Raw genomic sequence first — 144,179 nt, forward strand, 5'->3', positions numbered from 1 at the left:
GGACTGGCTTGCCCTTAACCAAGGGGACTAGTCTGGGGGCTGCTGTGAACCAGGCCACGTCCAAAGAGCGTGTGGACAGCGCATGGGAGAGGGGCTTTGGAGTCAGCGAGCCCGTTCAAAGCCTGCCTCCATCAGCACCAAGCTGTACGCTATTCATCTTCTAAGCCTTAATCCTCACGACTGCAAAATGGGTCTGCACCTGCCCCACCCCATGGCGCGGCTATGCGGATCAGAAAGCCTGCGGCGGGAGGTAAGCTTTTCTGTAAAGGGCCCCGCGGTAAATGCCTGGGCGTAGTGGCCTTTCTGGGCCGTCTGGTCTCTGCAGCTGCTCCCCTTCAGTCCAAGTGCTAACGCAGCCCTGGATGAGACGTAAATGAACACGTGTGCCCAGCTCCCCATACAGCTTCATTTCGGCACATGGAAATTTTAGTTTCATTCAATTCTCATGTGTCACGTAATATTCTTCTACTTTTAATTTTTTTCGACCATTTAAAAACATAAACCCCATCCTTAGCTTGCAGGCCGAACCAGCTCAGGTGGGACACAGCAGATGGACTTAAAGCTCAGGCCTTGGGTCGGGGTGAGCTGTTGTTATGACAGCAGGGGAGGGAGTCCGATGACTCCTCCTGGCTGTGCACAAATGCACAACTTCCCCCTCTTGGATGACATGCATTTCCCAGACTGGTCTCTGGTGAAAATCCAAAACAGAAAAAAAGAAGAGACAGTTAAGGGAATTCCCTGGCGGTCCAGTGGTTAGGACTCCTTGATTCCATTGCAGGGGGCATGGGTTCAATCCCTGGTCAGGGAACTAAGATCCCGCGTGCCATGGGGCCAAAAAAAAAAAAATTAAATTAAATTTAAAAAAGAAAAGACAGTTAAAGGAAGAGACTCAGGACCATGGGACTCAGAAACACTCTATTTTGCTCACAACTGCCAAGCTCCACTGTGCCCAGCAGATAGAAAGCATTCAAGAAACAGTTCTTACATTTATGACTGGATCTAATTTGACGGGTGTGCCAGCACTGTGTGTGTATGTGTGCATGTGTGTACACATGTAGGGGTGCCCCTAAAGGGTGTTCAGAGGTTCCCAGAAGCCTGGCCTGAAAAGCGTCTGTGTTCCCCACCTCCTGAGTGGACTGTAGCTTCTGTTCCCAGTTAGGGGCTGAACTGTGCTCTCCTTCACTCCAAACTCACATGCTGAAGCCCTAACCCCAGTACTTCAGAATTTGGAAACAGGGTCTTTAAAGAGGTAATCAAGTTAAAATGAGGTCAGTAGGTTACGCCCTAAACTTATACATAGAGTTTCTTATTTATATACAGGAGATTAGGACACAGACACACACAGAGGGCAGGGCGACCATGTGAATACCCGGAGGGAGGCGGCCGTCTGCAAGCCAAGGAGAGAGGCCTCAGGAGGAGCCAGCCCTGCCAACACCTTGACCTCAGACTTCCAGCCTCCAGGACTGTGAGAAAATTAATTTCTGTTGCTTAAGCCCCAGTCTGTGGGCCCTTCTCGCCCACCAAGAATGATGCTGATGCACTGAGGGCGGACCAAGCACCAGCTGTTACTTCTCAGTCTCCATGCTAACCCGGTAAAGCAGGAAGCACTCTCTCCTCACCTGAGAATCCAAGCTAAGTAACTAACTAACTTGCAGGAGCTACTTGGATGCAAAGCCAACGCCAAGCCTGACTCCTCCCTTCACAACCTACCCACCGGCCTCCTCCAGCCTCATTCCCACCCGTGAACTGGCCTCTGAGGGGCTAGTATACACAGGCAGTTAAGGGCGCAAATCCTGAGCCAGAAGAACTTGGTTCAAATGCCATCTCCGTCGTTCACCAGCTGTGACCTTAGACTGACTGCCTAACCCTCAGGGCCTCAGTTTTCCATCTGCAAAATGGGATACCAGGAGTATCCACTCCACAGGGTTGCCATGAGGACTAGATGAGTTGGTATCTGTCAACTGCCTGGCACACAGTTAAAGGTGTATCCGTGCCAGCTACCACCCCAGGGCCCTGCACCTGTGGGCACGACTGTAACCTGCATCGTGACTCAGGAGGTGTGCTAGCATCTCTCATGGTACCTGGCCTGAGAGACTTTCAGGACTGTTTGCATGGATCTTCTGCATAGTGTTTTCAGGAAATCCCAGGAAAGGCAACTGGCGTGGGCCATGACAGGCATGAAAAGTAGTGAAAGGTCACGTAGGGCAGCCTGGCCTGGGGGCCAGCGCCCGGCACAGCCATGGGGTCGCCCTCCACGAGTCTCTTCACTGCCCGGCCGCTCTGGGAGGCTGTGAGCTCCTGGAGGCCAGAGGCTGGGCCTCTGATCTCTGGATTAGTTCCTGTAGCAAAGCACCATGGGCTGGGTGGCTTAAGCAACGGAAATACATGGCCTCACAGATCTGGGTGCCAGAAGTCCAGAATTCAGGTGTCAGCAGGGTTGGCTGCTACTGAGGGCCGAGCGAAGGCTGTCCCAGGCCTCCGTCCTTGCCCCGTGGCTGGCGGGCTCCTCCCTGTCTCCTCACACCTCTTCCCCCGGTGCCGTCTGTCCCTGTGTCCAAATTTCCCCTTTTTATAAGAACACAGCCCTAGTGGGTTAGGACTGACCCCACGGACCTCACTTGATCACCCCAGTAAAGACCCTGTCTCCATGTCACATTCAGAGGTACTGGGGTTAGTACTTCAACATGTGGGTTTGGGGGAGACGAGATTCAACCCGTAACAACGTCTATACCCCAGTATTCAAATGAGGGGAAATAGATGAAGGATGGGGTCAGAGCACCATTTCAGTGGTTCCAGTACAGTGGTCCATTGGTATCCAAAGGAGGCTGGTGCCAGGGACCCCCACGTGTCCTGAAATCCGGGGGTGCTCAAGCCCAGAGTCACCCTCCTCCACACTCACAGCTCCGCACCCACGGATTTGGCCAACCACAGAGCGTGTGGTACTGTGGTATCTACTGAAAAAAGCTCGCGTCTAAGTGGACCCGTGCAGTTCAAACCCGTGTTGCTCAAGGGTCAACTGTACTTCAAGATCAGGGCTCAGGGTCAACTTCTTGGGGAACTTGACCCCAAGGAGAGAGAAGTACTGGGGGGACACAAATGGCGGGGGCAAGGGTGGGGGAGGCAGCGGAGGCTTCCTCTGGGGAGGGCAGGTCTGAGGTAGTGGGTGCCCACTTGGCCTTGTGGCCGTTAATCAGCAGCGGTGTGTTCTTGAACAGACAACCCACGACCCTGCTCCTTGGGACTGTCCAGAGAACGACAAAGCCATGCCCATGGTGACAGCACCCTCAGTGGCTGTCCACACCCCACCAGGTCCCCCAAGGGGACACGGGCCAGCATCCAGGGACTGCCGCGTGCCGTTCCCCTGCTCGGAGACTCACCGGCCACGCTTCCTACTGTAATTTCGCCCAGCAGTGTCTCCTTCTAGACTCTCTGGGAAGCCTCATAGCAAGAAAAGGCGTTTACCTTTCATGCAGCATTTTCCAAACTTCCTTGCACATAAGTCGTTTCCAATTTTTGCAGAACATCTTGTCACAATCACACAGAACAAGTGTTCCGTAGGGTGCCCTTCGGGAAATGCCACTAATACGACAATCCGTCTGCATGCCAACGCGATCTTCTAGTTCAGGTGTGGTTTCATTCATCCCGAGCCCCTCGCCTCTTGCCCTGTGCTTCTAGAACGAGTCCCAAAGCCATGAGGTGGGCAGAGCAGGACAGGCCTCGTCCCAGCGGCAGGGTGGGCGAGGGCGTCCCTGAGGGGAGAGTGACCATCAGGCGTGTCAGAGCGCCGTCAGGATGAGGAGGGCGACCTCACGTGTCAAGGTCACCAAAGTCAAAGGCTGAGGAACTTTCCAGACTGAGGGAAACTCAAGAGAGACAGGGCAACTGAATTGGACAGGATTCTGAATGGGGTCCTCTTAGTGAAAACGGTGTTGCCATGACAACTGGCAGGACCATGTGGGTGTTCTGGGTCCAGAGGGTGCATTGTGCTCGTGGGGGGTGACATCCTGAGGGGCCTGGGATGACAAGGCACCAGGGAGGCAGCTCACTCTCGCAGTTGCGGGAAAAAAGTTCTTTGTCCTTATGTTCGAATTCTCTGTGTTTTGTCAACCTTTTTTTAAAATTTGAAGCCAAGGGTCACAGGGTCTGCCTGGGACCTGACCTTCTACACACCCACCCCATGGGATCTAGCGCCCACGTCACTTCCCTGCTCTGGTGGAATGAGCCTTGCTCCCCGGGCCGCTTTCTCCAGGATGGCGCCGAGAGCAGCTGCTGAGTGACCTGCACTGTCACCCTGCCCAGGGGCGACGGCCAACAAGACCCCATTCAGCTGTGCTCTCTTCTGACTCCGCGAGTATCAGAGTAACAGTATGAATTTCACTGAATTTGATTCACAAACTGGGCAAAACAAAATAGAGGGCTTCCGTGGTGGCGCAGTGGCTGGGAGTCCGCCTGCCGATGCAGGGGACACGGGTTCGTGCCCCGGTCCGGGAAGATCCCACGTGCCGCGGAGCGGCTGGGCCCGTGAGCCATGGCCGCTGAGCCTGCGCGTCCGGAGCCTGTGCTCCGCAACGGGAGAGGCCACGAGAGTGAGAGGTCTGCGTACCGCAAAAAAAATAAAAATAAAAAACAAAATAGAATAAGAGGGAAAGAAACATGAGTAGCTAATAATTCACCGCCTACCTTTGGCCTTTCCCTCTACCTTTAGGGGAAACACTGCATTTCCCGCAGGGTGGTACTGACAGCGACTTCCATGGGACTCTCCAAGTTCCAGGACTGTTCCAGCCTTACCTTTGCAGCGCCTCCAGCCCCTCTGTCCCTGAGCACACGGCTGCCTGTCTCCGGGCCCACCCCAGCCCAGAGAGGAGCTGCAGGACCACCCGGCCAGGCCACCCCGCCCGGGCTTTGTGCAGCGAGCCACCCCGGGTGCCCGTCCTTCCAGGGGGCACAGCACGTCAGCTTCCCTTGAGAGACGCCGGCCCCACATCAGCCACGTTCATTTGGGGAAATAAGAAGTCGTGTCATGACGTCAGTCGCAGGGATTCTCCAAAGCTGGTGAGGGGGGTTTTATCAATCTAAGCTGGCCAGTACCTTCCGCTCCGGAGGCACACCATCCCCCTGTGACCTGATCCCCTGGAAGGGAGCTAAGACCTCCATGCCCACTTCTTGAACTGGTACAAAGGGACCAGAGAATTCCTTCTGAATGCCCGGGTGGCAGTCAGCCCCCCTAAAGGAATCGTCGGATGATCAGCCTATGTCAGAGGTTGGTGGAGAAATGGATTGAGCTGCGTTTAGAATGTTCTTGGCGGGAGCCGCGTTTCCACTCTCCCGTGGATTTCCTGGGCCCACGGTTTGCCTACACCGTCCTGACCCTCCACTTATCCCATTCCTCCGCCATTCAATGGACAGTCTCAAAAAAGCGGCGGGGCTTAAAGAATTTGGTTAAAAGGAAACTAACTAGAATCTTAGAAGATTCTAATTCCTATTTGCTGTCAGGGAGCGTTTTCCTAAACTACCTGTGACCACAGCGGGCACGGGCTGTTAGTCTGTTTGCAGGAGCTCAAGAAAAGAGCCTGAGCGAAAGCTTCACGCACATGGCCACTTCCCCATCCCTCTGCGGCCGGCACAAGCTGGGCACCAGGGCAGGTGGCCCGAGGTGCAGACGGAGAACTTCCCCACCATCAAGTTCACCAACAGGGCCAGTGAGCACCTGCAAGTGCCCCGTCCCCGGAAGAGAGGGGCGTGGCTTAGAGAACAGCCCCCTGGGCAGTGTCCAAGGACCAGCAACTCTGGGGTCACAATGTAAACCCTGATAAGACCCCAGAGTGCCTGTCTCAGGAGCGACATTGTAAAATCCTTAAACATAAAAAAAAAGTCACCCCAATTGGAAATAATCAGAAAATGAGGAGGGAAGGATGCTAACGTGGAGAAGTCTGACACTGTAGTAACTCCCTGTCGGGTCTGCTTTCACATTAATATCTAAGAAGCTCTCATTACTAGTAATTTCAGATGGAAACCCAATTTGTGCAAGAGAAGCCCTCCTGCCCCCATGTTAGCTCGGGCTGCGCACCAGGATGCTTTCTGGTAGTATGGGATCTGCACACACGGTGGCTGTTTTGGTAACAATACCCTTTCTCGGAAGGAGGAAGAATCAGGCGTGGATGAAGCTGACAGAAGCCCTGGGGGCCTCGGGTGAGCACCTACACGCAGGGAGACTCCAGAGAGAAAGCGGACGTGCTGCACGTGAAGGGTCGGCTGCCATCCGGACGTGTAACAGGAGGCACAGAGAGGGCACTGGGCTTGGCAACTAACCAGGCGGCTTTTCACTCTCGTGGGGAAAAAGCAGGAACACCCGGTTAATAATTTATCTTTTATTCAAATTGTTGAATACTTCATATTACAGTAAATTTGATTGAAAAAAAATGAGGAAAGAAATCAACTTTTAAAAATACACTCATGTTGAAATCAAATAAGCCATCAGCCAAACGGAGTACAAAGCAAGGAGCCCTTAGGCTGGTTTGCTTTCCAGGATATGAATACCACTGAGTCTATATACAGTTCTATAATGCAAGGAAAGTCATTCATTAAACACTTCAAGAAAGGAGCCGACAGCCGGGAAGGACAGTGGTCTCGCCCTCCCGTCCTGCAGACTGAGAGGCCGGCCTTGGCCGCCCCCCTCCCCATCCCCCACCGAGCAGGAATCCAGGTGCAACGCTAGGAGCGAGAATCTGGCCCACTGGCTTTCATGCAATTTCCGTGAGTCACACACTGTGCAAATTAAGGCTTCTTATAGGTCGAATGGTTGATAAACACTTTCTTCTTAAAAAAAAAAAAAAATAAGCACAGTAAAGGTGGTATCATGTGAACCTGAAGAGGTGAGACCTACACCCCCAAGTCCGGAAAAAAGTCTGACATCTCAACTCCATTCTCTCTCTCTCACACACACATACACACACACACACGCACGCACAAATCAATCTTTGGGTGGGTTGTCTGACTTCACCAGCTGGCGAAAGAAATACTGATAACTGTGCTCTGTGCACCTAGGATTGAAGACGTCATGCAAAAAGCTGCAGCCGTTACTGACCAGAGGCAAACAGCAGGCAGACCCTCCAGAGCCCAGGCACTAGGGACCCACACGTGTGTGTGCGCGCGCGCACACACGCGCCCTTACGAGACAGAAGCAAAAGGGAAAAGAGACAGAACGGCGGAGTCTAACTTAGAGGACGTGTCGTGGAGCAGTTCAAAACCTCGTATGAAACCACCCGAGCGCCCCAGCAGCCTCCCCGCTAAGGGACAGACAGATAGATTACCCCCTGCCGGCAGGAAAAAACTGTTGTTGTTATTGTGTTTTTCCTTTTTCGCAAACCTGAGTAATTGTCAAAGTCAATAAATAGGAGGAGAGAATTAAATGCTAAAATATAATGATCAAATACCCTACAGGGCCTAAAGCAGCACGGGTTTTCCGCAAACGCAGCCCTCTGTTCCCAGACGCGTCTGGCCCGGGCGCGGTAGGAAGCGCCCGGCGGCCACGTTCTATGCGAGGACTTGGGACTGAACACGGGCCCCGGCGCCGCCCTCTGGCAGCTGGAGCGATGCCCCATCCCGGTGACCACAGAGAGCGGCACCCACCTCCTCACCCTCTCCCCCATCAGCAAAACTCTTCCCTTTTGAAACAGTTTTTGTTAAAGGCAAAAATGACAGAAGCATCACGGAGTCAAAAGTCTCATTTGGTTGGAGGTGCCGGCGGAGGCGCCGAGCGCGCCCCGCAGTCTAGATGTGCAGGAGGTCCTCGTCGCTGTCGTCGTGGAAGGAGCTCACGGCCTTCTGCGCGGCCCGGGGCCTCCCCCTCCTGGCCTGCTCCCCACTCATCAGCCCCACCCGGTCGTCCGCTCGCTCCCGAAGTGCCTTCCTGGGCGGGGGCCTCAGTGGCTGCACGCCTTCCGCCCCGGTCCCTCTGCCCAGGTGCACTTTCACCTCCGGGATGGTCAGCACCTCATCCTCGCTGTCTTGGTCGTCCCCGTGCAGGGAGGTGAGGGCTTCGGCTTTCACGGACTTGGTAGTGATGTGACCGTTTTCCTGCCCCTCCTTCCCGGGCCTCGGTGACGGCAGCTGGATCTCTTCCATCAGCCACTCAGTTTCGTTCTCGTCCGCCTCTTCCTCCTTGTTCACCTGCCGGGACACAGCAGAGACCGTGGGTCCGCCTGAGACCTCGTCAGCCTCCTCTGGCCCCCTCCCTCCATGACCCACCCGGAGTCGGGGACCTCTTCCCAGCCCACCACAGCCATCACGGTCCCATGTTCCTCCTCAGGGAGAAGGGGAGGGCTGGCGACTGCCAGCTCCTGCTGAGACCCAACCAAGGCAGATGGTGTCAGGAGGCAAGAAGGCGGCCAGCGACAAGGCGGCAGTGCTGGGGGACGGAGCCCCTCTGCTCCAGGTGCCCTCGGGCAGCAGGGAGAGGGGCCGCGCGCGGGACACGTGGATGACTGTAGTTGAGGGAAGCCTTTCAGAAAGCAGTTGGCAGTACAGTCAAGAGCCGTGAGTGCATTTAGGCACTCTGGCCTAAATTTCTAGACACTTCTCCTAAGGAAGCCATCTTAATGCCAGAGGCACAGAAATTTTCATTACCATCTTTTTTTGTAGAATAGCCAAAAAAGTAGAAGTAAGCTAATACTGAACACTGTAAGAAATTAGCGGCAACCACGACGACAAAAACTTGAAGGAAAAAGAACAAAAAGTGTGTTCGGGTTAAGAGCAGAGGGACATTTTCCCTCTGTCCATTTCAAGCTTCCCGCGATATCAGTTTCCTTGTAGTCACTGACCAACAGCGTGAAAACGGTTCGAGCGCGCGCGTGCGCGCGTGCGTGCTGAGTCACCCAGACCTCAGCAGGGAACTACCTTTGAGTATTTGTAGGACACGTTTGCGCTTCTTCGACAGCAGCTGGTGAGCTTGCTCATCACCGTCTCCCTGAAAGGAGACCCTAGTTACTCCAGGCTGGAGCCGCGCCCCCCTCCAGCTCCCGAGTGCCTGCTACCGGGAGGCTGCACCCCCAAGAGCACGCGCTCCCTCAACCCACGACAGCAGGGCTGTAAACCAGCTCAGCAGGAAGGACGCTTTACAATCAGACGGACGCGGGTCCAAATCCTGCTCCCCGTTTTCATGGTGTAAGAAGGGCCAGAGTGAGTGAGCCAGCATTTGTCCTTCTGCTTTTTCACGTCAATACGATGACCCACACCTTCCCGCCACCCCAGGGCTGCGCTGAGATTACTGGGCCGACGGACGAACGCAGGGCCGGCTCCCACCCAGACCTCCTGCCCCAATCCTGAGTCCCGCTGACAGCCTCTCAGGGTCGGGATGGCTGCGGTCAGCACTCCCCGACCCTCTCTCGCTTGCCTCTGGCTCCTCGGGCAGGTGAGAGAGGCAACAGGGAGCCCCAGAGCTGGACCATCCCTGCGCTCTGGACAGGGCTGACTACACACAGAGCCCTGGGCCTCATTCGTGTGTGACATGAAACCTGCTGGACGGTCGTGCTGCCTGTGAGTGACAAGACCTTTCACCAGCAAAGAGGAGCCCATAGAGAAGGTGTCACAGCCGGTCCCTAACAAATGCTCCCCTTTTAAAGGGCAGACAAGCCAGCTGATCAGAAGGAAGTCAGCTTGTGACAGGTGTTTAACTCTGTCCATCTGTGGACACGTGCAGAGAGCCACATCCTGGGAACAGGTGGGCCAGGCCAAGGCCCGCAGAGCATCTGCCACGTGACCTGACAGGATCCACAGCCCTGGTCAGACAGGACACATCGTCACAAGGATGCAGACGTTTACAAAACACAGCTTTGGGGACCGCTTCCACACTCTGGCTGCTGACGGGCTCAAAATAAGGAGCCCAGATATCGACTCTGAACCACTGGCCCGTCCCCCGGCCCACTCCCCTCTCCTTACCGTCGCTCCTTCTTATGGAGCAGCAGGGCGAGCAGGCAGCCAGTGAGCGCCACCAGCAGCAGGCTGAGGACGGCCCCGACGGCCTGGCTCCGCTCCGAGAGCCCCTTGCGCTCCTGCGCGTCGTCCCCGGCGCTCTCACTGTCGAAGCCCACCCTGCGGGGAGGCCACAACACTCAGCCACCGCCACCGCCAGTGCCTAGCGAGGCCCAGCTCAGGCGGAGGCCCTGCCTTCGCAGCCCCGCACAGTGAGGCGGGATCCACCAGAGGTGGAGGTCAACAGCGGACAAACCCCTCTGACGATGAGACTAAGGCAAGAGGACTAGGAAAGGCGACCCCCAGCCACACGACCCTCGTCACTAAGGGAACAAGAAACGCCGAGCTTTGGGCAACACGCCTCCCCACGGCCTCTCTGATCCTCTGCAAGGCCCCGAGAGCACAGAGGCGCTTCTGGAGCAAAGACTCAGGGACGCGCTGGCCGCCCTCGTCTCCCGGGAACACGGCTCTCTTCTCTGGGAGGAAACAGTGATCACAGCCCAGGTAACAGCTTCTCCCTCTCAACAGCTCACCTTGGGACACAGCCTCAATGCTCCTGGAGTTAAGGGAACACCACGGGGCAGGACCCCACTTACCCCAGAGGACACACGGCAGAGGTGTACCAGGAGAAGAGGTACTGGCAGTCGGCGGTCTCGTGGCTGAACTCGGGGATCCCGTCCTTCACCAAGGGGTCACAGTGGAAGAAGATGGTGGAGGAGACAGATTTCGTCTTGTCTTTTCCACACTTGGAGGAAGAGGCAAACACCACATCCAGATCGCCATCTGTCAACAAGGCAGGCGCACACACAAGCACAGCACCATTACCACTGGTGTTTCAGTAGTGGGCCAAGTTTACCTTTTCATAGCCTGTAAAAAGTTTGCAGAGACTTAAAATCAGACGTAAGGGTCCTTCATCAAATGTCCCAGATGAGCTCTCACAGACTGCTCAACACACGTTATGGGGCCCCTGCCCTAAGTCAGAATGTGGGAAAGACTTGAACCTTATCCAAAAAGAGGTCTGGCCTTTGTCCTCCGCTAACAGTATGACCTGGAGGGGGGGCTGCCTACACGGTATCAGTGCACCTGGAGACCGAGGTTGACCAACCAACCAACCAACCAACCAGCCAGCCAGTCAGCCAACCAACCCACCAGTCAACCAACGAATCAGTTAACCAACCAACCAGCCAGTCAGCCAACCCACCAGTCAACCAACGAATCAGTTAACTAACCAACCAGCCAGTCAACCAACTAATCAGTTGACCAACCAACCAGCCAGTCAGCCAACCCACCACTCAACCAACGAATCAGTTAACCAACCAACCAGCCAGTCAACCAACGAATCAGTTAACCAACCAACCAGCCAGTCAACCAACCCACCAGTCAACCAACAAATCAGTTAACCAACCAACCAGCCAGTCAAGCAACAAATCAGTTAACCAACCAACCAGCCAACCAACCAGCCAGTCAACCAACCAACCAACCAAGTGATCAATCAGTCAAGCCTACGTAATGAAGCCCCAATAAAACCTCTGGACACTGAGGGATGGGTGGGCTTCCCTGGTCAGCTCCTGAGCTCTTGTGTGTGCGTTGTCACGTTTATGCTGAGAACATAACACGTCCTGATTCCACAGGGAGAAGACACCAGAAGCGTCTGGCTCCCTCCCAGACCGTACCCTACACACTTCTCCCACTGGCCGACTTGACTCTACGTCCTTTCATTGTAATAAACTGTACGCACGACTGAAACAGCTCTCGGTTCTGAGCATCCGTCTAGTGAATTATCCAATCTGAGGCGGGGATGGAGCCCCCTGAACTTGCAGCTGGCGTCAGAAGTGAGAGGAGCTTGTGTGGACTCTGCCTTGTGTGGACAACTTTGTGGTTGGAGACTCAAAATCCTCACGACCGGCCACCACTGGAGCACCAGGGAGTGCAGCGTGTGCAGCAACACGCTCGGAGGGCGGCCGAGACCCGGCCCCGCGGGCTGGGCTCGGGAACGCCCCGCGTGTCCTCACTCATAACTGTCTGAGCCATGACCCGAGTGGGCTGTCCCCCAGGCTGGAACGAGGGCACAAACTGGTGAGCCAGTGAGGGGCCGAGGTGGCAGCTCTGAATCTCAGCCAGAGACGGGCTTTGCGGCTTCCCACTCTTGCCCACTCGGATGCATGCAGACTCGTGAAGGGCGTTAAACTGCATTCTTCCTGAAATGTGGACGAAGGCTTAAAACTAAACCTACTTCCTAGCGCTGGTGAATGAAGGCAGTGAAAACATCTGAAATGATTTCGTTAACCAAGAATAAACAAACGTGTGCACCCAAGTGTGTGTGTACATATAGACGCACGCACACCCTGAAGCTGGGGGGCCGCAGGAGGCCAACTAGACTAGATGCAGGCCGTACGGACGCGAAGGTTCTCACTCTAGTGGCTGGGCCCCTGACCTGGGCTGTGGCGTGGAGCCTGACCACTGCTGCAGGCACACCCGCAGCTGCGCCCCTGGGTGTGAGAAGGGAGCACGTCGCTGGGACAGGCAGCAGGAGGAGGATAGGGCAGGCAGAGGCAGTCCAGCGGGAAGGCCCGTGCAGTGGCGGCGTGGGACCTACAGGGGCGCGTGAGTAACCTGATGGCTGGGTCTGGGTGCATTTGCAGGACCAGCTGCTAAGAAAACGGGAGTCTGTCAAAATCTTCCAGGCTGTGTTCAAAAGAGCTTGGACTTTCCTTCTCTGCAGAGCAGTGGCCTTGGAGGCGTTCAAAGCAGCCCTTCAGTCAGTCAACAAACATTTACCAAGCGCTTACTACAGGGCCAGGCCCTGAGGACAGCACCTCAAGAGAGGGCCCAACGCCACTGCACGACTCCAGCATCTGACCCAGAATCACCGGAAGAGAACAGGGGACCAGCGGGCTGACCCTATGACAGGGAATCACGGAAGCGAGCCAGACTGACCTGGCAGGTCTCTGCCCGGCCCCTGGTGGGCGCTGTCAAGTGCAGCGACCAGCTCGGTGCCTGAGCACGGACACGCCCTCTTCTAGCTACACCTACTCAGGGAGCAGCTGCTCCCCCCTCCTCGCCGGGAATCTCTCTCTCAGCAGCCCTTTGAGGTCGAAGTCAGCTGGTTTTGTAAACACATTTAATTGTTTAAAAAGCGAGTTCATTCACCTCGTTCAAAAATCACATCATGGGGCTCCCCTGGTGGTGCAGTGGTTGAGAGTCCGCCTGCCAATGCAGGGGACACGGGTTCGAGCCCTGGTCTGGGAGGATCCCACATGCCACGGAGCAACTGGGCCCGTGAGCCACGGCCACTGAGCCTGCGCATCTGGAGCCTGTGCTCCGCAACAAGAGAGGCTGCGAGAGTGAGAGGCCCGCGCACCGCGATGAAGAGCGGGCCCCGCTCGCCACAACTAGAGAAAGCCCTCGCACAGAAACGAAGACCCAACACAGCCATAAATAAATTAATTAATTTAAAAGAAAATCAAATCATGAAATGGTATATAGTGAAAGACTAGCTGTTTAATACAAAAGCACATGAGCTGCCTCCTGGAAATATTCTTTCAAGGTCAAGAAGGAATTAGGAAAGAAGTAAGCGAGGGCAATTAAGAGGTACAAACTTCCAGGCGCAAAATAAATGAGTCACGGGTATGAAGTGTAGAGTGTGGGGAATATGGTCAATAATTACGTAATATCTTCGTGTGGTGACACATGGTAACCAGACTTAGCGGGGTGATCATTTTGAAATAGCATTGTAGGTCAACTGTACTTCAAAAAAACACAAACTCACAGAAAAAGAGATTAGATTTGCGGTTACCGGGGGAAGAGGCTGTGGGGAGAGGAAACTGGATGAAGGTGGTCAAAAGGTACAAACTTCTAATTCTAAATTAATAACAGGGATATCATACGCTACATGCTAAACATAATTAACCCTGCTGTGTGTTATATCTGAAAGTCACTAGGGGTGTGAATCCTAAGAGTTCTCATCACAAGAAAAAAAAAATTTGTTTTTCTCTTTAATTTTGTGTCCACATGAGATGACAGATGTTCATTAAACTTGCGGTCATCATTTCATGATGTATGTAAGTCAAATCATGATGCTGCGCCCCTTAAACTTATACAGTGCTGTATGTCAATTGTATTTCAATAAAGCTGGAAGGGAACAAAAGGAACAAAGGAGAAGCTCCCTCAGCGCAGCGGCGCGCCCTCCCCTCCGCACCCACCCAAACACCTGGGTCAGGCCTCTCTTTTCTTCTCATCCTTCTGACAAACACGAAACCTCTTACCCTTCTACAGTAACATCTGAAGTTTCAAAATAAAGATGTATTGTGACAAAAACTAAACCGAAGGGAATTCCGGATGTGGCCATGCACACCCACCTCACCACCTCTGGTTTAGACCAGGTTTTGCTTGTTTGTTTAGGAGGTGAATCTTCCCTACAGTGAACCGCTCGGGTCTGACACACGCTGCTCAGTCCGCTATGACAGCGCGTGTCAAGACACAGGATCGGACCCAGGGCTTTTGTGCTAAAACTGATCTGACGTTTCAACCGCAGGGCGTTTGTTCATGAAAATGTGTTACAGATCCTCCAAGGAAGTTAAACGTGGCACATGGATGGAGAGTTACCTTGAACGTAGTATTTGGTTTTGTCCGAAGTCCCAACTTTCCTACTGAAGTGCTGGTCGTTGGGCTTCACCTGACAGATGTTGGCCCCGGAGCATGCGGGGTTCGTGGAGCTCGTGATGGAGGACAGCTGGATCTCGTACAGGTACTTGTCCCCATTCGTTCTCATGTCCCCAGAGGCGCTGAATCGCCTAAAGAGACAGTAAAGGTCGGGTGACTCCAACGGTCCTTCAAGAGAGCCCTTTGTCACCTGGACCCAAAGCCCAGGTACGGGGCAGGGCTGCAGGATACTGCCGAGGGCACCTGCCGTCTCTCCGTCCTACTGCCCACCCCTCGGTGCCCTGGGCTTCGCTGTGCTGTTCTCAGGTGCTGTGCCCTGCACCATGCCCGCTTCCCCCTGCCCAGGCACAGCCCCGGACCCCGAGACCCACCCAGTGACACCGCTGAGCAACTGACTTTTTAATTCACAAACTAGTAAGCCCAGAAGTTCCTCATCAAAAATTGTTTCAGAAGGTTCCAGCTCCAACCCCTGGGCGAGGGAGGAGGGGCGACTTTATTTTTATGCTCAAGAGAACTCAGCACCTTTGGTGTCACACTCAGTAGCTGGGCAGTGCTTGCCCTCTGCTTGAGCGAAATATGACGACTACCTGGAAACAGTAACTAAAACACACAAACACTTGGGCCTCTTTATCTCGCGGCCCTCGGCCGGGGAGAGATCTGAATACATGGCCGCGCCCGGAAGGAAAATGCTCCACTGACTTGAAATAAATGTCCCCGAGGCTGAAGCTCCTGCCGTTGGCCGGGTTGGTGATGGTCCCGTTCACCATCTGCACCTCCTGCGGCTTCACGGCGCAGGCTGCGCGCGAGTCCCAGCTGAAGTGGTAGGTGCAGCTGTCCACGTCGAACCTGCAGGCGGCACACAGACCACGGTCACGGCCACCCTCCCAAACCGGAGGACGCCGCCGAGCTAGGAGGGCGACTTACGGTCAGGAAGATGCCCACCCAGCGTATCTGCCACGTGGAAAAGCAGGCAAGCGCTTGTGTGTGTTCTTAAAATTTAGAAACTGTGCAACGTCTAAAAGCTGGAACGATTTGCTCCTAGACTTTTGAGTATTTGCTTTACAAGCGCCTCACGCTCTCCAACTGACTGAATCCTTTGACAACGCCTGGGTCTCCCCTTTCCCAAGCCCAGTTTCTGGAAGGAATCGGTCGGTTCACAAACACAGCAGCTCACACGCTCCCTCTGCTGGCCAAACGGTGCCGCCCCCAGCCCCAGACACGGAGCTGCCCAGACATTTCCAGGATAGTCCAAGAGCAAGCATCCCAGGTGCCACCGTGCCGGCCGCGGGGCCCAGACAGGCTGCTTGAACAGCTGGCCTTGGGTGGCACCCATCAATGCCCTTTTGGTTACACTGTGACATTCAAAGCCGGAAGCCGGTGAAATCCTGTTTTTATGCCTGTCGCAGCCCCCATCCAGGGAACTTTCCCTGTGCGGGGCAGCCCCGGCTCCACCAGGCCGCGGGTCTCAGCGGCCGGTGCCCCTCGCCGCCCCCAAGGGGAAACCACGGGGAGAAATTCCGACGGGATCCCGGCACACCCTGCGCACAGCTTCCCTGGGGGACCCCCTCCCCTCACCTTGTGAACGAAGGCCGGCCCACTGTCTTCGCACAGGTCAGCTCGATGACGGCGGATGCCGTCTTATTGTCACCACACTGATGGCCTTTTGAGTAAGTCACGATGACTCTGTCATCTGAAACACAAACGACAGAACTGACGCTATTTCCAGGGCATCGCCGGAGCCCCAGCGTCAGAAGCAAATCCTGCATCACGAACAAACGTCTGTGCCTCTGGGGACTTGTTACGCGGGTCACCAGCACCGCCAGGCCTGGCGACCACGCCCGGCCTGCGTCGCTGCCCGTACAGCAAGAGGCGACCGGGCTTCAGACCCCAGCCGACCCCCGCTCGCCGTCTCCTCACCTGTGCGGCCGGGAGACCCCCGCAGCGTGCGGTCCGGGGCCAAGCGGGGAGCACCCGGTGCAGCGTGCACACAGGGCCCCCGCCGTGCGCAACTTCTGTGCCGTTTTAGGCGCTTCCCCACCCCGAGCCTCCCGGGCAGGACAGGGCAGGCGCCAGACGTCCACCCTCCAGCGTGACACTCCACACACAACAGCTCTGGTTTCCTCAGGCCCCCTGGCTCCACGTGGAGCTCTTTCTGCTTCTGAAGATGACGTGGTCAAAGAACCAGGGGAAGCCCAGCCTGCAGGGGCCGCGAAAAGCAAGGCCGTGCTTCCAGGGGCACGTCTCACAGGGGCCAGCAACTCCGACCGGCAGCCGAGAGCTGTCCTGGGGGTGCCCGAGGCCAGCCCGGCTCAGCGCACAGACGGTGGCTCTCGGGGCCAGCACGGGGCAGTCCTCCGGCCTGACCCTCACATACCCGACCCATGTCCTTCAAGGCAGGGGATGCGGAGGGGACGGCACCCGCTGCCCAGGTGTTCTCCGGGGCGTGGCCAAGGCACGGGGACCCCTCGACAGGAGGTGATGCCCACACTCCCGGACCCACCCAGGCTCAAGGCTGCTCTGGGTGAGTTTGTTTTAAATATTGGGCTTTGGTGAAAGTTTTGTTAAGAAAGGGTTTCACAGCTTTGAAGAGAAATTCTTAAACTTCTGGAACGTGGAACCAACAGGTTTAGGTCTTGATGAAGTGCCGCTAGCCCCATACTAGATGAACAACACACTCAACCTTCCACACATCCAGTTACCCAACCTGTGAAATGGAGTCTAACACCTACCCGGGCCACTGAGGACGACACGTGTACACACGCGTAAATCGCACACGTATAAAGCCTGGTTGCCAGGAATGTTAATTCCTGGGACAAGAGTCCAACTCTTCGCCCCACAAGGTCACACCCCCTAAATGCTCATGGGGGTCACGGCGACTGGCCTTAGATGGTCGTCCTCTTGGGGCCTAAGGGTAAGACCCCGCCTGGCGCGTCAGGGAACAGGTTTTACTAGCTCATCTTTTCCCGAGGCTTCAACGTTCTAGGTTTTCTCACCTGGCTGCGGGAAACCGAGGGAGAGACGGGTCAAATATCTACATGTGAGGATGAGACAGCAGGGACAGACCCACCTGCAGCCCCATGCCCTTCGTGGCAGCTACGGCCAAGATCTCCAACGGAGGGCGAGCCGTGGGCCAGGAGGTCTGGCCACTCCTGCCGGGGGGTGGGGGGTGACTCGCCCCACTTCCAACCTGCAGAGTCGGGGTTTTTCTCAAGGGTGACAGTGGTTCCCCAGAATTCCTTTTCTCCCTGTCAACAGCTGGAGTGGACATAGGCTCCCCGTGTTCTAATGAGGACAGCTCAGGGACCCCCTCCAGCCAGCCAGGCACAGTGAGCGTTGTTTCTTCCTCGTCCTCCCAACGCACCTGACTGCTCCTAAACTAAGAAAACCCTGCCTTTTCCTTTTACGTGATGAAAGAATCTTTCAACAACCAACTGCAAGATGAATCTTCTATTAAAACTACTAAGACAAGCTTCATTTTGTGTTTCCGAATTAAAACATTACGAAAATGTACCCTGAATCGTCTTTACCAGGTTCTCTCATGCCATCGTTCGGCTTCCCCGGACAAACACCTGCATATATACACGGAGGCTGGTGCAGGGACTCAGGAACCCTGAACGTTCTGCCCTCCTCCTGAGGACAAATACCTTCCCAAGATCGCCCAGTGCTCTAGACACACAGACTAGGTACCTGCCGTCCCGGAGGATACAGAGCAGTACCTATTCTGATGCTCCGGGAGGCGCCAAGTGCCTGAGAAACAGTTGCTGAAAATGACACTTGGAGGCTTCAACCAAAGCCAGTGCTGACCCTCTGGTCACAGGAGGACACCTCCACATTCCCGAATCTGACACAACACCTGTGACCATGCGACAAGGGTCCAGGCCTTACCTATGACGTCCAGCTTCTGCGTGTGAACGAGCCCCAAGACCTGGACGTCGCCAGAGGGGCTCTTTCTGCAAACGCTGGCTCTTTCAGAGCAGTCCAGGGGCCCTTTGTATATTTTTTGACACAAATTGATGTAGTACCTGTAAAATGACACAGAGAGAGAGGCAAGGTCAGTGTCTGTCCTGTGCACTCAGAGGCAGCTCCTTCCATTCCTTTCAGAAAAGGTAATCGCTCTGATAGCCAAGGATTTCACAGCACCTCTGGACGCAGCACTGAAACAGGTCTCTGGGTAAAGAAAGGCCAAAGAGCGGCTGGATGCCAAAGAAGCGAGTGTGCCAACCAGGCACGCGGGGTGACCCGAGACCCGGGTGGTTTAGAGTCAGGACAGGCAGCAGCTCAAACCCCGGCAAGTCGTGCCCTCGCTTACGGCTTAGGCCCTCCAGTTCCACGCTCCCCCCTGCCGTGTGGACGGAAGGATCCCGGAGCGCCTGGGGGACGGCTCTATGCAGGGAGCAGTCAGTGCAGCTAACCCACCGCGGGCCAGCATGGCCTAGGGACTTGGGGTAGCAGAGCTGGGACAGTTCACGCGCCCCAACACACACAGCCACAGACGGCTGCCCCTCACAAACATGAACCAAACCGAGACTAATTCCACCAGGCCCACAGCTGACCAGCAGCTTCTCTGGGTTCTGAAGGTTTCTGTCGCCTCTGCTTCCAAACCACCCGCCGCGCACCAGGCCGCCCTGAGCGTCAGAGGAACGAGGCCATCCCGCCTTCAGAGTCTGCGCTCAAGCACCAAGCACCCAGCCCGTCGGCACGCGGCCAAGGTGGGGGGGCACTCACGAGGTCCCGTCATGGACGAAGAACCAGGAGCCGGTGAGGGAGGACAGCAGCCGCAGGTCGTAGGTCCTGTGTTTCTGGATGAACTTGCACTCCATCTTCTTCGGGGGGCAGATGACTTTGGTTTTCCACTCAAACGTCACCTCGCACCCACGGATTTCACTGAAGACCTGTGGCCGTCCCACATCGGCATCCTCGTCGCACTTGAAGATAATCGCGGACGTCCGGTGGCTGTTCGCTGGGGCAGCACACGGGGACCAGTCAGACCCGGCCTGTCCCTTGCTCGTCCTTAGGCTCCTCCCCGCCTCCGCTGCGCTGGCCCTTAGGAACCCTGTGCATCCCTGGCCGCTCCCCACGCAGCCCCGGCCAGGTCTCTTGTGTTCCATTCATGTATCTCAACCCTAGACAGACTAAGTTCTCTCGGGGCACAGTATCTCCTGCACTCATCAAGCTCACAGCGATAGCGCGGTGCCTTGCAGCCAGGTATTCAGTGTTCGATTATGTATGAATGACAATAAAAAATGAAAACAGGGGCTTCCCTGGTGGCACAGCAGTTGGGAGTCCACCTGCCAATGCAGGGGACGCGGGTTCGTGCCCCGGTCCGGGAAGATCCCACATGCCGTGGAGCGGCTGGGCCGGTGAGCCATGGCCACTGAGCCTGCGCGTCCGGAGCCTGTGCTCCGCAACGGGAGAGGCCACAACAGTGAGAGGCCCCGCGTACCGCAAAAAAAAAAAAAAAAGGAAACAGTAACAATAAGATTCCTGTAATTCATTACCTAAAAACGCGCCATCCGACAGACCAGGAAAAAGGTCCTGGCCTAATAAGCCTCCACAGAGAGCTACAGTTGTCCCCTGTAAACCTACCGTTCCTGACTCCTTAATTTGTATCATTTTGCTCCCTGATGACTTACAAACACTAAACAACTTCTTGTGCATTTATCCCATCGCCATCCTTGGGAACTCGCATCAGTCTGTGCCACACGTGTTACTAGGACTCCCTCGTGTGCCGGTTCTCCACGCGGCAGCAGCAAGTTTGCTGGACCTGGCTGGCCGTGACCCCCGCCCCAGCCCAGCCCAGCCCAGCCCCCCACAGAGCAGACGGTCAACCTACGAGCCCCTGCAGGCCTGATCACCCCACCACCACCCTGCAGACCCGGGACAGTAGCAATTCTGCTGAGAGTGAACGTGAATCACTGGTGCTGAAAACTGGTGTGTGGACACAAGTCCCTCGAGCCGGGGAGTGGGCAAGCTGACCACCTCGAACCTGCCCCTCACCTGGCCCCGCCGCGGTGCACGTTCACGGTTACGCAATACGCCCCACAAAACAATTAAAGATGACTTTTCTTTATGGAAAAGAGGCCTGGCTAGAAGATTATATGCAACAGAATCACTGCCGTTTACTTGGACGTCCAGAAAGATCTGAGCACAAAGCAGGCCTCCAACGGGTACAAGGCTACCTGACTGGCCTGGCTGGGACCCGGCGCGCTCCCACTTACAGTGTCTGCAGAAGCCCCACTCGTGGTCTCTGTCGTAGTTTGCGGTGGTCGCACACCAGAGCCTGGCCCTGCCCTCCAGAACACACTCCTCGTAGCTCTTCCCATTGAACATGAAGGGGAACACACACGGGTCGCCTTCTTCAGTTTCTGGAAAGAGAAGAAGTCTGCGTAACCCTGATTATCAGCACCACGCTGGCTGTGCCTTACCAGGCGCCGTCACCTCAAACAAGGATTCCCCGTAGAAACGGTCACCCTCAGCCAACGTGGGGACGCCAGGCCTCCCGGCCACAACATGACAAGCAGTTCGAGGGCCTGAGAGCTCACACCTAGGGCTGTTAGGATGGGTCGTCCCATGGTCTGAGCCAAGGTCCCAGTGCTCGCAGCACCTACAGCATCATTCCTCAGTTCTCTCCTCCTGCCAGGTCTACTTTCATGTTTCCTGGGAACGTAAAATTCACCCCCCTGCAAAGATTTACCTGGAGGACAATTATCTCCGTTAGCGTAACTTAAAATGACAGCTTCGTCCTGGTGCCTGTAATCCAGTCTCATCGACGCCAGCCTCCCGAAAGACACCCCCTTGCTCCCGGAGAGCAGACAGACGCTTCCGTCCTTGCAGCCTCCTTGGTCCAGGCCCGCAGCCGCAGTGCACACCCCGACGCTGTAGGTGCGCGAGTCTCGGGTCACCTGGAGAGACATAACCCCGCGGCTGTGAGGGGTCTCCAGGTGCAGGGGGCCAGCGCTGCGGGAGGCGGGCGCGTGCCGGTAAGTGGCGGCTGGGTCCGTAGGCTGTGCCCGGGCACCTTGGCGCTCACCTCTTCCTCTGGGGCCCTGACCCCCTCCAGAGGGCGACGCCCTGTCCACTCTCTGGGCGCCTTCCACACCGAGGCCCTGCCCTCCGGTGGCAGCCCTGCTGGCCATGCTCCCGCGGGCCCGTGGGGGGCGGCAGCTGCGAGACCCCAGCCAGTTCGCCCCCCCTTCCCGAAGCCCGCGTGTCCCGCTTGTAACCTGGGAGCGTCGAGGACTCAGAGCTGAGCGCAGAGTGGCCGCAGCCTGACCAAAGGTGCCTCCCTTGCCGCCCAGCCTCTGCAGGCTGCACCTGCTGCGCACCTGTCAGGAGGGCCTGCACCCAGGTACGGTCTCTGTTACAGCAGCCAGGCCGCTGGCACGTAGGCAAGCAACTCGGAGCTCACCGCTCACCAGCTGCCGTCCCCTGGGAGGCAGGGGATCTCGCGGGCTCGGTCCACGGCCATATGACTTAGCAATGCCTACATCACAGGGACGTAGGCCACGGCCCCAGACACGGAACGAACAGTCCACAGCGCTCAGGCCGGGACCGGACCAGCCCCCTACACACCCAAACGTGTTCGAGTCGGGGGGCCCACGGCTCCCTCCCCCCGGCACCTCTGTGGTCACGCTGGAGACAGAGGGGGTCCACGTGGCCTCTGCCGGCCTCGCCCCTTACAGGCATGTGGTCACACACGTGTCCACACGCGGTCACACACAAGCGGCCACCTGCTCTCCATCTGTGACATGAAGAGCCCCCCTGCCCCCTCACCAGGCCGCGGAACCCTCCAAAACAAAGAATCGCTCTGACCGCGACGCTCGTCTCAGGTGTGAGCCGCGACTGGTTTGCACACCGTCCGAGCCCCACCCGGGACAGAGTAAGGCCACCCCCGGCCACGCACTGCCTCGTGGCCACATGTCCTCCAATGATCACACGTGCCACGCTGCAAAATGCAAGCGAGCGTCAGAACCCAGGCGGCGGCCCCGAGATAGCGGCGCCGGGGGAGCAGCGCTACCTTGAAGGTGCTCTTGGAGAGGGTGGACAGGTTGAAGCTGTAGTGCAGCTGCTCGTCCGTCAGGGAGCAGCCCTCTGCCTTCACCTCGTCAGGACACACCAGCGGGGTCTCCCACTCGAACACAAAGTCGCAGTCGCTGGTCCTCAGCAGCTTCGGAGTCCCCTGTTTTAAGGAAGGGCTCGGGCTTGAACCCACGCGGGTTAATAAGCACAGCGTCCTCCCTGTTCCCCCGCCAAGTGCCAGAGACACCTGCCCGGGGGCTGCGGGCTCCTGCACTGCCTCCAGAACGCCAGGGGCTCGGGGTGACCCACGGTGGCCTCTCTCCAAGAGGAGGGAGCCATCGCCCTTGCCAGCGGCAAGGAAGCAGCACTGCCCTCCAACACTGCGAGGCAGCCCTGCCCACGCCCCAGCTCCTCGCTGCCCCTAGGCTGTGGCCCTGCACCTAGAGAGGGACAGCGTCTCAATGCTCCACGCTGCCAGCTCAAAGGCAGAAAGGGAGGGATCTTTAAACGTCGTGACAGAGAAGTGTGTGAAACCAAGACCCTCCCGCTGCAAAGGACGGAGGCAGGCGATTCTGTATGCATCTCTGCTCCACCGTCTCTGGAAGCTGAGGTAGAGTAAGGTAGAGAAGTGACCTGGCAAGACATTTTTTACAGTCAGGTAGAGAAGTTTACAGTAAGGTAGAGAAGTGACCTGGCAAGACATTCCACAGGCCAAGTATCATAAATAAATATAAATCAAGGTGCTTTCTCCCTCCCTCATTCAGCAACAGCCACAAAAACAGACGAGGAATTTCATTTTTAGCTGTAGCTGAAAATCTGTTTTTCTATAAATGTAAGTGAATAAAATACCTCCACTAAAGATAAGAGACAAGGAAATAAAATCTCCTTGAAAATCTTTCCAAACTTGACTGCACATGCAGCGTGAGATACCGTTTCTAAAACCCCAAATTACTGATCACTCTTAGCGCACCGCTGCTCCGAGACCAGCGCAAGTCCAGGGTTACCTGCGGACGTGTGTCCAGACGCCCCCACTTGCAGAGACAAGGGAGCCGACGGTCACGGCTTCCCTCGCCTTGATCACTCAGGATTATCCTCACACCCAACAGTCTCTGAACAGGGAAAGGTCTGTCTGGGAGCTGTGGGGCTCTATATGCAGAGGCCCCAGAAAGCAATGGTTTGTTTCTCCCCCTTCTCTCAGTGGCGGTACTGTCTGTCCCTCCTCAGCAGGCTGCTGCCAGGCCACTTCCTGCCACTGTCCAGTCACCCATCTGCGGCAGCCACAGCCCCCCTCCCTCACAAACCTGCTACAGGCCAGGGAATCAGAATGTCATGTTACTGAGATTCTATGTTACAGAACCACGATCTTTACTTGCACTCCTTCAGCCGCAAGAGCCTTAGAATTCATCACCTTCAGGGTTTTCAGAGGCAGTTCAAGATATGCATTTCTTACACATACACACACGGTCCTGTAATCAAGTACATTAACACTTCTACATATTCACGTTAGCTGAGACAAATACAGACCATAAGTAGCCCCAGTCCACTCACATCAAAGGACTGTAAGTTTTTGGAGTTTTAGAGATTTCAGAAGCACAGGTAAGGGGCCGAAAGCTAGGCTGCCTGGAGCAAAGAGTTCTCCACTGGAGCAGTGGGTGGGCGCCCAGCTGCCCCTGCAGAGCCATGTGACATCAGGCGGCCCTTCTGAGTCAGTGCAAAACAGGGGCCACAATCTACCAATTTATCTCCCATTCGCAGAGCGAGGTCGAGAGAAAACTAATGCAAAACTCTTTATAAAACAGCACTTTTTTTTAAATGGAAACCAGTTCTGTTTTTTAAATGCATGTAAAACAAAAATCAGTGGCCTCCTTAAAAGCAGATTGTACGAATTTGTTGTAGCTATTTTGATTCCAGAGGTCTTCTTTCGTTTGCTAACTTCCAAAATTTGGATTATGTCCTGAGTGACTACAGCTGCCAAAACATCTGACTTCCGAATAAGATCAGTAATGTTATAATTTTTTTTAAAAAAACTAAAGTCGACACTTCTGTATATTGGTAGGCAAAGGTGAAGGCCGCTTCTATGCTCAAGTGTTTCACATTTTTAAATTACAACAGGCCTCTGTGAGCAAAATCTGCCCTGGTAACTCAGGGTGGGCTTACTTATTGTTAAATTAATGGCTTTAAGTTACTCCATGCACCACTGGCATACCACATGATGCGAGACAGGCGTTGTGAATACAGGCATTCTTGGTCCGAAACAGATTTTATGGGTTTCCAGCTCTGGTTCATCGACCCACACTTTGGCTCCTACCTTGTAGACAGGCGCTCACTTACCATGCTCACACCCCTCTTACAATGAAAGGCGATCAGCGAGGTGTAGTTGAAACGCTTGTTCACCAGACAAGGAGTAGTACTTTCAAAGTTCAAGTAAACTTCGTTAGCTATGGGATTGAGTATCGGAGGTCCTGTGACTCGACCAATATCCTAAACAAAGGAAAAAGCAATGTTTCAGAAAAGTAATTTTTCCCCAAGTTAGTGGAGAAACGGCTAGCAGAGAATTGCAAAAATTACATGCCATCTGTTTCAAAGATGAGTAGCACCTAAAGACACTGGGTCAACAGCAGCTCACTTGAAACGTCCTGACAGAAGGCACCACAAAGAAACCTCAGTTTGCCAGAGTGGTTATCAGTTTCGGTCCTACATTAATAACAATGGTTCTACTTCTACTCAGGGTCAATTTTTGACGATTCCAGGCAACAGGAATTTCTCTCCCCAGTTACACCGGGGCGGCTGCACAGTCTCTGGCTCCGGCTGGTGGGAAGCAGGAGCCCACGTGGCTGCCCCAACGATGCCCGTCTCCTCCTGCCCAGCACTGCGCCGGGACAGCTGCTTCCTCGGTGGTGCCCACAGTGGGGCCTCAGGGGGCACTGAGCACAAGCTTACTCACCCCCCGCTGTCTTCTGCGGCTTCGCACAGCCCCTGGCACACACTGGCTGCTCAGCAAGTGTTTTCGAGCAAGTGAACACGCAAGTGAAAGGAAAGTGCCCGGCCAGGAACAGTGTGTATGTACGTGTGTGTGATGACTGTGCGTGTGTGAGTGTGTTATGAGTGCATGTGATGAGTGTGTGTGTGTGTGTGATGAGTGTGCGTGTGATGAGCGAGATGAGTTTGCGATGTGATGTGTGTGAGATGAATGTGAGATGAGGGTGTGTGATGAATGCGTGTGACAGTGTGAGGTGTGTGATGAGTGTGCGTGATGTGTGCGTGTGATAAGCGCGTGATGAGTGATTGTGTGAGATGAGTGTGTGTGATGAGTGTGATGACAGTGTGTGTGATGACTGTGTGATGAATGCATGTGACGAGATGTGTGTGATGTGTGCGTGTGTGAGATGGCTGAGATGAGTGTGGTGACTGTGTGTGTGATGAGTGCGTGTGATGAGTGTGCGTGGTGTGAGATGCATGTGTGATGAGTGTGATGAGTGTGTGTGATGACTGTGTGCATGTGATGATCGTGTGAGTGTGTGGGTGACGAGTGTGTGACGAGTGCATGTGATGAGTGTGTGTGTGTGAGATGAGTATGTGTGTATTGAGTATGTGTGTGTGAATGAAGCCACAACGTGCTTTGTTCACCACTGTGGGGCATGTTAGGTCCACAATGACACAACACTCTCTCTAATTAGTTCTCTAATTAGAGAACTTCCTGCGTTTTTTTAAATCTGAGAAAAGGTAGCCAGATGGGAAAAGCAGACTGGATCTGTAAGCAAGTGGTTCACACCAAGGCTCCCCCCTGCACCACTAGAAAGGCTGACACCACAGCACTTCCTGCCAACATCTGGTTGCTCCAGGCCCTGCACTTGTCACGTAGCTACGCCTCTGTCAAGTTCGTAACACGGCCAACTTCCTCACCCCTCCCAACATCTCTCCCCACCAACACCACAGCCAACATCCATTTTTTAAAAGGACATCTAGATACCTTATGACAGGACTCACTGTTTAAAGAATGCAGAGAAACACCACTTTTGAGATGCATTTCAAATAAAACATACCAAGAATCTGACAAACCATGAATACAACTCATGGAGACAAGGTTTAGAGTTCCAAATCTGTAACGGAAGGCAGAATACCTGGCTATTAGCAAAGCAGCTTATACCCTTAATTACAACTCATCTACCAAAGAACCTGCTTGCACTTCACAAGCGTTTCAATGACACAAGACCCGCGTATAAGCCAAGAAAGCAAGTTCCATCGACACCCCTGAGCCTCCTGACCTGATACAAAACGGTGTGTCTACACGTGTGTGCCCATGTTGTCTCCCGTAACTGCTGACTACCCTCCTCCGCCGACAGCTCGATGCACAATTCCTTACAGCCCGCCTCCCCTAGTGGACTCAGACTCACGTGGTCCTGGCTCATTTCCCCGTTCTTTCTGCCTGAAAACTCTCCAGTGAAAGCCAGAAACACGGCATGAAGGAGGTTGTTAAAAATCTTGCAGGATGGTCTCCGCCCTTGGTTCCCTACTCACCACGGGGGCGCCGTCGATGGGAACCTTGCACACAGCGGTGCCGGCGGGACAAGGCACCCCGTGCATGGGGTTCAGCGGCTGGCAGATGTTGATGTAGAAGTCAGGGCTGGTGTCAGAGGCGTCGTCCTCGCTCTCATCGTACGCTTCGTACCCCCCGGTGCGGTGGATGAGGGGGGACAAGTCGATGATGGAGCTGCCGTTCCTCACAGAACATTCCGTCTGTCAAGCAGGAAACACGCCTCGTTGGTGTGTGCAATACGTGTTCCTGACCAAGGCACCCACGACAATATAAGCTGAACCGAAAAAGCACGAGGGGTGGAAGCAGTGCCCCAAACGCTTGGTTACCTAACGTCGGGCACTTGGAACCAAGTGTGACGGGGGCCCCAGGAGTGGGTGAGACAGGCTGGGGGCCCGAGGGAGTCGCAGGAGAGGTGGAGCAGGGCCCCTGGGGGGCCGTGCCACACGTGCCCAGCCCGACTCACCACCTGCTCGCAGGCCAGGGGCGTGTGCCAGTAGAGGAAGAGCGTGCACGTCTGCTTGTCCAGGGAGATGAGCACCGGCCTGTTCGCGGGCCCCGCCTCGGGCCTGCACACGAAGCTGAGCACGCTCTTGTAGCTCAGGCCGGTCTTGGAGGGACAGGGGGAGCCGTCCTCGTACACCAGCTGTAAGACCTGGTCCACGTACTTCAGCCTCTTGCTCGCCTTGCCCACGCTGATCCTGGTCTGTCCGAAGCAGGCCCCTGTCCCAAACACAGAAGGGAGAGCGGAAAACACACAATTACGGATTCAAACCACTCGCTTTCCCATGAAAACTTTCTGCAGAACCAGACTTTGAAATTCACAGCCAACACTCTGGAGGGTCCCGTGTGGTTTTAGCAAACGTTACACATCTAGTATTCCATCACGTGGCCACGAAGCCCCCACACCCCTACCAGCCCACTGCTGCCGATGAAGGAAGGCATCTGACCTCTTCGCCGGGGGGACGCGGAGGCTGAGGCCGACCTCGGGGCCGGGAGGGCGGGCCACACACACTCACCTACACCAGGGGCACAGTTCTCGTTGTCCCCGCACACGCTGAGGTAGACCAGCCCCTTCTCACTGTAGGCGGCAGTGTACCCGGCCCTGCCGCTTAGAGAGCTCAGGTCAAACAGGTGTCCTGCTCGGGGGAAAGGATGGGGACACCGTGACCCATCACCGGCGCTCACACACAGATCCCGCCAGCCATCGGGCCTCCTGATTCCTTGTCACGTGTCACTGCCCCCCTTCACTGACGCGGCCCCCAAAACCTTCCTGACAGCTAGAAAGTACCCAGGAGACAGCAGCTCAGGGCGTCCTCCTGCGCCTGGGCCACGGCGATTCCAGTGGGGTTGGGAGGGCCCGTCGGCATCCCTCCCGCTGCCAGTGACCCAGCCCCAAACCTTTCCGGGCCCCAGAGCTGAGATCCTGTGGTTTCCTCGTTGCCCCACGTCAACTCTGAAAGGAATGGAAGACTGACTCCAGCTCCGCCAGCCTAAAGCTTGGGACCAGCACCCCAGAAACAGGAGTTACGGGGAGCACGGCTTTCAGGGAGGTGCTTAGGCTCTTCTCCACTGAAGAACCACAAGTCAACAGGACCGGGCAGATCCAGCAGAAAAGGCCAAACGTGCACACACAGGACATGCTGCTGCTGCCCGGGGCGCCTGCCCCCCAGCCTCACACTGGGTCTCTCTCACCGCTTGCATGCACGTGCGCCCACGTGTGTGTGCGCGTGTATGCGTGTGTACCTGTGTGTGTGTGCACTGTGTGTGTGTTGAGGGTGTGGGGACGGGTGGCCGGCAGCGGCCCTCACCTGTGGAGGGGTTGGTGACCTGGCAGTCGTCGTGCACGTTGCTCTTCACAGGGCAGGCAGCGGCCGTAGGCCAGGAAAACGTGTACTCGCAGTCCTCTACGGCACTGAGGAACATGGGCCTGGAGTTCTAGAAACAAGCGAAGGGCAGACAGCTGCTGACAGGGTGCGCGCCTGACGCAGGTAACAGCGCCCACTGGCGCCAAGCAGGAGCTCCCCTGTGACGCACCACAGGCCCGTGACACACCCGTCTCGGTGTCTTCACGGGACGAGGGCAGACTGGGGAGAAGCAAAGGGTCAGGGTTTGCTCCTGAGATACCCCTGGGGGCTTGACACACACAGGGTGAGACAGAGCCGGAAATCCACTCGGGGGGCAGGGACGTTCTCCTACAGCTAAGGCTTTTAAGGTGGGGTCGGGGACAGGGTGGCGAAGGATGCTCAAAGGGCTACTGTGAGGCACGAATGAGGAAATAAATGATAAAGTCCTGAAAAACGGAACCGACATCTGTTATGATGCACATAACAGGAAGACCCTCAGGGAGAACTAGTCATGAACTAACTAACCCCTCCACCACCCGGGCTAAGGCTCCCTGCCTCTCAGACGTGTCTCGTCCACACGGCAAGGGTAAAAGGGTAAGATTCGTGCAGCAGCGCCCTCCTTCCCAGATAAACCAGCCCCCGGCATCCGCGTGCAGAGCCCTCCACGGACCAAGCAGCTGTCTTGCTCTGCCGTGAGCCTCTCTCCTCAGATACACAGCAGAGCTAGTCTATGGGGGCCCAAGAGTCCGGACCCCAGCAGCACAGCGGTCCAGGCTCAGCCTCTGCACAGCCTCCTGAGGCGGAACCTCAGCTGCCACCCCGTCAAGGGGGCAGACCTCAGGCTCCTCCCGCCACAGCTGGCCGCACGCAGCTGGACAGTGGTGCTCTGTCCTGACACTGAGTATGGAGTGCACTGGGCCAGCCTGACCTCACTCCCGAACCTTACAAGACAGCACACAGGCTGCACCTTAATCTCCGTGGCAGAGATGCTCCCGCGGTGAAAACACAGTCCAGAGAAACCATTAATTCCGCCCCCACCTGCTGTACTGCATGTACCAACCCGTCAGGGAAGGAACCATCCAGAGATGAGACGAGAACCCAGTTACCACGCACCAACCACACGCCAGAAACAGTGCCCGGCGCTTCACGCCTCCTCTCTCTAACCTCATGGCGATTTGGCAGGACAGGCCGAGCTCGTGCTGGTAACAGGTGCCCCGTTTAGGGAGGTTACCAAACACCAGTTCTCTCTGCGGCCTTCAGGGATCTGAGTCAGACTCTCAAGAGAACCACCGAATTCTGGAACAAGAACTGCCAGGGTGGACACCCCGGGACCACGGGCCCGAGCCGCGCCACCCACGCCCTTTGTTAGGCTGGGTCACCCCGAGCTCTTCAACTCACATCCCAGGAAGTGAGACATCGGTCTCGCTGACCCTGGACTCGCACTGGGGCCGAGACAGCTGCGTCACTTACGACTTGGCTCTCGCTGCACGAGAAGCGGATGGTGGTTGACTTCTTCCGGATCTGGTCCGGACACGGGTCACCATCGACGTACCTCAGGAGAGTCATGCCCTCGCTCCCCTGAGGGCCATCCCTCACTCTGCCCAGGTTCACGGGCTTGGAGCCACCCAGCAGACACACGGCCGCCTCCGGAGGGCACGGCTCTGCAGCACAAGCAGAGACAATTAAGAGTGACCGTCAGCCCCTGTCCAGTCTAGGACTTAACAAGGGACGTAACGTCCGGCACGTGACACAGTTGATTCTAACAATTACCTCAAAATATCAGTGATTTCTCTCATTAAGTCAGATGCCAGTGACACCATGAGTTCTCACTCCATGAAACGCCGTTTTACCACAGATGGGTTGGGGGTGAGCATGAGGTGTGGGGAGAATTCAAGGCAGAACAGCCTCAATTATTTCTGATCCCCAAACGAGATGAAGCTGAAACACCTAGATTACGCCTGTGGAACATTTTAAATGGCCTCTATTCACGTGCTACCTTACTTTAAGAAGTCACCAAGAACCGTGCCAATCTCCCAGTCCCCGAAATGTCTGAGTCATCTGCGCTGGGTAAAGAACGAGTCCCACTTCGTGGATTAATAAGAGCCTCGGCGTCACAATCTAGCCAGCATACAAAGCGAGGGGAAGTGGGCCATGGCCTCAACCATGCAGAGGAGAAAAATAACTTTCTGGGTTTTTGTTTTAAAAAAAAAAAAAAAGACAGCAGCAGTGCCCACTTTGAGTTGAGCCAGACAAGAGGCTGCCTCAGCGAGGCTGCATAAAACTCCAAGAAAACGGGACAAGTTTCGTCCCCAGGATCCCAGGGGGCCGCGGGCGGCACCAAGGTCTCCGTGGGCTGCTGCTCCCAGTTGCACGGCCACAACTGAGTTCTAGCCTCATCACCCGCACCAAGGGTCTGGGTGCATCCTAACAAGACCCCACCCACTCTGCTCTCAATGAATACAGAGGGCACATACCCAGAGCTCCATTTCCCACCCTCCTATCTCCTGCCCTGGCTAAGAATTACCTGCCACGGTGATTATTTCTACCTACCCTCCAGCTCCCCACGTTCAAACAATGGTTACAACGCTCCCAACAGAGCCTTCAGCACTGATTTATCCTGGACCACACCAGGGATGGGTCATCAAGACCCTCAGATAATTCCTCCTGCTGCTTCTTGGCAAAACCACTCATGTGTCAGAGAGCAATGCGCCATCGAAGAATCCGCTCTTACTTCCTCTTCACCCATAAATTCACTACAAGCCATGAGCACCTCCGCCAGAGACCTCACTCACCCGAGCCGGCCTGCGGAGCCAGAGACTTGCACACGTTGATGAGGTAGTGCTCAGTGGCTCCCGTCCTCGTGACGGCTTCCCAGTTGTCACTGTACCTCGACAGGGATGAGAGATCGAAGGTGTTCCCAGCCCCGTCTCTGAAGGAAAGAAAGCACCACGGTGAGGTTCGGCTGGATTCTAACGGAGTCTAGCGCTCCGTCTGCAAAGGATCAGTATAAAGGCAGAGTCTACTCCCGACACCCTGGGAATCAGACCCTGCCAGGGACAGAACTCGACACTGAACTCTCCCAGATCCAGACGGAACCAGCAACAACACAGCTTGAGTTCAGGAAATGTCAAGCCTTAGCTCAACAAAATTATGTATTAACCAAAAAAAGCTAAGAGTAAGCACCTGTCCTGCTCAGGCCGATGAGAAGACAAGGGTACACAGACAGCTAAGACACGCAGCGCCCAGGGCAGCCCGGGCAGCCCTGTCCAAGCTGGAGGACACCAACAGTCACTGAAATAAACCAGGCTGATGTGGACCTGCTCAGGTAACGGTTTACTTACTGCATGAACCCCAAGTAGGGACAGACACCGAGAGCCAGCCCTACGCCAGGTGCAGAGTTAATGGTAAGCAAGACAAACACTCCCTCTGCAGGGCGCCAGACCCAGGTGGAGACAGAGGACAGCCACAGATGCCACTTCACCAGGCGGTAACCTCAGCACATCAGAGGGGACTGACTGCGAATCACCCATTCATTCAAAAACTACATGCCAACTGGGGCTACTGTGTTGAAGGAGAGATAAAAATCGCCCATTTTATGAAGTCTGCAGAAGTCACAAAGTAATATTGTAAAACGTACAGACGTCAGGTGGCAATTAGAGCGAAGAGGGAAAAAGGCAGGGAGGTGGGTATGAAGTTTGGGAGGGGAAAGAGGAGGTGAGATTTTAGACAATGGCCGCAGAAGGCCTTCCTGAGGAGGCCACCTCTGAATAAACTCAGAAAAACGCGGAAGAGCTAGTCACGTGGGGACCCGGCAAAGCGCAGCACAGGCAGAGGCAGCAGCGGGAGCAAAGGGCCTGAGGTGCAGAGAGCCCGGTGCACTCACAGGGAAGCAAGGAGCCCCATGTGGCTGGAGCAGAGCAGACACGAGGAGTGACACAGCAGGGGCTGAGCGTAGCATCACATGGAGCGTTCCAGCCAGCAGAGACGGGCTTCACCGCATCGAGGGGTCGCAGCAACAGCCTGGGCCGACTTACAGTCTAACGGGGCCACTGTAATCACTGTGCAGGACTAGCCCAGCGTGGGTCAGGGGACCCCTGAGGGGCCACTGCGGCGATGCAGGGGCGAGATGAAGACGGCCTGAACCAGGGCAGGGAGGTGCTTCCGCAAGAGAGAACTCTAGGTATTTTGAAAGTTGATGGGCCATAAATGGGATGAGAGCGAAAGGATGGAGCTGGCATTGATACCGGCCTATGTAGGAGACACAGGTATTTATTTGCAAAAGCAGGTCCTCAAGAACTTCATATAATGGACCATCTGATAGAAACTTATTGTAAATGGTTAAAGACCTAAAAGAAGAAATTGTAACTATAATAAAAGAAGGGGGGTAGAATGGAGGGAAGAAATGATGAATCAGAGTACCAACAGGGACTTCCCTGGTGGTCCAGTGGTTAAGAATCCACCTTCCAATGCAGGGGACGTGGGTTCAATCCCTGGTTGGGGAACTAAGATCCCACATGCCCTGTGGGGCAGCTAAGCCTGCGCGCCGCAACTACTGAGCCCGAGCGCCACAACTGAAGAGAAGCCCGCATGCCGCAACGAAGATCCCGCGTGCCGCAGCTAAGACCCAACACAGCCAAAATAAATTGAGAAAAAATTTTTAATTAAAAAAAATAATAAACTGTTTCTAAAATAAGTTTTAAAACAGAAAGAGTACCAAACAGAACTCCTAGCATGAAAAGGACAGTCATGAAAATTAAAAAAGGGGAACAGTCAAAACAACAAATTAAATCAGCTGGTAAGAGTATCACTAAGTTGGAAATAGGTCTAAGGAAACAGAATACAGTCCAAAAACAGATAAATAAGATATCTAAAAGACATGGTGAGGGCTTCCCTGGTGGCACAGTGGTTAAGAATCTGCCTGCCAATGCAGGGGACAGGGGTTCGAGCCCTGGTCCAGGAAGATCCCACATGCCACGGAGCAACTAAGCCCACACGCCACAACTACTGAGAGCCCATGCTCTGCAACAAGAGAAGCCACTGCGATGAAAAGCCCGTGCACTGCAACGAAGAGTAGCCCCCGCTCGCCACAACTAGAGAAAGCTCGCATGCAGCAACAAAGACGCAACACAGCCAAAAATAAATAAATGAAAAAAATAAATTTTTTTAAATTAAAAAAAAAATAAATAGAAGACACGGTGGATAGAATAGGAAAGCCTAAGATATGATTAATACAAGTCCCAGAAGAAAAGAGACAGAATAGGTTAGAGGCAACCTTCAAATATACAATCACTGCAAATATTCCTAAGTGAGTAACAGACATTCATCTTTGGCTTAGAAAGCATCAACTTCCAAACAACATAAATAACAAAGCCATACCTAACAAATCAGACTGAGACTGCAGAACAAATACGAGAGAAAATATACAGAAAAGGTAGGTTATCTACAAAGGAATGAAAACAGGACGGACGGGGGCAGATTCTCTAACAGCAATACTAAGCGCCGGAAGATGGTAGATTACCTTCAAAGTGCTGACACACACAAAAAAAGTATTCACCTGGAATTCTGTACCAAGCTAGTGACAATAAAACTAAGCCTTTTCAAGTAAAGACCAATATTTCACTCGACAGAGTCTCTGTTCGAACCACCAAGCAGTGTGACTCACAGTGCGATTTGTACCCAGGACCAGTCAGCCACCGTGGAAGGAGCCAGCGCCACAAGATGAACCAATAATGGACACTGGTTCCTTCGCTGTCCCTAGTGCAAGGGGACACAGCTCTTCTTCACCCCATCAGAGACCAGAAGCAAATAGTTTGCAAACCAGCACTATACTAAACAGATTAAAGAAAGAGAATTGAGTCAAAAGCAAGGGGTAAAATGCAAAGAGGAAGAAGTAAGCCAAAGAAATAGAGACATTTCTTTTCCTCTTCAAAAGAACAAATGTATATAGTCAAGCAACCAATGGATATTTTTAAAAATCAAAATAATGACTTATTCAAGAGGTAAGAAAACACGTCAGAACAAAAGCACTCGACCACAATACCATGGAGATGGGGAGAGAGTGTTGGGGCTACGACACTACGTTTTTTTATTGTTGGAGAGATGGGTATAGTTACTAACTTTAGCTTTCCATTAAATCAAAAATACGTGTTTAAGGCAACCATTAAAAGAAAATGAATTATAATTCAGGGAATGCATGGTGAGATTTTTTTAAAAAGAAACAAAAAAAAAAATCATTAGTATCCTCAGAGATGATTAGAAGGACTTATTTGAAATTCCAAATGAAAATCTCCAAAGGATAGCTGATTTCCTCAAGTTCAGAAAATATTCCAGAACGGAGTAAAAACACGAAAACAGAAGATGAGCAATTAACTTTTCCACCAAACATACACAGTTCTTGTAGGAAATGGGACAATGCCTTCAAAACTGAGGAGAAATTAATTTGAATCTGTAATCCTACTACAGCCAATCAGATTTAAGAGCAAGTTATGGGCATTTTCAGACAACGCGTGGGTTCTCTCCCATCCAACCTCTCTAATAGGAGGATACACTCTAACCAAACGAAAAAGGAAGCCATGACAAAGGGCGTGAAATCCAAGAAGCAGGGGATCCAAGCCAGGAGTGATCCCCAAATGAGCTCTGATCAAAGAGCAGAAAACACACGGCCCAAATCCGAACTGAGACCTTCCCGAAGAAGAACGGTGATTATTCGTAGACACAGCATCGTGAAGAGCCCTGACAGTCTGAGATACAATGGGAAGGCATATTATTCTGTCAACGATAAAAGAGAAAGACTACGTAAAATGCCAAGATTTAAAACCTATTCGAGGTAGCTATGTTCCAAGTATTAAGCAAACTAAATGTGGAATGATTTTTGGAGCAACTTATGAAATAGAACAAATGGGAATCTTCTGACCTAAACACTAAGCCCATCTTCCTTCAGTTAAGAGGAAGCTAAGAGACACAAGATGATGTCATTTCTCTGCAGATCCAATCAGACCATGTGATTTTCCAGCAAATGATGTTTATGCAATACTGTAAACGCCGCTTATTAGTTTTTGATTCTTTAGAACCACCCTCTGAATAAAGCAGGTAAGACCATTAGTTACCCAGCAGGAGACACATTTTCTAAACCTTGGCAATGCACCAGCGACAGCCTGCTGGCATTGAGGCAGTGGGAGGAGCGGCTGAGGGACAGGCAGCATCCGAGGCCCTCATCTTACTTAGCGGGAAGTCAAGAGATGTCTAAAGGTGATGAAACAAGAAATAGAGCTTAGAGGGTATCATCCCATATTCTAAAGGCAGCCAGAAGAGGAAATAAAAATGGAACTAATGAACGCGGGGCAGGGGAGAGGGGAGAGGAGACCAGAATTACGTTTCTGGTGTCTGAAGACAGAGTCGACCGATACCATTTGAGGTTCACAAGCACGGGTATATCGATCATGTAGAGTCATGCAAGGCTCCAGACAGAACTACAAGAAGACACGGTAAAAAGTGGGATGAAGCTGAGGTGGGGGAAGCTTACTTCATCTGACACAGTTTTCTACACTTATGAATTCATACAATATACACGCATAAGCTTTCATTTTAACTGATTCTTCAATTAAGGATAAAAACTGGAAGGAAACAGGGAAATGATTAACTTTTCCCCAGGATGGAATGCTGTAACTCAGTGATTCTTTTCAGGCTGGGTCCTCATGCAACAGAAACGTCAGCATCTCCCTTAAATATCCAGAAATGTGTAGACCCATGAAACCAAAATCTCCAGGGATGGAACCCAAGATGTGTATTTTGTAACAGTTCTGAGGGTGACGCTGATGAAATTCACACACAGTGAAGACCTGCACCTTATCTCAGGAGCTGCCAACCACCTCATTTCAGGAGCCTCCTTGAGCCACAGGAAACAGGACAAAGGAACCGGTGATGGCAGCTGAGAACCTGCAGGGTGGGTGTCGCCCCCTGGTGCTCTCTCCACACACACACATCCCACCATGCAGCTCCACCATCTCCCTCTCCACGTCCTTTTCACCAAACACAGGCAGCATCCAGGGAGGTGCAGAGGCCAGGGGACACCCTGGTCACTCCAATCCACTCACACCCACGAATCATACAAGGTTTCCTGTTTCAACTCCAGTCACTTCCTTGTACCTTAACACAAGGTAATCAAAAAATATGAAAGTCGTGAAGGATTTAGCAGTTACCCTAATCCAACTCCTCAGTTTAACATTCAGGAACTAAGGCTTAGAGAAATCACCTGACTAATCTAATCCCATCCCCCACCCAGCCACTAACTTTTTTTTTTTTTTAATATTTATTTATTTATTTGGTTGTGCCGGGTCTTAGTTGCTGCATGTGGGCTCCTTAGTTGTGGCATGTGAACTCTTACTCGCAGCATGCATGAGGGATCTAGTTCCCTGGCCAGGGATCGAACCCGGGCCCCCTGCATTGGGGGCATGAAGCCTTAGCCACTGTGCCACCAGGGAAGCCCCCGGCCACTAACTATTAAAGCAAAATATTATCAAGTAAACGTGACTGCCCCAAGGTCAACACCCACATCGACTTACTTGAATGAGCACTCGGTCAGGTCGAAGGGCGGGCAGGCATACTGCGTGTGCCACTCGAACAAGTAGGAGCAGTCAGAAGTCTCCTGGAGAAACACCGGCTGCGGAAGTGGAGAGACGTGTCCGTGAAACGGGACACGTCAGGTAGTCGGCGCTTTAAGGATGCAAATGGTACGGGATGGGCCTGCTCACTACACTCTACACAGACTGATCAAGGTGTGAACACAGTGACCAGGAAGTTTTATGAGACGTAAAAGCAGGTTCACTTTGTAAAGACAAAGGCAAAGGGGTGAGGGCAGAGCGGCCCCCTGCTGGTTGAGCACACTCACCGCCTGGGTGCTGCGGTCACAGTAGAAGATGATGGTCGTGGAGCGCCGGTACACCTTATGGCAGGTGTCCCCACCGGTGTAGTTCATCTTCAACACCCCATTCTCATAGGTCAGCTTCTGCGTAAGGAGACCTGCTCAAGAAGCAGCCAGTTCAACAAGGATCAGTTCAGGAAGCCCCAGGCTGGTCAACACAGACATGGTGCCTCACACACGCTGAACAAACACACGACCAAGCGTGCCTGGCCTATTGGCACTGGACCACCGGCTCCGTCACGTGCCACTGTAGAGACCAGAATCAGTCCTCCTCTCGCCCAAGGCTGCGATCTTATAGACTGACCACGGGATCGATGACGTACAGAGACCCCTGGCCTGACGAGCTCAGAGGATAGCACTTCCTCTTCACAGCCCCTCAGGGAGGCCCATGTACTCACCCCATCAGCTACTTCAACTTCTTTCTTAAAGATTCTTAAACTTATCATCATTGGCCCAGATGCTGAGACAGCATGAGGACCAACAGCCTGTCTTATATATTTTACAGTCCAACCCTGTATGAAATGTGTCCCCTTTGTCTCAGTTCTAGAAAGTACTACCTCAGAACACCCATTAATAGTCCAGTGCGTCCCAAAGTTGGAATAAAAAGAAGAATATAACCTCAGAATTGGTAACTGGTATTGCTAAGTAAGAGTGAAATAAACACTAACAACACTTATCAGTACATGTCATGATGACAAAAATCAAGTGAAATCAGAAACATCACTGGGCACGCGGGGGTGGGGGGGAGGGCCGGAGGCGGAGCCAAGATAGCAGCGTGGGAAGACGCAGAGTTCGCATCTCCCCACAACTAAGGCGCCTGCCGGACGCTGGTGGGGGACCCTGACATCTAAGGGAACGGGAAGAACCCCCGACCAAACTGGTAGGATATGGGGGGCTGAGGGGGTTGGAGAAGTGGAGACCCGACAGGACCGGCGCCCCTGAGGGGTGGCTGAGGTGGGGAGGGGTTCCCATGCCTGAAGGGACCCCCAGGGGCTCCGATCAGCAGGGAGCAGGCCCAGCGTTTTCCCCGCCCAATCGGCCAGGGAAGTCTGCCCAGCTCCCGGACCAGGTCCTACACCCTCAGAGGTCCCCTCCAGGCCGGGTTGATCCTGGGGACATAGGAGGGAGGCCAGGAGAGAACAGGAGAGGCAGGAGGGAGGCGGCTCTCCAGGACCAGAGGAGCGGGAAAGGAGCAAGGGCGTTTGCCCCACCCACTCGAACCCAGGAAGGCTGCTGGGCTCCCAGGTGGGGTCCCCCGCGGGCGGGAGGCACGCCTGGGCCCCTTCTGTTCCTTGAGCCTGAGCCCCACCCCCTACACCCCCCAGGGCCTTTTCCAGCCCTGTGGGTACTAAGCACAGGCCCCGCCCACCAGCCAAATCTTGCCCCTGCTAAGGCCCCGCCCTCCACAGCCAAGGCCTTTTCCACCTTTTTTTTTTTTTTATATTTTTTCTAACATACCTGTTAGTTTCCTAGTCTAACTGTATTTTTTACTTTGTTATTGTTCTTTTATTTTTTTTGCCACCCCTCACGGCTTGCAGGATCTTGGTTCACAAGCCAGAGGTCAGGCCAAAGCTCCGGCAGTGGGAGCTCTGAGTCTCAACCACTGGACTAACAGAGAACTTCAGACCCCAGGGAATATTCATCGGAGTGAGGTCTCCCAGAGGTCCTCATCTCAGCACCAAGACCCAGCTCCACCCAACAGCCTACAAACTGCAGTGTTGGAAGCCTCAGGCCAAACAACTAGTAAGACAGGAGCACAATCCCACTCATAAAAAAACAAACAAAAAAAAAAGAGACAGCAAAATAATATATCACAGATGAAGGAGCAAGGTAAAAACCTACAAGATCAAATAAATGAGGAGGAAATAGGCAATCTACCTGAAAAAGAATTCAGAGTAATGACAGTAAAGATGATCCAGAATCTCGGAAACAGAATGGAGGCACGGATTGAGAAAATACAAGAAATGCTCAAGAAAGATCTAGAAGAACTAAAGAACAAACAAACAGAGATGAACAACACAATAAGTGAACTGAAAAATACACTAGAAGGAATCAATAACAGAGGCAGAAGAACGAGTACGTCAGCTGGAAGACAAAACGGTGGAAATAACTGCCGAGGAGCAGGATAAAGAAAAAAGAATGAAAAGAACTGGAGACAATCTCAGAGATTCTCTGGGACAACGCTAAACGCAACAACGTTAGAATTATAGGGGTCCCAGAAAAAGAAGAGAAAAAGGAAGACTCTGAGAAAACATCTGAAGAGATTATAGTGGAAAACTTCACAAACATGGGAAAGGAAATAGTCACCCAAGTCCAGGAAGCACACAGAGTCCCACACAGTATACACCCTAGGAGAAACACACCAAGACACATATTAATAAAACAAAAATTAAATTCAAAGAAAAAACATTAAAAGCAGCAAGGAAAAAACAGAAAGTAACACACAAGGGAATCCCCATAAGGTTATCAGCTGATTTTTCAGCAGAAACTCTGCAGGCCAGAAGGGAGTGGCAGGATATACTTAAAGCGATGAAAGAGAAAACCTACAACCAAGATTACTCTACCCAGCAAGGATCTCATTCAGATTCGATGGAGAAATCAAAAGCTCTTCAGACAAGCAAAAGCTAAGAGAATCCAGCACCACCAAACCAGCTTTACAACAAATGCTAAAGAAACTTCTCTAGGCAGGAAACACAAGGAAAAGACCCACAAAAACAAACCCAAGACAATTAAGAAAATGGTAATAGGAACATACATATCGATAATAACCTTGAATGTAAATGGACTAAATGTCCCAACCAAAAGACACAGACTGGCTGAATGGATGGATACAAAAACAAGACCCGTATATATACTGTCTACAAGAGACCCACTTCAGACCTAGGGACACATAAAGACTGGAAGTGAAGGGATGGAAAAAGATATTCCATGCAAATGGAAATCAAAAGAAAGCTGGAGTAGCAATACGCATATCAGATAAAATAGACTTTAAGACTGTTACAAGAGATAAGGAAGGGCACTACATAATGATCAAGGGATCAATCCAAGAAGAGAATATAACTATTATAAATGTTTATGCACCCAACATAGGAGCACCTCAACACATAAGGCAAATGCTAACAACCATGAAAGGGGAAATCAAAAGTAACACAATAATAGTAGGGGACTTTAACACCCCACTTACACCAATGGACAGATCATCCAAACAGAAAATAAGGAAACACAAGCTTTAAGTGACACAACAGACCAGAGAGATTTAATTGATATTTATAGACCTTTCCACCTGAAAGTGGTAGAATACACTTTCTTCTCGAGTGCACACGGAACATCCGCTAGGATAGATCACACCTTGGGTCATATATCAAGTCTCAGGAAATTTAAGAAAACTGAAATTGTATCAAGTATCTTTTCTGACCACAACGCTATGAGATTGGAAATCAATTACAGGAAAAAAATTGTAAAAACCACAAATACATGGAGGCTGAACAGTGTGCTACTAAATAACCAAGAGATCACTGAAGAAATCAAAGAAGAAATTTAAAAATACATAGAAACAAATGACAACAAAAACACAATGACCCTATGGGATGCAGCAAAAGCAGTTCTAAGAGGGAAGTTTATAGCAATTCAATCTCACCTCAAGAAACAAGAAAAATCTCAAATAAACAATTTAACCCTACACCTGAAGCAACTAGAGAAAGGACAACAAAGAAAACCCAAAGTCAGTAAAGGAAAGAAATCACAAAGATCAGAGCATAAAGAAATGAAATAGAAACAAAGAAAACAGCAAAGATCAATAAAACTAAAAGCTGGTTCTTTGAGAAGATAAACAAAATTGATAAACCCTTAGCCAGACTCATCAAGGAAAAAAAGGGAGAGGACACAAATCAATAAAATTAGAAATGAAAAAGGAGAAATCACAACTGACACTGCAGAAATACAAAGGATTATAAGAGGCTACTACAAACAAACTATATGCCAATAAAAAGGACAACTATGAAGAAATGGACAAATTCTTGGAAAGGTACAATTTTCCAAGACTGAACCAGGAAGAATTAGAAAATATAAACAGACCTATCACAAGAAATGAAATTGAAACTGCAATTAAAAATCTTCCAACAAACAAAAGTCCAGGCGAATTCTATCAAACATTTAGAGAAGAGCTAACATCCATCCTTCCCAAACTCTTCCAAAAAATTGCAGAGGGAGGAACACTCCCAAATTCATTCTATGAAGCCACCGTCGCCCTGATACCAAAACCAGAAAAAGATATCACAAAAAAAGAAAATTATAGACCAATATCACTGATGAATATAGATGCAAAAATCCTGAACAAAATACTTGCAAACAGAGTCCAACAACATATTAAAAGGATCATACACCATGATCAAGTGGGATTTATCCCAGGGATGCAAGGATTCCTCAATACATGCAAATCAATCAATGTGATACACCATATTAATTAAGGAATAAAGACCCTATGATCATCTCAATAGACGCAGAAAAAACTTTTGACAAAATTCAACACGCATTTATGATAAAAACTCTCCACAAAATGGGCATAGAGGGAAACTACCTCAACATAATAAAGGCCATATATGACAAACCCACAGCAAACATCATTGTCAATGGTGAAAAACTGAAAGCATTTCCATTAAGATCAGGAACAAGACAAGGATGTCCACTCTCAGCACTCTTATTCAACATAGTTTTGGAAGTCCTAGTCATGGCAATTAGAGAAGAAAAAGAAATAAAAGGAATACAAATTGGAAGAGAAGAAGTAAAACTGTCACTGTTTGCAGATAACATGATACTATATATAGAAAATCCTAAAGATGCCACCAGAAAACTACCAGAATTAATCAATGAATTTGGTAAGGTTGCAAGATACAAAATTAATGCACAGAAATCTCTTGCATTACTACATGCTAACAACGAAAAATCAGAAAGAGAAATTAAGGAAACAATCCCATTTACCATCGCGACGAAAAGAATAAAATACCTAGGAATAAACCTACCTAAGGAGGCAAAAGACTTGTACTCAGAAAACTGTAAAACACTGATGAAAGAAATCAAAGGTGACATAAACAGATGGAGAAATATACTATGTTCTTGGATTGGAAGAATCAATATTGTGAAAATGACTATCCTACCCAAAGCAATCTACAGATTTAATGTGCAATCCCTATCAAGCTACCAATGGCATTCTTCACAGAATTAGAACAAAAAAGTTTACAATTTGTATGGAAACACAAAAGACCCCGAATAGCCAAAGCAATCTTGAGAAAGAAAAACAGAGCTGGAGGAATCAGGCTCCCTGACTTCAAACTATACTACAAAGCTACAGTAATCAAGACAGTATGGTACTAGCACAAAACCAGAAATATAGATCAGTGGTACAGGATAGAAAGCCCAGAGATAGAAAGCCCAGAGATAAACCTACACACGTATGGTCACCTAATTTACAAAAAAGGAGGCAAGAACATATGATGGAGGAAAGACAGCCTCTTCAATAAGTGGTGCTGGGAAAACTGGACAGCTACATGTGAAAGAATGAAATTAGAATACTCCCTAACACCATACACAAAAATAAACTCCAAACGGATTAAAGACTTAAATGTAAGACTATAAAACTCTTAGAGGAAAACACAGGAAAAATACTTTGACATAAACCACAGCAAGATCTTTTTTAACCCACCTCCTAGAGTAATGAAAATAAAAACAGAAATAAACAATGGGACCTAACGAAATTTAAAAGCTTTTGCACAGCAAAGGGAACCATAAACAAGATGAAAACACAACCCTCAGAATGGGAGAAAATATTTGCAAATGAAACAACGGGACAAAGGATTAATCTCCAAAACATACAAACAGCTCATGGAACTCAATGTCAAAAAAACAAACAATTCAATTAAAAAATGGGTGGAAGACCTAAATAGACATTTCACCAAAGAAGACATACAGATGGCCAAGAGGCACATGAAAAGATGTTCAACATCACTAATTATTAGAGAAATGCAAATCAAAAGTACAACGAGGTATCACCTCACACTGGCCATTCTGAAGAATGGCCATTATCAAAAATCTAGAAACAGTAAATGCTGGAAAGGGTGTGGTGAAAAAGGAAGCCTGCTGCACCGCTGGTGAGAATGTAAATTGATACAACCACTATGGAGAACAGTATGGAGGTTCCTTAAAAAACTAGAAACAGAACCACCATATGAGCCAGCAATTCCACTATTGGGCATATACCCTGAGAAAACCATAATTCAAAGAGTCATGTACCACAATGTTCACTGCAGCACTATTTACAATACCCAGGACATGGAAGCAACCTAAGTGTCCATCGACAGATGAATGGATAAAGAAGATGTGGCACATATATACAATGGAATATTACTCAGCCATAAAAAGAAACGAAATTGAGTTATTTGTAGTGAGGTGGATGGAGCTAGAGTCTGTCATACAGAGTGAAGTAAGTCAGAAAGAGAAAAACAAATACCGTATGCTAACACATATATATGGAATCTAAAAAAAAAAAAATGGTTCTGATGAACCTAGGGGCAGGACAGGAATAAAGACATAGACATAGAGAAATGACTTGAGGACACGGGGTGGTGGGGGAGGGAGAAGCTGGGGTGAAGTGAGAGTAGCATCGACATGTATACACTATTGAATGTAAAATATTTAGCTTGTGGGAAGCAGCAGCATAGCACAGGGAGATCAGCTTTGCGATGACCTAGAGGGGTGGGATAGGGAGGGTGGGAGGGAGGCTCAAGAGGGAGGGGATATGGGGACATGTGTATGCATATGGCTGATTCACTTTGTTGTACAACAGAAACTAACAGTGTTGTGAAGCAATTATACTCCAATAAAGATTTAAAAAAAAAAAATCACTCACACACTGTTTTACAGGAACACAGCAGACATTCCTCCTACTCAGGAAAGTTATAATCTTTAGATCTTAAATCATAAGATATAATCATAACATCTTAAATGTGGAATTCCATCCTTTTGCAAAAAGAGAAGAAACAACCATGGTACCTGCCACTTTCTGAAATCCCTGGGGTCCCCGCTTTGCCTGACAGGATGAGATGACTTTGGACTTGTCATCGGTCGAGCAGACACCTGAGGACAGCTTTCCACAGACCCGGAAGTAATAGGTGTATTCACCAGCCCTCACGATGGTGTCATTTAGGCCAAGAGGCTTCAGGTCATACATGTTGCCATGCCTTGGGTCTCTCACCTCACAGTTGTCCCCTTCAAGAACACGAGAAGGGAAGGGCAATTACACACACTCACACCTTGAGGCAAAAGTTCTGCAACTTTTAATCAGCTAAGTACTGTCTTAAAAGAGGCATTAAACATCACTTCCACGTTCTCTTCTTTTGTCTGTATAGATAAGACAAACTGCCTGACAAACAGCTTTCTCGAAAAGCTTAGGTCACAGGATGAAGATGCACTTAAACAAAACCAAACCCCACGTTCATATTCTCAAGCGTGAGATGCCGAGAGTCCGTCAGTCTGGGTAGGTGAGGAAAACGTAGCTGGCAAAGTGAGCAATGGAGTGGAGTAAAAACAATCAAGGATAAGAAGCTGTCCGTCCACTAATGGATGCTTCATGATCATGCATGGGGTTTCACATCTAAGATGCTGTTAGAACACCCCCTACTTCACACGTTCACCAGCATCCGTGAGCAGGGCTGGGTCTTACCTTCCACGCGGACGACGGGACAGGCTTCCACGGTTCTCCAGACAAACACATACTCACAGTCGTCCAGGAGCTGAAAGGTCGGGGATCCCTACAACAGAAACCAACAGCTCACTGTGTTCTCATTTATTTAAAAAATGAGTCAAATGGTAGCTAGAACTAATACCCAACTTTTAACCTCCACGAGAAAAATACATGGCACTTATGAAACACATCAGATCTGGGGGGAAACAGCACCTTCTCGTCAAACCCTATCGATGGCCTAAAACCCCTGAAAACTCAGGCAAGTTCTACATCAGACAGAAGATCTGGAGACTGGAGGGGCGTGAGAATGCGGCACGACAGACACGCACCGTCGTGTGGGCGCACTCGAGCGTTATCCTGGTGGAGAAGCGCTGGGTCCCGCACTTGTCGCCGTTGACGTAGACGATGCTCAGGGACCCGTTGGCGGCAACTTGAGGGCTGACCTGCACGACGCCCAGGTTCCAGCTGTTGTCTTCCGACACGAGGCAGGACCCCACTGCACTGCCTGGAAGGGCCAGGAAAGCCGATGAACTTGGGGGTGGGAGGAAAGGCAGAACGAACCTGAGTCCACTGCTCGGAACTCACCGTGGCAGCCAGGAATATACGGGAGAGGATTGCAGACACTCAAGTAGAAGGTTCTCCTCTTTCCATCAGCCGAGGTGTCAACCGCAGTCCAAGGCTTCCTGGCTTTGCTTAGGCCGCTCAGATCATACTCGTTCCCAGCGAGGTCTGAAACACATGAAAACGCTGGAACTCCCTGCCTTCCTGGCAGCTTTGGGCACCGCCGTTCAACCCCAAAGACCAAGGATGCACGAACTTAACATTCATAACAGGGATTTCCCTGGTGGCGCAGTGGTTAAGACTCCGGCGCTCCCAATGTAGGGGGCCCGCGTTCGATCCCTGGTCAGGGAACTAGATCCCACACGCATACCGCAACTAAGGAGCCCGCCTGGCACACCTAGGACCCAGCACAGCCAAATAAATAAATATTTTTTAAAAAATAAAAATATTCATAACAGAGAAATGAGGAGATCCCCAGGAAGCCGAGAGGCTTCTCCTACAGAAACATACACCTGCCCTGACCCTCAAAGCCTCCATTACAACAAATCACCATGGGTGTGGAGGTGAGGCTGGGGGCCACCACAAAGAATGAGGGCTGCTGGAGACCCGGCTCAGCATCCAGGCACACCTTACGGAGCTTTATCCTCTCGTTCTTTTCTTCTCTTACACTGTAAGAAGCTCTGCCAGTGTACTTGATTTTTTTTCCCCTCGTTTTCTTCTCCGTTCTTAACCAGCTTCTGATCCCAAACTATAGCTCAAAACCATTAATTATGTATCTAGATTCTCTTCAAGAGAAGCTTTACAATTCCAGTATCATTCAAAGAAAATATGTAACACATATATCATGCTGCCTGTAAAGTAAAACATACAGAGACACATGTGCGCGCACACACAGACACACACGCAGGCGAAGACACACGCTTTTGACCAGCCTCTTAATTCCTGGTCCCCCGGCCTCACCCATGACTTGGCAATCCACCGGAGAAGGTACACAGGCCAATGCAGTTTCAAACTCAAAGAATGTGTCCCGGATCCCCAGGTCAGAGTCAATGTCTTGATGCAGGAATCTGGGGGTCCCGGGGTAAACGTCGTCATTGCAGATGAAGCGGATGATGAAAGCATCAGCCCTCCCTGCGAACAAGAAGACCAGACTGTAGGAAACCACAGCGATCACGGTGCAGCCGTAACACGCGTGTGGCACCAGGACAGTGTGCCCGGGAACGAGCCTCCAAGCCACCCTCTAAGGCAACCACGGCGAAGCGCCGGGTCTGGTTCAGGGACCCAATGTGAACTACAAAGTGGCCACGTTCACTGTGATAGCGACCCACGTACAGACGGTGTACACCGTGAACTCGGTGTCTTGGCCACCTTCTATTCCAGGAAGTGTGCACATGCTATATCCGTCTAACCATCCACCCTCCTTTAGGGTTTATTCGACAACATTTACTAAGTTCCTTACGACACACAGGAGCGAAAGAAACAAGAACACCCGCCCTACCGGGAGCTGACACTCCGGCCCAGCGCCCAAGTAGTAAGCAAAAGGCAACCCCTCACACACCAGTTGGAAACGAAGGAAAACGCAGCAGGGACGGGGCCTAAGAAACCCCAAGGGTGGTGGGGAAGAGGCATGGCGGTTTCCAACGCAGTGGCCGGGCTCCCTGAGAAGGTGCCGTCTGAGCTCCCCCCACCCCCCCCCCCCACCGAAGAAGGGAAGAGAAGAAACGAACTGCCTGGCAGTCTTGAGGGGAGAGCACTGCGCACAGAGGGAACAGCAAGGACCAAGGCTCAGGTGGGGAGGATGGGCGAGGGTGGGCCTCCCCAGTTCCAGAAGCAGGAGGTCAGCGGGAGTGAGCTAGCACAGTGGCGGGTGACCCCGTCAGAGGAGCAGCCAGTGTCCCTCGGCCACTGGACAGGGCTGGCTGCTACTCTGGGCTTCCGCAGGGCGGGGACCACGGGTGGGTGGTGAGCACCGGAGGCTGCGCTAGGGGAAGAACCCCAGGGTCATCAACACGTTAACCCTCACAGGGGACCAGAGATGCCCGGCTAATACAGGAGGAAACTGAGGCAAAAAGAGGGTAAGGAGCAAGTCTGGGGCAGCACGGCTCTACACTACCAAACGTAAAATAGCTAGCTAGTGGGAAGCAGCCGGACGGCACAGGGAGATCAGCTCGGTGCTCTGTGACCACCTAGAGGGGTGGGACTGGGAGGGTGGGAGGCAGGGAGACGCAAGAGGCAAGAGATATGGGAACACATGTATATGTATAACTGATTCACTTTCTTATAAAGCAGAAACTAACACACCATTGTAAACCAATTATACTCCAATAAAGATGTAAAAAAAAAAAAAGGGCTGGTTATACATGTGCTGCGCCCCTGGGGTTGCCAGCGCCTGGATTCAAACCCAGCAGAATAAGTGTCAGCGGCTGTCAGCCACACGATTAGGGCCAAAAAAAAAATTATATATAAATGCCTAATCTATTTCATTTTTAAACAGCACTCTGGAACTGGAGAGCAGAAGAATTATAAACCAGAATGACGCACGCTGCTTTCTGGATACTGAAGTGAGTGAGCACCTGACTGTTTTGACCAAGGGCTGAAGAGCTTTCCATCTGTAAAGCAAAGGATTACCACTCCCCCGGCTCTACTAATTCTCCTCTAACCAACTAAAATTATCTCAGTCTGTGGTCCAAACCCTCCCCAACAAATGATACAGAACAAGATCAATTCCCCTTCTAGGACAACCCTTCCAGGATCTGATAGCAGCCCCCAGGCCCCATGTTTTCTGTCCCTGAAGTTAAGAAGACCCCAGTTCTTCAATCCCCTTCACAAGAATCCTGAACTCATTCCTTCGACGCCCTCAGAGTTCTCTTCCCAGCGTGTTCATGGATCCGTCAGCCTGAGCGCGATGCACAAAAGTAGCCAGTGACCGCACACTGCCACGGGTGCAGGAGGGCAGAGCCGTCCCCACTCCCTCCCGGATACTAGGTTCCTCTGACGTCGACTCAGACGCCCCTCATGTTTTCCGCCCCACACATCACACGACGGCCCCCTCCTGAGTCCATGCCGGTGTGGTGCACAGAGCACAGGTTCACAAGCCAGAAGGCGCGGGTTCCAACCTCCGCCCTGCCGCTCACTGGCTGTGCGTGTGATGTGGCTGCACCTCTGTGGGCCTCCGATCCCCAACGCAAAGCAGAAACGTGTTAGTCGGCAGAGCCAGGATGAGGATCGAGAGACCTGGCTGCCAGCCCTGGCTCTGCCCGGCGCTGAGCCAGTGGCTCTGTCCAGGGCACAGGGCCTTCCGGGGCCTTCGTCACCTGTGAAGCAAGAAGGTGGCTAAGCAGAGGGTGTGAGCGCAAATGAGATGCACGGGGTTGGCGGAGAACCAACCCGCTAAGCGCACACAGCACTCCACACGGGGGCACCCGCGGCGAGCATTCACGACGGCAGCTGTGACTCCACCACCACCTCCTCCCGAGGCCCTCAGACTCGGCCTTGCACCTTGTGACACCAAAAATGGCAACTTTCAGTTCACTGTCACAGCTGCAGGAAGGAGTAGAAACGTGAACCCACCGGAGATGCAAAACTGTAATTAAAGATACAATCAAGACTGAGTAGAGGAATTGGCGGAAAGAAAGAAATTTAGGAAAAAACAAAGTAACTTCCGTTACCTTCACCCACCGCTTCTTTAATACCTGAAAAACACAGCACAAAAGGCCGAGCGAACACACTCCTATCAGAGGAGCCGCTGGAGGTGCAGGTGGAGGACACCTGGGGGCGGGCACAGCAGAACCTAGTGGCCGGGACCCCTCCGGCCGCGGGATGCACTCAGGCGGCTGGGAGAACACACCAGAGGCTGGGCACGTGGGGCTCAGAGGCGGGGAGGGTGGCCAGGACTCAGAGTCTACAGGCACCCCCGTGACACTCTGAAAGGTTTACAGTCACGGAACCCCCAGGACACCGGTTAGCTGCAAACACAGGGATGTGAGCTCACCTCTGGGGTGGGAAGGAAGCCCCGTGTAGGTCAGAGTTATAAAGCCCTCGGTGGACAGCTGGAGGCTCTTCTCCAGTCCCACCAGCCTTCCTGGCTTCAGATTCTTCAGCTCTTCCGTCTGGGTCTCTGCCTCACAGCCGGAAGCTGGCTTTCCATCCAAGGTGCCACAGACGGGCATCGCGCCGCACACGTTAAACTGCAGGCCAGACAGCGAGAACCACACACCAACTCAGGCCACGTGACTCACCGCGAACATAACCCCGAACAACTCAAACCCTGCCCAGCCAAACAGGGTTGCCTGCTTGTTATCCAAACAATTGCATAATTTGTTCCTTATTAGGCAAATGACCAACTTTCCATGCCTGGGCAATTAAACCCTGAAGCTAGTACATAAAGCAGAAATCAAAGTCCAAACGGCAATGCCCATAAATTGCCTGTAAGGCTTTATTTATACAGCCCCGTATCTCTAAATGCATGAGACACACTGCACGTAACAATGCAGCATATATAAGAGAGGAACTGTAAGTAGCCAGAATTTTACAGTAAAAAAAAGCATATATGGTTGAAGTCACATTAATTAAAAGTAAATATAATGGGATACCCCTGTATTTCTTAAAGCTGTTGATACCATTCGATTTAAATCCAGTAGTTGATATAAGGAAGCAGGATATGCTCTTCGGTACGAGACACGAAAAGGAAAGACTTCTCTACAACTGGTATGTGGACGACGTATAAAAAGTTAAGAACTACACGTACAAAGTATTTTTCCTTCAGACCAAAGTTTACTACTTAAGAAATGGCCGCTTAAGACTACACCCAGGCAGGTGCCCTGCAGCCACGTGGGCTGTGCGGTCACAGAAGTAGGGGCAGCTGAGCCCGGCAGGGCCAGGTGATAAGCGAACAGTGCCAAGCAGCCGGCTGGTGGGCGGTGGCGTCCTGAGCCCTTCTGGCAGCACAAGGGCTGTGTCCTGACTCCCAGGAGCCTAGACACCCGCTAATCAACTCCACTTCCACTTGCGTCGTCCACAGTCTGTCCCTGCTGTCCGCAACTGTGCACCTGCCGCCTCCCGCCCCTGCTACTGCACGGGCACAGCCTTTCCGGCCTGCCCGCTACAGAGCTCCTCTGCTGGCACGTTCTCCCTGGGCTCGCCGCCTCTGGCATGTCCTCTATGGGACTCTCCTCTTCCGACATGCTCCCTGTGGGGCTCAGCAAAGGTCCTGTCTGCTTCTCACACTCACACCGACAGCCAAATATACTGTCACCTGTGATAACCTGGTACAAGCCAAACTCCAGAGCAGCAGCTTCTGAGAGGGGGAGGGGAGAGGGAGGGCTGCAAGCCACTGTGCTGCTGAGTGACGAGCCCTCAGGTGCCTTCTGGCTCTGGAACAATCCGCAGGCCCTCCCGCATGCGCTGTGCCTGCAAAGTCCCCTTTGCATCAAAGTGCTATGACATTCTCACCCCAACTTCCTGCTTTCAAAGGGTATTCTCTTCTTCCACTGTGGATTTTGCTAGAAGTTAAACCTAAATAAAGATTTTTAAAAAGCTTTCTCCCTGTCTAGCAGCGCTTAGTTTACAACAGAACAGCATTAAGTGGAGATTTTCCTCCTCACCGCTCCAGACACCCTGTCAGGGCCGCCCGTGAAGGAAGCGCCGTCAGAAGATCCCAGAGCACTGCCATCGGTCGTCTCCCTCTAATAGGGGAATATCGTTTCCACTTCACCAGTGCCTCTGAAACCCCAGTGGGCACCAGAGCCACGTGGGGCCTTGTCAAAACAGACTGCTGGGGCTTTGCTGTTGGCGCAGTGGTTAAGAATCTGCCTGCCAATGCTGGGGACACGGGTTCAAGCCCTGGCCCGGGGAGATCCCACATGGCATGGAGCAACTAAGCCCGCGCGCCCCAACTATTGAGCTTGTGTTCTAGAGCCCGTGCGCCACAACTACTGGGCCTGCGCTCTAGAGCCTGGGCTGTGCAACGAGAGAAGCCACCGCACCGCAACAGAGTAACAACTAGAGAAAGCCCACGCGCAGCAACTAAGACCCAACGCAGCCAAAAATAAATAAATAAATAAATGTTAAACAAACAACCAACCCAGGCTGCTGGGCCCCACCCACAAGACACTGCACCTCCTGCAAGCTCCCAGGTGATGCCCACGCTGCTGGCCTGGGACCACCACTCCAGACGCATGGCCACGGCTTAGGAATAGCCTGTTTTCTAAAGAATGACACCCTCACATCTGCAGCATAACAGGATGGGGCGACGGTTTCACCTCATTTCCCCTTCAATCTGGGTTTTCTCATCTCCTCCTGGGTAAAAGCTGCCATCCCAGGGCCCTGGGCAATTCCTGAGGGCACCTGCCTCCCCTGCAGCCAGCTGCAGGTGACTTCCACGCATCCTCCCATCCTCTCAAGGCAAATCGGAAATCATCACACAAGCCTTACCACAAAAGTCTTCCCGATGCCCGAGACCACATATCCTTGGGAACTGTTTAGTGGGTTCAGATCAAACACATACCCACTGTTGGGGTCCCTGATGGAGCAGGCCTGCAGGAACAAAAGAGGCAAAGAGGCACATTCAAACCTGGTCCATGAGAACATGGCGAAGACAGAGCAGCTCCAAAGCCTGCCCCGTGTGGACTGCACTGACGCTAAACCCCGTCCGAGAAGCAGCCCTGGGAGAGCTCACGGCCCCTTCCAATACCGCATCTGAAGCGCTCCATGTGGGACACCAGCTCCGAGACGCTGACCTCATCTGAGCTCCTAAGACTGCTTCATTTACCTGAACAAGACCGCTGCTGACCCCCAAAGAAAGGGAGGAACCGTAGAAGACCCACAAACAATTACCCGTCTCTTCCCCTCTTCTAGAAGGGTAACGAGCCCCCCCTTCCCCCACCGCCTCGTGTCTTTTTTCCACCCCACCCGCCACATGCAGAGAATGGAGCAGTGGCCACACCCTCAGAAAACACTGCCGGCGGGCCAGGGTGGCGTGCCCCGACTCCCACCCTCCCTGGGTCCCACAAGCCCGGGACTCTGCGCCGGGAACATTCATCTGGGTAAGCCTGGGCTCTGCTGCCTGATGGAGCCCTGAAAAGGGAGGGAGGGAGGGAGGGAGGGAAATCCGTCCCATCATAAAGAAAAACACCCCGTGCTGTGAACACAAGGTGCACCCCTGGGAGGTCAGAGAACACATCTTAGAGCAGCTGGCTGCCACGCTCTGCAGGCAGGGGTTCACCGAGGGCAGGAGCGCGTGCCAAGGCCGAAGAGCGGCGTGAGCCCGGCGCTGCAGCAGGCGCGGGGCTGAAGCAGGGATGCGGCTGGAAGCAGAGCATTAAAACCTTAAACATCACGTTAAACCACACGGGCTGTGTCCGACAGACGATGGGGCACGTTTTAGGCATGGTCGTGCTATTTAAGCACCCATCTCTGTGGTGACGGACAGCCCAGAGCCACCGCCACGCTGAAGGGACAGCGATGTGGAGAGAAAGGAAGGAAACCAGAGGAAAGCTGGAGGCCCTGGTTCTCATCCCAGGACTGGGAGCCGGGGCTGAGGGAGAGGCTCGCGGGATGACTTCCAGATGCCTGCTGTCGAGGAGGAGGAAAGGCAGACGCTGTAAGGGATTAAGAAGCACAAGGGGAGGGGTGCAGAGCCGGGACACCCGGGTGGGAATGGCCAGAGGCCCGGGACCGTACCCGTACCTGGTCTGTGTCTGTCGTTACTTGGACAGGACAGGCAGCCTCCGTGTTCCACAGGAAGCTGACCACACACTCCCAGCTGAGAGAAAATATGGGATGGGTGTTCTGAAAGGACAAATCCGGGATAAAAATCAACATGAGAAAATGGAACTTGCTCTAACCAAAAGAATACGTGCCTGATAAATAAAAAGAGCTAAAATCTATGGACTGTCATGGGACAGTGCTAGGCTAGGTGCTGCACGTGACGTATCTAATTGTAACTCAGTGTCCTCAGCATTCCTACTGAGGAGATGTTCTCTCTTACGCTCGGATGCTGGGAAATTCACCTGAGGTCACGCCAGGAGTCAGTGGTAGAACTGGGATCCAAACCTAGGTCTGAGTCCAGTCCACGCTTCTGAAAACCGTTCTACACCCAGGTGCGGAACAAGAGGCAGAGCCCAAGGTGCCGGTGCACGTGATCACAGCCACGCAAGCGCAGACGCAGGCGAGACTGACCTATGGGGCGCGGTATCGGCACGGGGCGGGGGAATGGACCGGGAAGGGGCACACGGAGGCTCCCGGGCTCTATCTGCAGCCGTGGGTCTAGTCACACGGGTGTGCTCATCCCGCTGTGAGTCGCTGACCATCTGGGCACTTTCCTGGGTGCGTTTTCAATAACAAGTGTGATGAGCATTCCTCACCTGAGCCTCAGGACAACCTCTACCCGCCCCCTGTGTACAGATGAGCAAATGGAGGCACCGAGGAGGGGAGACGCCCGCCCAGACACACAGGTGAAGGGGATGCTAGGCTGCCCCGCGCGCCTCACCCACCGAGCACCCTCTGGTCTGAAGTCCCCACGCTCTCAGCCGCAGCATCACCAACAGTGAACTAAACACACACCCATCCCTCTGCCTCTCCACGCGGCTCTGGAAAGTCCTGGGACTGCGGAACTCCCCGGGACATGACCCTCATTCAGTGTTTCCTGGGCCCATGAAATGCGCCCCACCCCCGCAGCACTGCTGAGGGATACAGTTAACAACGTGCCATGGCTCTGAAAACTGACCAGCACCGTCCAAACAGGATGTCACAGGAAAGCTGAAAACATAAGGGTCCGAGAGAACTGCCTGGAACTGTCCACTATCTCTGTGGCAACGAGACACCAGAGAGAGGAAGCGGAGCGGGATGAGGCCCAGGGAGGGGACGCCCGGACGTGCCCAGCAGGAGGCGAGGGCCGGGCTGGGCAGCCAGCATTCCTTCCTGGGACGGAGAGCAGAAATCGGGAAGCCGACTCTGGCTTATCAGAGTGTATGTTTACAGCTCAGTTATGCGACACTTTCCTTGCACAACTCAGGCTGTGCTCAGCCAGCTAACATTCTCCTTCCCTTATCAGAGTGACCTTAAGCTCTAGAGACATTATCTCTTGGGAAAACCTCGTGTGCTGGCAAAGGACAGAGAAAACTTGGCGTCTGCAGGACGCCTAGTATGTAAGTGACTGAGGCCCTCTGCCTGCGGAGAGGAGTGGGCACACTGGGCCGGGTTCTTGTCTACGAAGTGAGAGGACGCTATAGCAGACCCTTAAAAAGTGGAGCCAGCCCTTGGAAAGAATCTGTTTGATAATAAACATGAGCTCTTTATTATTCCCGCTCAGTTTCATCTAAGAGTTTGGCAATTATTCAAAAACACACGTGACCCAGGTATAAATGTAAAGCTCCAGGTTAAAAAAAAAAATTAAGTTTAGAATAACAGAGTTCTGGAAATGGACACCAGTGATGCGTGCCCAGCACTGTAAACGTACTTAATGCCACTCAACTGTGCATGTAAAAATAGCTGAAATGGTAAATCTTACGCTATACACCTTCCACCTCATTGTTTTTAAAAAACCAGTGGGGACTACCCCCAAGGACCCCGGGGCACTTTTATTCGGAGCTTTCTCCCCTGCTCTGCCCTGGCCGAGGAGCTCGGGCCCAAACGCAACCCCCACCACCGCCCCCATTTCCCAGCCTTGATTTTTCATCCCTGCTTTCCTGGCGCATTACACCCCCCCCTCCGTGCTCACCCACTGGCCCGAGCTGCGCCCAGCCTCAGTCTCCTCTATGAAGTCTGCTGTTTGGACTGAACCGTCTCTAAGACCTATTCTGCAGCCGTGATCCTCAGATCACCAACTCACAGGGACTAACAGGCAGGGCGGCATCTGTACCACTCAGAGAAAGAACTCAAGTCTACAGAAGCCCAGACGGTGTACGTCACAAACCAGCAGTAAGAGATCAGGCTTGAAGTTGAGAAGGGAGAGCCACACAAGCACCATCACCGTGCTCCTTGCCTCCTTGAGTTTGTATCACATGCTGGCCTGAAGCAGAATTAAGATCAACCTTTGTCCCTGTGAAGAGACACCCAAAGCAACCAAGGTCATGGGTGACAAGCAGCGCCTTCCTTACCAGGCTGCCCCTGGAACAGACGAGGTGGATCCTGGTGGTGTAGGTGGTCCGTCTCCCATCGCTGGTGGTACAGGCTGAGCCATTCACGTACTCCAGGAGGAGGCTGCCGCTGTCCTCCACCATGGGGCCCGTCTTCGCCATCCCCAAGTTGCTGATGGAGACGGTTTCAGAAAATGAACCCTGCAAACATGCGTGTCCGTTACGTTTCCTTCTGAAGAGAAAACAACTGATTTCCTCATTTCTAACTCAGTGGATTCTCATTATTCACAGTAGTTGTGTTCCATAAACTCGCTACAAACGCTGAATTAGTGAATACTGAACCACCGTTCGTACACAGAGGGGAAACACAGTCAGCCCTCCACATCCACAGGCTCTACCTCTGCAGGTTCAACCAACATCAGATCGAAAATATTCAGGGGAAAGAAATTCCAGGAAAAACAACACTTAAATTTGCCACCAGCACCTACTAACGTAGCATTTACACTGTGTTAAGTATTATGAGTAACCTAGAGGGAACTCAAAAGTGAAGCTGTGTGTAGGTGATGTGCAAATACTGCGACACTGTATGTAAAGGTCTTGGGCATCCTTAGCTGTTGGTATCTGCCGAGATCCTGGAACCAATCCCCACCCCACGCACCAAAAGGGACGACTGGAGGTACCTATATGTCACACAGACTGTGATCCTGAATACTCAAGATCCTGGTAGATTCTATTTTCTTTATTTTACAAAAGAGAAAACGAGGTTCAGACATGCTAAGTGACTTATCCAAGGCCACCCCACTAACGGGCATCAGAGGAAGGACTCAAACCCCGCCCACCTGGCCAGGAGCTTCTGACACCGCACTGCCCACCCCCCGTGTCTCCACCCTCTGGCCGTCTGGGTAGGAGAGCTGAGACGAGAACGCAGAGCCACGTCAGGCCCCTCTGCGCATGTCCACGGAAGACTGTGAAAGCACCCGGTACTGATTTGGAGTTACAAATAAACATGAGCAAGTGGACAACTTCGCAGATACAGAATCTGAGAATAACGAGGACTGACTGTCCTTTGAGGCCGCTGCTCCGACAAAGAGCACGCGCACGTGTGTACACGTGTACACACCACGGGGTGCTCACTCTGAACCACCAGAGAGCGCTCGCCAGCTTCCCTTAAAACACCTCCAAGCTGCCGTGTAACAGAAGCCAGGAAAGTACATTCCCGACATGCTATTTTTAAAGAAGCACACATACATCTTTATTTTAAGATGCACCGTGTGCACGGAGCCCAGGGAAACATACCAAAGCTCCAGCAGTAACTGCATTCCATCGGATGACAAAGTGCAGCTCGCACCCTGGCGAGAGCTAACACTTGGATCTAGTTCATCCGCAGCAACTCTACCGAGCAGGTGGCCCCCTAATTAGTCCAGAAGTAAGAGCTTTGGGAAGCAAAAACTATGCTTTACAGATGTCTGCTGCTCACGCAGAGACACTTCCTCTGCCGAGTACTGTGAGCACAGGAGGTCCCCGACGCCCAGGCTTTTTGAAATTTTAAATCTGAACAATGACTCGAATAGGATCACATCTGTAGGGGGCAGGGGAGTTCACCCCGAGGCCCCTCTCCCACTCAGAGGGCTTCTCGTCAGCAGCCAGGCCTGCTTAGATCTGAGAGTCCCAAAGCAGGCCCCTCCACCACCAGGTCCTGGGCTCAGGAGGGGACGGCAGACTCACTTGGTCGTTTTGGTACTTCATCTGGCAAGCGGCCGCGTACCGATCGCAGCCCGGCACTGGGTTCAGAGGTCGACACACATTTATGTAGTACTTCCTCCACGTGCTGTGTGCCCCGGCATTGTCCAGGGCATACCAGTTTCCTCCATGACCAACCTCGGATTTTGCTAGCCTGAAATTTCAAAGGGAAATGCATGCTTTTCAAGCTGACAGATTTCGGTCCTACGATTCACTTCTAAGCAGTTAGAGAAATACTGAAGGAAACGTGCCCCGCCCACCAAACTACCAAAGCCGGCACACCTGTGTTCTCGAACTCACTAAATGCAGCCCCCGGCACACCTGGAACTGGCCCCACACCTCTGCACCGACAGGCATCGCTTTAAATGATGCAGTGAAGACTGAGGTTTTGCTGGGCGAAGACTGGTTGATCTCGCACAGGCTACAGGACCATTAGCAGAATTCCTTCTGCTTAAAGCTCCCACCTCGGTCCTGTACCTAGAGCTAACCTGATTCCCTATCATCGGCTGAGTTACAAGCTCACCAGCAGGGTCTAATCGACCTCAGTCAGCGCTATCTGGACTGGGGCCCGGCCAAGGGCAGGCTGACATGCCTCACCTAGAGAGGTCGTACTGCTCCATCGTGGAGGGGTCAGTCACCACACACTCCAGGGGCTCTGCCGGGCAGGCGTAACTGCTGTACCACCGGAAGTTGTAGGTAGAGTTATCTTCTTCCTAATCTCAGGACAAGGACAGACATGGGAGGGGTGGCAGAAAAGAGTAATCATTACACAAAGCCAGCATTTCTAAAAAGACGGGGCACTTTTTTCTAAATAAAAACCACAGGAAAGTTAATTTACTTTGCCCATCCCTCTCATTTTATTAAAAGGAAGATTGCCCAGCAATAAATTAAGATGGAAATCTATCCTCTGTTAAATGGGAATAAGGGATGGTTTTGCTGCTTTTGTGTGTTTTGTGCCCAAAACCAACAGTGTCATGGGCTGTGACTGAGCTGTACAGCCCACTGAAGCAACAGCTCAGAAAATGAATACTGCCCGTGTCCTCTGGCAAATCTAAAAGGATTAATTAAAATCATAGGAGATGACGATTTGCCCAGGAAACCAGACTAAAAATAGCTCTCCTTCTAAATAAAGGTCCCAGGACAGGCTCCTGTGTAAGTCCTGAGGAGCCAGACAGCTTGATGGTTTATCCCTAGGGACCATCCCAGCTCCTACATCACCTACAACAGAATCTTGTCTCGCTCCAGAAAAGTCACAAGCCCTGTCTTGACCACTTTTTTCTCTTCCCCTGCCTTTACAAGACTGACGTTCTCTCCCTCCTTGCCGGTCGCTCTGCAGACACACACACGGGCACACACATGTGCACACACACAGCACAATTCCTACCTGATATTCAGGGAAACCCACTCCGGCGTCTCGATCACAGAGGAAGGTGAGCAGCGTGGCTCTTGGCGTGTGCCTTTCATTGTTGTAGGGCGTGCCATCCTTGTAACTCAGCTGGATCATCCCGTCATAATACGAAAGCTTAGCGTTACTGCGTCCCAAGTTCCAAGACTTCCCACCACTAAAACAAATAAACAAACGTTTCTCAGGAAAGATACCAAGACCAGAAGCTCTGTGATGCTGCGATGCTGAAGGAAGCGCCGGGGACAGCGTAGGGGGTGGCAGTGCCGGGACGGCGGTTAGGACCTCAGCGCAGCGGCGGTGCGAGGGCAATCCCACCCCACACCAGACCCAAATCCACGCTCAGCGCGGCTGGTTTAAGGCACAACTCCCTGGACTAACACACTGAAGGGAGAAGCGTGTACATAAACCCATCCAACAACTGCGAAGTCCCGACTACACAGAAGGGAGGCGCTGCACGAATCCACTCCTGTCCTGCTCCTTCCCTGGGAAACGAAAGCTCCCAGCAGCACCCTCTGGTTTTCAGTCCAGGTCTTCCCAGAGTTTTAACACTCATCATAAAGCAAAGAGGTCAGCAGACAACACACCTACTCCAGAATAAAACACCTGTGAGCACAAGACACCTAACGGAAGACCGGGAACTGGGAACAGTGACTTGCCTTTTTGATACCTGACAGGCTCCCGAGTCCGGCTGGCAGGAGCCCACGGACACCGCACCACACACGTTGATGTAAAACTCGTACTTCTCCGTCTCAACTTTGTAGGCACCATTCTTCTTTGTGAGAGGCGACAAGTCAAAAGAAAACCCTAAAAAAGAATCAAGACCATCACAGGTCAGTGAGACCACAGCGAAGCAGAGCCCCCTCAGCTCCCGGCCTCCAGGAGAAGCTCGCGGCTGGGCCTGCCCAACGGCTGGGACGGGAGCTCCCAGGACCGCCATCACCAACACTCTCCCCTTGGAGACGGGTCCCCCATCACCACGCCCCTTCTGCTGCATTCACCGAAGACCCGAGTCAGAGCCCAGAACTCCTGGGTGAATAAACAACCAGTGTGTTCAAAGCGGGACGACCAACGGCCGTGAAAAGTCAACGGTGCTGGGTTTCCTGGCCAGAAATTCATGCGAAAAGCCTTTTCAAACATGATTTACTTCCTGTGCTCCTCAGGTTTTGCGATCAGCAAACCTACCTCGACTTTGAATATGACAGGTTTTTCATTATCTCAGATAAGCCTGAAACACCAGATTTTCAGAGTTTTGGTCAAAGAGTATTAATATAATTCTATCACAGAATATCTCTGAAACACTCATAGAAAATGTTAAGAACAAAACAAAAACAAGCTGAGCAGGGCAGGAGAGCCTGCCCCACACGGCGCTCGGACACACACCTGCCTGGGAGTCGAAGACGGTGCAGTTGTCCCCCTCGGTCCTGGACAGCACGCAGGCCGCCGCCGTGTACCACTCAAACTCGTAGAAGCAACCATTCGCCGCAGAAGTTCTCAGCACTGGGGCACTTTCTAAATCACCTGCCGAAGGAGAAGAAGGACCCATCGCTGATCCGGTCTCAAAAAGCTCCCTTGTTCTAAATACACTCCTACGAATGCCCATCTGACACCCCTACAAACGCCGATCTGACGCCCCTAGAGTGGTCAAACCTTCGGAGACAGAACGGACAAGGCTGGGGGCCAGGGCTGGGGGGGGAGTCCGTGTTTAATGGGGACAGAGCTTCAGTTTGGGAGGACGAGAAAGTTCTGGAGATGGATGGTGGTGTAAACATACTTAAGGTACAATGTAAATGTAAGGTGCTTAATTGCCACTGAACTGTGCACTCAAAAATGATTAAAATGGTGAACTGCATGTTACATGTATTTTATCACAATTCCTTTAAAATGATCAATCTTATATTATGTATATTTTACCATTTTTAAAAATTAAAAAGAACTGTCCTGGTCCTTGAACTTATCCCACAGCTGGGAATTTATCCAAAGGAAATTTTCCAACAAGAGGTAGAGAGGATATGTCACAGCACAATCACCAACACTGGAAACATGCTATTAACCCAACAATAGGGAAAATGCTTAAAAATAGTAAAACCAAGCCATTAGCAACAAGGAAGCCCCTAAAAATTATAAACACAACTGTGAAACATAAAAGAGTCTTCACAAAATACTATGTTGTGAGGAACATAAAAATGTGCGGATCTATATAGACCTTGACCCTGAAAAACAAGGTGCATTGTGTGTATCGACGCTGAGATCACAGACAGTGTTTTCAAGCACTTGTGATGTGATGCTCCCCCTTTGGAGGAAGTGGAGCGGCCTCCACATCAGCCTGCACCAGGCCTCAGGAAGAGGAAGCCGTGCCAGGAGCGTAACTCATCTGGAAAGCTGCAGCACAACCCCCCTGGACACCATATGGTTTCTTCATCGCTGCGCTGGGGCTGGGGAGGGGGATCGAGTCCAATGGACCAACACTAATGCTTCTGGAGCCTCGGGGCTCGGCCCGAGCCCGCTCTGCCTCGGCACCCAGGCAGGGGCCGGCGGCAAACCGAAAACTAAAGAATGCGGCTGCCGCTGGGGAAGCCCACGAAGGCGCCACGCGTTTGTAACGTGTACCTGGCTTGCACACGAGTGTTATATTTGTGCTTATTTTCGTGTCGCCACACTCATCGCCATCTGAGTAAGAGAGCTGAATGTGTCCTTTCTCTCTTGTGGGAGAAGAAAGAAATTTGCCCAGATGTTTACTTCCATCCTTATCTGGAAAAGAGAAAAGAAAAGGGAAAAAAACAGAAGACGCGATTAAAAATGAGAATGACACAGACGAAGAGGTACCAAAAATGAGCCGAGACCCCGCAGGTGTTCGCAGGGTCAGTGGGTTTCTCTTGAGTGACAAGTTTGGCAGGGCAGCGGCAGCCACACTGAGGACCCCAAGGGCACCTTCAGGCTTAGGAGGAAAGTACGAGAGTGAATAAACAACGTCCTCTGAGGGCACAAGAGGCAGAAAGGCAAGAACGCACGTTACACCATCCCGGAAAATAACACTGTTCCCCCATTTGTGGGGCCCTCAGCTCTCCTGAGACACAAGGTCTGTCGAAACCGAGGGGGCAGCATTTGTCCCATGACCGAAGCAGAAACTAATTAAACCTGTGCAGCCAGCCAAAAAACGTGACCTTTTAATTCTTGGTTCAGTTGACTTTTACTGAAGGTCTGTCTCAAGTCCTTCTTAAATGAAGGCAGGGACATGGCTGGACCTGCTTTTAAAAGACACACCACCAATTCTGAATCCTGGGATAATTCCTAAAATCCAACCTGGGTTCACAATCCCTTATCTAATGCTTGTAACCGATTCCAATTACTCCCACTGTCTGTCGTTTTCCAGGTGAGTCTTAAGTGACAAACAACTAATACGCTATAAACACTTACATCCAATTGAGAAGTCGCAACCAACACAGTTACAGCAAAAGGAACCCAAGGGGTCCAGTGCTCTCACACGAGGCTATGGGAGTCCACTGGCCTGAAGCCGTAACACTTGAACAATTCCAGGCAGAAAGGTTGTTAAAAATCAAAATCAGTTCTACACGAGCACTGGCAATGCTCCTCCACAGGGGACGGAGCAGAAAGATAACCAAGTTCCCCCCAGCCGCTTCCTCCTGTTTCCAGTGAGCCCACCTCAGAAGGCTTCAGCCAACTTCAAGATACCCGAATGCACCAGTTCCCTACATTTGAGTCATTAAACTCTTTTCTTCAGCATCCTTTACACGCTGAACGCAGAGAAAGGAGGCTGAGATAAACCACAGGAAGAACTTCTAATTCACTCCAACCTGGGTGCAGCCGGGCTCCGCGTTACCTAGCACAGGGCACCACTCACCCACAGCGCACACGGCCGCGTCCTCGGGGCAGCCCCTCGCCCGGCCCTTCTGCAAGACCCTGTGGCAGATGTTAATGAAGAAATGCTTCTTTTCTGGTTCCCTCTGGCTGCCATCCACGGCTTCCCAATTCTGTTCCAGTTCTGTAACCAAAAAAAAAAAAGAGTCTTCCAGCCAAAGGCAGTGATTATTTCTCTGTGAGTCACACCATAAATGGTGATTAAGCGGAAGGTAAAGGCCTGCAGCTCACCAGGCCTGTGGTTGCTAGACATCAGGCACTCACGTTTCTGGACCCGGCAGGCTGAGGGCACACAAACTCAGCGAGAATCTCAAGCCTGTCTTGAATGTGACAGAAACAAGCCAGCCCTGAACAGCTCCTCAGAAGAGGAGGCTTAAGCGGGGGTGGGGGTGCTGCCAGAGGATTAAACAGCAAAATTCTCCCAAGCCCCAAAGTCTGAAAGCAGAAACTGAAAAGCAAAGCCAGACGCCAGCCCGGACTTGAGATGCCACTGGTGACGCATCTGCCTCCAGACCACAGATAAGGCAGACCTGGCCCAGGGCTTCGTGCTCCGTGCCCCCGGAAGGTAAACAAGATACGTGGTCCCTTAATTCAAAGGGTTCGTGACTCAGTCATGCATGAACAGAAGACAATCCGTGGAAGGCAGAAGGAGCACAGGCTGAGAGCAGACAGCAAGTCAAAGGCGGACCATCCCCAAACAGCCCCCAAAGGCATCACTGGAACCGTGTGGGAAGGACACACAGACAATGAGGATGCTCCTTCTGCGGACTGGAGGCTGGGGCTTAAAAGGAAATCCCGCGTCAGTGGTAACACAGTCACTACACACCGGTGTCAATAACCGGGAAGGACTCACGGCCGACCACGACAAACACTGTCCTGAAAGCTTTGGCTGGGCTGGGGAGGGCTGCAGGGCTTCAGGCAGGACGACTTCTTTAAACTATCAGAGAAGGATGTGAGCTCTCACCTCACAGCTTCCTTAGATATCTGGGTGCAAACGCTACACAAATAACCCGGGCCCCAGAGAACCGGAGAGGTGGCCCCAGTCAGCTGAGTACGAATGCATCTCTGCAACCTCGCAGATCCTAGGATCTGAAACCGCCACTCAGTTTACTGTAAGAAAATTGGGGGGCGGGAGTGTAACTTGCTCAAGTAAACACAGCTGGATGCGGGGCCTCAAACCCATGTCTGAGCAGAGGTGAGAGCTCTTCCCACTCGGCAGACAGAAATCCAGCCTCTTGACCAAGGCACAGACTGTAACCACGGCACCAGCCCCAGGGCTCAAAGGTGCTGAACCAGGAAAGCACCGAGCCGGTTATTCCCCCCGGGCAATTCGCTGCCCGACAGCATCTATAGCGGGGCTCTGTGTTCAAAGGAGAGCGTTCCAGCACCCCACGAAGGAGGAATTCTCCTTCTAATATGATACTTTCCCAAGCAGCTGGGACTCTGAACACGCGAGTAATTGTTCCAATAGTAGCTGGTGACTATGGCTTCAGGCCGTTCTCCCGGTCTTGTGCACTATTCCACTTTACAGAGGCAACTTGCTTCTATCTATGCCCAATTCCAGGGCTGCTAAAAGGGTGAAACTAGAAATCCCCACCTAGATCTGGTTATCCCTGTTGGGTGACCCCACGCTTATTGCTCAGTCTTCTGTGCCCCCTGCTAAATTCCAAGGCCCGAGGGGGCAGGGGTCGTGCTCGCCAGGTTTGCTGCCGTATCCCCAGCACCTCGTCCAGCCCCCGCCAGCAACAAACACTCCGCAAGCCTTGGTTCACAGGACAAATACATTAACCTCGACGGGTCGTCACCATGAGCCAGTCCCTGTGACAGGTCCTACATCCCGCCTCCTTTCAGCCTCACAAAAGAATCTGAGGTTGGTCAGGGAACGCAAATCCTGATTTAGAGACAGGAAAGAGGCAGTGAGATGGGGCAGGGGAGACGACACACACCTGTCACCCCAGGTGTGCAACCCTCTGGGCCTCACAGTCTCTGTGTTAAGTGGGAACACTGCCTGCTTGAAGGCTGCTGTAAGAGCTTAAACTCTTTTTAATTGAGCTATGACTGACACACGACACTGCGTCGGTTTTAGGTGTACGGTACGAGGCGATGTATGTATACACTGCGCAACGACGGCCTCAGTAAGTGCAGTTAACGACCATCACCACACAGAGGTACCAATTTTCGTGGGGATTTTGACAACTTTTAAGATCTACCCTCTTAGCAACAAAAGTTTAAAAAAAAAATTTTTTTTTCTAATCACAAAGCACAGGGCCTGGCACACAGAAGGCACTTGGCCGTTTTTACTGAACTACGATAAGATGAGCCCAAGATATTCCAAGTAGAAAACGGTAACACCGACCTCAAGTTCAGATATCTCGCCTCCTGATTCAGTGTCATTTCTGATAATTCATACTGCTCCGTGAGGAGCGGGGAAAGGCCACGATGCAGTTAGCTGACAAGGAAAACTGTAACAGCACTTCCAAACGTGCTCGCGGGAAAGAGGCGAGAGAACGTGCGCGAGCACACACGGAGCGGGCGGTGGGCCTACCTGAGTGCCGGGCCAGGGCCGACAGGTCAAAGCGCTGCTTCCCGTCGGAGACGCCGCAGAGCAGGGCCTCCTTCTCGTCCACGCAGGCGTACTTCGTGTCCCACGTGAAGAAGTAGGAGCAGTCCACCTCCCCGGTGAACACGGGAGCCCCTCTCCCATTGTTACCTGTGCCGCATCAAAAGGAAGAAAGCACCCATGATGTCACCAACACCCAGGAACGTCCCAGGAGCAGAGATCGCAAACAGGACACCCGTAGCAGCTGTGCAGGCAAACAAGTTCCGGGCTCAAACCCCAGAGATCAGAGTGGCTTTACTGCGTTTCACACGACCTAAACCCTGCAGGGCAGGCCTGTGTCCCTTTCATCTTGGTGGGATGGTCTCAAGAGAACAGAAGCCTGTTTTCAGCGGGGTGTGAGCCCCAGGCAGCGGTCAGTCTCTGAGAGGCTCATAAACACCAAGCCAGAACAGGGAGTCACCGAAAGGGCGCAGAGATCAGGGCTCCAGTTCCAGGAGTGCCACTGGCTTAATGATGTGCGTGTGAGCAGGACACGGTCCCCAGGACTCGCCCCTAAAATGAGCCTGGAAGAGGGGTAAGGTCTGCAGCCGCTCCCAACTGAAGGGTGCTGAGGTTTAGTAACCTCGCCCCGAGAGGGGCCGGCATCCTGGATCCTGGGGACGCTGGCACGCGTGGGTCTCTAACGCCCCACTCCAATCAGCCCGAGGGAGCCCCATGGGGTTCTCAACCGTGAGCCCTCCCGGCTCAACTCTGCAAGCCAGGCCTTCATGTGCCGCCCCCCCGTCCACGTAGCGTGGGCTTCAGCCAACTCTGTTGACTTTTCCCGTACCAGAAATTCTATCCCCTCGCCTTTCCGAGCTAGTGCACTGCTGGCACGACGGTCCGTTTTCCACCCCTTGATGGTTTAATAATCCTCCCCTGGACCTCCTACATGATTTACCTTTCTTGAGGTTTAGGGCCCTGAAGTGCACAATGTTCTAACGGAAATAATATTCTGTACCAAGGGCGAATGCTGTTTCAACTGCAACTTCTATTGAATCTTTAATATTATAAACATCATAATTATGACACCAGCGACAGCAGCTAAGGCACACGGAGCACAAGCTGAGGCAGGCGCCGTGCGGAGCCCTCCACAGGGGCTGGATGCAGAGAACAGGCTGTGTGTTAGGTACTTCACATACGTATCTCAACCGTGAAATCCTACGACACAGGGACGACCTTAGTCCCGTTTTGCAGATTTAGGGGGGACTCAATAATTTGCCTATGGCTTCATAGCTAGAGGGCAGAGGAGCCAGAAATCAAACCCAGACGGTCTGGCCCCGGAGCCAGACTCATAACCGCAAGGCAAGACTTCCCTGCGCTACTGTGTGTCTTTGGTTTGTTGGGTTTTTTTTTTTAGTAAGTCCTCTAAGCCATTCTCTTTTAAGAACCAGCGCTCCCAACTTCCCTTCCGACAGCACCCGCTCTAGCTGGGGGTCCGCCGTGCCCTCCACCGAGGGAGCAGTGAAGCTGCTTCGCCTCTTTCCCACATGCTCCCCACCCGTCTGCCCCTTCAAGGTTTACATACAGTTTAGTCCCACTGGATTGGTATTTCACTGTTCAGAAAAGATCTGTGTTTCCTGAAAACTTGATGCACTCACAGTGTTTTTCTTTTACCAGATAAGTTTACAGACGATTAAATGATACTATGAATGGTTCCAGGGTCCATTCCTACTAAGGAGCTAGATTTGCATCTGAAACTTACTAATGATCTGCTGGGAGAGCCCATTTTAAATAAAATTTAAATAACCACTGGCATGCACCCGACCTGCATTCTTATTCAATTCCTCCAAGAATTTGAGGAGAATAGTAAAGGAAGACTCCCCACTACCAAACCACGCTGTTTATTTAAACACAACGGCCTTGCCATCAGGACCGCTAAGCCCTACGGTTTCCAGCCACCAGCAGGATGAGGATGACTTTCTGTAATCTCTCCATCAATCTCATCCCTGAAAGTTTCCTGGCTCTCCAGGCTCCAGCACATCCCCCAGCACACCCTTTACGTGGCCTGGCGGTACGTGGATTCTGCACCAGCTGAAGGCAAAAAGTGGACCCTCCCAGTGAAATCCAGCTCTGGCCTGAGCAGCAGGCGGCTGCCCCATCCCCCCACCGCTCTGGGACAGAAACCCGTGCTGCCTGCTCACCAAACCGGTTTATCTTTCCCTCTAGGCCCACGGCTAAACTGCACTTCCCGCCTCACTGCCTCTGAGGTTGGGCCATGCCTCTTAGTTCTGGTCCATTAAGAAAACAACTGCTGTTCCCATTCTGCAGAGTCCTTGGAAGCCATGCCCACAGACGGCAGCAACACGAGGTGGAAAATGCAAAGGTCCCCACACGACCACGTGGAGCACAGCCCCCTAAGGCCTGAACGGAATTAAAGAAAATAAGTCTTCAGCGTGATCATGAGTCACCTGAATCTGTGGACAGTTTTTACTGGCCTATGCTAACACACCGCACTCCTCCCCGCAAAACGGTCTAATGTCCTTATGTGACGGGATCACCAATGATCAGGTATCACATTACATCAAACTAGATATAAGTTATTGAAACAAATGGTAAAATATATATATTATGGACAAAAAAATAAACTTACGCACCTCTGTGTCCTGAAATGCATGAAACCCTAGATTCAGAAGCATAAATAATTCCTGTAAACCACATTTCATAATATTCCATAGCCAATCAACACCCAATTCAACATGCAAAAATACATTATTACCAGTAAACACAGAATCCACCAAGGGGTTTTCTCTAAAAACTCTAAATTTAAATTCAAACAAGGTAATAATGGAATAGTTTCAGCGTGCACAGAGCATAGTACCTACAGCTGGCTCCAAACCACAGAGCTGGAAGGAGTCTTAAACATTTCATAATCCAGCTCCAGCCTGAGAGGAGGCTCAAAAACACCTAAAGTCTCTGGATCTGGTCTCCGTGTCACGATCACCATGACATGAGTCTTCAGGATTGCCATTAGTTTTGTCAGGTCTGATCATGGCACTGAGGTTACGTGAAGGGACGTCCTTTCCTGCAGTCTGGGTGGAGTGTTACGATCCACTGGTGACGTGACAGAGCATATAAACGTGAGGCAAGTTTGGTGAAACATTAACAGCTGTTAAGCCTGAGTGGTGGGTGTGCAGGTTTTCACTATAATGTTCTTTCTACTTATATATTCGAAAACGTGTATGACAAAAAGGAATAAAGGAAAAACAAATGGCCTCTCCTATTTGTTTCCCGTCTCAGCCCCCTTGGGCTCTAGCTTCCTGGCACGACTCCTGGATGTCCATCCCTCTTCCCTGGGAGCCCCTGACCACGGGCCCTTCTCAACATCCTCCTCGTCTGCTGGGATCTTTCTGGATCATTAGTCCATCCTCCCAACATGCCCAAATGAGATCAGCGCATTCCCAAAGATCGCGGCCAAGTCATTTATAAAAAGTGCGGACAGAACAGGGCCAAAGGAGGTAGCGACAGGACAGAGGGAGCCTCGGCCCACACAAGTCACCCACCGCAGAGCAGCCCAGCAGCAGGGGAGTCTGGGAGACCCGGGCAGCCCGAGTGCCTGAGGGTCTGGGGACTTGGGATAAGAAGGAGGCTGCATTTCCCAAGGGCCTGGAGTAGAAGGGGTGGACTTCGGAGAGGGTCTCCTACGAGCCTGGAAGAGGTGAGGATGACGGAAGAAAGATGGAGAATCTGGGGAAGGCAGGGCGGGCATTCAAACCAAAGGGAGATGGATCCAAAGGCCACGTCCAAGCCAGATGCATGGCCACCCCTGCTTAGTCCCTTCACGCTGATTTCTAGATAAAGTCCAACTCCTCTGCAGGACACACAAGCTTTTCACAACGTTGCTCCACCCCCTTCTTTAGCCATGGCTTGGACACCCAGCTCTGACCTGCTCACGGCTACCCAAATTCCCGCCTCTGCGTGAGCTGTTTGTTCCTCCTGCCACAAAGACCAGCCCCCATGGCCACCCGGCTTCTGCGCCCAGCTTGCCCCTAACTGTCCTGCAGGGCTCCCTCACCCAGCACCTCCTCTTAACTGCCTCGGTCCTCGGGGGCAGCCAGACCCCAGACCCCTGACCTCAGGGCCTCCCTCTGGATAAAGGCCCAGGTGACAGACCTTGCCAGGCACCCGCAGCCTGCCCGCGTCCCCTGCACTACATCATCACCGTCCTCATCTCTCTCTCTGCTGCTGGCGTGTAAATGCCCAGGGAGCTCTCAGCCATCACGGCATCCCTAGGCTTCGCAGGGTCTGAGCAAACAGGTACTAATATAATGTGTTCAACGCATCAACTGAGAACATGCCTCCAACGTAAGCTCAGAGCGCACGTGGCAGGGGTAGGGGGCTGACAGGCGACAGTGGGCTGAGAACAACGGTGACGATGGCCAGCGGCGCCAGGAGTCAAGGGGTGTCCTGCTGTGAGGTCTCCCTCCTGCTTCAGCCCAGGTGATTCTCTGCCGACTCTCCGGGCGGGTTACCAGCGCTCGGCGGTGGTCACCACCCCTCCTGCCTGCCTCCACCACCAGACCTGCTTCTGGAGCACGGCTCCCGTCACGCACAGCTGCCTCCCCCAGGCCCCGCAGTGAGTCACGAAGGAACCTGCCCCGTGACCAGATGGTTAAGAGCTCTACCATAGAAACGCACAAAACAAACAGTGAGGGGCCAGGAGACCCTCAGGGGTGGGGCGGCCGTGCGAGACTGTGCCGGCTTGCAGACGGGGCCAGACCCAGGCGGCTCCCAGACCGGAGCTCTGTGCAGGGGCTCAGCCGGCTTGCAAGGCACCTGGGGTCACGGCTTGGGGGTCCACTGACTGGACGGCTCTCTCAAGATGGTGGGATCCCATCACCTCTCAAGAGATGCAAACTGTGCTCAGAATCTCTGAGATACGGACGGCAGTGCGGCTCTGTGAAATGCCAGTGCCACTGTGATGTCAAGGTAGCTTCTCCGAGTCACTCAGAAAAACCAAACATTCCACTTAAAGTTGCCCTGGGGTCTCTCGAGATCCCCAAATCCCACCTCTACAGCAGGGCCACCATTTGCAAAAAGGGTCACCTAGAAACTCAGTTCCTAAAAGAAGAGTTGCTTAGTGACAAGCCATCAGAAGGTGGTGAGTAAACCCAGACTGCCGGCTTTGAGCGCACTCCGGGAGAGCCAGCATTCAGGACAGAGAGGCTTTCCCAGCGAGCCTGACGCTGGGCCCAGTCCCCACACAAACAGAAAACGGAAACGAGACGTGTGTGTCAGGCGTCGGCAGGGCGGGGTGGGGTACTCCTACCCGCTACGACAGAGGGGGCCTCAAAGGGGCCACGTCTGCAGGAGGACGTCTGAGCACCCCACTCAGCGCTCCACGTTTCCACGGAGCCCGCCCACCCGCGCAGGGACGCGGCTGACCCAGGGCGCACTCACCCGCGGTCTGATTGCACGCGAAGTTGATGACGCTCATCCGCTGGAAGCCGGAGCTGCATGTGTCGCCCCCGAAATATACCAAGGTGAGGTCTCCGTCTGAGTACCTAGGTTTTTGTGATACACACACGCACGTGTTTGGTAGAACCAAGAAAGAAACTTGAATCCTTAAACATTTCTACAGTGAGCCTTCGCATACCATCCACAGAGCAGCAGTGACACAAAACAGCGAGCCCTCTCGCAGGCTGGGGAAGAACCGTCTACAGGAGAGGAGTTCCAAATGGACGGGCTTCTCGTCCTCTTACTTCAAAGTAATAACTGGCTGGGAAAAGGCACTGAAGGTTTTGCTAGGACCATGAGGCCTCTTCTGCTCTCATTTTCGGATTTGGTACAAGATAAGTAACGCCCAAGAAGACACAGCTTTTCCAGCAGCTGCCATGAAGTCTGACCTGAGGGATCCTGGTCCCTCAGGTCAGAGAAACTACATTCTGATAAAGCTTTTGTGAAGGCAGCTACCGAGGGAAGGGTCACGAGAATTGTGATGAATGCGTTTTCCTAGTTGTTCAACGCTTGTGTGTGATGCCAACGGTGTTTCAGATTCTCAAACCACCAGAGAAAAATCAAAACTCCTCGGAAACGTAAATTGTAACATACAAAAGCCGTATCAACTAATGAAATAGCTTTCCTACAGTACGGTTCCCTGCAAGCAACAGATTATAAAGCGAAACCACATTAACAGAAGCATTCTTACTGTAAAGCCAGGAAAAGCATCCACTGGTCAGGGACAAACGGCACCTGCCTGACTCAGGCAGGAAAATCATGCCAGCTTAACTGATTTCCCTGTGCTCTGCGGAAGGTGGAAGGAGGAGGAAGGCGGGGGAGTATGTTACGTTTCACAGGAACACGCGCGATGCACCGGAAGTTACGTGGAGGCCGTACGCACCGAAGGGTTTGGCCCTGGAGCTTCCCTGCCACTTTGACTTGAGTGGAATCTGACTTCTTCACTTGGCAAACTGCAGCATCCTTCTTGTCACAGATGTGTGCTTCAGTTCCTCCACAGACATTCAAATAAAAAACATATTCCTCCCCCTCTGCGGTATAGTACGAGGAGTTTGAAGCTAAGGAAAAGGGAATAAACAAGAAGAGGCTCTGTTACGCACACAGGTGTGGGTGGCAAAGCGACAGCATCAAACTCGAAACGCCCACCCCAGGGCAGGGGGAGCTCGGCCCCTGGGCTCTCATTCCCTCTCCCACTTCCCGGCCCCCAGGCACCCACTCACCTCCGAGCTGGCTGAGCGGCTGGAGGTCAATGGCGACGTCGTGCTGCTCGCTGCTCAGAGAGCAGTTCCCACTTTCCAGGTAATCCCTGTGGCAGGCGTACTCAGTGATCCACTCGATTTCAAAGCGGCAGTGGGATTTCGCCGTGAGCTTGGGAAGGGTGCCCTATCGTGGACGGGGTGAAAGGAATCAAATTAATTCTTTTCATGAAGCTTAAATGCAGATGTTTCTGTGCTGCTGAAAAGCCAAAGGTATGTTACTGGGGTTTGACATTTTTCTGTTCTTTTGTCTGCCTTACAACGACTGCATTTCCTTGAAACCCTTCCAGTCCCTTCCAGAGTCACGCGCAAGCGTCAGCCTGTGAGCCCGCCCTGAACGCGGTATCACCCACCCACCACGCCCCTGGCAAGCAGTCATGACGTGTGAAGGGCCTGTGGTCCGTGCACTCCTTTCAATCACAGGTGCCGCTGAGCCTGTGCCAGATGGACCCCCCCCCCCCGCCCCTGCCCGCTGGGTGGACATCACTGAGCCTGCATGCATCTGGGGAGATGGTCCCTAACCCCTTTCCACGGGAACGTCCATGGCTCTAGGGCACACTTCACCTGTATTCACATCTGTTCCTGCCCCTGGGTGAAGCCAGGGTATCGCCCACCACACACCCGGCTTCTGGGAAGGATGCCACGAAGTCACTGTTCACCGGGGGGCGGTGTCATCTTTCTAACCTTCCCTGGGAGAAAGGTCTCCCTGGCCTTAGCATCAGGAGTAGCTGTGCTGATTCCAGGCCCCTCACTCTGCAAGCGTCTAAGCACCTGCTACGTGCCAGGCACGGGACTAAGCGCCGGGTTTCCCGTCACATGATTAGTGAGGTGCAGAGCTGCAGTCCAGCCCCGGCTACTGACTCAGAATCTACGCATTAAGCCCTTGGCTCAGAGCAGTCAGACATACATACAGTGACGTGGACCAAGTGCTGAGTGAGAGAAGCTGGACACCACGTGCTGTGCGACTCCACTTGTGTGGGATGTCAGGAAAGGCGAGACAGAAAGGTGGTCCCCAGCTGCCGGGGCTGGGGGAGCAGGGGAGTGATGGCAACTGGGCAGCAGGCTTCTCTGGGGTAATGGAAAAGTTCTAACACAGACCGTGGCGCTGACTGTGCGATTTTGTTAGTACACTAATGACCGTTAAATTGTACTTAAAACAGGTGTATTTTTATAGTACATAAATTCAATAAAACTCTTTTAAAAAGATCTGTGTGGCAAGGTGAATGTTTACTCAAGTTCCGGCTCCTAGAAGCATTCAATGAGCCAGTGGAAATTCTTCAGTAAACCTTCAAGTATTAAGGGGTCCAAGCCCATGTCACCCAAGTTCTACCCAGGGAACAGTCAGGCTGGAAACAGAACCCTCAGCTCCACTGATAGCCCACCAGCCCAACGGCCTCACATCCCATGGAGAACAGAGGGGAACTCTCCATTCTCTCCCTCGTGATAGTGTGAAATGATTTCTCACTGAATGCAGCACAAGTGAGAAAGGGAAACACTGAGACCACTGCCGGCTTAGAACATCTCATCAGGCTCAAAAGATTTTGATTCACATCTGTAGGATGGATAGTATAAATAAACAGTCCTCAATATCACATTTAGGACTAACGCTGATTACTGGTCAGTCAGGTCTCTGCTGAGCGGACATCACGCGACCCTAGAAGTCTGGGGACAACGAATGGAAAGCTGGCTGGACTGCACTTCTGTCTCCATACACGCCCCCCTACACACACACACACACACACACACACACACACACACACACACACACACACACACACACACACACACACACACACACACACACACACACACACACACACAGCCAGTTGCCTGCCAGAAACCAGAGCAAATTCCACGTTTGTTTGGGGGGAGGGCAGGACATTCTTTGGCAAAAGAATTCAGTTCCTCCTACTTCATTCTACAAGGAGAAGGCAGAAATAAATTGGAGGAAAGCCCTACCCTTCCTTCCTCCCTGGGGATGTCTCCCCTCATCTGCACCGCATCTGCAAAGACACTTAAGCAGCAGTGGACCGGTGAGACACCACTGGGCACGGGGCCCAAGGACACCCCAGACGCAGGCCCTACCCTCAAGGAGTTTACAACCGCACTCGAACTGAGTAAACAGCCAGAGGACAGGGTGGTCAACTGCCCGGGAGAGTGGGGGGGGCCAGGGCGGAGGCGGGCAGGCGACGGGGTGACACGCTCCACTCTGAGTTGGCAGGAACCTCCCCCCTTCTGGCTCTAATTCTCCTACACTGGTACCCACCCCCGGAACCTCAGCCGCTGGCCCGAGCCATTTCTGCCAGGTCTACACACCATCTGTACTACTCCCTTCTCACTATGTTTCTATAAACCAATTAGCTATTTTTACTGTGCCTCATCTGAAGCACTAACAGACGTGAAATCACAGGTTTAAGGATGATACGTACGGTCTTTTCAAATATTCATTCCAACCAGCATCGCTCTACAGTTTTTTAAAATCTGTCTATGAACCACTTAATACCGCACTCGACCCTTGAACAAAACACCGTTCTCTTAGCATAGACACCCCCCGGGTCGCTGAGAAACAGCAAACAGCAAGCCGAGCATGTGCGTCCGAGTCAGTCCCGGGAAGCGTGGCTGCCACCTCCACGGAGGCATCTGTCCTGCACCAGCCCCACCCTGACTTGTGCTCACGCCACCGGGGCGTCCTCTCAGACAAGCCACTCACCTCTCTGCGCTCCGACGGGCAGACAAACGTGATAGTCACTGCCGGGCTGTGACCCTCACAGAAGTCTGGGTGAACTGCCCCTTCTTTCACATAACTCAGGACAAGCCTGGAGGATACACGTCGAGAAAAGAGGGTTAGGGTTACGGAAGTACAAATTACATTCCAAGTAGTCTGCTGCCCTGAGCCGGCAGCTCAAGCTTCTGCTCCCCGTTCCCCGTGCGCGCAGAAAGGGAGAGCAGAAGCGCACGCTGTCAAAGAAGCCACCGTGCGAAGTCAGTTCAATTTATTTCCGTTTGGGGAAAAAAAACATTTTTTTTAAGTAAACTTCAATGAGTGCTTTAAAAAAATAAGTAGAACAGCCAACATATAAACTTAAATACTAAGAAAAGCTGCTTGAGTACAACAAAAAAGATTATAAACAATCTAACAAAACAAAACAAACACCGCCCGGCCGGCCAACTGCATTTCAGCCCGCAAGGCTACACAACCACTTCTTCTCTAAACGACCACTTCTCAGTGCAAGCGGAAGATCTTTTTTTTTAAAGCCTGAAGACAGCCCAGCGCGCTGGCGACACGGACTCCCGCGGCCAGGCAGAGCCTGGAACCGCCCATGGGGGTGCTGGCCTAGCTGTGGGTTGTGGCCACAGTTCCCGGTGCACCGGCCACAGGACCACCGAAAACAGATGACCTTCCTTTCCTCCGAATACACGCTCAGGCTTTCGCTCGACGCCCACGCTTTCCGAATTCGTCTCTAGCCCTCCCAGTAGGGAAAGACACCCATTTATCACTTAGGACGGTGCGACAGGCTGAACTGTGTCCCCGCAAACTGCGTATGTGGAAGCCCTAACCCCCAGGACCTCAGGATGTGACCGTATTTGGAAACAGGGCCTTGGAAGAGGTGATTAAGTTGAGTTCGCTGCTGTGGACCCTAATCGGACAGTATGGGTGTCCTTATAAGGAGAGGAGATCAGACACAGACACACAGAGGAGAGGCTGTGAGGGGACGCAGGAGGTGGCTGTCTACGAGCCGAGAGGAAAGGTCTCAGAAGGACCCGCTGACAGCTCGGCCCCCGGAACTGAGAGGAAACAAACTTCTGCTGCTGGAGCCGCACAGTCTGCGGCACTGCCGTGGCCGCTCTGGCAAACGAAGTCAGACGCACGTACAGGAACCTCCCAGACATTTTTAAATTTAGGTTATGCCCCAGCTCTCCCTGGGGACAGAAGTGTGATCTACTGCACACGGAGACACACCACTAGTTCCAGACTAGAGCAGGTGCAGCGAGGCGTCTACCAAAGGCTCCTGGAACAGGGAGAAAATCAAAATCCTCGATCCAAGTTCAGGATGTGGCCACGTGTGACACACTGGAGAAAAAGCTCTCCCCACCGAGAGAGGTACAAACGCATGAGAAAAATGTGTGTAAACAACACAGCTTATCAGGAGAAATGAAACATCCCCACCGGGAACTAAGGAGCGCCCCCTCGTCCCAGTCGGGAAGCAAACTCTGCACCCAGAAGGGCGGTGGCAAAGCGGCCCTCCTGTCACTCGCCTCCAGGACGGTGTTTTTTAAAGAACAGATAAAACCACGGACGTAAAACCAACGTCACAGGTGACAAAGCAAGGGAGATACCCAAACACACCTTAAGGTAGGTGTGACTTCATGAAGTGGATACCCGTATGGACATGGGCTGGATCCTGATACACATCTTCCTGCCTAAGTCACCAAGCCTACGTGGCTCAAGCAACGACCGCTAACTTTACAAGCCTATGCGAAGCAGTAACTCTGCAAGCCCTGCTGAAAAGGGATATTCTTGCAACTCCCTGAGAAGCCAGGCTCTTGCTGAAGATTACACATGCCACCAGCAGACCGACCTGTCATCGCTCATGAGCTTCAGTCCCTCCTTGGGCCGGCCGACGTCGAATGCCCGGTCCCCTCTCACCAGGCAGGCGGCAGTGCCGGTGGGACAGGAACGCACCTCCAGACTCGTGGCCCGTAGCACCTCTGTAAAATGTGTGACATTGAATCAGAGAATGTGTCAAGTGTAGCAATCACACTTAACCTTAGGTCCAGGGTCCCTTGAAAAAATTATCAAATTTTTTTAAGTCTCCATAAGTGATATAAGGTAGCAGAGGTCTGGAAACCCGGAAGAGTAGGATCCCATCCCATCCCGAGACCCTGGGCAAGCCAACGACCAATCTGAAAGTGGAAAATGGGAACAGCTTTCCTGCCCTGCAGGGCAGCCAGGAAGTGAGGGCGAAACAATGTAAGATGCTCACTCTGTACCTGGTACATAAGAGGTGCCGATAGACAGGGACTAAGGTGCTACTGGTAGTTAAGGGACACAGCCCTTCTCCTAGAGCTACGGGAACCTTAGAATCACCTACAGACAAGAAAAGGCAGGGTCTCCGTGGAGTGGATTGGTGGAAAGATGAGTAGATTCATGGAAACAACCTATGGACAGTTCTGGGTTCGAATCTTAGATCCACTCCTTTCTGTCTCTATAACTTTGGTCAAACTGCAGACGGATCCAATTGTCAGGGCGCTACCTCACCAGTCCGGGGGAGGAGTAAAGAAAAGAACAAACTAGATGTGCCTGGGATAATAGCCAGACAGTACAGCCTGCCGGCAGCAATACCACAATGACTACAGCTGTGTTTCTCTTTAGGCTGCGTTACTTTTATCGTCACCTGCCACCTTACACGTTACAGGGGCTTTACTGTGCATCTTCTCCAAGAGTGCAGGAACCTCCACGTGCTCAGTGCTGCAGCTCAGCGCCTAAATTAGAGGCCACAACGTAACAGGGGCCCTAAAATAGTTCTGCCGTGGATGGGTAAATATCACCCAGCCTGGGCTCTACCTAGTTCAAGTCTTATAGCACTCATCGAGGGCAGGGTTTCCATGTCTCCTCTGCCCCGGCAGCTCTCAGCACCCCCAGTACCCAAATCAGCCAATTCTCCCCTCATCGTGAGAAGGAAGGTTTACTTGAGAATCCTGAAACCCAAAGCATCTGGCAGACAGAACATGTTGGCATGGCCGATGGTCAGAATGGACTTTGCGATGGCATCAGAATTTCCTGGGGGCAAAGGGGAGGGGTTGTGCAGAGAGCATCTTTGGGGACAAGCTTTCTTAGAGGGCCCAATCAGCGACAGGGTTATCCACAAAGGAGTACGGTGCAAGGGCAAAGATACTGAAGCCTCCAGAGAAATCCTTCACCATCCCCACCCACAACGCCCCCGGACTCAGACCTATGTCTCTGCAAACGTTGATGAACAGAGAAGTGTCCAGGTCAGAGTCGTCCACCAAATAAGCACCGCTGATCTTGATCAGTGGGTTTAAATCATGCTTCTTCAGCTCTCTGTCAAACACGTAGCACGGCACCTAGGAGAAACAGGAGAGAACACGAGTCTTTGACACACACCTTCCCGGCGGCTGGGGGCTCAGCAAAGCCTATGCCCCACATCACGGGACACCAGTCTCCACGCCATGAGGTTCCCCGATGACAGCAAAGCCAAGGCCGACAGGGCTCCGGCTGCTTCTGCCCACCTGTTCCCTCCCAGCCGCTCCATTCCCGTCCCCCCTTGGCGTGCTGTCCTGCTGCCGCCTCTCACGCACGTCATCCCCTGTCCCTACACCCCCACGGCCACCACGCCGCAGCCCTGCAACCAGCGCAGACGTTCCCGCCTGCCCACCCTCACTGTCCTCTCTCCCTCTCCGTCACCCTCTGCTGGATGCAGCCACTACCCACTCTGACCTCACTACCACTCTCGGCCTTCCCCCCCGGCCTCATGCCAACGGTCTTCCCCTGCCCGAAACTCTTTCTTCACTTGGCTGCCTGGCCTCCAGGGGCTCCTGGGGTCCCTCTGCCCACAGCCTGCTTTCTCAGCCTGCTGGGAATGTGCCTCAACTTCCTTTGAACGGACCCTAAGTGCAGAGGTGTCCCACGGCTGACTTCTCGGCCGCTCATTCCCCTGGTGACCTCGTGCACAACGCATTAGGTACCCGCCACTGGCTCCCAAGTGTATGTTTCTAGCCGTGACCTCTCCCCGCAAGCCCAGACTTCACAGCCAACGCCAGCACAAAAGATGTGTTCGTGAGCAGACTCTGCAGACAGAACGCCTGGGTCCAAACTCCGGGGCTGACACTTAGTATGACCACGAGCCAATCGAGCCTCTGTGCCTCGGTTTCCCCATGTGTCAAGTGGGAATAATAACAGTAACTATCGATACTTCACAGGGTTGCTGTAAAGACTGAACGAGTTAATACACGTAATGCTCTTGGTGCAGGTGCTGGTGAGTCAATGTGTGTCACCTGCTGTTATTTACCGTTGTCACTTAGATACACAAAAGCATCTGAATTTTAACATATTTAAAATAGACCTTTTTTCCCCTCAAAACCTGCTCTCATCCCAGCATTCCCCACCTCAGTAACGCACAATCATTCAGCCCGTTGCTCAGGGCCAAACCATGAAGGCCATGGAGAACCCGCACGTTCCACATCTAAACCATCGGCAAGTCCTCTCAGCGCTTCAAACCCAACCCTGGATCAGCTCCTCCGTTACCACCCGTGTCTAAGCTGCCATCACCTCTCGCCTGCAACAGTCTCTTTTAACGGGACCCCTGGTTCCAGCTTCCATGTCCCCTTCCCCCAGCCAATGTCTCCACAAGCACCAGATCAATCCTTTTAAAACTCCATTGGGTCACATCACTCCTTGCTCAAAATCCACCAGTGGCCTCCCATCACACTGAGGGTGAAATCTCAGCTCCTCCACGGTCTCCAACCTCGGGGACCCTCCACGCAGCCACACTGGCTTCTGGGTACAGATCAGCCCCGTGGAAGTGATGCTGCCTCTACCTGGGATGATTCCCTTATAGCCCCACGGCTCTCTCACTGCGCCCCGGCCTCAGGTGAAGGGCCACCTGCGTAGTGGGGCCGTTTCTGACATCGCCAGCTCTCTTCTTCAGAGCACTGGTGTCTATCACCGGGCACCTCCACCTGCTAACCTGAGTGGAAGCTCCCCGAGGACAGGGCCTTTGTCACTGCTGTAGCCCTAAGCAAGGCTTAGGACAGTACCCAGAACCTAACAGGGGTCCGTTGAACCCCTGCTCACTAACATGAAGAGAAGTTCCTCCTCTGGGCCTCTAGCTGGATTCTAACTTATGAGCACTCTCTCATCTCTATGAACGAATGGTCTTTTATTTTTTTTTTAAGTCAAGGAGTATATCAAATCACGTTATACACTTAAAGTATATGCAGTTTTATTTGTCAATTATACCTCAATAACGCTAGCAGGAGAAAAAGGGGTGTAGGAAGAATGTCAAGGAACCCATTACAGGTGGCAAGACCCTGTGCTTTCGAAGTTCCACCAAATTCGGAAGGCAAGGCGTCCAAGCCCAGAGATGTACCCCGAGTAGAGGCCCGGGTCGCCCAGTCTTCACGTGAAACATCCCCGTATCATTTTAATCTCCTCGGCCAAGGAGTATTCTAAAAACTCATGTTCGCTGCAATCATTTCAAAATACTTTGTTTCATCACTTCCTATGGGTAATTTTCCTTAAATTGGCTTTTAGAAAACTGAAGCTATTCACAGGCAGGTCCGTTTACAAAAGTTAATGTTTAGCTTTTAAATGTTTCTCAGAAAGATGCTATCAAACCCGCAGGAATGCGCTGACCCACTAACCCTCTTCCCCTGTCCTGTTTGCAGAGACTTCGCGGAGAGCAAACGGATGGAACCCAAGGACTTGCACCCCCTCGGAGCCTCAGGGGGGCACCTAAACTCACTTCAACCAAACCCTTAAAGCAAAGTCTCCCGTTGCCTACAACGCTGGCCAGAGATGCTGACGCCAACCAAGGAGGGCGAGCATGGGCACAGAGCAGGGGAGGTCAGGAGGCCAGAACCACGCCTGGCACTACGTCCTGCAGAAAGGCAACGGAAGTGCAAGAAAGGGAGGACTGCAGACCCGGAGGAGGCTCCAGTAAAAGTAACCCGCGTCCATAATCCTGCAAATCTAGAGCTTGTCAACCCCCAGCAGGATAACACAGAGACATGAACTCAACCCAACGGGGCAGCAATTCAAGAAAGGAGACAAAGCAGCAACTCTCCAGCTACAAAATAAAGACGAGGGAGCGGGACGGCACACAGCAGGAGGGAAGATGGGGCCACACTCCTGAAACTAGCTTGATGTCACCGAAAGGCTTGAAGGCTTCCAGTGAGCCACGCCTGCTGCAGACACCCGGCTCAAGGCCGTGAGCAACTTCTGGCTGTCTCCCGACTCCAGGAAGGAACAGGAGACACGCCCAGTGCAGCGCCCCCCAAAACTGGAGGGAGCATCGGAAAAACAAGCAAGGCTCCTGGGGAAAGTCCTCCCACTTCCTGCTCCCCCGAGCAGAGCAATGGAGACATTCATCAGCGCAGGAATGCAGCGGCCGGGGAAGGAGGCTGGTGCCAGCTCCCCACACTGCGCACTGAGTCACCCTTGTTAACGGTGTACGGATGTACATTAACCGTATTTATGTAACTCCGGTAAGACCACTAGCTTGCCAGTTCTGCATTCTCTGCGTGTCCCAAGAGTAGGATGGTAGGGGATGTGTGTCCACGAGCTTTTACGGAAATTACGATCTAAAACGACCCCACCAGAATCCACTGAACAAGCACTACACCGGTGGGTTTAAAAGGCACTTTTTGGAACCACCGTGTTCTTTGCTCATCACACCATTCTAAATCTGACAAAGCCAAACCAACAGAAGAAATGAGGAGCTATCAATAAGGTGTGGAATCTAGGGTTTTTTTTTAAGGAATGATGAGTGTTTCGACATTTCATGTAATTTTTGAAGTTCTATCATAGCCTGTAAGGTCTAATCAAATCCTACTGAAGACAGAGAAAAGGGACTATGCTTCACAGTGATCCGCTGGCGGTGACAGCGTTGCTTTTGCAGCCATCATGCTCTCTGGTTCTTCCCGTCTAATCTAGCTACACCTAAGGCAGAGCGATGCCCTCCATACCTTCGGTCTATGAGTTCCATGAATGCAACAACCCTTTCAAAATGTAAGGAAATTCCTAATGCTTAGCCCACAACATGCCCTCGATAAATGAAAACTCCACGAATAAAGCCCGGCTGCCAACCAGGCCCAAAGAACTGATCACTGGGAACATACCAGCACTCCTCCTGCATCTTTGGATCAGCTAAACGTCACTTCTGAGAAAAACACAGACTGTATCTTCCCGTTCCCACCCCCCAAAACGACTTAGAACAGGGGTCAGCACACTTGTTCTGTAAACATGTTAGGCTTTGTGAGTGACGTAGGTCTCTGCTGTGTATTCTTCTCTGCTTTTTTTTTACAATCCTATAAAAATGTAAAAACCATTCTTAGTTCTGAGGCTGTACAAACACAGGATGTAGTTTGTGACTTCTGACCTATAGCACAAAGAAAATCAAAAACAAGTCACTATTTCTTTATTTCTTTGGGGAAGCAATTATTCCCTAGGTGGTGGGAAACAACTGTCAGTTCAGCAAAGCAAGGAAAAAGGACGCTCGGTTAAAACAGGAAAAATGGGTGTAATAACTGTCAGCTGGAGAACCAGGGCCCAAGAGAAGGAGCCTCCATGGGGCCTGGAAGGCCTGGGGTCTCACAGGAGAGCAGAAGGTGTCTGGCACTGCGGTTCAGAGATGCTTTTCCTGCCGTTAACTGTACATTGGCAAATAGTTGAAGCTAAGTTTCAAAATGCAAAGTTTAAATTTGACACCATCTCCTACTAAATATCAGTGTCATTTCATTAGGCCTTACTTCTTCCCACACTTTGAAATTTCCTCCCATTGAACATTCCTTACACCCATGGAGGCAGCATTCCGACTGCCTTTTCTTTTGTAGATTGCCACAGCTGAAGAGTCGGTGATAACTTACTATTCATAACTAAATTTGTTTTTGTTTTTTAATCTCCCGCTCCCTCCCCCTCCCCCTGCGAATCCCTAAATTCAGTTTTATTTTTTAAGAACAAACATCTCTTTTTGCCCTTCTTAAATGACAACACATTAGGTCATCAGCAGAAATGACTGATGACTCCCATCTGTCAGTTCCTAGTTCCTGAGAGTCTTTGAACTCAACCCTTCTTCAGAACAGAAAACTAACGGAGAAAAGTGAGAAAACTCAACCCATGAAGACTGTTGTCTGGGTGAACACAGGAAGTCACCTTTAAGACCCGGGCTGGTGGGAGTGGGGAAGCGGCAGAGGAAACTGTCTTCTGCCCCCTTCAGCACCAGGGGAAGTCAGAGGCTCTAGGCTAGGGAAGAGGGTGCTTCATCAACCACCAGGAACACTTGACCAGATACCAGAGAAAGAAGGGAAGTAATGATGACAGTCGTCTAGTCTCTGAGGTGAGCTGGCAAAGAACTGAAGGGCCAGGCACACCTGACCTGGATCCACAAGGCGTCCAGAAGCCACCCCAAGGCTGAGGAAATGCCATCTGTAGGTGGCATGGCACCTAAACCCAAGCTCGACTTGGGACTCGGCTCTTGAGTTGCATGGCATCAGAAACCAAGAGCTAACCTGCTCTACGCAAGTGAGCCATTCCATTTCCAGTCCGTCCTGTGTATTTAAAATGCCCTGTCGTAGAAATAAGAACCACCCAGGACAACTGAACAATTAAATCACATGGTATCTCTGCTCAAATGGAGTTTGAAAACCACAATAAGATTTCTACCCCAAAAAGTTGGCGTCAGTACTTCAAATCCTAAAGGTCCCAGGATGTATTGCACAAGCATGTAACCTTGAAGGGCCCTTGTTACCTCTTTATTAGCTTTAAAAACGTCTTTCTTGCAGGCTGCAGTTGTCCTCCACTCGAAGTAATGCACACAGTCTGTTGCAGTTACAAATTCGGGAGTTCCCTTTTTTTAAAAAAAAAAAAAGGAAAAATAAGTTAGCATACTGCATATTGTAAAGTGTTCTTTTTTTTAAGTCAGAAACAGTGAAGGCTAACGAAAAATCTTAAACTAGCAGCGGGAGGTGGGGAATGACACACAACTGTTTTAGTTAAACAAGGTCATCAAGAAGTTCCCAAACCCAAAACTTCTGAGACAAAAGCTTCATAAAATCATGTTGGAATTTGGCTATAAATGATCCAAAACTGTTCTACTGCCCCAACTATGCAAGTACAGTAAGCTCATGGGAAGTAATCTTCACTGACCTCCCACTCTCAAACTCCAAATGTTCTCTGAACCAAAAGCCAACAAAACCGAAGCCAGAAAATGTGACCTCATGCTTCCTGGAAGCCGCGGGAGGAGGCCCATCTGGACCTGACCGAGCTCGTACACCAGCCTTGCTCAGACGCCCCTGCACTCGAGGGCGGCCCCTCCCAGCAGAAGGGGACCAGCGAGGACTCCGAACTGGTCAGCCACAGTGTGGATGGTTGATGAGACGTGGCGGGGACTTACCTCTGGGCGCCCATGTGCAAATCTGAAGAGTTCTGTGAATTCTGGTTCTCACAGGGTGAACACAGAATTCTTGAAGACAATTTAGTTAAAATTCAAACAACAAGCTAGCTTATTCTGTAACTCAGACCTCCAGATTTCATACCACTGCAAACAGATTTTTTTCCCAAGGTTTCAACATGGGCAGCAGTGCAACTGATAGGCTGGTCCAAAATTAACAACATAAGTTCTATTTTTAAAGTTCTCCAGACAAGACAGTATGGCCCTGAAAATGCAACAGTCACAGCACCAAATTCTAAAAATGATACTTCAAAGCAATCTGGTAACCGCCTAAGTTTCACTCAACCTGATTTTTCTGAACACTTGGATTCTTACTCTTATTAGAGAACATTCACAGGGTTTGTACACAAATTGCTTTTGCTAAAAGCCAGCAACCATTTGCTGAGAGCCCCTTTCTAAACACTAAAGATTAAAATCAAAAAATCACATACAATATGCAGATAGTGAGAACACCAGCATCACGCTTTCGACAATTAGGTCCCATTTCAACACTAGTGATACCCCAAAAGTTGGGAACCCCATTACCCACTGGCCAAGGCTTCTTCTAGACAGATGTTAATATGTTCCATTTAATGTAAATGACGACAAATGTTTAAAACAATAAACACATTGCCTTGACAATTATCAAAATAAAATGCTGGGAGAAGAAGTTTCAGAAAGAAAAAAAAAAATTTATGCTGCAACATAAACATTCAACAGTGCTTTGAGTTTAAACACCCTAACCTTTACACTGGAGTTTTACACAGGATGTGGGTCAAATTTCACTGAAACGTTGTAACTATAGGCTTAGGATTTGTTTACTTATTGGTTCTTAATGGTGACGGTAATTAGGCTGGGGTTCCTGTTCATCTGTTTGCTCGTGTTTTTAATTTTGCTCCCTTGGTCGTCCTAGAATACCCGCTACAGCAAGAACACCCCAAGGACAAACGTTTTTAAAAGAAAGATTATAAAGTGCCTCTGTGTGGACTCACCAAGGTTTTCCCACATAAGAAGGTGATGCTACTCTGCACTCTGTGATTTGTGCTCTGCTGCCCGCAGCTCATTGTGGTGTTGAATTCCAGGAGCGATCTGGTTGCGTTCTTCAAATGAGAGTCACCTATTCGAAAGAAAAGAGTATGAACAAGCCATAAAACATTCATAACCATAGAGCTATTTCCAAGCATCAGCAAAGTAAAAATGGCACTATAATTCATTTGAAAGCTTACAAACGGCCCCTTCCCCAGAATTCTCCGTCTCAGGAATGGCATCCCCACACAGCCCCAAACACATTGCACTCAGTCCTATCTTCCTCTCACCTGTCACATCAGAAAGTTGTATTGCTTCTACCTGCACCTCAAATGCGTCCACCTCTCTCCTTCTCTACAACTACTGAAACCACTGTCACCTCCCACCTGTATTCTGGCAACAGCCTCCTAATTGGGCCCCTTGCCTCCAACTCCTGTCTCGTTCCTCACCATCCTCTCTTCCCCATCCATCTTGCACCAAAAACATAAATCAGAATATATAGCTTGGCTGCTGAAATTCTTCAATAACTTCCCATCATACATGCTATAGAATCAAAATTCTTTAGAATGGTCCACAAGTACGCTAATCACTTCTCAGTCTGCCTGGGATATTATTGCAATAAAAAGTCTCCATAATATCAATATGATGGTAGTTGGCACAGGAACAAATAAACTGACAAAGAGACTGTAACAAAGATCAAGACACCAGAACAGAGAGCACACAGACATATCTATGAGTCAAACTTTGATACACAATAGAAGTAACGTATCAGGTCAGTGAGCAAAGAGACTGTTCAATAAATGATACTGGAAACAAAATGGCAATCCATACAGTAAAAAGGATAAAAACTGAATCCCTACCTACCACTGTATACAAAAATCAACTCTAAATGGATTAAAAGATGTAAACATCAGAAACCAAATTTTAACTCAGTAAAAGCTGGAGTTATCTTTTAGATCGTAATGTAGGGAAATACTGAAGACTCAAAAGCATTAACTACAAAAAAAAATAATAACTGTGGCTTATTAAAAAGTTTATAGTCATGAAAAAGTAGCTTAAGAAAAACTATTTAAGCTATTTTTAAAAAATAGCTTAAAAAAGTTTAGAACAAGTTATAAACTAGGAGACACAAAGAGCTGGCAAAGAACTAGCATCAAGAAGATATATACTCACACACAAAAACAAAAAAAGTTTTTTTATAATTCTAGGAAATAAAATGAACGACGTATGACAGAGAGAACACACTGAGAGGAGAGAGAAGGGAAAACCCACACCTAGTCACAGTATGGTGATTCTAATATCAAAGGCAAAGATAAAATTCTAAAGCTTCTAGAGGGAAAGAATTGATCACATGCAATAGATAACTCAATATAAAATGGACAAGACATGATCAAACAGGAGAAAAACACCTTCATAAATAAAGAGATGTTCAACATCACTGGTGATCAAGACCATGCGGCTTACCAATTCCAGCCATTCTATCGACAAAAATTAAACACCAAATGTGGGAGAAGAGAAGCTCCAGAGCTCTCCTGTGTTGCTGGTGGAAGTGTGAACTGGTACAACCACTACATAAGTGGGCATGGCATTGTGTCCTATCATTGAACGTTCATGTACCCTACGGCCTAGCTATTCAACTCTTAGGTAAATACATAAGCGAAAGCCATAGACGTATACATGACAAGAAACATGTGAAAGACCATCTCGTGTTCTTCACACTAGCAAAAACCTGGAAACAGGGACTCCCGTGGTGGTCCAGTGGTTAAGACCCTGCGCTCCCAACACAGGAGGCCCAGGTCCTATCCCTGGTCAGGAAACTAGATCCCGCATGCCACAACTAAGACCCAGCGCAACCTAATTAATTAATTTCTTAAAAGCTTGGAAACAACTCAAATGCCCATCAGGAGAAGAGTGGACAAATTAACTCTGGTAGATCTACAATATTACGTAGGAATCAGAGGAATAAATCACAGTGAAAGATAATATAGTTGTTTTTCAACAATATAATATTGTTACCACTTAAGTCCCAAAACATTACACACAGCGTGATACATACTTTCTATTAAGTTGAAAACACCACATACAGCCAGACATTTGAGAAAGAGAGAAAGACAGTCAGACTCTGGGAAAAGAGAGGAAAGAAGAAAGAAAATCATTCGCTCACAAATACAGGATGTGAGCGAATGATTATCTCCAGTGAAGAGAGACAGGAGGATGGAAGACCACACAGACAGTGGTTATTGTCAAGGTCCTGGATTTTGTTAGAGAAGGGGTTCGTTGCATTATCCAAAACAACTAATTAAAAAACAGAAAGAGGTGACTTCACAGATTGATTGATGAGTGCGTGTCATGACCTCAGGATTACAACTGGTCCAATTTGATAAATACACCAGAGATCTTTAAAAGAGAGAGACAGAGTAGAAAGGGTAAAAATTAAGACGCCAATGGAGAGCGGATAATGGCTTTCAGACCCACAGCACCATACCAACAACAGTACAGCGGTTCTTTCTCCTGCCTGCCTACGTGATTCGGCCTGCCAGAATCGTCCTTCTCTGCCAGAAACTCCAGGGTTCTGTTTGAAAATCTTTTTTCGACTGCATAGGCGCAAAAGCCCTGAGGCGGCTGCGGGACCGAGGACAGCGCCCGTAGCCCCGCCCACAGTGGGCGTGCCTGGGACCGGGAGAGAGGGTGGGGCTTCGACGCGCCCTACAGCGCTGCGCTCCGGGAGACACGGAGGGCGGGCTAGGCCGGTGGGAAGCGGCGCGCGCAGCGGCCAGGAGGGGGCGCTCCCAGGCTGCGGGTCCCCCACCTTAAAGACCCTCCCCCCACGCCTCCTGTCCCCCCACACGGCGGCCCCATCCGGCCCTGTGCCCAGAGCTCCTGGGGGCTCCTCATAACTGCTGGGTTCGCCCTGAAAAGAAAACGAGGAGGGCTCTGGCCTCAGGCCGGGAGGGATCCGGCCGACCTCTGCCACCGCGGCGCGGGGCCCCGGCATCCCTCAGCGTCAGGCCCCATCGGCATCGCGCCCGCCTGTCCACCTTGCCTTCTTCCTCTGCCCGCTCCACCTGGCGGCCAGGACCGACTGCCGACCCCGGCACTCGGAGAGAGGCCGCAGTGCACCGCGGCAGTGAACCGCGGCAGACAACCGCGGCAACCGGCCAGCCTGGCCGTCCTCCCCGGACGAGAGCCGGGCGAGGACTGCGGGGCGGCGGCCAGCACGCCAGGCCCACGGCCAGCTCCCGAGGACGGCGCCAAATGGGCTGGGCCGCGCTCGCCGGGCCCGCCAGACCGCGCCGGGTCCTCCAGACCGCGCGCCGGGCCCGCCAGACCACGCTCTCCAGGCCGGGTCCGCCAGACCAGACCGCACTGGCGGGGCCCCACCAGACCAGACCGCGCCGGGTCCTCCAGGCCGCGCTCTCCAGGCCGGGTCCTCCAGACCAGGCTGCGCGCCCCAGGCCCGTCAGACCGCGGTCTCCAGGCCGGGCCCGCCAGACCAGGCCGCGCTCGCCCAGGCCCGCCAGGCCGCGCCGGGTCCTCCAGACCGCGCTCTCCAGGCCGGGTCCGCCAGACCGCGCTGGGCCCGCCAGACCGCGCGCTGGGTCCTCCAGACCGCGCGCTGGGCCCGCCGGACCGCGCCAGGCCCACCAGACCGCGCGCGCCAGGTCCTCCAGACCACGCTCTCCAGGCCGGGTCCGCCAGACCAGGCCGCGCTCGCTGGGCCCACCAGACCAGCCCGAGCTCGCCGGGCCCGCCAGATCGCGCCGGGTCCTCCGGACCGCGCCAGGCCGTGCGCGCCAGGTCCTCCAGACCACGGTCTCCAGGCCGGGTCCTCCAAACCAGGCCACGCGCGCCGGGCCCACCAGACGGCGCTCTCCAGGCCGGGTCCGCCAGACCAGGCCGAGCTCTCCAGGCCAGGCCGCGCCGGGTCCTTCAGACCCTGCGCCCCGGGCCCGCCAGGCCGCGCTCACCAGGGCCCGCCAGGCCGCGCCGGGTCATCCAGACCGCGCTCTCCAGGCCGGGTCCGCCAGACCAGGCCGAGCTCGCCCGGGCCCACCAGACCAGACCGCACTGGCGAGGCCCCACCAGACTAGACCGCGCCGGGTCCTCCAGGCCGCGCTCTCCAGGCCGGGTCCTCCAGACCAGGCCACGCACCCCGGGCCCGCCAGACCCGCCCGACCGCGGCCTCCAGGCCGGGCCCCCCAGACCGGGCCGCGCTCACCTGGGCCCGCCAGACCAAACCGCACTTGCCGAGCCCGCCAGGCCGTGGCGGGTCCGCCCGACCGCGGTCTCCAGGCCGGGGCCACCAGACCGCGCCGGGTCCGCCAGACCACGCGCTGGGCCCTCCAGACAGCGCTCTCCAGGCCGGGCCCTCCAGGCCGCGCTCGCCCGGGCCCGCCAGACCAGGCCACGCTCACCCGGACCCGCCAGACCCGGCCACGCGCCACCGGCCAGGCCCCGGGAGGTCCTCCCGACCCTGCGCGCCAGGGCGCCCGCCAGGCCACGCTCGCCCGCACCCGCCAGACCCGGCCACGCTCCGCAGCCCAGGCCGCGCCGGGTCCTCCCGACCCTGCGCGCCAGGCCCGCCCGGCCGCGCTCGCCCGCGCCCGCCAGCCCCGGCCACGCGCTGCCAGCCAGGCCGCGCCGGGTCCTGCAGACCCTGCGCGCCAGGCCGCGCTCACCAGAGCCCGCCCGACCAGGCCGCGCTCCGGGCCTGCCAGGCCTCGCCTGCCACCCTCGCCGTCCGCGGCCGAGCCCAGCCGAGCTCGCAACCCGGCCTCGCTGAGGCTGCCGGGCCTGGCAATCGCGCCTCCCCCTGCTGCCTCGGGGCCCAGCTCGCGGCCGCCGGGCCTCCTCAGCACCTCGCTCAGAGCCTGCCAGCCAGGCCGCCAGCCCTCTCCGTGCTAGTCTCCGACGTGCTCCTGCAAGGAAGGCCTCCCTCGCTGTCCACTCTCCCTTCTCTATTGTACCGTGTCTTTCGACGTGTGCTGTTCACGTGTTATTTCACCAAATTAAGAGTCCCCTCTGTCCAACTTTCCCCTACAGCTATATTGCCTCACTTTTCCGCTCCTCTTTATATGAACACTCTTGAGATTTCTACTCTCGCTTCTACCAGACACTCCCCTCCCCTTGTCCCCTGCACTGGCTGTTCCCCCAGAGCCACGTGACCCACGGCTTTTCGGCTTCAAGTCTTTTGCTCAAATGTCACTTTCTCAGCGACACTTACCCCACTGAATATTCCTGAACACACACTCCTGAGACCCCCAGCACTCCTGACACTCCTTCCTTTTCTTTTTTACAGCATTCATCACAGTCTGATATACCACTGAGCCATTGTTTGTTCTTGTCTGTCTCCCACTCCACTAGAATGTAAGCTCCATGAGAAAAGGGATTTTTGTCTGTTTTGGTGACTGATTCAAATATTTGTTACAAATAAATAAATGAATATTAAGCGTTGGCTGTTTTAAAAATATTTATATATACATATATCTGTCATGGTGTGATTTAACCAAGTAAATCAATAAAGTACACTAAAATTTATTGAACTATCCCCATAGTTAGGCTGTTTCAGCATATTTGCCACCATTACCAATGCTCCAAGTAATTTTTTTGTACAAAAATCTATGTACAGTATTAATTCCTCCATTGTTGGTAAGATTACAAAAGTACATTACAGGAATCTAAGTTTTTAAATTTGATGGACAATGCCAGACAACCAGGAGAGACTATAAATGAGATGAAAACATGAGTTATACCTAAAAATCAACCAGATATCACCTTAAATATCCAATAGAATTATATAATTTTAGAAAGTTAAAGATACAAGAGGAAAAGGTATTTTCACATATTAATAGAGACACAAAATTGAATCTAGCGATCAACCTGGATAGCTGTTGTAGATTTCTGTGAGTGCACACAAGAATCAGACAGTAAGTATCACCTGAAGTCAAGGGTCAGGCTCCTTAAGAGTAAATGAAGTCACATGACCAGCAACTACAATTGAATTCACTCTATCCTACACCCAGGTCACCTATAAAAAAGCCAGGCAGCATCCCAGGCTTTGGTGGTGAGTAACCTCACGTAACATCCTTCCTTAGTGGGTCTGCTACCTCGGTTAAAATGGGCTGGTAACAGCCTTCACGAAGTGGACACCTAGTTTTTAACCCTCAGAAAGATTAATTAAATGAAAACCATGGTATTAATATTTAGGATTTTAGGAGGAATGTGAACATATTCAGTATTTTTACATACTTGCAATGTCTAATTTTATAACTAATTCAAAGGTTATAACTAAGCAATTGATTTAGAATTGTGACAGTATTTGAACAACTAAGAGAACTTCAGGTTTATCATATTTCTACATTTAAACTATTAAATTTTTAAGAATTATTATTAGTCCTTAAGTTTTTACTGTCAGATCAGACATCTGAAGTACTTTAAAGAGAAATCAAATATATAAAATGTATAAATCACTTTAAAATGTGAAGATGATTCAACTCGGTTGTAAATGGAACCAAATGGTTGTTCACAGACCCCATATAAATGACTGCTAAACTCTGTTAGATTTATACATGTAACAATATAATATCCTTGGCCTAAGGAAGAACTAACACAGGATTTTTATCAAAAATAATGTAATATTATTTAAACCAAAACTGAGGTCTTAATATTTGTTTCTAAGTACAAAAACTGCCCTTGCGGGCACTATAAAACTCACATCAACAACGATCTTCCCAGAGGGTTACAGACAACCATCTTCCTATAGCAATGTACGAATGTGCCCGCTTCTAGGCTCCTTGCCAGTAGTCCATGATTCAACCATTTAAACTTCTGCCAATGTGACTGAAGGAAAACTAGATTTCATTATTGCTTTGATTTGCATTTACGCCTGGCTTACTAATGAAGCTGAATTGAACATCTGGATTTCTTCTTTTGTGAATTGCCTGTTCTTAGACTTTGCCGTTTTTCTACTGGGTTTTCTTACCATTTATTAAGAGAAATTCCTACCTCCTCCAGATTAAGTTTCTATGTTACTAGGTTTTTCCCAATGTTCTACTGTCTTTTTACTTTTAATTTTAACTAATCCATAATTTCTGTTACACAATATGAAGGAGAGGTCTAACGTTGTTTCCTAACAGATAAACAGCTTAATTACATACAAATTTTAGGTTATCCGTTAAGTTCTCGTATGTATTTGGATCTATTGTTAAACTAACTCTTCTGTTCCTCTGATCTGCTCCAGTTTTTGTGGCTATTTTCAAAATTCACATTTTTTTTCCTTTCTAGGAAGTTCATGTTAGTTTCCAGCTGTCCTCTAAGAGCCAGGAGTTCAGGTTACCCACCGTAGTTCCCATATTAGCTCTACAACTGTCTGATGTGACCCTGTGACTAGCAGAACAAGAACCCTGAATAAATCGACAGGCTCTGCAGCTGGCCTGCCAGCATTCAAATCCATAAGCATGCAACCTCTGGCAAGCTGCTTATCCATTTAATGCTTCAGTTTCTTAATTTATAAAATGAGGGAAATGAGATCATCTACTGCAAAAGTTGTTGAATGAATTAAATGAGATAGTCTACTTAAAAGCGTAACACCTGGCATGTAAGTGCACACCAAATTTCGTTATTATTTAGTTATAAAACTAAATTTACAATAACAAATTTAGTTATTTCTACCGTACAACACAAATTAGCAAAATTAGATCAGATTCAAGATTATCTGTGATAATGTTAATGTCCCTCTCATTCGTTCATAGTAGTGTGCTTTCCCGAGTTGAAGGACAGGGTAATAACCACTAGTGCTGAAAGTACACATCATCTAGCATACCATTCTCTCCCTCAGGGAGTTTGAGGCCCTAGGAAAAGTATGTCATGTGTGTCTGGGGGTAAAATGAGATTAGAAACAGCTGGTTTATATCATCATCAACTAGTAACAATTCACCTTTTTAACTCTCCCTTTTAACCAACCTTTCCTAGTCCATCAGGCCCAGCTTTCTAAAAACACATTCTATCAGATTACCTCCCCCATTATCATCACAAAGAACCTATAACAGATCCACTACCTACCCCAGAAAATATCAACTCTCCTGCCTGGCTTTCAAAGCCGACCTGACTTGGTCATTCTCAAATTTTGTGCCAACCTCACAAATCACCCTCCTAGTGACTTGTGTGCATCTGGTATACATCTACGTTACATTACACTATACTGCACTACCACAAACTAGAAGACACACTTTCATTAGCCAAAAATGCTATAGCCAAGTATTATAATAAAGTCAAGAGGAAAACTACTTTTCCTCTTTCTGAAAACCTAAGTAACACTGGCCAACAGGCCCACTTGTGGCCTCTCTCTCTGAATGGTCAGAAGATCCCAACCAGGAAACTGGTGATCTCATTTCCAAGTTTTTTAAGTATATCACAAAGTAATAAAATTTGGTCCAAGAATTCAGAACAACCTGGTGCTTTCTCAGATCTCTACCCAGGGCCTCAAATCCCTCTTACCAGTGTTTTCAATCTAAACCGTCTCCGTGCTGGAAGAGAGGGAAATCAAACACACGCTGGACCTGACCAGGAGACCTCCCAGACCTCGCTCTTCTTACTCTAAACCATTACTTTCTAAAAAGCCCTTTTGAACTGTGCTTAGGAATTTCCATTCAAGATCAGAGATGGAGCTACCAAAGTAAGCTGCCCCTCCCAACTCCAAAAACCTACCGAGTTCCCTCTTCTCACTGCTGCACTGTCCCCGGTCACACGCTGTCTCCACTTCATGACTGACCCTCACCATCAGACCTCACCATTGAGAACACCTTGGTCAAAAGGTCACCACCCACCGACATCCATGACATCACATCCAAGGATGGCACTGGCTGCCTTTATGTCTGCCCTACGTCTCTTTAGGCATCTGCCCCTTTCCCACTCCATGTAACTTGGTAGGGCTGTCAAGCACTTGGATTACCCTGCCAAAGGAAAGGGATACTGACCAAAAAAAGAGGGCTTTGGGGGAAATGAAATGAGCCCTACCTAGGAGAGAAAGGTTTGTGCTTTTTCCTCTGGGATGGGCAGTCCTTAGGACTATTTAGTTTTTAGTGTAAGCCCAAAACCAGTGACCGTCTTTGACCCCATATGAATACAGACTGCCTGAGACTCAAACCACCACAGAAGAAGGCGGAAAGATACAAGGGGGAAGGGATCTAGGTACTAGAGGAAATGAGGTGAAACAGGGAGAAAAGTAAGGACAGGGTTTAAGAAAAACATGAGGAGGCAGATCCATGGAGAAAACATCCTTCTATATCAATAAACACAAACGTGCGTAATTCTTCACAATGATTGCATAGTATCCGCTAGATGGGAGTAACCTAATCTGGTCTCAAATTGGACGTTTAAATTGTTACCACTTTTAACTCCTATACAGCATAAAATGTATATTATGTACATAAGCATATGTAATTGTATAGACAGCTGTATATACAGAGTCATTTTTGCAAAATTGGGCTCCTGCACATCCAGTAATTTAAGGGTAGTTTTACTTACCCACGGAACGAAAGCTGTTTGTCTTCAAGTCGTGCATACAAACAGCACTTGATGTTCCACACTGGGCAATATTCACATTTCCACAGATGTTGATTTTATAAAGCATGTTATTTCTGGTATCAACAGCTTCCCATGTATAACTAGAAAGGAAGAAAAGCAATTTGTCACTCTCACTGATCTGCCAATAATTAAACTTCTCTCTACTTTCATATTCAAGCCACAGTTGCTTAAGATTACCATAACCCAGAAGATACACTTTCATTAGCCAAAAATACTAAAGTCAAACTATGTTAAGTTGAATAGAAGCCAGGGCAGAAACCGCTAAATACCACCTCACTCTGGTTCAATCCACCCTGAAGCAGCCTCAAGACTCCATGAACATTGAAATACTTAAAATTCTACCATTAATTTAAGAATAGCAGCTCAGATGTCTAAGTCATTGCTCAAGAATCATGTTGAATTTTAAGATAGTGACCTTTCCAATCACACTGGAATGCTGAAAAGCCAGATGATTGTTTTTAACTTCATCTTAGTTAAAAACTAGTTATGGCATGAAAGACAGTTCTAGCTCTGGTTTTACTTTTTACAGCTACAGTTCAGATCTGAACTGACAAGGTGAAGCTGTGCCATGAGGCAACTGATCCAAAATCAGACAAAATTTACTTTAGGTTGATTCAATGTTATCCAGCATTTTACATGCATTAAAACTTGCTGTCTGGGGCTTCCCTGGTGGCGCAGTGGTTGAGAATCCGCCTGCCGATGCAGGGGACACGGGTTCGTGCCCCGGTCCGGGAAGATCCCACATGCCGCGGAGCGGCTGGGCCCGTGAGCCATGGCCGCTGAGCCTGCGCGTCCGGAGCCTGTGCTCCGCAACGGGAGAGGCCACAACAGTGAGAGGCCTGCGTACCGCAAAAAAAAAAAAACTTGCTGTCTGTTCAAATCTCTGGCAAAGTAGATATTGAGCAAACTGCCTATGAACCAAAATGCACACTTGGGACAAAACACAGCTGACCCTTGAACAACATGGGTTTGAACTGCATGGGTCCACTTAATATGTGTATTTTTGTACTGTACTGCCATATACCGAACTACATGATCCACGGTTGGCTGAATCCACAGAAGCAAACTGCGGATACAGAGGGCGAACTGTAAAGTTATATGCGAATTTTCGACGGGGGTGGGCAGGGTAGGGGAGTGGCACTCCTAACATCCACACTGTGCAAGGGTCAACGATAATGCTCTGTCAGTCCTGTCATAAAAATTATTCTCAATTCTCCACTCTTCCCAGGGAAAATGTTGTGCCCATTTTGTAAAACTTCCTCAGCAAGGGTAGACAGGAAATGAGGAAAGAAAATAAAAAGTTCCCCGCAAAACGCAAGGATACATTCATGCAACAGTATTGTTGAACGGAAGATAAATCAGACTTGCTTCGGCTAGGCCTACCCTGGAATTATGGAGGGCCTGGGTGTGAGACCCTGAGGGTGCTAAACCCTAAGAGCCCGTGTGTGTGTCAGGAGTATCCAAAGCAGTACCAGCTGGATGAGAGAATGCACTCCCCCAGGAGTCCACTTACCACAGCGGAGACAAAACACCAGGCAACACACCCCTCCCTGACCAGAGCCCGCCTCCCCAGAGCCCCGCCCAGCAATGGAGGAGCCCTAACCCAGGGTTACTGGCAGGCAAGGAGCCAAGCATTCTCCTGAACCCAGGTCTGGGGACCCATCAATTCCACCTGCTAGGAAGCCAAGGACCTGGGCACAGTCAGCACGCAGGCAGGGCTGCAGAATGCTCCCCTGGGAGTTCTGACAGCCTCTGAAGTGCAAGAAACCTGAAAAACAGGCTGGGCTGCTTTGGTGAGGGCCCAGCTGGGCTCAAAAGCAGTTACCACTGAACGCAGCTTCTTCATCGGTAACACCTTAGAGATACCTCCCAGAGTCAGGAGAGTTACATGGCCCGAGAAAATGACCCAAATAATACCAGGCACGAGAAAATCAGCCATCAAGGCCTGTTTCTTTTGACCTACACTAACCCTCATTCATTTCGCTTCACAAGATATTTTCTTAAGTACTTAGTGAGGAGTACAGCGATGATCAAACAACAATCAGACCAAAAACCCCTGCCCTCCTGGAGTGTATATTCCAGGGGAGGACAGAAAATAAACAGGTAAAGAAATACACAGGAAAAGTCCATCTCCTAACACCAGCATGCTTTTACGAAAACAAAATAGTAGAATGGGATAGGAAATGACCGAGTAGTTACTTAATGTCGTTGGGGAAGTCTTTTGAGATCATACTCACCCTGGGGCTTGAATGACAAAGAGCAACCCAGGGGGAGACGTGGTGGGCAGAATATCCAGCAGACTTACTAGCCCTTTTGAGGTCCTGAGGCAGGAATAAACTCAGCATGTGGATGGAAAAGAAAGGAAGGCCCTGTGGCTGGAGCAAGGTGGATAGAGAGACCAGGAGAAGATGACGCCCAGGAGATGGGGACACCTGGTCACACAGATTAAAGGAAGCAGTTTTGATTTTGTACTTGAAGCAAAGAAAGGCCACTCAAAGACCCACTCTGCGGATCTTTCCTTAAAAATTTAAGCTAGGGTTTTCATGTGCAGAGTATTAGTAAACTTTTCTGTTAATTATAGTTAATTAAGGAAAATCGTGAATCTCTTACTCAGGACCCCTAAGTTTTTCCAGGATAGCAGACATCAGATTTAAAGCCAAATTTAAAGCAATGTTATCATTAAAGTGTTCCAGAATCCTAAGAACATGAGAGGTGTGTGAAGGTATTTGAGAATGACTGAATGAGTAGGAATCAACTCCAAAGACATCCATGTGGTTACTGAAAATGCTACGCTTTTCTTAAAACAGAAACCCACTGCTGTTTTTGCAGAGGTGATAGTTAAGTAAGCTAGATGGAAAGTGCCTGTGTTTGTGGAGCAGAAAAGAGATGGAAAAGAGTAAAATGCGGGATGTTGTCCTGATTATCTGGAAAGCAGCGTTCCTAGAAAGAAAGACGTTGCTCTAGTCAACTATATTTCTTTTCTCTATTTGTATCTCATCATATTTGCTTTCTGTCAAGATTTATCAAAATGATAAGCGGTGGGCTTCCCTGGTGGCGCAGTGGTTGAGAGTCTGCCTGCCGATGCAGGGGACACGGGTTCGTGCCCCGGTCCGGGAAGATCCCACATGCTGCGGAGCGGCTGGACCCGTGAGCCATGGCCGCTGAGCCTGCGTGTCCGGAGCCTGTGCTCCGCAACGGGAGAGGCCGCAACAGTGAGAGGCCCACGTACTGCAAAAAAAAAAAAAAAAAAAAAAATGATAAGCGGTTATCAGATTAAGGGGTGAGGACCCTGTGAAACTACGTGAGTGCTGGGTTTCTTCAGGACTTTCATTTAACCACGCACCACAGGGCAGCAACTCACAAATCCAAACTGCAGCACCTGGGCAAAGAATCCTTAGTCATCTCCCTTAAAACTGGAGAAAGGGCATCTGCAGGCTGTCAGGGCTTGAAACGCTTGGATTCCAATGGACGCGTTTTGCTTTAAAACAGATACACATGCCCAGTGCCTTGTATCAACAGGAGCTCAGGGATAATCACTCCGTTGAAATCATCGATCTGAAAACTCACGGAGCATACTCCCAAAACTACAGTGTATCCTGCTATGCCCCCAGTTAGATTCAAGTATCATCTAGATAAGCTTTCACTAGGAGGAAATATTTTTTAAAGATGACTTCATTAAACTTGAAAATCACAGAAATATCTGATAGCACTTTTTAAGAAAATTACATGTTTGGAACTAGATGATCCTACACTCCTGGCCAGATTGAAGGCCACATGACCAGAATGGCCTAGGCTGAAACCATTCTTTAAATTTATGCTAAAGTTTTAAAGCACCATGATCATATTCTAGAACCAGAGAATGGCTTCAGAAATAAAAGTTCATAGACTAAATAACATTTCATGATACATTTAATGAATAATAATCTTTTGTCCAAAAGTTTTCCACTAGAAAATTCTCTGCGATAAAGTGAACATGTACAGCCAAAATGAGGAAACCCAACAGTATGATTTATTTAAGAGCCAAGCAACTGAGACTGTTCAGCTGAGATTCCCAGGGAAGTCTACATTCTAAACTAAGCTACTTGGACTTACACAAATAAAGAGGAAAAAAAAACTAACAGGAAAAAAATGAGACCAACATATTAGACCAAAGAGAAAACTAAGCTGTAATATTAAAATTTTAAACTTTTAGCAGGAAACAAACGGTGGAATAAAATACCTGCAAGTTGTGTGGAAATGTAGTCTTCGTTCAGAGATACACACACACACACACACACACACACACACACACAAATGTTTTAAATACATCTGCGCTACAAGCATCTCCTGCGGCAGGATAGGTATGAAAGCCCAGTGGGCATTTTCATGAAACTCTGACACTCATATCAGGTCAAGTCTTCTTCTAAAAGACACCATGGTTCTATGCCGTCCTCCATCTCATCTGTGAGAAACAGGGATGCAAAGAGGTGGCGCAGAAGAACCACGAAGGCCGGAGGAAGCGGGTGGTCCCCGGGGAGCATCACCCAGAAGCCCCACCCACTTCCAAGTCTTGCAAAATTCAGTTTATATCCTCTGAGGAGGCAGCCTAATCCCGGTTAGAAATGTTCCTCCGGACACAAAACCACCTGTGTTAGAACCCTGGCTTCGAAAACCAGCAAAAGCAAGCAAAATCCTTGCCATTCTTACCTCATTTTCCAGAGTATAACATGCTGCTAGCCAATGTCCCCCTCGCCCTCTTAAAAACTCCAAATTCATTTCAAAGCAAACCTGACGATCAGACACACGGGTACGCATGCAATGCCCCCCAGACCACGTGGGCTAGTTCCTGCTGCATCCTTAGCTCTGATGCCAGCCCTCCTGGCATTTCCCACCACCCATCACTAGATCTTCTTAGGTGTCTGGCATCCCCAACTGCCCCGTGGCTCTGGACAGGAGTGTCCTCTGCCCCAGAATGACATATGGACATATATATGGACAGAATCAATATATGCTGGCAGGTTGGGAAGGAAGCCAGTCAGTGAACTAAGAACGCGTCACAGCAAACTCTCAACCACAGGTGCTGACGGCCACTCAGCAAGCCACCCAAGCACCTCACGCCATTAATCAACTCTCCCGAACTCCTCTGCTTCAGAGCCAGAGACTCCAAGGCTCAGAGACTTGAAGCTCCTTGCCCAACATCACCCAAGTATGAAATGACAAGGCCAGGCTTATGCCAGGCCTGTCTCGGCCCCACGGGCCAGCGCTTACACTAAGGTAAACTGCCTCATTTACTTTCAATTTTTTTACGTTTTTTTTTTTTTTAACTTTTCAGAAAATATTTACTTTCAATTATAACACTGAAGCTGGCAAACCATTCCAGGAAACTTTACAATTTAAATCTTGTCACAATAGATGCCCCTAAAATGGCAGATCCAGGGGCTTCTCTGGTGGCACAGTGGTTAAGAATCCGCCTGTCAATGCAGGGGACATGGGTTCGAGCCCTGATCCAGGAAGATCCCACATGACGTGGAGCAACTAAGCCCGTGCACCACAACTACTGAGCCTGCGCTCTAGAGCCCGCGAGCCACAACTACTGAGCCAACGAGCTGCAACTACTGATGCCTGTGTGTCTATAGCCCATGCTCCACAACAAGAGAAGAGAGAGGCTGTGACCTTTGTGAAGATCCAGGCTACCCTATGTGAAACTGATCAACAGATGAGACACTTTTCTGAGCTCAAGTTCTTGCCTAAGTTTTCAACTTCTGCTACTATTTCCCCTCCATCCCGTCCAGTTCTGCTTCCTCTTTTGCACAGTCTGAATTGCCACACACCAGAGGCACTGCCTTCAGCAACCTACTTCCCACACCCAACTGGTTTCCATGGAAAGAATATCAATTCCCTCAGCCCCCTCCTCCCCATGGGCTGCCCTCACCTCACTTTTGTATCCAGGCCGGTTGAGGATTCCACTAAGGAGGAACACATCTGTATTGTTTTCCCCGCCTCAGATGCACACCCTCCTTTAAAATGACTCCTTAGCTCAGCAGAAAGCTGCCCTCCGAAAACCTCAGCCAACAGTCCAATAGCGTCATCAGTAACTGGGAAGCATTCTGCGATCGAACCAGCGAGCCAGCAGGGAACGGGGAGAGGACAGAAGTCGCACACAAGGCAAATAACTTTAGGAGATAGTATCTGATTCTAAAGTGAATTCTGGAGACTTCCCTGGTGGCCCACGCTCCCAGTGCAGGGGGCCCAGGTTCGATCCCTGGTCGGGGAACTAGGTCCCACATGCATGTCACAACTAAGAAGCCCACATCCCCCAACTAAAGACCCAGCTCAGCCAAAATTCATTAATTATATTAAAAAATACAAAAATAAAATGAATTCTGTGGCTGAGATATGCCCTGGAGGTGGACAATTCATCTCACTGTATAAGGTGAGCACACAGGCTGTCGTTCCCTTGGTTAAAGAAAACTTGAGACCATCTGCCCCTGACTGTAATCCCACCGCTTCTGCCGAAACTACCCTGGACGATGGCAGTCAGTCTGCGTCTATTCGGTGGCACAGAGGTTCCATTTTAACCTCATTTGGTTTACATTTCATAATATCCTGAAAGGTGTTGGCAGATCACCAATTAGAAGGAAGTACACAAGTAGCATACTTGTGTCAACCAACCCAGAGGCAGGAAGGCATTTCTACTTTCCCAGTCCTGTTCGGCAAATGCCACATTGAGAACGCAACCTGGTCAAAATGGGACCAAGCTAGAGGTAGCAAGGAAGAAGCAAATCTAACTGGCTATCACAAGTGCCTAGAGATCAGAAAGCGTCATGAAGAGAAACACAAAGCCATCTCCACTGAATGCGGTGCAAACGTCTGTCCAAAAGAGAGCAGTCAAAAGAAAAAGCCAGGCTTCCCTGGTGGCGCAGTGGTTGAGAGTCCGCCTGCCGATGCAGGGGACACGGGTTCGTGCCCTGGTCCGGAAAGATCCCACTTACCGCGGAGCGGCTGGGCACGTGAGCCATGGCCACTGAGCCTGCGCGTCCAGAGCCTGTGCTCCGCAACGGGAGAGGCCACAACAGTGAGAGGCCCGCGTACCGAAAAAAAAAAAAAAAAAAAAAAAGCCAGAAGGCTACAACTGGACAATTATTCTCAACTATGTGACACTGGTGTCTTAATGTGACACCTCTCAAGTTTTCATATATTATCATCACTGAATACCTGCAAAACTGCAACACCTTGCAAATATAATTTGCGGTTCTTTCTAAATTTTTAAAAGAGCTAACATCTAAAATGAAGTATATAAAGTCCCACTATAAAACGTATGGTATGCCCAACCCCTTAAAGAAAAGAAAAGAAAAAAAAATCTTAGAAAACCGAGTCCCTGGGACTTCCCCCAGTGGTCCAGTGGTTAAGACTCCAAGCCTCCACTGCAGGGGGCGTGGGTTCGATCCCTGGTCAGGGAACTAAGATCCCACAAGCCATGTGGTGTGGCCAAAAATACTAATAATTTTTTAAAGTTTTTAAAATATTTTAAAAAAGAAAACTGAGTCCCTTCCCTCCAAAACAGCTCCATGAACCTTCATTCTGTCCTTCACTCACATGTGGCCACACGGCCACACTCTTTTGAAATCTTAGTTCCCCCACTCGCCATGAGTCTTGGGGTTATGGTAATGGCCATGTGGCTGTTAAACACTTGATTACCGGCCTACAATCATTGGTACATAAAGCAGGATAGAGGTACGATGTAATCAGTAACAAAATTAGTAAGCATGTACGAATCTATAATTTGGCTTCCTTTTTAAAAAAAATAAAAGATATACAAGCTAAACTCACATAGCATGGTCACTGGCTAAAGGGAATGTTTTTCTGAATCTAGAGTGAGCAGCGAATACCAAATTTGGGGGATGAGGGGAATGCAAAGTCTTTGCAACCTGAACATCAAAAAGGATTTCTCTGCTTCTGGCCTGCATCCAAGTCCTCTAACAGAACATTCAGGAAACATTTGGCTCACTACTGCCCCTTATCATCATCAGATAGTTTCTCAGCTCATACCTCCAGACCACCAACCTTCAAAATCTGCAACAGTCTCCTAAAATAGGAAGAGGGGAGGGAGTGGTGGGAAATGGCAGAGGGAAAGGAGGTCATGGAAAGAGGCAGGGTTTCCAAAACGGACATTTGCAGCACAAATGTCAAGAGCATAATGTAACCACTGTTGTCAATAACTTTTTGCTGCTGACACTAAGAGAGAAAAATCTGATCTGACACAATAAATATGCACCCTGATCTGAAGGCCAGGGGGACACATGAGTCTGACACAGCATCATGGCCAACGCTTATATAGGAAGTACTTCACTTCCTATTCTAAGAAACCCACAAAGCTGTGGATAAAGATATGGAGCCAGCAAAAAAAAAAAAGCAAGGAAATGCCAGACTTTAGTCTCTGGTTTTCCCTGGTAGTTACGCAGGGTCTGGGAGCAGGAAGCCAGTGTCTGGAGAGGGATCCGCTGGAGGCGAGGCTCTAAGTCAGCGTTAGGGCCCAAGGCACCAGGGGGTTGACAGGGATGCTTTTAAAACCGGCATCGTGAGTGAGTGACCGGGAGAGGTCACGTGAACTAGAGGCAAGCTCCCCCAGAAAGGTGCCAGGGCAGCAGGGGAAGGAGCCCACACACCTGGGCCTGAATCCTGCCTCGCCCTGACCAGCCCTGTGGGACACACTTAAGCTCTGTGAGCCCCACCTTTCCAGTCTACAAAGTTGTCTACCTCACAGCCACAGCGAGGAAAATCAAGACTGGGAACGTGGAGCTTTTGAGACTATTACGATCTAAGCTCTCACCTGGATCAACAGCAGGACTCAGACTGCCTAAAAACTGAGTTCACCGACTTACCTTGCTGAGTCCATCCTAAAGGACTGTCACACGACACTGCCAGGCCCTGGAGAGGAGACGGAAAGGGGGGGGGGGCAGACCCTTGTTTGGGGGCCATCTCCAGGAGCAGCTCAAGACAGAGACCGGGGGCTCTGAACACACACGCGCTCACACACACAGAGATCCGCGCACACACCAGCCACCTCCTGGGACGTCTCAGAAGACAGAACAGGCACTTGGGAGCACCCAAGCCTGCACCATGCAGCCACCAGCTGCCACCAGAACAGAGGTCCGATGAATCGGAACCTTGTGGAAAAGGATAGGTCATACTCTCCCTCAAGAGGTTTCACCGCACTGCAAGGCTGGGCTTCTTGGTGAATCGGCACGTGCACTCCAAAACAGAAATCTACCACGAAGGACCGCCTGTCCTGCCTCTGCTACACCTGCCGTATTTCCTCCCATCAACTCTATGGTACCAGGATGCGGGCCAGGATTTCAACCCGAAACCCTGCTCGCTGAGGACCTTTTTAAAATCTAGATGCTCTCATACCTTGTTCCTCAAATGCAGAAAGAAGGGTTGAATTCCAGCCTAAGCCTCCTCCTTAATTATATGGATGTCGGAATTCAACTGCCTTTAACGTCAACCCAGCCCACAGCAAAGATATCAAACCTTAAGGCTCGGTCCCCTCATACGCCATCACCAATGTCCCCCAAACCCTCCCAGATCTGGTACCCTTCCTTCAGAGCCCTCAGTACAAGAGGAAGTCTGCCTTCCTAATTTCCGGGCAGTCAGCTCAGCTGCTTAGCTCGCGATACTGATGAAGCCACTCTCTGGGGGGAGTTCTTCACAAAGGCCAGTGATGTTGTCACAGGAGAAGACTCTGCCTTCAAGATGCTGGGGTCATACAACTCAGAAACCCTAACACCCAGCTGGGGACCGGAAGCACAGTGCCATGTCAGCGGTCACCTTCCTGCGTTCATCTAAAAGAACTACTATATCCCCCCACCCCTCCCCAAGCACTTTCCCTGAATGACCTGCGAACACTGTCACAACCTCCACCCAATCCCTCCAGGCAGTCCCTAAACCTGCTTTCCCCACAACCCTGCCCACCTCTGAAAACGGAACTCCATCCTTTCGATTGCTCAGACCAAAAACCTAAGAGTCCGCCTTTCTCCTTCTTTCCTTACATCCCATACCCAATCATGGGCAAATCCTATCAGCTCCACCTTCAAAGTATCCACAATCTGACCACTTGTCACCACAACCCTGGTCCAATCTGTTATAACTTCTTACCTGGTCCATCAGAAATACCAGCTTCCCCTCTAGGTCACTCCTGTGCTCAAAATCCTCCCAGGCTCCCGCCTCCCTCAGAATAAAAGCCAGAGTTGTACTTTTTTTTTTCATTTTTTTATTGAAGTCTAGTTGATTTACAATGTTAATTTCCGCTGTACGGCAAAGTGATTCAGTTATACGTACACATACGTTCTTTTTCAGAGTCATCTTGATGGCCTGTGGGACCTGGCCCCCAGCTAATCCTCTGCTAAACATTCCTGCCTTCCACCCTCTCCCTTGCTCACGGTGTTCCAGCCACGTCAGCCAGCATCCTCGCCGGAGCACTGCTACGTGGGTCCCTCTGCCTAGAACACCCTTCCCCTGTTAGACGCGCAGGTCTCCGCCTACAGCAAGACCCCGGGACAGTGCACCCTCCATGCAACAGCTCCACCCACAGACCCTCTCCCCTGCCTCACTCAGCCCATCCACCCAAGTGTCTAACTCACACGGTCCCCTGCAAAGGATCCACCCTCAAAAGGCAGAGAGAGAGAGAGCCTTGTGGGCTTCTCACTCTGTTTTGTGGTAACACTCCTCCGGCAGACAGCAGGTGGAGGGGCCTCAGAGGACACAGAAGGTGGCTCGGTGGAGGCGCGCCCTTGTCACTTCTAGGAAGCCACCCCTTCAGCACGTCCAAGCTGGTGGTTTGGGTTTCTGTTTGCAGGCCAGGGGTGAGAGGCCAGGAGTGCTGGGGAGTGGCTTTCAGTACAGAACAGTGTTTTTTAAATGTCTAACTGGTTTTCAACTAGAGAATCACACAGATGGTAACAAATTAACGTCACACACGATCAAGACCCAGTGGGCTGTCGACCCCTGGATGAGCTCTCCGTGTGCGCTCCGCATGTTTTATTACCACACACACGTATGTGCGAAGGATATTTACAGCATTAAAGCACAAAGGCTCTGATATAAAAGACAGCTCCTCCCAGGCTGCCACCGGCAAAGGCCACGTTTCACTCTTTCCACATTCCTTCGTCTTTCCCCGGCCCCTCCATATCCTGAAACAAAACTAGAATTGATACTTTCACAACCTCTGATTTCCTGCAACTCTCCTGGCCCCCAATGAGCAGTGACACGTGCAGGACTCTGCTCTGTAGCCCTGGGGAAGCTGCCCTCCGCAGGTTCACCAAAGGATCTAAAAGCAACAGCAAAATGCCAGCGAAGGTCTCTGGTCGATCTGAAAGGCAAGTTTTCATGCTCCCAGAAACTAGAGGGACTGGGATCTCCCCACCCTGCACACAGGCCGGCCCCCCCGCCGTGCTGGTTACCATAAGGACAGAAATAGGCATGTGACACACTGCTTCGGGCACCTCAAAACCCCAGCAGCAGCAGCTGGTTCTTAAGTTGTACGGCAAAGTGGAGCTGACGAAGGGCTTTCACATCCATCCCGCCGGCCGCATTCTTGCACCCGCTCCCCACCTACAACAAACGCCCCAGAACCCAGCACCCACCCCCTCCAGGGAAGCCGGGATGGGAGCCCCTTCTGACCACGGACACCGTGCATTAGTCCTCTGGGCCTCCAGGGCCCCTACAAAAGACAAACAAGGAGGCTCTCTCTTCTCCCCTGGATGGTGGACTAATGCAGCCACCACAGGAAGGAGGGCGATGCCAAGAAAACGGCAGGAAAGGGCCTGGGGCCGCCTGACATATGGCACCTGGCACCCGCCCAACCCTACACCTCCTTGTGCAAGCGAACTCGAGTTGGGCTTTCTGCTACTCAGAGCTAAAGGAATCCTGAAGGATACATACCTCGCAACCACAGAATTCTGGATGCAAAATGGACCCTGAGAGTCACACAGCCCAGTGGTTTTAAAGCTTTTTTAAATGATGGAGATGTTTCTTTCTCAAAAGGACTCTTACACAGAGTGCCAACGGCTAGAATGGATAAAGACGAAACGCCCTCTGGTTGAGGCAGAAAGCCCTAGGCACTAACGGAGAAGCCGGGGGTTCAGAGTAACCAGCTAAAAATATCACTGACCTAACGCAGAGACTCTTAACCTATAGAAATAAAGCAATCACTGCCGCCACCGCCGTTTATGAACACTGAGGATGGCCAGGCACTTAAACGCACTCTGGTTCTCACACCACCCTAAAAACACGATTAGCACCCTGATTTGACACAGAAGGAAACCAAAACTCAGCAGATCGGTAACTGTCCACATTCAAAAGCTGGACAGTTGACTTCCAAAACTCCACTCTCGGCCCTCTTGAGGAGGAAACGGAGATCCAGAGAAAAGAGGTGATCTGCCACACCAGCACAGGAACCCGGCTCTCCCGACTCCACCTGCAGGCAGCCCTCACTGTACCCTGCCGACCGCAATCAACAGAGATCCAGCGGCTGTCTCCAAGCAGGAACAAGGCTGGGCGTGATACTCGGGACAGAAAAGCACCTCAGACCAGCCACACAGACACACCAGCCAGAGGAACGCCCTGCCCATCCCCCAGTCTCCCCCCAGCAACTTGCAGCCAAGCTCCAACAACTGCTCCCAGCTCGATCCTGCACAGCTGCACAAAAAGAGACCACAAATGTCCCGGAGAAGGCTTACTGCAAAGAGCACGATCAAGAAGCACCCGTCGTCACGAGGGCACCAACACCATGAAAATGAGATGACAAATGCCAACAAAGAAACTGGGCCCAAGGAAAGAGAATTAATAGAGCAATCAGAGCAGGACTTCACAATGCATCTCCCACGGGATGAGAAGAGCTGTGGCATCCATGAAGAACAGGCAGCTGTGAATATATATCAACTCTAAACCTTGTTGGAATTTTTTTAAAAAACAGGAAAGTTGAAGAGCTTATGAACAACAGGAGAATTGCTGGCCTGGGAGACAGAACACGAGACATTCTTCTGGAACCCTGACCAAAGTGGTAGTCAGATACAAAGTATAAAAGAGAAACCAAGCAGAACAAAATGTAAGTTATGATAAAGAACGGCTGAACAGCACAATTAATGAAACTCTGACCCAAGCAGAGAACATTTTTTCCAAACACACAGAACACTATTAACTTGACTAGGTGCTAGGCCACAGTTTCACCACATTTACTGCCCACAGTGCGGGGGTGGGGTAGGGGTGGGGATTCCATTTACCTGGGGAAAGAAAAGATTTTTAAAAATTAGTGGGCCCAGGAAGTTTAAATAGTTAGAACTTTTGGGTACAAGAAGGAAATATTTAGAACTGAAGGATGAAAAAACTATGTATCAAAACCTAAGTAGTATAGGACTCAGGACAAAGAAACACATAGCTTTAAATTCATCCCTCAGTTATGTAAACTGATTTAAAAGATCTAAGCTTTCAACTCGAACTAGAAAAAAAAGAGGATAAACAACAAGATCAAGATCCTACTGTGTGGCACAGGAAACTATATTCAATATCCTGTAATAAACCATAATGGAAAGTAATATATATGTATAACTGAATCACTTTGCTGTACAGCAGAAATTCACACAATATTGCAAATCAGCTATACTTCAATTAAACAAATTTTAAAAAAGAAAAAATAAAAATTAGGTAGAAGTTAGAAATAGCAGAAATTAATAAAATCAAGATTTAATGGTGATAGAGATGGTGAACCAAAAAAAAAAAGAAGTGCTATGGGCTTCCCTGGTGGTGCAGTGGTTAACATCCGCCTGCCAATGCAGGGGACACAGGTTCGAGCCCTGGTCCGGGAAGATCCCACTTGCCACGGAGCAACTAAGCCTGTGCACCGTAACTACTGAGCCTGCACTCTAGAGCCCGTGAGCCACAACTACTGAGCCCACAAGGCACAACTACTGAGCCTGTGCACCTAGAGCCCGTGCTTCCCAACAAGAGAAGCCACCGCAATGAGAAGCCCGCACACCGCGACCGAGTGGCCCCCACTCGCCGCAACTAGAGAAAGCCCATGCGCACAGCAACGAAGACCCGATGCAGTCAACTATAAATTAATTAACTAATTAAAATGCTAGTTCTTTTGAAAAGACTAAAAAAGGGTAGAAAAGTCTTTAGTAAATATGTTAAGGGGAAAAAAACCAGGAATTTTTAAAATGTACCTACAGATTCAAAAAGTATTTCCAAAAGCAAATATGTAGCATGCTACATGTTTATATGTGAATACATAATTAAAATGACAATTTCCTCAGAAAATACAGATTATCAAAATTGGCTCAAAAAAAGTACAGAATCTTAATAAACAAAGTAGATGAAATGGAAACCATAATCAAAACTCCTCTTCCACTACATTCTACCTCCACAAAGGCACCAGGCCCAGATAGTTTTACCAGTGAGTTCTACCAAAATTTAAGGAAGAGAAATTGTCCATCCTATACAAAAACTGTTCCACAGCATATAAAATACTAAAAGCTCTCTCCACAAAGCAAACATTCTTTTTTTTTTTTTTTTTTGCGGTACACGGGCCTCTCACTGCTGTGGCCTCTCCCGTTGAGGAGCACAGGCTCCAGACGCGCAGGCCCAGCGGCCGTGGCTCACGGGCTCAGCCGCTCCGCGGCATGTGGGATCTTCCCGGACCAGGGCACGAACCCGTGTCCCCTGCATCAGCAGGCAGACTCCCAACCACTGCGCCACCAGGGAAGCCCAAGCAAACATTCTTTATACTAAATTCAGGCAATAGTACAGCAAAGAAAATTATAGCCCAAGCTCACTTAAAAACACAGTTGCAAGCCTCCTATATAAAACATCAAGACATAGAAACGGATCTATTTCTATTTCACCTTTTCCTCACATCACACATAAAAATTAACTAGCAAAATTGATCACAGGGCTAAACATAAAGTTAAAACTATAAAACTTCCAGAAACAAACATAGGAGAGAATATTTTTGACCTTAGAGTAGACCAGTTGTTCTCAACTGCAGGTAATTTTGCCTCCTCCCCACCCCCTGGGGTCATTTAAAATGTCTGAGGACATTATTGTTTGTCACAAATGGGGGGAAGGGTTGTTCCTGGCATCTAATGGGTGAGACCAGGGGTGCTCTTATCAATGCTAAGGACGGGCCCCACAACAAAGATTTATCCAGGCCAAATGTCAAATGTGCTGAGGTTGAGAAACCTTGGTACAGGCAAAGATTTCTTAGGCTACACAAAGCACAAACAATTAAAAAAAAAAAAAGATAAATTGAAGTCCATCAAAATTAAGAACTAACCTTTCTTCAAAGAATATATTAAGAAAATAAAAAAGCAAGCCAAAGACTGGGAGAAAATACACACTATACATACCTGAAAAAGGACTTGACCCATAATATATAAAGAACTCTTAAAACACAGTAAGATGACCCCCAAAAAAGTGTGTTAAGGGATGAGAGGGAAAAACAAAAACAATTTTTCTTAAAGAATCACTACAAAAGATATCCAAATGGTCCATAAGCACATGAAAGATGTTCATCATTAGGCATCCCAAGAAATACAGAAAAAGATGCCCAACATCACGAGTCAGCAGGGATATGAAAATTAAAGCCACACTGAGGTACCACTAGACACGCACTAGGATGACTAAAATTAAGAAGACTGATACGATCATGTTGTTAAGGATGTAGAAACACTGGAACTTTCACACTGCTGATGGGAATACAAAATGGACAACCCCTTTGGAAGTCAGTTTGACAACTCACTCACTCCCCATTCACTGAACAATCCCACTCCTAGGTATCAAAAAAAAAAAAAAAGCGTTATGTCCACACAAAATCTTAAACACAAATATGCACAACAGCTTTGTTTCATAATAGCCAAAAACTAGTAACATGTAGATGAGGCTTGGGTCAAAAAGAAAATCAAAACTAAGACTACACATTATTTAAAATTGCAGGACTTCCCTGGTGGCGCAGTGGATAATAATCCACCTGCCAATGCAAGGGACACAGGTTCGAGCCCTGGTCCGGGAAGATCCCACATACCGTGGAGCAACTAAGCCCGTGTGCCACAACTACTGAGCCTGCGCTCTAGAGCCCGCGAGCCACAACTACTGAGCCCACGTGCCACAACTACTGAAGCCCGCACCTAGAGCCCGTGCTCCACAAAAGAAGCCACCACAATGAGAAGCCCGCGCACTGCAACAAAGAGCAGCCCCCGCTCCCCGAATCTAAAGAAAGCCAGTGCACAGCAACAGAGACCCAAAGCAGCCAAAAATAAATAAATAAAAAAATTAATTTAAAAAACTGCAAAAAAAATTTTTTTTAATAAATAAAATAAAATTAGCAAAACTAAAGGGAAAAGGACGTTTGTTGCTGCCTCCCTGGGGGGAGCAGTCGTAGCCAGCGGTCTCCTGGATCTGTTCAGTTGGTGGTGTCTCCACTCCAGCTCTGGCCCTTCCCAGTTTTCCCCTCTGCTTAAGAAATGCCTAAGGAATACTTGGAGAATAAATGAATCCTGTGTCACCCTGCCAGGATTAAAGGGGAGGAGACACCATTAGCATAAATTCAGGCCTCTGTCCCTCACTGGTCATGAGCCAGCTATGAGGAAGATACGAAGGACCCACAGGTATACAGGATCTCAGCTACCTCCACCTCCATGACCAGTGGGGGCACTACCAAGAGGGCTCGCGGCTGGGACAATAAAAAGGAAAGAGAAAAGAAAAAGGAGAAAAAGAACAGTATCTGCAAAGGAACAAGCTACTTTCCACCATCAGTCCCAGTTCTTCGACCCTCATGAATTCTCTCTGCCCAGCACACTACAGTTTTATAGGCCAAGATCAAAATAAAGGTGAGACATCTAAATTATTTTACTCAACCCCATCTTTTAAAAATCCCTCCGTGAAACACTGATAAAAGACATGAAGCCCAATCAGGAATTCATTTCCTGGGAATCTGTCAGGACGCTGTTCTAAGAATTAAAGCATGCGGTCTAACATACCCCTAATTAACAATCTTGGGCTACACACACTTATTGTTGCAAGAAACATACACAAATGGATGTGGTCCAGGTTCAACATGTGGCCTAAATTAGGCATATAAGCACTATTCCTTCAGAAAAATCACAGGGAAAAAAAATATCTCCTTAGAAACATCAACTAAACCAACCTCAACTCCCAGCTGGCTTCATTATTCTCTTGTCCTCAATGTAACAAAAACTTTCCAGCATTTATACCCAAACAATTGGGGGAAAACTTGTTCTGAATAAATTTTAAGGTACTTAACTAACTAAATCAAGCCAGCCCAAAGCGTTACTTTATAACTAGTACAAACTGTTAGAACCGCACTCATTGAGAACGTTAACACCAAAATAAAGGGTGGAAACTAACCGATTACATATGTAAGATGGCCTTTTACAAAATGTATCTCACACAGTAAAGAGTAAAGCTGTGGACAAGTGGAGGGCCTTCTGGTCACTCTGGTGACTCTGCATGGCTGCCCTCTGCCCCCCTCACCTCTTGTTCTCGTGGGTCCTGCCCCAGCGACCTTTGGACATCCCTCACCAGCACAGCACTCCTTCGGGCCCCAGGCCCTCCATGCGTGCCAGTCCCACGGGCACTCGCTGGCCTCTGGATTCAAGCGCTTTCTTTCTACTACACACCACCTCCCGAGAATTAGGTGAGTGATAAGAATCACCGTCTTTTTACACAGCATAGGACTCACCTGGTGCGTCAATCCTTGCGAAGCTTAAAAAACACACAACTGAGGCTCTCCAACGAACAAGCGCTGAAAGTGCCGAGAGCGCAGATACACTTTGGGAAACTTGCCTTTGTCGTGCCTGCTTTTCACTGCCCAGCTCTCTCCACAGACACAAAGATATTTAAGCTGCTGCTGAGTCAGTTGCTTCGCTGTTGCCTTCATCCCCGCCATTAACGAACTGCAAGGGGACAGCACTCTGCCCACCACCCTCACCCCAGGAGGGGTCAGAGCCACACGGGTGCCCTGCAGGCAACCCTGAAGCAGGCCCAGACCTCCCTCGTGTTGGTCCTAAGGGACTGCAGGTGAAAAGTACCCTCTCAGGTTCTAGAGAGCTGGGCTTGGGAGGAGAGGTGGTTTTCCCAGAAATCCAACTCCCTTTTCCAGTGACACGAGAACTGCCTGCCAGGGCTCTAGCTGATGCTGGGTGGCATCCGGGCACCCCAAACCTGCGCCTGAGGGGATCTGGAAACCGCGCCAGGCACCAAACCACCAGGAACAGGAGAGTCTTCCACGGAAAAACATGTTTCTCGTTACAAGCAACCAATTTACAAACATTTGGAACGTGACCCGGTGTCTATGGGGACTGCTACCACCGACAAGCTGCACAAACAGTAACAGCAGAAGTCTGCTCTTCACAGTGAGACCTGGGGAGTTATTTACAAGTAGACGCCCAGGGGTGGAATAAAAGGCAGCTGAAAACATCCGGCTTTGGTGCTACTTGGTAGAATTTTTCAAACTGCATTTAAAAAGATGTTCAGCCCATGTTCCCATTCAAATATGCGCTAGAGTTAAGGAACTTTTAGCCAGTGTTACCTCATTCACGAAAACCAATTTTTTTTAAACCCCCTCCCCAAGGGTAAAAAAAAAAAAAAAAAGAAACAAGTCTTAATGAGTATTTAAGCCAAGGAATCCATTTGAAACAGGAACAAATAGAAAGAATTCACTTTGCAGGTAGGGAGTTTGAAGTGTAGATTTTTAAACACAGCTATGGGGAAGTCTCAAGGAGAAACCACAGAGCAGTAACGGGAAAGAAATGTGCACAAGCCCAGCTGTGACCTGCCTGGGGCTGCGGTCCTGAGGAAGGCTGGCAGAAAGGACCTAAACCAACCTGAAAGCTCTCCTAAGACCTCAGAGGGCACATGCTAAATGCATATCCCCTCAGAACACCATGGAGCATTTCCTAAGTTATGCCCACGTGTGACCATGAGGCGAAGCATTTCAAGATACAACGGCCATTTCCTACTGGACCAAGAGGCCGAAGTCCACCTGGAGATGAGGATCATAAACCGGGTTCCAGGCGCTGGGACAATACCACCCTAACGCAGAAGTGAGGGCCCCCGCAGCAGCCACGGAGTAGGGGTCTGCCCTCGAGGCCAACTTTAACCTCAACTATTAAGAAATCATTTCCAATTTGCTAACAACACCAAGACTTCAACACCACGAGCCCAGCTGAGCTAACTTCTCACAGATGCGTTTGGTCACAGCAGCCATTACTCCAAAACTTCCTCCTTTAAAGGTCAGTTGCAGCTTGACCTTGTGTCAGCTAGGGCCCTTTTCTCTGTAACGGGGGCTTCCGTGAGTAACTACTATCTTAGGGCGGCTAACTGGCCTACTAACTTATGTGCTGTAAACTCTCCCTCCCGCCCCGCTACCCCTTTCCAAAAAAGGGAAAAGAAAGAATACGGGCCTTTCCGTTTCGATTGTGAGCTCGGCCTCACTCTCCAAGTTCTGAATTCAGGGGTAATAGGACCATCTCTGATGCCAGGGAAGAATATGAACCCCATAAACGGCACCGCAAACTCAAAATTCAGCTCAAAGTGGGCTAAACCTCACTTCATTCTGCGAAGTAACTTGCTAACACCAGGGATAACTTGACTGTTCACTCATCTTTCAGAACTTTTCATCCTTTTTTTTTTAACCAAAGTTTAAAAACTAAATAAAAGTTGTACTTTTCATCATCCTGAACAGTCCAGAGAAAGTTGGTTAGAAAATTCTCGGAATTGGCAGTTCCCCAGCCCCAGGACTCCCGGCCATGGCAGGACACTAACAGCCCTCATTGGGACGTGCGATTATACAATCATGGTTCCCAGAGCAAAAGACTCCACTAGAATAATCCACCCGGAGACAATGACATCATGTGAACAACTAGACAGGAAGTTAGGCTCGGAGAAGTGAAGGGTGAAGTCTTGAAAGCCAATACTGGATGACCACCCTCCACTCCCCCGATCCAAAAAAAAAAACCCAAAAAGTCACCTTCTGCAGAAAGGCTACTTTAAAGAAAAAATGGAAAACCCACATGGAGGAAAGCAATCAGCAAATGAAACCAAAACCCCCCAACTCCACGGCCACTGGTGCGGGTGAGTCTTTCCACACTAATGGCCCCCTCCAAAGCCCCGCTGGTGGAACTTTGAGGAAAACGTGGAGTGGGAACAATGCAGAGCGGTAGTTCCTGCGTCCTCCAACTTTCGCAGGCACGCCGCTGAGAGGGCAAGCGCTGGGCGTGAGGTGGCCGCAGTGTGTCACCCGGGCTGGTGGCGGCGGCCGGCCGCTCGCACACAAAGCCGCCCCGGACTTAGTGACAGCCACAAGTGGTCCGGCGACGGACCCCAGCCAGCGCCGGGCCGCCGGAGCCCCCGCGCCCCCCGCCCGCGCCCATGACCCCCAGTCTCTTATTCTCCGCCACCACGCGGGCAACTTTCCCTCGGGGACGGGCTGACCCAAGCCCGGACCAGAGGCGACTCGGGGACCCCGGCCCCTCCCCCGAGCGCCCCTGCCCCCCACCCCGCCCGCCGCGCGCTGGGGCACCGCGACAGAAGCCTGCACCCAGGCGGGCCACCCACCTGCACAGCTCGGGGAACTCGGCGCCCTGGGTCCCCGCGGCCCCCGGGGCCCAGACCAGTAGCAGCAGCTGCAGGAGGAGCAGGGAGCGCGGCGGGCGGCCGGAGGGCGCGGGCCCCAGGTGGGCGCTCCGGCCGGCAGCGGCCCCCATCGCGCCGGGCCCCGGCTGCGCGGCTGGAGCGGAGCTAGCGGCGCGCGGCTGCCGGGGGCCGCGTTCGGGACATGGCTGCGCCGCCAGGGCGGAGGCGGAGGCGGAGAGGAGCGCGAGGAGCTGGAGCAGAGCAGGAGCCCGAGAGGCGCGCGGCTTGTCTGGACTCAGCTGCGGCCCCGGAACCGGTCACGTGACCGCCGGGCGGCACCGCCCCCTCCCCCGCCCAGCTCACATGACTCGCTTGTTCAGGTGATCCCCGCCCGCCGGGCTCCGCCCAGGCCCGGTCACGTGAGCGTTGCACGCGCCGGGCAGGAAGCGGCGCGGCGGCCTCGCGGGCGCAGGTGCGGGCTCGAGGCCTGCGTCCCGGATGCTGCCACGGCGGGGACCCGGCCACCGCCTCAGTTTCTCCCAGCGCGCGCTCTGGGTCGCGATGTAGGTGCTTCCCAACTTGGAGTCACCGTTTCCCACCCTCGACCGTTAGGGAGGGGAAAATAAGGCTTAGACTTAAGGTGCCGTAAATGCCACCGCACAGCCCTGTTATTTCGGATCCTTGTTGAATGGGAACCCACTTTTCTTGCCCTACGGAAGTAGATCGCAGAGCCCTAACAGAGGCTTTAACATTGCCCAGCAGAGCTTCTCACAACCTTGTGTGACAATGTTATTTCCCAAGCGTGGGCTTCCTACAATAAGGAAGGGCGGCGCCAATATAGGAACTTGAAATATAGAGGAGGCAAAAATGTAACTATCAAACGAGTGCCACTCAGCAAAGCTTTATTAATCCCTCTATTCAAGTATTTTATTAAACCCATACTATGTGACTGACTGAGCTAGGCACAATGAAAATGAGAAGGTAAATCCGAAAAGACATGAACTCAAAAAGTTTACCTTACACAGAATAATCTGATTATTATACAGAATAATCATGATGGTAACCGCTCATCCTTTTTAATGCTTACTCCATACCAGACACTGTGTTAGCACTTAACATGCATGAATCCAGGAACCGTTATAAATGAGGAACGAAGGCACAAAGATGTTAAGTAACTTACCCAAAGCCACTTTGATGTGGCAAAGCAGGAATTCAAACGCATACAATAATAGCTAACATTTATTGAGCAGGTAATTATGTGCCAAGTACGGTTGTGGTGCTTTGATCTAGCTCAGTTAATCTTAACACAATCCTATAAGAGATGTATCTTTATAGCACCCATTTTACAGATAAGGAAACTGAGGCACAGAGAGATTAAAAAGCTTGCAAGTCACACGGCTAGTAAGCGGAGAAGCCAGGGTTTAAGCTCAAGCTAGACAGTCCCAGAGCGTGTGGCCTGGCCACGATGCTCTATTGCCAAAGAGGAATGTGGCCCAAGAAAGGAAAGTTGGTGTGGTGGCTCAAAGGGCATGCTCAGATATCCAACTGTGGGCATCATGAAAGGGTTCATATTTTGCAACTCCAGTGTTATAATTGATACAGGCAAAGATCTTCAGTGGAAACTAAAACCATCAGGTGAAAAATAATTGCAAATCGGAATATTCACTTTGTCTCAAAGGATATTTCCCTAATAAAGAAAAATATATCTTTACAATGGAAAGGTCTGGTAGAACCACCTTTATCGAGAAATTAAAGTTAATATCACCAAGATTTGGAAAAACTAACATTTTCTGCTTCCTAAAATGATGCAATGAAAAATACTGCTAAAGGATAATATGTAAAAGAGTATAATCATGACTCAGATGCAGGTGTAAAATGAACATGTGTCAAAGATAATACTTAACTCCTTAATGTCAGACCACTAACATGTTCCAACTGGTTCAAAAGAGAATCCAAAGACGATCCAACACATACACATGCAGTCAGGAATGCTGAAGTTAAGTTGCCTAATAGATGGAAGATTAGTCAATGCTTATAGGTCAAATGAATGTCAAAGGAACAAAATTTGCATTTCTAAAGACAAGAATGCTAGACATTACCATCAGTATTCCACAATTTAGAGAGTTGTAAAATAGCTCAATGATAATGAAAGGCTCAAAACCCCATAGAATCAGCTAATGCCCAAAGTTGCATTAGGCAGCAGCTAGCTTTCCACTGAAGTTACCCAATAATTTTTTTGGTCCATTTCAAAGTCTTTCACAATTTCCCCCTGTAGTACACAATATCACTTATGTGGTGTTATTGCCAAAATGTTTAACCTAAATCTAATAAAGATAAAACTAACAAATCCAGATTGTGAAACATTCTACAGGAAAACTGAACTGGACAATTCAAAAATGTCAGTGCTCTGAAAGATGTCCCCCTTCCCTCCTTCACCCACCGCCCCCCAAAAAAAACAGCAAGAGTAAACAACAGACTGAGGTCAGATCTGACCAGGTAGCCGTTTTATAAATAAAAAATAAAGTTTTACTGGAATGTAGCAGCGCCCACTTATGTATTCCTATGGCTGCTTTTGCCTACAATGGCAGAATTAACTGGTTGCAACAGAGTCTAAAGTATTTTACCATCTGGCCTCTACAGAAAAAACTTGCCAACCCTCATTCTAGATCCGTAGTTATCAAACGTGTGGTGCTTGGACCAGCAGCTTCGGCATCACCTACCAGCTTGTTAGAAATGCCAATTCGGGCTTCCCTGGTGGCGCAGTGGTTGAGAGTCCGCCTGCTGATGCAGGGGACACGGGTTCATGCCCCGGTCCGGGAAGATCCCACATGCCGCAGAGCAGCTGGGCCCGTGAGCCATGGCCACTGGGCCTGCGCGTCCGGAGCCTGGGCTCCGCAACGGGAGAGGCCACAGCAGTGAGAGGCCTGCGTACCGCAAAACAAACAAACAAACAAACAAACAAACAAAAAAAGAAATGCCAATTCATGGGCCTCACTCCAACCTGTTGACTCAGAATCTTTGGAGATGGGCCCCAGAAAATTGTTTCAATAAGCTTGGTAGGGGATTCTAATACACATGATGGTATGAGAACCACTGTCGCAAAAGGGTGAGTGAGAGAATTCCCAGGTCTCTGGAGAGTTCCTGGGATGGGCTGCCAAGGGAGAGTCCTTGGCTCCAATCAGGAAAGAATTCAAGACGGAGCCATAGTAAAGTGAAAGCGAGTTTATTTAGAGAGACGCGCGTCCCCTAGTCAGAGTGCAGTCGTCTCAGAAGGTGAGAGTGGCCCGGGGGTGTGGAGGTGGTTAGCTTTTATGGGCTGGGTAATTTCATAGCCTAACAAGTGGGAGGATTAATCCAACCATTTTGGGGGAAGGGGTGGGGATTTCCAGGAATTGGACTACCACCCACTTTTTGGCCTATTATGGTCAGCCTAGAAATTGTCATGGCGCCTGTGGGTGTGTCCTTTGGCATATGCTAGTGTATTACAGTGAGGGTATAATGAGGCTCAAGGTCTACTGGAAGTCAGATCTTCTGCCATCTTGGACATAATTGGTTCTCACCAGTTTTTGTTGTATCCTCAAGGGCTGTGTCATTATTTTAATGGTTGTGCCCTGCCCCCTTCCCTCTTGTCTCGCCACTGTCTTAAATTAAAGGAAAATAAAGAGGCAAGACAAGAAAATGTGATGCATGACCCTTAACTGGAGCCCAGATCCCTAAAAAGGAAGGTGTAAGGGACACTTGGGGATAACTGGGAAAACTTGAATGTAAATTGCATATTAGATACTCTAAAGTCAAATGGTAGAGGACATAACTCTCCTGTATTTCATTTAAATTTTGCAGCAAACCTTTGAGAAAACAGAGACTTGGAGATGTAGCCCAAGACCCTGTGTTATGGGTTGTATTATGTCCCCTAAAAAGATATGCTGAAGTCCTAACCCCCACTACCTTGGAATGTGACCTTATTTGAAAATACGGTCGTTGCAGGGTAATTTTTGTTAGCTCATACTACAGGAGGGTGGGCTCAGTCCAATATGACTGGTGCCCTTGTAAGAAATGGTGTAGAGACACCGAGACACACACAGAGAAGAAGGCCTTATGAGGATGGAGGAGTGAGATATCTGCAGGCCAAGGAATGCTTGAATGAAAACCACATGGGAACACAGAGAAACAACTCTGGCCAAAGATTGCGCTAAATCCTGGGCTTATAGAATGTGATCCTTCCCTCAAGTAGTTTATGATTTAGTAGGGGAGATAGTCAATTTTAATATAAGTTTGGAAAAATTGTATTGGGGTCAGCTCCTACAGGATCTTAAATGGGGACCTAAGAAATTTAGATTTAATTGGATATAAAGTGAGGAACAATAATGGCTGATAAAATACTACCTATTAAAAAGTCACTGTGTCAAAAACCATTCCTGTATTTCATGGTTTACTCTTTATAGAATCCTCTGAGCATAGGAATCCTATCCACGCTTAAAACATGAGAAATTCAGGTATAAAATTAAATACCTTCCCTGGGGTCATGCAATTAGTAAGAGCTTCAATGTGAATGATATGATCTAGTATGAAAGTCCAAGATTTTAACTCATAAACTTCCTTCTCATTGAAAGATTTGGAACATGAGAGAGAGAGAGGGAGAGTTAGTTCACAGTTATACTTCAGGAAAATCCATCTAGCTGCAGGATAGACTGAAAGCCACTTTAATAAAAGCACCAGAATTAAGGTGACAAAAGAGACAGTGGAAAGGCTTTTGCCCTTCCCCAGGAACACCCAGTTCCCATTTGGTTAACACCTGGCCAAAAGTAGAACTCAGGTCTTGTGACTCTGCAGGGCACTTAGGTGCCCAGTGACCACCTGGAACAGCGGCGGTGGGAACAGAGGGGGCATGGGAATAGAGATGGATGTGGTTGGCTGCCTTCCCGCAGGCATTGCCCATGCCCTTGTTGCTGGCAAAGCCCACCTCCCACTAAAGAGGCTAAAGATGTGAGACCCTTGCAACACAGCCTTTCTTACAACGGAGGGAGAGCATATGCCCCAATCCTGACCGTGGAAATTGACAGGAAGTCTCCTGAGATTTTTCTGCAAAATGTTTTTCTCTCCAATAAGTGATGCAAAGGAAATCCTCTCCCCCCACAACTCCACTTTTTTTTTTTTTTTTCCTGGAAGCAGTACTGTCTGTATAAGGCACTTGTAGCTGCTACAGCCCCTTTTAACTCCAAGGGAAGATATGGCCGACACAGTGGGAGAAAGATGGAAAACGTCAGGATCATTGGTGACGTTGCCGACCACTTCACCAAAAGCCTAGAACTGGCCAGTATCTGATCATTCACTTTATGACATGATAAATAAATTTCCTTAAGCCGTATGTGTTAGTTAATAATTTATTGCCTCTCAGCTCCAAGCGCACCCTTCAATATATGCTATTTTATGAACAAAGGGATTCTTGTAAGTAGTTCTCTTTACAATGAGCATGATGTTAAGCTTTCTGACCGTAGAACACGCTCTGGAGGGAAATCTCAAGAGAAGAGAGTTTCCTGCTGTTTCTAGGACATCCACACCACTGGTTGCTGACTGCCTGCCCCCCTACCTGCATGCCAGAGGGTGACCTAATGCAACTACAGACCAGCCTGGCTATACTAGGGAACTTCTCTGCTATTCAGTGAGCTGAACCACAGCTTCTCCAATGAGATCTAAACCCCTTCCAAGCTTGTCCTCCCTTGGTACCAGCCCTAGGGTACCATATAGAGTTCCTTTATATCTTATAGTTTCTCTTTTGTCATAGTTAATAATTTTCCATATTGAATATCCCCTGTTTCTATCCTCTGATTGGACCCAGACTTCTACACCATGTTTTTCTGGCTTTTGTATTCCTTGCAGCCCAAAGCATACCAACTGACAACACAGTGCAACGCTTGGCAACTGGTTGGACAGGACAGACAGAAGGCGTCAGTGAAAATTAAAGTTTCTAGGGCTTCCCTGGTGGCGCAGTGGTTGAGAGTCCGCCTGCCGATGCAGGGGACACGGGTTTGTGCCCCGGTCCGAGAAGATCCCACATGCCACGGAGCGGCTGGGCCCGTGAGCCATGGCCGCTGAGCCTGCGCATCCGGAGCCTGTGGCCCGCAACGGGAGAGACCACAACAGTGAGAGGCCCGCGTACCGCAAAATAATAATAATAATAAAGTTTCTAGATTGGAAAGAGTGATGCCAAGAACAGAAAAAGGGAACAGAAGAAGAAAAATGGATTTGAAAAGAAAGATGCTGTGTCTTTCTGTGCAATAACTAGTCAGGAATAGCCAGGGGAAGGTGCCCTGCCGGCGCTGGTAATACAACACGAAACAGAGCTGGGAGTAATTACAGGGGAGACAGTTGCAAAGACAGGAGCATTGGTGATGGGAGGGGTAACTGGACAACAGCAGAGTGAACGAAAGAGCCCAGGGAGAGAACAAAATGGATTCTTGGTGTATTCGTGATCTACTGGAGTATGACAAATTACCTTACAGTGACAATCATCAGTTATTAATTCTCACAAGTTTCCGTGGGTCAGGAATTCAGACAGGGCCCAGTAGGGAGGTCTCCTTTCTGCTCCATGACTTTTGGCTCTGAGCTGGAAGATTCGATGGCTCAGAGCTGGAATCATCTGAAGGTTCATTCGCTCCAATGTCTGATGGTTGGTGCTGGCTGTCGGCTGAGACCTCAGCTGGAATGCCTTGCATGTGGCCTCCACACATGGCCCGAGCTCCTTCAAACATGGTGGCTGGGCTCCAAGTCAAGCAGAGAGAGAGAGAGAGAGAGACAGAGAGAAGGGGGAGAGAGGGGGACTCCGCTTGGAAGTCCCAGAACACTGGTTTGGGTGTGCACTCTTGGTCAGGGCAGTCACTAGGTCCCGCCCAGATCCAGGGGGAGGAGCCCTGGACCCCAGTTTTCAATGAGCAAGTGGAAGGGGACAGGTATTAAGGTGTGGCCATGTTTGGAAAATGCAAAGTGCCCCTTTGGGGAGCACCATGCTTATGGGGAAGAGAGAACAGGCCAGAAAAGCAGCAGAGACATGGAAAGAAAGCTGAGGGGATTCATAGGAGCTGAGGGGGAAGAGAAAGTTCCTGTGAAATTCCCCTTGAAAACTGTGTGGAGCTCATTATGAGACGCACATGTGAGAATGAACGGTGGCAGCTGCATTGTGGCAACTTCAGCAAGAATCTCACTTTAGGTTGGTGGCTGGAAGGGAATGTCCTCGGATTAATTACAACGTTCATTCTTTAAGTTCTCCTGAAGTAAGTGAGAAGATGGGAAATAATGTCCTTCAAACAAACCATCATGTGACTCAGGATATGTGCTGTGGTTTCCTTAGTTTGTAACATTCTCTACAAGGAGAGTCAGGAGCTCATGAATAAATACAAGCATTTGATTTGTATTAGCAAGACTTCTACGAGTGAGGGCTCTCAAAAAACTATAATAGGACCATTGGACCACCATCTTTCTCTTCTCTACTCACTCTCCACAAAATGCGTAATTCCATGAGAAGACAGTAAAGTTAATTCAACAAACACATATTGAATATTTATTTTTTAATTGATACTATACTCAACACTAGGAGTGCAAGGAAGGCACAGTCCCTGCCTCAAGGGACTCAGAGATTTAAGAAGAAAGATGAGAAACCAACAATTTACTACTTAGTGTCATAAGGAGGTAGGCAATTACTTACAGGGAGCTAAGGGAGACAGAATTTCCTCTAAGAGGGATTCCCGAAGGAGAAGATTTGAGCTGGTTTAGCCAGAACACAAGTCAGAGTAAAGGATTGGGGATGGGGCGGGGGATTGGGGACGGGAGGTGCTAGTGAGGGTAGCTCAAGCCAGATTTTGAGGAACTTTGTGCTTTGCTAAAGAGAGGTAAGTCAGAAAGAGAAAGACAAATACCATATGATATCACTTACATATGGAATCTAAAATATGACACAAATGAACATATCTATGAAAGAGAAACAGATTCACAGACGTAGAGAACAGACTTGTGGTTCCCAAGGGGGAGAGGGGTAGCAGAGGGGAGGATTGAGAGTTTGGGGTCAGCAGATGCAAACTATTATATATAGAATGGATAAACAATGAAGTCCTATCACAGAGCACAGGGAATTATATTCAATATCCTGTAATAAGCCATAACGGAAAAGAATGTGAAAAAGAATATATACATATGTATAACTGAGTCCCTGCTGTACAGCAGAAATTAACACAACATTGTAAATCTACTATACTTCAATTAAAAATAATAATAATAATAATAAAGAGAAGAGAAACTCGGGAGGATTTTTAGCTGAGTAGCCACATAATCAGATTTTTATTTTAGCCAGATCACACTGACCACCCTGTGAAGGATAGGTGTAGGGCTCATGTGAGAGGGACTTACTAGAGGCAGGGAGGCTGGTTGAAAAGGAGGCTGGTAACTTAACCCAGGTGTTATGGGTTGAATTGTATCCCTCAGAAAGATGCTAAAGTCCCAATCCTCAGTAACCCAGAATGTGACCTTATTTGGAAACAGAGTTGTTGCAGATGCAATTAGTTAAGATGAAGTCATTCTGGAGTAGGGTGGGCCCCGATCCAATATGACAGGTGTCCATATAAAAAGAACATCACGGGCTTCCCTGGTGGCGCAGTGGTTGAGAGTCCGCCTGCTGATGTAGGGGACGCGGGTTCTAAGCCCTGGTCTGGGAGGATCCCACGTGCCGTGGAGCGGCTGTGCCCATGAGCCATAGCCACTGAGCCTGCGCGTCCGGAGCCTGTGCTCCGCAACGGGAGAGGCCACAACAGTGAGGGCCCCGCGTACCGCAAAAAAAAAAAATTGGGGTTTGTATTTTTTAAAATACTTTTAATTGTGGTAAAATACACATAACTTAAAATTTACCATCTTAACCTTTTTTTTTTTTTTTTTTTGCGGTAAGCAAAAAAAAAAAAACAATAAAAAGAACATCATGTGAAGAGGCAGACACACCCACCAGGAGAACACCAAGTGAAGGTTGGAGTTATGCCACCATGAACCAAGGAACTACCGAAAGTTACGAGAGATGCCTGGAACAGTCCCTTCCCTAGAGCCTTCAGACGGAGCACGGCCCTGCCAATACTTTGATCTCGGACTTCCGGCCTCCAGAACTATGAGACAATAAATTTCAGTTGCTCTAAGCCACCCAGTTTGTGGTACTGGTTAGAGCAGCCCCAGGAAACTGATCCACCAGGATAGAATGATGAATGTTCACGTGAAGGCTGCAGCAGTGGGAACAGAGAACAGAAAGAAGTGCAAACTCATCAGCATGTCGGGGACCAGCTGTGGAGGTTGGAAGAGAGAGGAATTAGGATGAGTCCCAGGTTTCTGGTAGGATGCCTCGGTATTTGGTGATGCCGTCCACTGAGAAAGAGAAAATCCTCCTAAAATGCAAGCTCTGTGACTGTGTTTGCTCGTGCTGGATCCCAGGGCCAGAACGGTGATCGCTCAGTACCTAGATATTTATTGAATCAATGGAAAAATGAAATGAAATAGGGAAAAGAGGAAGAGTGTCTTATATCTATAATACACACATAGATATTTTCAACATTTCCCCTTACCTCATCAAGTTTTTGTTTGTTTGTTTTTGTTTTTTATTTATTTATTTGTTTTGGCTGAGTGGGGTCTTTGTTGCTGCGCGCGGGCTTTCTCTAGTTGCGGCGAGCGGGGGCTACTCTTCATTGCGGTGCGTGGGCTTCTCATTGCGGTGGCTTCTCTTGCTGCGGAGCACAGGCTCTAGGTGTGCAGGCTTCAGTAGTTGTGGCTCGCAGGCTCTAGAGCGCAGGCTCAGTGGTTGTGGCCCATGGGCTTAGTTGCTCCGCAGCATGTGGGATCTTCCCGGACCAGGGCTCGAACTTGTGTCCCCTGCATTGGCAGGTGGATTCTTAACCACTGCACCACCAGGGAAGCCCCTCATCCAGTTTTAAAAGTTCCATATAAATATATATTTTTTGTTTAGCCTTATTTTCAAAGTTCCCTACTGTCCAGATTTTCTCCTGCGTGCTTACTGTTCCCTCCCTTTTCCTCTTCCCTTATTCTAAGGTGCATATTTTCTAATCCAAGAAATCAGAACCGTGGTCCCTTAAAGAAAGTACACTTAGAGATACCACCACACATAGTAAGTGCTCAATAAAAGCTACTATTGTTATTGTTATCAGAATAGTGAGCTTGTACTGCTCTTAAAAATCTGGGCCATATAGCTATCATACATTCCCCCTTTTATTTCCCTCCTCCTCAGGTCATCTGACTTCTTACTAAGTCTCCTTCTTTGTCCTTTGTTTCATTGCTAACCCTTCTTTCTGACCTGCCTGCTACTCTACCATGAATATTTTGACCTAAGATGGAAGAAATGTATATGTTATCTACTGCCGCTTAACAAATTACCCCCAAACTTGATGATTTAAATAGCAATAAGCATTTATTATCTCCCACTTTCTGTGGGTTGGCAGAGAAGTTCGGGCTCAGTGTCTCTCTTAAGTTTGCAGTTGAATGTTAACCAAGGTTGCCATCACCTGAAGGTTTGATGGGCTGGATCTGCTTCCATGGTGCTCACTCATGTGGCTAGCAAGTTGGTGATGCTGTTGGTGGGAGGCTTCAGTTCCTCTCCATGGGGCCTCTCCACAGGGCTGCTTGAGCATCCTCACAGCATGGTGACTGGATTTCCCTCAGAGCAAGCAATCCAGGAAACCAAGATAGGAGTTGCAATGCCTTATAAGGCAAAGCCTTGAGTTACATACCATCAGTTTGCCCATATTCTATTGGCCACGTAGACCAACACTTATATAATGTGGGAGGGAACTACACAAAAGCATGAATGCCAAAAGCTGAGGGTAACTGAAAGTCATCTTGGAGACTGGCTGCTACAGAAAGGCAGAGGGGAAGGTGAGGGGCTGAAGAAGGAAAGGTGGAAGGCATAGTGAATGCATAATTAAGGAAAAGCAGATATCAGAGGTAAGTCTTTTTTGTGAATACAGTATTCATTCATTCCACTGTTTTCTCCTTCATTTAAAAAATTTTTTTCAATTGGGATATAGTTGTTTTACAATGCTGTGTTAGTTTCTACTGTACAGCGAAGTGGAGTTCCCTGTGCTATACAGCAGGTTCTCATTAGTTATCTATTTTATACATATTAGTGTATATATGTCAGTCCCAATCTCCCAATTCATCCCATCCCCCTTTCTCCCCTTGGTGTCCATATGTTTGTTCTCTACATCTGTGTCTCTATTTCTGCCTTGCAAACCAGTTCATGCAGACCATTTTTCTAGATTCCACTCTCCTTCATTCTTAAAACTAATTTTTTTGTGAATAAACTTCATCAAGATAACATGAATCAACCTTTCATCTATGTGAAGTTATTTTCTGAAAACCTTTAATTTTATTCCCCATGGTTAATGACAAATTTTATTCCTGTCCCAGTTGTTTGTGTTTTTTTGAATGGCATGTCAAGCTTATCATGATGAATTATAGAATTCAGTGTTCTCATACCCCAACCTATTTCTCTATTTATAGTAGCGTGTGAACTTATTGTTCCTAAGAATTGAATTTGTCATTATGGACATATTTATTTCAGCAGGCCTATGTCAGTGATGCTGTATGCAAAAGGCTGCATTGGCACACCTCACAGAAAATGCTAGCCTATCCCAAGAAACTCTCCCAGTAGAACTGGTAGCAGAGAGAGCCTCGGGCATCTGAGTTATAATCCAGTCTCCGCCTCTTTGACTTTGGAGGTCATTTAACCTCAACCACACTTTCTTCATCTAGAACCAGGGTCAAAAACACTCTCTTAAGACCAGATGGTAAATATTTTAGGCTTTGTGGTCTCTGTCACAACTATTCAGCTCTACTATTGTAGCATGAAAGCAGCTATGAATCTTTGTAAGCAAATGAGCACGGTTGCGTTCCAATAAAACTTTATTTACAAGGACCGGCCATCAGCCAGATTTGGTCCAAGGGCTATATAGTCTGCCAACCCAGATCTAGAAAATGGACACATGTAGAGGATGTTGTGGTTGACTGCTTGATATCTATTACATCGCAGCTGATTAGTCTGAGCCAATCGAAGATGTCTATCTCCTGGGCCGTATTAGTTCAGAAATGGGTGTGCCTAAGCCATTCCATGCCAGTGATACACAAGGAGAGGGTTATTGAAGGCTTCTGGGAAATCAGCATCCCTGCTCTTAAGAAAATGCTGCTGCACAAACTAGCCTCTCTCTCTCTCTCCAAGGCATGAACGGGGAATCTTATAGGTCTAGTCACCACCATCAGCCATCCTACCAGCCTTAGAGAATATTTGACAATGCAGATGGCAGAGAGAAGCCTTTCTCTAGACTTCTTTGCATGTGAGCTAAAAAAAAAAATGTCCAACTTCTCTTTATTAACTCTAAGTTGGGTCATCTGTTATTTCAGCTAAAGGCATCCTAAGTGAAAACCCCATTCAAAGAGTAGTTATGAGATCTAAATATGATAGCAGTGTGTGTGACGTGGCATGCAAATTTTCCAATATAAATCTCTGCCAATATGGGTATTGGTAAGATTGAAATAATCCAAATCCTCCCGCAGATCATCACTGGGTCTCAGTCACATTGACTGTCTACACATGCCTTTGACACCCTTATTTCATTAAAAATGAACATCATCGTCTCTCTTGAATAATTTTTTTTAATTGCGAACTATCACTTCTCATAGCTTGAGATACCCAACCAACATAAGAAAGACTTGGTGGAAAGAAACCAACAGTGATTATTAGCCTGTCAAAGTGATGAAGTAGTGGCATCTGCAAGAGTGGGTGAAGGTTCTTATAAAGCAGTTTGTTTTTTTTTCTTTCTTTCTTTCTTTCTTTCTTCCTTTCTTTCTTTCCTTCTTTCTTTTTTTCTTTCTTCCTTTCTTTCTTTCTTCTTTCTTTCTTTCTTTCTTTCTTTCTTCCTTCCTTCCTTCCTTCCTTCCTTTCTTTCTTTCTTCCTTCATTTTCTGGAAAACAGCAATGGGGAAAGTTAAGTTTGAGGAATGTGGGACTAGAGTCAAAAATCATCATCTTTGACCGTCCGACTTCTGCCCCTGAGTAAATAATTACATACTAGATCTGACTAGCCCTCATAAATAATATTCTCTAGTATCAAAAGGGTATTAATGGGGACTTGTGGTTATTTATGAAGATCAAAAAGTGCTGAGAACATTATAAAGTTAAAATGCTCCCAGTCTCATTTTCCCTCCCTCTCTCTCCACTCCCCCTGGAGACGATTCTCTCAACTAGCAGTATTTTTTTTCTGTTTCTTTTTTTATCTATCCATGATGACCCAGTTCCATGACGATTTGAAATTTGAAACAAAGTAGTGAAGTAATCCAATACAACATTTCATAACTTATATTGCTGGCAACTATGTCATAGGTACAGTATATGAGAGATGGGTAATAAATAGACATTCTAATTGTTCAAGAACTTACAGTGTACCAAGTATTATACACGTACGGGGTGGTTGACAATCATTCACCTTCACAACAACTCTGTAAGGCATCATTTTCTTCATTTTACACATGAGAAAATTGCAGTTCCTAAGAGAATAAAGCGACTGCCTAAGGTTGTAGAACAAGGGAGCGGAGGGACCTCGAGTGGAATACGGGTCTGTCAGATTTCAGAGGAGGTTCAGGGAGAAGAGGTCGGGTGGGAAACTATGAGAAGTATGAGAAGAGCTCATGTTTCCGGGGCGCTGCTGGCTGAGGGTCAGCTCCAGAGTGCACAAGCCACATCGGGGTGGCAGGGCTCAGGACATGCCCATTGCGCACAAGCAAGGAAAGGGGACAACAAGCTGCCCAGAGGTAGTGAGACCCGGGCCAGCCCCTGGACACGTCACGGCTGCGCGGCTGCCCTCACCCCCAGGACGCCTGGACTGGGCTCTGAGTGATGATGGAACTGGGGCTCAGCTGAAGTCTAGTTTCTGATCCCAATTCCAGTCTATCTTCCTGGAAACCTTCCGTCTTGCCTTGCAGCCCAGCACAAACCCTCCTTCTCTATGATGGCGTGGCGGTTCCCTCCAGCCCAGTGGCGCCTCCGCTCTGAATGCCAAGGACACTCCTCTTCCTTGGCGTTGGCCATGTACTAACTCACTCATGTCGTTAGTTAACTTCCCACGTGGAGGCATTTACTTCGGTAAACTCAAGGGCAGGGGCTGTATTTGATTGATTTTTTGTGCCCACGTGTTATTTTTTGTGTCCTCCACAGGATCTAATACAACGCTGAAAGGGAGCAGAATCGGCCGCCCCAAAATGTGCCGCTTTGGCACGTGGATTGTTTTGAGCTGAAGGCAAACAAGACCCAGCAGATTCAAGAAAACTGTTTACTCTTCCCGTAACTACCTGAAAAAATTTAGATAGGGGGCCTGACCAAAAAGAGAGCTATGATCAGAGATGATTTTTTATCTGAAGGACCTACCTGTGGCAGGACAAACATCTAATTACCAAACACCTGCTCTTCTCTTGGCCTGTGAATCCCCCTCCTCCCCTTGGAAGCCCCAGACCCCATCCCATTCCTTAGCTCAGGATGGCATATAAGCCCCAACTGCCCAATTTGTCCTGCGTCTCACGTCATTGAGCTCCCATATGTATGTAATTAAAATTTTCTCCTGTTAATCTGTCTTCTATTAATTTAGTTATTAGACCAGTCAATTTACGTATTAATTATTAGATCAATTTAATCAAAGAACCTCAAAAGGAGGAAGGGAAAAGTTTTTCTTCCCGACAACAAGAAGCATGTAATAACATTCCCTTATTTGATGTTGAATCGACCTGGTGAGAGAGACTGACCGGTGACATAGGTCTACATGTCTGGACCTTTTTCTGTAGGCTCTTGAAGGCACAGGGGTGTTTATGGGATGTACTATGGTTTTGTGGTTAAGCATCTGGGCTTTCAAAAGGCATCCCGGGTCTGAAAATTTGTTCTCCTCTTACCTTCTAGCTGGGCCATCTGGGTGACTAACTTAACCTCTCTCCACTTTAATTTCCGAATCTGCAAAATACAAATAGCAATTAGTGGCTGGAAAGTGCCCACCACTGTCTTGACAGAGAACTTCCATGTGCTCCATACACATTCAGTGCTTGATAAATAATATAGGTGTGGTGACGGTTTTTAAATATCAGTGACAAAATCATGTGTTGAATGCACATGAAAAGGTAGACTAAGAATGAATAGAAAGGAACTTGACGTTCAACTGTGCTGCTCTCTTGCTGTACACCTGCTCTGGAGATGTATCTTTAATTTCTATAAAATGGGAATCCTCTTCTGTTCCACACTGTGCTGTGACTCTTTCTTTGGACTGTAGATTGTAAACTAAACAGTACTAATGGAGTGTCCCTCTGTGCACAGAATTCAGTTCTTCAGTGGTATTCATCAGGGACCCAGGAATTATTTATATTTCTCTATAACAGTGGTCCTCAAAGTGTGGTCCAGACACCCCTGAGGGGTCCTGAGACCTTTTTAAGGTGTCCATGAGGTTAAAGCTCCTTTTATAATAATACTAGGATGTACTTTGCTTTTTCACTCTTTCACGCATGTACACTGGTGTTTTCCAGAGGCTCCCTGTGGTGTGGTGATGTCAGATTGCTCAGCTAATGGCTTAAGGGTTTCACTATTCCTGTGTTTTAAAAATTTCTCAGTTTTAATATTGAATATGGTAAATATCAGTAGATAGAACCCACACTTTAAAAAAAGTACTTTGAGTTCCTCAATAATTTTTAAGAGTGCCAAGGAATCCTGAGAGCGAAAGGCTCAGGAACCCCAGAATTAGATGCTTTTGCACTAGTTTCCAAGTGCAGTGTGTGTGACGTCACCTCACCCACAGTCCTGCATCCGCCACCTTACAGTCTTCATTGCCTCTGTTATAAAGCCACAGGAGCGGGGGTGAAGATTCCCTTTGATTTTAGAATACATATTTCTGGTCTGTTTAAAGAGGCCCTGCCAGCATTCTTGTTTACAATTACAGCTGCAAAAAAAGCAACACCCTCTTCAGCTCCAGGCCTACAGATGTTCTCATGGAATAATCAATCTTCCTTGTAGCTTAAGAAAAGCGCACACCATTACAGGCTGCTGCTCCAGAAAATGGTCCCGGCAAACCAGCTGTTCTAAGTGTCCCTTTGTTCTGCATTTGATTTTCCACCTTGAACGCTGTGCTTTGCTTTAAGCAATTCTGCTCCAGAGTTTGTGAAATAGCTCCACTGAGCAGTTCTTATAATGATTTTCTGTTTCCCAAGAGTATGCTATAGGCACTGTGGTTAGAGAAGTTAGAATAGGCCGGCGGGGTGGGCTGATTATACCTAGGGACTGTTGCTTCACGCTTTCCTGTCCTGCAGACTCAAGGCAGATGGTGTGATTGTTCACACAGCAGGGACAGATTTGCCACCAAAGGGACAGGAAATCTCGGCGGGAGGCACCCAAGTACCAGGGGTGTGTCGCTCATTGACCTGGGCATCCCGCCAGCAAAACTTTCCTTTTTGGACAATGAGAGAGACCGCTTGTGTGGGCTCCACCAAGGCTAATCGAGCTCTAATTTGTCCGCACTTTGGAACCTGCTGGCTTTAGGCTAAAAAGAGAAATTAGACACCTTTCAAGAACAAACAGCAAATGCACATTCCCTTTTAATTATACTGTCTAATCGCCTACAAACAGGATCCTTCCTGAATATAGCCCCCTCCGGAGATGACTGTTCAGTAGACGAAGTAGATCCTGAGCGTGTTTACAAAAGACAGCTGCTTTCTTTGGCTAGTTGTTGCCATTAATCAAAATTTATATGGAATGGCTAGTCTTTGCCAGAACAAGAATGTAATCAAGATGACCCTGAAAGGTTGAGAAAGGTTAATAGACTGAAATAGAATTCATAAATTCCACTCATACGCAGAGCTAGTCTCCAAGTGTCCTTCATATATTGAAAGAAGGTCCCTTACTTAGAGGCACACACAATATAGTAGGCCTACAAATACAAAATACACGACAAATCAGTACAGTTCTGTGTGTCCCCCTCCCTAGGGTCACCCCAGGCCCAGCCACCATCTGCGCTAGCCTACTGCAGCCTCATCCTCTGCTGCTAGGCGGCAGCCACTGGGAAGTTTTAGATGTTTAGAATGTTCTAGAATCAGATTTCAACGCACTCGCTGGTGAATTTCTCTCTCAGCAATTCATCCCCACTCCACCTGAAAGCTGTCCTCTGGTAACACAGTCCCTCCTCCTTAGCAGTGGGCCTGAGTCACCCACTTGACCCAGACCAGGAACAGCAACGTTTGCAAATACTTATCTGTTGGGCTCAGGAGCCGTTGCCTGGGGGCCCTGAGGATGTGAAGACTCAGATGCAGAGTTACAGAGCTGGTTTAAGCTCCCAGAGCTGAGATAAAATATGCCAGGAGCTGAGGAAGCAGAGAGGAAGCGGGAACGCCGGGTGTGGGCCTCCGGCAGCCTTGAGCCTGAAAGAGTTGGAGAGACCAGCCCCCGGTGCCCTTTGTTGATGAGCAGCACCCTGTCTATTGTCTGAGGGCCCAGGTCACTCCCGAGTCCCCTGATGTGGAGGACGGAGGTGCTCGCGGATGTGAGCATCCTGAAAGTGGGGCTGGCGGGATGAAGGGAAATCTGACCTTTGACCGAGGCCTTAAGTGGAACCACTTTTTACCCTCCCCAACCAGGTGGAATATCGTGACCCTGTTACACTTCCCAGGACTGGGGTAACTCTGCCTTCAGAGTGGAAGCACGTGGAAACACAAGAGCCATTTCCCGCCCAGAAGGCTGAGCTCAGCCTGCAATTGAGAAAAAGGCAGTTGTGAGTCATCCCTAATTTAGATGCTGGGAGGGGTCCCTGGGAAGGGGTCCAGCATCCCATCTCCTGGGCTGACTGCTGCAATGGGAGAGTACAGCAAGCGTGGTCGAAATCCCAGGTAAGTTGAAGGATGCCTGGCTCCCAGGAACTCATCCTAGAGGCTGCAAACCCCCGAGACAGTTTCTGCGCCCGCGGGGCCCCTGAGTGGTTGGGCAGCAGTGCTGAGGTGCTCAGGCAGGGGAGCCTTTGAGAAGCTTCACAGGGGACAAGGCAACAAGGAAATGGCCAGAGTGGCCAGGGGTCCTGGGCTCTCCCGATTGGGACAGAGACCAACTAAGATGGCCCGGTGAGGGTGGCCTTGCAGGACAGTGTACCTCCTTGGAAGGTAGCGAGAACAAGATGACCAAGGACCATCGAGCACCTCCCTGACCCAGAACGGTAGGGGACCCTCCCCCGAACCCTGACACCACCCAGGGAGAAAGGACAAGGAAGAGAGGTTGGAGAGGATCACCAATTAACCAAGCAGTTTCCCAAAAGAATCTGTTGTAAACCAGAGGCAACCGGATTATGGCAGGTGAAGTTCTCCTCCTTCAGAAGAAATGAAACGTTGTCAGCTAAGTTGAAGTCCATTTTAGAGAAGTCACATTTCTGCGCACCTCAGTTTGTGGATAGAGAAATTTATGCCTATTATGAGGTCACAGCAATATCCTGCTAAAAGAGTATTGTTTCCCATTGCACTTGTAAATTAATCCAAGCCCTGGCTTGTGGCCTCCAAGACCATGAACCTGTTCTTCCTCCTCTGGCTCCACCTCTCCCCCTCACTAACCTTTTGTCTCACTGGCCCCCTTTGTGAACAGCGTGACGGCTCCTTCTTTCCTGACTCAGGCTTATGTTTCTACAGTTTCTTCCTCTAGGAACACTCTTTCCCACACCAGCAGAGGAAACTGGCGCCTTCTCAAATTCGGAGAGGCCAGCTGCAACCATGCCAAACAGTTGTTCTCGCCACATCTTCTTCTCTATCTCAGCACTCTTTTCTTTTCTTTTTCGCTCCATACAAAGCATTTCATACTTTATTGTCACTTATTGTGCAGCCAGAAGAATGCTGAAAAATAATGATGATACAGGTGGTCTCTTTTTAAAGAAGAAATTTCGTATTTAGGGAAGAGATAAATGAAGTCAATTATTTCCTTACAAATTATTCTTTTAGTTTCACCACCAACAAAAATGTCTACTGTTTGCTGAATGAATAAATGACCTTAAACACTGCTAAGATTTGGTGTGTCACTTTATATTCATTCTTATCTGAGGCTGAGTGCATGCTGGATGTGTCAGGAGCTGTGGCTGCCTGAGACATGGCTCTGTACAATGTGTTGGAGCTCTGTCCAACGTGTCAGTCTCATTCCAGAGAACTCTGTGTCATCAACTCCTGACGAGCCTGACATAACTCGTGTGACCATTCTGGGTTGCTATAATTCTTGACTCAAGGAAAGAAATCTGAGAGTGTAATTATTCTGTGAGAACTCGTGACTGGTATATGTATACATTTTGGAAATGTTTTTCAAAATTATAATACATATATGAAACTCCTAAGGACCATGTGTCCCCAGACTGGGATATGCTGCTTCAAATATTAACCCGCCCCCCACCCCCGCTTAAAGACCAGGCACCTTCTTACAACTCAATTATAAAAAGACAAATAACCTAATTTTAAAATGGACAGAGGAGGGCTTCCCTGGTGGCGCAGTGGTTGAGAGTCTGCCTGCCGATGCAGGGGACACAGGTTCATGCCCCAGTCCAGGAAGATTCCATATGCTGTGGAGCGGCTGGGCCCGTGAGCCATGGCCGCTGAGCCTGCACATCCGGAGCCCGTGCTCCGCAATGGGAGAGGCCACAACAGTGAGAGGCCCGCGTACCGCAAAAAAAAAAAAAAAAAAAAAAAGGACAGAGGAATGAAATAGGCATTTCTCCAAGAAAGATATACAAATGGCCAATAATCACATGAAAAGATGCTCAGTGACATTAGTTATTAGGGAAATGCAAATCAAAACCACAAGATACCACTTCACATTCACTAGGATGGCTAAAATCAAAAAGATGAGATAACAAGTGTTGACAAGGACACAAAATAGCACATATTATATAATTCCATTGATATGAAATGTCCAGGAAAGGGAAATCTATAGAGAAAGTAGATGAGTGGTTGCTTGGGTTGGGGTGAGGGATGGCGGGGGGACAGGTAGCTAGAGAGTATGGGGTTTCTTTTTGAGGTGATGAAAATGTTCTAAAATTGACTGTGGTGATGACTGCACATATCTGTGAATATACTTAAATACAATTCAGTTATATACTTTACTTTTTTTGAATTATTTTAATTTTTACTGGAGTAAACTTGCTCTAGAAGGTTGTGTTAGTTTCTGCTGTACAGTGAAGTGAATCAGCTATATGTATGCCTATATCTCCTCTCTCTTGGACCTCCTCCCCACCCCATCCCACCCATTTAGGTCATCACAGAGCACTGAGCTGATCTCCCTGTGCTATACAGCAGGTTCCCACTAGCTATCTATTCTACACATGGTAGTGTATTTATGTCAAACTTAATCTCCCAATTCGTCCCACTCTCCCCTTCCCCCTCTGTGTGTACATGTCTGTTCTCTATGTCTGTCTCTATTCCTGTCCTACAAATAGGTTCATGAATTATATACTTTAAATAGGCAAAATTCTATGGTATGTGAATTATATCTCAATAAACCTGTTTAAATAATAATTTTTTAAAAGACCAGGCAGGCTATGGAATGGAGTTAGAGAGGTTTTCCAACACACATATTCCGGATAAATCATCTTTTTTTTTTTTTTGCCATGTCTGTTCTTTATTTTTTTTTAACATCTTTATTGGAGTATAATTGCTTTACAATGGTGTGTTAGTTTCTGCTGTATAAGAAAGTGAATCAGCTATACGTATACATCTATCCCCATATCCCCCCGCCTCTTGCGTCTCCCTCCCACCCTCCCTATCCCACCCCTCTAGGTGGTCACAAAGCACCGAGCTGATCTCCCTGTGCTATGCAGCTGCTTCCCACTAGCTACTGATTTTACATTTGGTAGTGTATATATGTCCATGCCACTCTCTCACTTCGTCCCAGCTTACCCTTCCTCCTCCCTGTGTCCTCAAGTCCATTCTCTATGTCTGCGTCTTTATTCCTTTCCTGCCCCTAGGTTCTTCAGAACCTTTTTTTCTTTTAGATTCCATACATATGTGTTAGCATACAGTATTTGTTTTTCTCTTTCTGACTTACTTCACTCTGTATGACAGACTCTAGGTCCATCCACCTCACTACAAATAACTCAATTTTGTTTCTTTATATGGCTGAGTAATATTCCATTGTATATATGTGCCCCGTCTTCTTTATCCGTTCATCTGTTGATGGACACTTAGGTTGCTTCCATGTCCTGGGTATTGTAAATAGTGCTGCAATGAACACTGTGATACATGACACTTTTTGAATTATGGTTTTCTCAGGGTATATGCCCAGTAGTGGGATTGCTGGGTCATATGGTAGTTCTATTTTTAGGTTTTTAAGGAACCTCCATACTGTTCTCCATAGTGGCTGTATCAATTTACATTCCCACCACCAGTGCAAGAGGGTTCCCTTTTCTCCACACCCTCTCCAGCATTTATTGTTTGTAGACTTTTTGATGATGGCCATTCTGACCCGTGTGAGGTGACACCTCATTGTAGTTTTGATCTGCATTTCTCTAATCATTAGTGATGTTGCGCATTCTTTCATGTGTTTGCTGGCAGTCTGTATATCTTCTCTGGAGAAATGTCTATTTAGGACTTCTGACCATTTCTGGGTTGCGTTGTTTGTTTTTTTGATATTGAGCTGCATGAGCTGCTTGTATATTTTGGAGATTAATCCTTTGTCAGTTGCTTCGTTTGCAAATATTTTCCCCCATTCTGGGGCTGTCTTTTCATCTTGTTTATGGTTTCCTTTGCTGTGCAAAAGCTTTTAAGTTTCATTAGGTCCCATTTGTTTATTTTTGTTTTTATTTCCATTTCTTCAGGAGGTGGGTCAAAAAGGACCTTGCTGTGATTGATGTCAGAGTGTTCTGCCTATGTTTTCCTCTAAGAGTTTTATAGTGTCTGGCATTACATTTAGGTCTTTAATCCATTTTGAGTTTATTTTTGTGCATGGTGTTAGGGAGTGTTCTAATTTCATTCTTCTACATGTAGCTGTCCAGTTTTCCCAGCACCACTTATTGAAGAGGTTGTCTTTTCTCCATTGTATACTCTTGCCTCCTTTATCAAAGATGAGGTGACCGTATGTACGTGGGTTTATTCATCACCTTTTTAAACCAGGAACACATTCAACACAGTGGCCTCTAAGTGACCAATGCAATGCTGTGCACATAAGAAGAATTCAGTAAAATTGCTGATAAATAAATGAGCAGAAAAGTAATATACTTATGAGTGAGTATTTTCTGTTTTTCCTAAGAAGACTGAGTAAGAGGGATAAATGCCAGGAGGAAGCTTTAGATTAGGCATTTGGCAAAAATGGCCTAACGTGAAGGCTTGGACCATATAGAAGAAGAATCTGTCGTGGCCTATTCATTATAAAGTTGAAAATCAGTTCAGTCCAGGAAGGGCTCAGTGAACTTTTCTCTGGCAAGAATCAAGTGATTCAACCCCCCTGTTTGCTGTTACCAGCCCTTGACTTTTCCTCAGCTGTGGTAAACAGCATGGAAAGCCAGAAGCATCAAAGAATCAACAACCTAGTGGGAGAGGCAAAAATAACACCCCCCGAGCAATTAAAGAGTAAGACCTAGGGGCTCCCCTGGTGGCGCAGTGGTTGAGAGTCTGCCTGCCGATGCAGGGGACACGGGTTCGTGCCCCGGTCCGGGAAGATCCCACATGCCGCGGAGCGGCTGGGCCCGTGAGCCATGGCCGCTGAGCCTGCGCGTGCGGAGCCTGTGCTCCGCAGCGGGAGAGGCCGCAGCAGTGAGAGGCCCGCGTTCCGCAAAAAAAAAAAAAAAAGGGAGCACAGCTGTATCCCTGTTCTGAGTCCAAACCACAGGCTAATAATGGTTCAACTCCTCCCAGACAGGAAACCGGACTCATTCTGAAGAACATTGCACGTGGAACATACTTGGTAAAAGTTGGACGGATGAGTCTCTAGAAGGATCCTGGATCTGGGGTCGGGGGGAGGGTGAGAGGTCCTGGTTTCCAGAGAAGGAATGCTTCCCTTGGGGCCACAGAGGCCACCAGATCTCCCTGTGCCAAGAGATGAGCTGGCAAAAAAAAAAAAAAAAAAAAAAGATTCTTCATGTCAGTGGGGGGGAATTGGCCCTGGTCATCAGGAGAGTCTGCCCTTCCACATGGGGGTGTCGAAGAGCACATTTACACACTGGTGGTCTTGATGTTTACCTGCTCAATTCTGATGGTAAATAGTCATCATGTGACAGCCACAGCCTGGGAAGGGCATGATGACCAGGATTTTCAACCCCTGGAGATGAATACTTGGGTCATCCTACCTGGAAGGCTGCCTAGACCAGCAGAGGTACTGGCTGAGTGGCAGGGGAATCGAGAATGGATGGAAAAGGAGGGGGTGGGGAACGATGAATAGCATGTGACCTTGAGCAGACCAATCTTCCTCCTGTACGTTTCCCAGGGAAAGAGACTGACCAGAATCCTGGAGTAGCTATTTCCAGATGAGGTGAACTTAATATATGAAGCAGTTGTGCAAAACGTGGGCTGTAGTGGATGACGGTGCCCTGCCCACTTTCCCCCTTCACATTCAGGACACTAGTTTCTCCAGATGCAGGGGATGTCTACTGCTGAAGGCTCACAGCTGTGTTCTTTTCCGGGTGTGGTCCTCAACTGAAGGGAGATGCCCCACCTGAGGGACATCCCCTCTCCAGGGGCAGCCCCCAGCCAACGACTAGTTAATGCAAAGTTAAGAAGATTCCATCCCCTTACCTCATTAGAGACATCGCTGTGTATCCTGGTACGTATTTAGCAACCAGTTCTCTGGGAAGAAAAGCCCTGGTTTGTTGGGCGATTTCCATGGTGTAAATACTCCCACCCACTGCGGCCGATTTCCAGATGAAGCTCATCACTGAATGAGGAGCTGCAGGGAGATGCACACAGTCACCCTCCGCGAGCCGGTAGGAACCTGCCAACCACACCTCCGCGTACCTCGTGAAGGGCCATGTCAGACTCAGAGCTCCCGTGGCATCGGCTGAGACCCGCTGAAACCACATCACATCTCGGCATCTCCTCCACTCAGCTCTGCTTCTTCAGTCCTTACAGGCGATGGTCCTGAGACTCTCTCACAAGCTCACGATCCTCCGTCGCAGAGTCTATTCCTGGGGAACCTGCCCTGTAACTGCCCCTGGGACTCTGTGTCCTTGGGAGTCTGTCCTTGGCTTATTTTCTCCTCACTCTGTAATCTTTCCCTGGGCAACTCCATACCCTCCTACCGCTAGCCATCACCTCTGAATCAGATGACACTACTCCACTCTGGACTTCAGGAAAGAAATTTCCAGATCCCTATGGAAGTCAAACAGATTTCGCTGTGGCTTAGAACTCGAAACGTACAAGCTCATTATCTTCTCCCGAAATCTGCCTTTTCTTCTACATTCTCTTTCAGCAAAGGATTCAACATCTTCTCAAAGGCATATAATTTCAAAACAAAATAAAACAAAAAACTCAGAAGTATCTTTAACAGTTCTTTCTCCCTAACTCTTGGCGATCCTCTAGTTTTCTCTCTCAAAGTCTGTCCCTTTTCTCACATTCTGTCTCCACCTTACTTAGGTCCGTAATAGCTTTTGCCTGCACTGTCTTAATGCCTCCAAGAGGCTCTCTGATTCTTTTCTCTCCATCTTCCTCCCCACACTGGTCCACACCAGCAACATCCAACGTAGCTAGGTCTAACGGTCCAGTAGGAAGCAAGAAATGCAAGGGCTACTCTATTATTTTAGTCTGTTCCTCTTAATATATGCCTTATAATTTACATGTTATATCCATAAATCCATAAGCTTTTATCTTTTATAAATAAAATATTTTAGTGGAATGCATGCTCACTTTTTTGTTTGTTTGATTTTTAGTGGTACATGATCAAAAAAGTTTGCAGGTCACTGCTCGCCACTAATCCAGTGACCTTTCTACCTCACAGATCCTCTTATGTCCCTCCTGTATTTGGTGACTCCCTGGACTCAGATGTCACCTCCTCACTAGACCTCCCCCAGTTTCCCACATCATCAACTTCCTTCCTCATTTATCCAGAGATCCTCATATGACACATACATTTTGGGGTTTTGCCTTGTAATATAGAAATTGACATAAAATGTTGTTATTCTCTGGTAGATTTTGACCTCGTTGAGGACAGAGACTGTATATTTTTCCCCAGAGCCTCACATATAGGAAGATCGATGTTTGTTGAATGAATATTTTAAGTATCATACACCTCAAAGACTGATCTTAATGATATATTTTACATTTAAATAACCTATCTTTCATAGAAAGCATAATGGTAGTTAATAAGACACTGTGTAGGATTAAACAGTCATCCTTTTCAGGAAAAGCTAGTGCTACCTGACAGTCGTTAGGTTACTGGCCACAGAAACAAATTCACAGAATGATATTACCACCAGGTGGCAGGATGACTGTGCTCTTCAATTTGTATTTTTCAACTTGAGTTCTCTTCCAAAACATTATTAGCCTACCCGTTAAGCTACCTTAGAACACATCACGTGTCCCCAGAAGAAAGTGGAGTTGGAGTTCATTCTACTCCTGGGTCATCCTCACCCCTTTCTGTTGAGCCCTGACCTTTGCAAAGGGCAGCAGGTCCCAGGTAATGCCGCTCTCCTGAGCCCGTGCTGCAGGAGGTTCTGACCCGGCAGGTCTGGTCTCTGCATGGAGACGTCTAATGCAGTCATCTCGGCTGCAATACCTGTGGGGTCAGGGCACCAGGGGGCTTCTGCTGGCAATTCTCCCTCTGTACCAGGCACCTCCTCTCAGACCCCAGCGAGCCAGGCAAAGGATAACCTTTGGAGATGTTAACACAGGGTGCCCCCTGCATGTCCCTGTGTCCACATTCACTCACAGGGTGCCCGCCCACATGGCTCGTCATTGGTGTCCTGCATCACACAGGATGCAGAAGCAAAAGAGTCAGTACTTGGCTTTGAGATTTGAGAGCCTGGTTGTAGGTACTTTTTGAATGGATTTTGGGGGAGAATGCAACAAGGTGTTCTGCTCTTCCCCTTTCTCCCCCAGACTGGATAAAGATTCCCAGATAGGGCCTCTCTGGAGAGAAGAGCCTTCCAGTCGATTATGCTGGAAACCTGGGCCCTGACCTCTCCCTCCCAGAGAAGCCCCAGATCATCTGGGGGAAGATAAGACCAAAAGGGCAAAGTGCCACCTTTCCTGTTAGAGCCTAGAGGGGCCAAGAGCCCAGGCAGAAGGACAGACAGGGCCCTGCACACTCCAGCACGACAAAATAAATGTCGTTTATCAAAGACTCGCCAAGTTCTGGGCACTATTTTAGTTCTGACTCATTTGATTTTCACAACCACCGTATGAGTTAAGTTATTTTAATCCCTATTGTTTTCGAAATTATTTTAAGCCCTATTGTTTTCGGATGTGAAAATGAAGTTTTTGCCTTGCTAGGAAATGGCGGGGCAGGTCTTCACATCCAAGCAGTCTCTAGGCCCGTGCCTCTAACTTCCGTGCCAATTGCTTCCGTGATTGGGGCATAAGGAAGGAAAGGAGCAGAGCCTGCAGGGGGCTGAGGTCGCAGGAGGTATGACTCAACCATGAGCCATACCACTTGTCCCTGAAAGGCCAGGCAAGACATCTGATCAGACCTCCACCTCCACCACGGCCCCCACTTAACCCTCCAAAATTTGGAAGTTAGTCTGGGGAAAGGCACTGACCAAGTTGATTTCTACTCTCCAGCGGGTTGATGTCTCCACATAGAAATTAAATTCAGTGTCAAACTCCAATTAAAAAAAAAGAATGAATTAAAAAAAAGTATTTATAAAACAGAAACAGACTCACAGACATAGGAAGCAAACTTACGGTTACCAGAAAGGATGGCGGGCCGGGGGTGGAGAGATAAGTTAGGAGTTTGGAATTAACATATATACACTACTCTGTATAAAATAAACAACAAGGACCTACTGTACAGCACAGGGAATTATATTCAATGTCTTGTAATAACCTATAAGGGAAAAGAATCTGAAAAAGAATAGATATATATGTATCACTGAATCACGTGGCTGTACACCTGAAGCTAACATACATTGTAAGTTAACTATACTTCAATTAGAAAACAGTTAAAGAAAAAAAATTCAGTTATCAGAAAAGTAAAGAAAATTTCCGATTATCCAATTTCTTGCACATCTGGCTTGGTAGACCGAGACTCATGCCCAGTAGAATAAGGGGAGGGAAGAACTGAAGCCCATGCTGAATAACTGCTCAAGCCAGGCACTCTTTATCATCAATACCTTAATCCTCCCCACAGCCCTCGAGGGGCTGATGACCTCTCCACGTTGACTGAGCCAGGATCTAAGAGAGCAAGTTTACAAGGCTGAGACGAGTGCGAGGTGGAGCCAGGATTCAAGTTCAGATTCGTCCAGCGGAAAATTGCAGGGCATTTGCACCGTGCCAGGAAGCCTTGCTATTAGAGGTCAGCCCATCCGAGGCAGCTGTCTCACAGGTGAAGGATGAAGGGAAGGCTCTTGGACATGCCAGCCAGCTGGTTCTTCTCCATCCTCTCACTCCATCGCTCTGACTGAACACAGAAGATTCTCTTCTCATTCCGTAGGAGTGATTCCTGGTTTGCAGTTTCTGGCACTGGCTTATCTCTGATTCTGATAAAGGGAACTCTGCTGAAAAGCTCCTGGCAGTGGTTCAGTAGAGGAATTTTGAAAACTTCAATAGCTTTATTGAGGTATCATTGGCATGCAATAATTTGCGCATTGACAGACAATAAACTGTCCATTTGAAGCAGACAACTTGGTAAGTTCTGCTATATGTACACGCTTGTGAAACCGTCAGCACAGTCGGGATGGTGAAAATATCCACCCCCCCTCTGAAAGCTTCCTTGTGTCTCTCGTCTGTAAACCCTCCCTCCCTCACTGCTCCCCTCAAGCAACTGCTGACCTGCTTTCTGGCACCCCAGATCAGTTTGCATTTTCTCGACTTTACATGAATGGATTCGTATAATATGGACTCCTTTTGACTGGAGGTTTTCGCTCAAAATAATTATTTTGGGATTCATCCACAGTGTTACATGTAT

General features: G+C 49.8%; 1 protein-coding gene across 1 annotated transcript; it reads right to left on the reverse strand.

Annotated features, from left to right (window-relative positions):
- Nucleotides 1-6,353: 6,353 nt before the first annotated feature.
- On the reverse strand, nucleotides 6,354-116,381 carry IGF2R (insulin like growth factor 2 receptor). Its single transcript, XM_012536407.3, has 48 exons — nucleotides 116,048-116,381; nucleotides 95,378-95,517; nucleotides 85,819-85,943; nucleotides 84,146-84,244; nucleotides 78,611-78,743; nucleotides 77,237-77,366; nucleotides 75,367-75,472; nucleotides 72,621-72,783; nucleotides 72,284-72,458; nucleotides 71,344-71,447; nucleotides 65,890-66,054; nucleotides 63,328-63,468; nucleotides 62,076-62,216; nucleotides 60,849-60,986; nucleotides 60,125-60,272; nucleotides 59,448-59,625; nucleotides 58,661-58,776; nucleotides 58,049-58,217; nucleotides 56,345-56,524; nucleotides 53,934-54,035; nucleotides 52,680-52,781; nucleotides 50,239-50,434; nucleotides 47,208-47,378; nucleotides 46,272-46,415; nucleotides 46,016-46,191; nucleotides 45,666-45,753; nucleotides 44,996-45,211; nucleotides 37,919-38,049; nucleotides 37,593-37,690; nucleotides 31,824-31,960; nucleotides 30,502-30,692; nucleotides 28,996-29,122; nucleotides 28,204-28,323; nucleotides 27,651-27,907; nucleotides 27,169-27,387; nucleotides 24,982-25,131; nucleotides 22,649-22,810; nucleotides 21,326-21,533; nucleotides 20,850-20,996; nucleotides 19,357-19,591; nucleotides 18,517-18,653; nucleotides 16,207-16,321; nucleotides 15,331-15,477; nucleotides 14,575-14,762; nucleotides 10,566-10,752; nucleotides 9,937-10,089; nucleotides 8,896-8,965; nucleotides 6,354-8,169 (listed from the first exon to the last, which is right to left on the reverse strand). Exons 1-48 carry the CDS (start codon nucleotides 116,194-116,196, stop codon nucleotides 7,771-7,773), a joined length of 7,473 nt encoding a protein of 2,490 aa, XP_012391861.2. The 5' UTR covers nucleotides 116,197-116,381; the 3' UTR covers nucleotides 6,354-7,770.
- Nucleotides 116,382-144,179: the final 27,798 nt, after the last annotated feature.

Source organism: Orcinus orca, chromosome 12 (genome assembly GCF_937001465.1).
Source record: "Orcinus orca chromosome 12, mOrcOrc1.1, whole genome shotgun sequence".
Lineage (NCBI taxonomy): Eukaryota > Metazoa > Chordata > Mammalia > Artiodactyla > Delphinidae > Orcinus > Orcinus orca.

What these genes read in the sequence shown, in the direction of transcription:
- IGF2R (XM_012536407.3), bottom strand. Translation starts at nt 116,196, where the DNA reads ATGGGGGCCGCTGCCGGCCGGAGCGCCCACCTGGGGCCCGCGCCCTCC. An exon ending in TCTTATGTGGGAAAACCTTG is followed by an intron (nt 84,245 to 85,818) that starts GTGAGTCCACAC and finishes TTTTAAAAAAAG; the next exon opens with GGAACTCCCGAATTTGTAAC. An exon ending in TAACGACAGACACAGACCAG is followed by an intron (nt 52,782 to 53,933) that starts GTACGGGTACGG and finishes TTGTTCCTGCAG; the next exon opens with GCCTGCTCCATCAGGGACCC.